At 41.6% G+C, this 144,179-nt stretch overlaps 5 protein-coding genes and 1 pseudogene across 24 annotated transcripts in view; 3 read left to right on the top strand and 3 right to left on the bottom strand.

Moving 5' to 3' along the window:
• Positions 1-7,718: 7,718 nt before the first annotated feature.
• LOC106604147 (SMAD family member 5) lies at positions 7,719-49,383 on the top strand. 3 transcript variants are annotated; one of them, XM_045717851.2, is made up of 9 exons: positions 7,719-7,938; positions 11,858-11,960; positions 12,349-12,539; positions 12,756-12,971; positions 13,672-13,950; positions 18,564-18,665; positions 21,015-21,236; positions 47,719-47,975; positions 48,262-49,383. In XM_045717851.2, the coding sequence occupies exons 3-9, from the start codon at positions 12,353-12,355 to the stop codon at positions 48,403-48,405; spliced, it is 1,407 nt and encodes a 468-aa protein (XP_045573807.1). In that variant the 5' UTR covers positions 7,719-7,938; positions 11,858-11,960; positions 12,349-12,352; the 3' UTR covers positions 48,406-49,383. The 3 variants fall into 3 exon arrangements, with proteins under 3 accessions (XP_045573807.1, XP_045573805.1, XP_045573808.1); XM_045717849.2 differs by having other exon boundaries at positions 12,346-12,539; XM_045717852.2 differs by having other exon boundaries at positions 11,858-12,539; positions 13,672-13,944.
• A 2,047-nt stretch (positions 49,384-51,430) lies between these two features.
• Positions 51,431-61,891, top strand: syvn1 (synovial apoptosis inhibitor 1, synoviolin). 3 transcript variants are annotated; one of them, XM_045717846.1, is made up of 16 exons: positions 51,431-51,923; positions 53,575-53,726; positions 53,810-53,902; positions 54,207-54,359; positions 54,529-54,577; positions 54,996-55,099; positions 55,340-55,397; positions 56,606-56,705; positions 56,892-56,957; positions 57,109-57,225; positions 57,426-57,586; positions 59,299-59,448; positions 59,694-59,837; positions 60,102-60,285; positions 60,375-60,487; positions 60,631-61,891. In XM_045717846.1, exons 2-16 carry the CDS (start codon positions 53,595-53,597, stop codon positions 60,822-60,824), a joined length of 1,818 nt encoding a protein of 605 aa, XP_045573802.1. In that variant the 5' UTR covers positions 51,431-51,923; positions 53,575-53,594; the 3' UTR covers positions 60,825-61,891. The 3 variants fall into 3 exon arrangements, with proteins under 3 accessions (XP_045573802.1, XP_014054031.1, XP_014054030.1); XM_014198556.2 differs by having other exon boundaries at positions 51,432-51,755; positions 55,271-55,397; XM_014198555.2 differs by having other exon boundaries at positions 51,432-51,923; positions 55,271-55,397.
• Positions 61,892-62,441: 550 nt separating this feature from the next.
• On the bottom strand, positions 62,442-71,596 carry gpr137 (G protein-coupled receptor 137). Of its 4 annotated transcripts, none has more exons than XM_014198535.3 (8): positions 71,509-71,596; positions 67,045-67,697; positions 66,743-66,798; positions 66,389-66,629; positions 64,595-64,744; positions 63,976-64,104; positions 63,721-63,836; positions 62,450-63,520 (listed from the first exon to the last, which is right to left on the bottom strand). In XM_014198535.3, exons 2-8 carry the CDS (start codon positions 67,420-67,422, stop codon positions 63,421-63,423), a joined length of 1,170 nt encoding a protein of 389 aa, XP_014054010.1. In that variant the 5' UTR covers positions 67,423-67,697; positions 71,509-71,596; the 3' UTR covers positions 62,450-63,420.
• Positions 71,597-76,353: 4,757 nt separating this feature from the next.
• Positions 76,354-88,185, top strand: LOC106604151 (glutathione peroxidase 3; annotated as a pseudogene). 2 transcript variants are annotated; one of them, XR_001328607.3, is made up of 5 exons: positions 76,354-76,497; positions 79,760-79,910; positions 82,457-82,574; positions 83,428-83,527; positions 87,232-88,185. The product of XR_001328607.3 is annotated as a glutathione peroxidase 3, transcript variant X1 (transcript). The 2 variants fall into 2 exon arrangements; XR_014392273.1 differs by lacking the exon at positions 79,760-79,910 and having other exon boundaries at positions 76,400-76,497.
• A 173-nt stretch (positions 88,186-88,358) lies between these two features.
• Positions 88,359-131,604, bottom strand: LOC106604149 (TNFAIP3-interacting protein 1). 9 transcript variants are annotated; one of them, XM_014198557.3, is made up of 19 exons: positions 125,306-125,470; positions 124,747-124,804; positions 123,023-123,221; positions 120,990-121,139; positions 119,611-119,705; positions 116,463-116,519; positions 112,814-113,014; positions 110,352-110,446; positions 109,752-109,899; positions 106,554-106,655; positions 106,238-106,303; positions 104,903-105,034; positions 100,421-100,549; positions 100,149-100,292; positions 98,810-98,935; positions 98,493-98,576; positions 97,749-97,967; positions 97,341-97,431; positions 88,359-90,784 (listed from the first exon to the last, which is right to left on the bottom strand). In XM_014198557.3, the coding sequence occupies exons 2-19, from the start codon at positions 124,783-124,785 to the stop codon at positions 90,720-90,722; spliced, it is 2,142 nt and encodes a 713-aa protein (XP_014054032.3). In that variant the 5' UTR covers positions 124,786-124,804; positions 125,306-125,470; the 3' UTR covers positions 88,359-90,719. The 9 variants fall into 9 exon arrangements, with proteins under 9 accessions (XP_014054032.3, XP_014054034.3, XP_014054033.3 ...); XM_014198559.3 differs by having other exon boundaries at positions 97,755-97,967; XM_014198558.3 differs by having other exon boundaries at positions 106,554-106,652.
• A 5,430-nt stretch (positions 131,605-137,034) lies between these two features.
• The window catches only part of LOC106604152 (annexin A6), a 36,220-nt gene continuing 29,075 nt past the window's right edge, over positions 137,035-144,179 (bottom strand). For 2 of the 3 annotated variants that reach the window (XM_082975011.1, XM_082975013.1), the window contains 2 exons: positions 143,420-143,557; positions 137,035-137,838 (listed from right to left, as the gene is read on the bottom strand). In XM_082975011.1, coding sequence (XP_082831137.1) covers positions 137,779-137,838; positions 143,420-143,557 — 198 coding nt within the window. In that variant the 3' untranslated portion in view covers positions 137,035-137,778. The remainder of the gene's footprint in view (positions 137,839-143,419; positions 143,558-144,179) is intronic. The other variant, XM_082975012.1, reaches the window with a different exon arrangement.

The following is a 144,179-nucleotide window of genomic DNA, read 5'->3' as shown; positions in this document are numbered from 1 at the left end:
GCAGCACCCACTTGTTGCATGCGCTCCAGCAGGTATATCTCACTGGTCACCCCCAATGCCAATTCCTCCTTTGGCCGCCTTTCCTTCCAGTTCTCTGCTGCCAATGACTGGAACGAACTGCAAAAATCTCTGAAGCTGGAGACTCATATCTCCCTCACTAGCTTTAAGCACCAGCTGTCAGAGCAGCTCACAGATCACTGCACCTGTACATAGCCCATCTGTAAACAGCCCATCTATCTACCTACCTCATCCCCATACTGTATTTATTTATTTGTCTTGCTCCTTTGCACCCCAGTATCTCTACTTGCACATTCATCTTCTGCACATCTACCATTCCAGTGTTTAATTGCTATATTGTAATTACTTCACCACCATGGCCTATTTATTGTCTTAACTTACCTCATTTGCACTCACTGTATATAGACTTTTTGTTTTCTTTTGTTCTACTGTATTATTGACTGTATGTTTTGTTTATTCCATGTGTAACTCTGTGTTGTTGTATGTGTCGAATTGCTACACTTTATCTTGGCCAGGTCGCAGTTGCAAATGAGAACTTGTTCTCAACTTGCCTACCTGGCTAAATAAAGGTGAAATAAATAAAATAAAATAACTTTAAGACATGAAGGTCAGTCAATAAGGAACATTTCAAGGAGGAGGTGTTATGGATGAATGTATGCATATCAAATGGGCTACAACAGTGAATAAAATGGAACAGAACTGCAATAACACAATTGGTAAGGACTGTAAATAACCAGGTATTACATAATAGTACAATTATAACAGCAGAGTTAATGTAAACATCTTACTTAATACCATACAATGAGGCTAAGGAAATGGGCAACATAAAAAGCAAGCATTACACTAATGGTAATAATGACCAATACTAATAACTAATAATAAAAACATAACATTGTAATAGCTACGTAGTGATATATAAAGCCCAGCTAAACAACAACTTAATCTGTGTTCACACATCCCATGCACATACTGTATATCCACCCACACTCACAGACTAGAATAACATCGTTCAGGTACAGCAATATTATTTTATTTAACTAGGCAAGTCAGTTAAGAACAAATTATTATTTACAATGACGGCCTACCCCGGGCCAAACCGTAACGACGCTGGGCCAATTGTGCGCCACCCTATGCGATACGGTCTGGAATCTAACCAGAGTCTGTAGTGACGCCTCTAGCACTGAGATGCAGTGCCTTAGACTGCTGCGCCACTCGGGATCCCATATTTACTCCCTTGGAGAGTGTGGGGCAGACTGGCTAGCCAATCAGGACCTGGAGAGACTGCACGGCTAGAGCGTGCACATCAATCAATCAAATTTATTTATAAAGCCCTTCTTACATCAGCTGATGTCACAAAGTGCTGTACAGAAACACAGCCTAAAACCCCAAACAGCAAGCAATGCAGGTGTAGAAGCACGGTGGCTAGGAAAAACTACCTAGAAAGGCCAGAACCTAGGAAGAAACCTAGAGAGGAACCAGGCTATGAGGGGTGGCCAGTCCTCTTCTGGCTGTGCCGGGTGGAGATTATAACAGTACATGGCCAAGATGTTCAAATGTTCATAGATGACCAGCAGGATCAAATGATAATAACCACAGTGGTTGTCGAGGGTACAACAGGTCAGCACCTCAGGAGTAAATGTCAGTTGGCTTTTCATAGCCGATCATTCAGAGTATCTCTACCGCTCCTTCTGTCTCTAGAGAGTTTAAAACAGCAGGTCTGGGACAGGTAGCACGTCCGGTGAACAGGTCAGGGTTCCATAGCCGCAGGCAGACCAGTTGAAACTGGAGCAGCAGCACCACCAGGTGGACTGGGGACAGCAAGGAGTCATCAGGCCAGGTAGTCCTGAGGCATGGTTCTAGGGCTCAGGTCCTCCGAGAGAGAGGGAGAAAGAAAGAAAGAAAGAAAGAAAGAAAGAAAGAAAATTAGAAAATTAGAGAGAGCATACTTAAATTCACACAGGACACCGGATAAGACAGGAGAAATACTCCAGATATAGACTGACCCTAGCCCCCCGACACAAACTACTGCAGCATAAATACTGGAGGCTGAGACAGGAGGGGTCGGGAGATACTGTGGCCCTGTCCGACGATACGCCCGGACAGGGCCAACCAGGCAGTATATAACCCCACCCACTTTGCCAAAGCACAGCCCCCACACCACTAGAGGGATTTCTTCAACCACCAACTTACCATCCTGAGACAAGGCCGAGTATAGCCCACAAAGATCTCCGCAGCGGCACAACCCAAGGGGGGGCGCCAACCTGGACAGGAAGATCACGTCAGTGACTCAACCCACTCTAGTGACGCACCCCTCCTAGGGACGGCATGGAAGAACACCAATAAGCCAGTGACTCAGCCCCTGTAATAGGGTTAGAGGCAGAGAATCCCAGTGGAGAGAGGGGAACCGGCCAGGCAGAGACAGCAAGTGCGGTTCGTTGCTGCAGTGCCTTTCCGTTCACCTTCACACTCCTGGGCCAGACTACACTCAATCATAGGACCTACTGAAGAGATGGGTCTTCAATAAAGACTTAAACGTTGAGATCGAATCTGCGTCTCTCACATGGATAGGCAGACCATTCCATAAAAATTGAGCTCTATAGGAGAAAGCCCTGCCTCCAGCTGTTTGCTTAGAAATTCTAGGGACAGTTAGGAGGCCTGTGTCTTGTGACCATAGCGTACGTGTAGGTATGTACGGCAGGACCAAATCGGAAAGATAGGTAGGAGCAAGCCCAGGTAATGCTTTGTAGGTTAGCAGTAAAACCTTGAAATCATCCCTTTCCTTAACAGGAAGCCAGTGTAGAGAGGCTAGCACTGGAGTAATATGATCAAATTTTTGGGTTCTAGTCAAGATTCTAGCAGCCGTGTTTAGCACTAACTGAAGTTTATTTAGTGCTTAATCCGGGTAGCCAGAAAGTAGAGCATTGCAGTAGTCTAACCTAGAAGTGACAAAAGCATGAATGAATTTTTCTGCATCATTTTTAGACAGAAAGTTTGATAAAAATGTTTTATATATATTATATATATATATATATATATATATATTTTTTTTTTTTATTTAAGGGGTGGATCAGCTTAATATTGTGGAAAGATTGTTGCTTCCATCAATATAATTGTCTGCATCATTTCCAATCCCCCATATTTTTTTTTTCGTTAAAATATATACACATATACACACATACACATACCTATATAGATATACATACTTTTTTTTAGAATATACCTTTGTTATTCCACAAACCCTACCACCCTTCCCCCAATTGGAGTAAACTAATAAACAATAACACTCCTTCAGTATATTCATCTTATACACGTTTTACAGGCACAATCTATTTTACAATAGTTATTTTCTGTTTGTTTTTAGTCCTTCCTCTATTTCTGATGTCCATCCAGTGTGATTTCTATTTGTAACTGTGCTATTTCACAAACCTTCTGAACCTATATACATTTTACAGACCCCGTATGTTTTATATTGGTTATTTTGTTATTAGTCCCACCCTTCAGCTCCATTCAACCCCTCCCATCTATCTCTCAACACCATCCATTTTGGATTTCTATTGGCCATATATTTTTCAACTGTGCTGTGATGCTTGACAAAAGTACTGAGCCTTTCTATTCTCATAGCTTCTACAGATTGTACATTTAAAAAACATTTTTGCTAAAATAATTATTATATTATTTATTGATTGACTATGGCTTTTCAAATCACCCAGTATTGCTATCTGCAGCATTAGTTCTGGGCAAATGTTGCAATTCTTTGGCCATTCCTGGACCTGTGACCAAAAACGAGCTACATATGGACAGTACCAAAATAAATGATCTAATGACTCTGCCTCCTCACAGCAAAATCTGCAGATCTGGGAAGATTGTATCCCCCATATATATAACATTCTATTGGTTGCAAGAATTTTGTATAGTAATTTAAATTGAAAAATTCTAAGTTTTGAATCTGGCGTTGTTTTGCGTATCAATTCATAAACCATGTGTCATGGAATGGGCACATCAAAAATCTCTTCCCAACTATTTTGCAATTTATATGGCACAGCTGTCAGTTTTTTGGTCCTTAAATGAAATTGGTATATGTTTTTATTTATCACACTTTTCTTTAACCATTTATGTTCTTTAATACAAGGCCGACATACTTTTTTACCCTTCTACTTGCCTCTTCCATTTTTGGGGTAATGCTGCAATTAGTTGGTTGTAATTTTGGCTAGAGCAGACATTTCCATATGTCTGTGTTAGCTGCATGTGTGACATCACTCCACCAGTCCTATTTATAATATCATTCACAAAAATTATACCTTATTTAAACATTTCTTCAAATTCTTTTTGTTGTTGTTGATCAATTAGTATATTTGAGTTTAACCACAATATTTCTTGTATTATTTGTTCTGTCTTTTCAAGTGGATTAAACTGAAATTGCAACCAACTTTCTAAGGCTTGTTTAAAAAAAATACCGATATTTTGGAGATTATTTCCTTTTCAAACAACCGAAAGTGAGCAGGTGTAATCTGAAAGAAGGGAAAAAGGCCATTCTGGAACATAGGATGAGACCTTCCTACCAATTTACTAGAGAACCAGTTTGGATTTAAGTATAACTTTTGTATGACTGATGCCTTTAGTGGGAGGTCTAATGCTTTAATAATTTCTGGCCTCCGAATTCATATTCGTTATATAAATAGGCCCTTTTAATTTTGTCTGGCTTGCCATTCCAAATGAAATTGAATATTTTTTGTTCATATAATTTAAAAAGCAGGTCATTAGGTGTAGGCAAAACCATAAGCAAATAGGTAAACTGTGATATGATTAAGGAGTTAATCAGGGTGATTTTTCCACAAATAGACAGGTATTTTCCTTTCCATGGTAGCAAGAGCTTATCTATTTTTGCTAACTTTCTATAAAAATGTATTGGAGCGAGATCATTTCTTTCTTTTAGGATTTGTATACCAAGTATATCCACATCTCTGTCAGACCATTTAATTGGTAAACTACACGGTAATGTAAAATCTGCATTTTTTGGTGATCCAATACGTAATATAGTAAGTACACTTATCATAATTTGGTTTTAATCCAGAGAGGATAGCAAGTTTGATTATTGCAATGTTACGTAGATGGAAAAAAATAAAAATTCTGTCCTTGAAACAGTCTTGATATGTTCGTCAAAAGAGAGATCAGGGTCCAGAGTAACACCGAGGTTCTTCACAGTTTTATTTGAGATGACTGTAGAACCATCAAGATTAATTGTCAGATTCAACAGAAGATCTGTTTCTTGGGACCTAGAACAAGCAGCTCTGTTTTGTCTGAGTTTAAAAGTAGAAAATTTGCCGCCATCCACATCCTTGTCTGAAACACAGGCTTCCAGGGAGGGCAATTTTAGGACTTCACCATGTTCCATCGAAATGTACAGCTGTGTGTCGTCCGCATAGCAGTGAAAGTTAACATTATGTTTCCGAATGACATCGCCAACAGGTAAAATATATAGTGAAAACAATAGTGGTCCTAAAACGTAGCCTTGAGGAACACTGAAATGTACAGTTGTTTCAGAGGACAAACCATCCACAGAGACAAACTGATATCTTTCTGACAGATAAGATCTAAACCAGGCCAGAACTTGTCCGTGTAGACCAATTTGGGTGAGACACATGGCTATTGTCCAATTGACTGAAGCCATGAGCAGGAGGAGATATCAATCTCTCAGGGAAAGGTACTGCCACATCCATAGAACATCAGTGTAACGAGTGCGCTGGGAGTCGGGAAGAAAGTTCAGGTAGTGCATAATATAATAAACACGAACAACGCACAGACAGGAAACAGAAACAATGACACCTGGGGAAGGAACCAAAGGGAGTGACATATATAGGGCAGGTAATCAAGGAGGTGATGGAGTCCAGGTGAGTCAAAATTACAATCCCGGGGATCAAGAGTGGACCGGTCACCTCTGCTGAGGCGCGGGAAACCTGTCAGTCCAGCTGAGATGCGCGAGCATGGCGACCTAGAGTGCCGGAAAGAGAGCACACGTGACGGTACCCCCTCCCCAGCATGTTCGGCTCCAGCCACAGGACGCCAACCAAAGGGACGATCGCCTCCGCTGATGCACAGAAACCTGACGAACCGGCTGAGACCTCCCCAGTTGCCTCGGTCGAGCCAGCTGAGGCAGGGCAGCCTGTCGAGCCAGCTGAGGCAGGGCAGCCTGTCGAGCCAGCTGAGGCAGGGCAGCCTGTCGAGCCAGCTGAGGCAGGGGAACCTGTCGAGCCAGCTGAGGCACGGCAGCCTGTCGAGCCAGCTGAGGCAGGGGAACCTGTCGAGCCAGCTGAGGCAGGGCAGCCTGTCGAGCCAGCTGAGGCAGGGGAACCCGACATACCGGCTGAGGCCTCCTAGGTTGCTCCGGTTCGGACACCCAGACTCGACATCACCTCCAACACAATTATTATTATATTTTTTTAAACCTGATGCTTCCCTTTGGTGAGGCGTCATTCTGTAACGAGTGCGCTGAGAGTCGGGAAGCATGTTCAGGGAGTGCATCATATAATAACCGAAACAAGAACAACGCACAGACAGGAAACTGAAACAGAAACAATGACACGTGGGGAAGGAACCAAAGGGACTGACATATATAGAGCAGGTAATCAAGGAGTTGATGGAGTCAAGGTGAGTCTGACGCGCAGGTGTACCTAACGATGGTGACAGGTGTGCGCCATAACGAGCAGTCGGGTGACCTAGAGGCTGGAGAGGGAACACACGTGATTTTCAGAGTCGGCGTATTCAATCTTAGTCTTGGATTGATGCTTTGCCTGTTTGATGGCTCGTCGGAGGCCATAGTGGGACTTCTTATGAACATCTGGATTAGTGTCCTGTTCCTTGAAAGCGGCAGCTCTAGCGTTTAGCTCAGTGCGGATGTTGCCTGTAATTCATTGGCTTCTGGTTGAGGTATGTACGTACAGTCACTGTGGGGATGATGTCATCGATGCGCTTATTGAAGAAGCCGGTGACTGATGTGGTAAACTCCTCAATGTTATTGAATGAATCCCAGAACATATTCCAGTCTGTGCTAGCGAGACAGTCCTGTATTGTCTGCTTCAGTGGACCACAGATCACAGCATCTGCTGATGTACGATTATGATCATTTTTCTTTACAATATATTTCTTTACATGAGCTGCTCATGGGCAATTCCAGAGGAACAGAGTGATGCTGAGACTCAGATTTTTTCATTTTAAAATATATGTCCAATACAGACAAATCATTGCGAAGTTAAACAAATCATACAACTCTATGCACAAGGACTGCTTTTAATTATTTTCACAGAACATTTTACAAAAACACATTTTTATTGTATTTTTTTCTATTTGGTTTTATTATTTTTATTTTATGCACTTTGAGATTATTCTGTATAATGAAAAGTGTTTTACAAATGTAATAAATAATAATAATGATTTACTTGAAGAGCAGTGCAGATCCAACGTTTGGTAACAGAATGACAGCACAAACAGCGCAAACCGTCATTCTGTTACCAAACTGCACTGTTCTTCAAGTAAATGTATTTTTGTAGAATGTTCTGTGGAAATTGTTTAAAAGTAATAATTTAAATAGAGTTGTATGGTTGCAATCGTTGGCTTTTGTTTGACATACTCAGATTTTTTTCACTTTAAAATGTATCAGCATCACTCTGTTAACATGGAATAGCCCTCATTTGAAGAAGACTCGGGACAAAGTGTAGAATAGAAGAAGAAACAGATGATGAAGAACATTAGAGAGTAAACTCATTTAGCGGAGGGATATGCGCTCCTCCTCCCAGTCTACTTGGACAGAGGAGTCGGGAGAGTTAGGGAAAGGCTTTGAGGGGGAAAAAAAGTCAGGAAAGAAAAAACGGCTTTGAATAGAGAAAAGTACTAAGGAAGCGACCAGCCTGCCTCGGTTATTGAAAGGTATGCGATGAAATGATAGCTTATCCACTAGATAAGCATGTTTCCATGAGTAGACTACACAATTACCAAGTTTTAATCAGTAAAGCTAGGCTTGGGTACTTTTCCAAGAGGGGGTGGGGTGTAGCTGGCTAGCTAGAGAAGTGATTGAAAAAAGTTATCTCTGGAATGGTGGAGAAGGAGAACGTAGCTTGTTAGCTAGAATAAGGGGGTGGATAAAGACGATATTTGTGGTCAAAATAGGACGTGTTCTCGTTAACGTCAGCCATGTAAAACCACACGAACAACTTTTTGATTGTACCATCAATTCGGTTCAACTCGATAACCAACTGGCTAACTTAATTAACTTGTAGCGTGTTGAGCTAGCTAACGGTAGCTACTTGTGGCTAAGTTTAGCCAACGAGCTAGCAAAAATTAGCGAAATGGATGAAAATGTCATATTTTCCACTCTTAGCCATAAGTCACTTAACGTTAGCTACGTACGTAATTATCGATATAGATCTCTGACACGAAATACACATGGCTATTTAGCTATGTGTATTTCATCAAATTGAATACTTACTAGTTAACATGTCATGCTAAGCTAGCTAGCAAGTACAGTTATTGTCTACCTTGGAAGTTAGCTACTTTGTCACAGTGTTCAATGTAACTAGCTACGTCGACAAAAGGTGTATTCTAGGAAATCGGGACATGTTGTGTTTGATTTCAAGCTTCAGTGGTATAATGGTTGTGATTTATGGGTCAAGTACCTTTAACAAGCTTTGAATAATGTGTTTTTAAAAAGATACACAAGATGAAAGTCACTAGATAATGTATTCAACCCCCCCCCCCGTAGCTGAGGTGTTGCCACCCAGTTTTATCCAGTATTCAGGCATTTTTGATTTGTCATCCTGCAGTAATGATGTCGTCAGACCTCCGGGATTGTGTGGGTGTCTGGTGTTAGATAAATGATCAGCCATTTGGCAATTAGGCAATATTCTCTAGAGTATTACCTTGGATGGGGAGACATCTCATGCTTAGTTACCTGAACCATCCTTTGTTTCGCCCTTCACTTTCACCGTGTAGCCAGAGCATGCCATGTCAGAATTGTCTCAACGTTGTTCTGTATTATTTTCTCAGTTTGTTGAATGTTGCTATACATTTTCGCTGAACTTCTCAGCTTCATCTCAACAAGATTCTGTTGTTCTGCCTAATGGTTATTCAAGTGACTCTCAAAAGTTATTCAAGTGAGGCACTCAAAACTTGGTACCCATGGTGACGTTCAGACTCTTCATCCCGACACTGTTTGTTGTTGCTTCCTGACCCCTGCTACAGGACAGCCAGGCAGGAAAAGACTTAGGTGTGAAGTGATGTTATCAGTCACTGGACTCTGTGCACCTCGTTTCCTGTCGTTAATGTTATTGTATTGCTGTCATCGCTCACTTTGCATTACAGCCTCACAGCAACAGAAACCAGCAGATTATCTAGACAGGCTGTGTCCAGAGAGCTTGCTTACCTACCTATAACCCAGTTATCCATATATTCATGGATGAAACAACACACCTACATGGATCTTTAGAGAGTCAGTGAATAGTCTAGCTAGTATCTGCTACATTTTGTTGGCCATGTATTCCCTGCCATCTCACTTCATCACACATGCAAAGCTCACCATTTTTTCCTGTGGTGACTGAAGTGTAGGGTATATTTCAATGCCTATAGGGCTCCACTATTGCTTTGTTTCCTATTGTAACAATGAAGCTCTAAACTGCCTGGTGCTGTTGGAAAGCTGTGTGCCGAAAGGGAGGGATATGATGAGAAAGTAGCTTTCAGTGGCCTCACATCCTCTCTGCTACGGCTGTTTTCAACAGCTGTGCGGCAATGCCTGTATTTTCTGTCTTCTTTCTGTCTCTGTCCACCCAGTATGGCTGTCCGAGACAAAAAAATAATAATCTTGGTCCACCGAGAGGAGTCTGTTCTTTCAACCAATCGATTCGACCAATTTTTAAAACGTTTTTTCCATATATAGACACACCCTATGTTTGAATAAAATCAACTATATGTAGGCTACTGAGCAAGTCTGATGCTTTAAGCGCCGCGATTTTAAAAATGAAGATGCAATTTACTAAAGAGGGAGCAAGAGATCAATATAGCAAATAAACCTGTTCCCGACCCTTCTGCTGCTGCTGGCCTTTGCAGACTCTGCCTTTATGCTCCTGCAGTTGCCGTTAATAGGCTACACCAGGGGTCGGCTACCTTTTCTATTTGGAGTGCCAAGTTAACGTACCATTTTCCCTGGTCTGTGTGTCAGTTACGATTTTCATATGCACGTTTTTGTGGACCAGTTTAATTTATAATAGTCTTCATAGCTCAAAAATCAATGGCATGTGGTTAATCAAAATTCTATTTAAATGTAACTTCTGTTGGCATTGGCAATAGGTAAAAGTAGCCTACATAAAGCCAACAAATAAAAACATTGCAGCTCACAGGTAGAAAATAGCCAGATTCTTTTATTATTTAAAAAAATATATATATTTATATATTTTTTAAATAAAATAAATATCCTATAAATCACCTTGCCACGCATGGCCTGTCTTCAAGGAACTTGAAACATTGTATCAACTATTAACATCAGTGTGCTCCAGACAGACACAGCTGTAGGATGTTTGTTCAAGGGATAAGAAGTAATCAGGTAGGCCTGTTTTATGACGTTTACACCGGATCAGAGCGTGACACTCCCCCCCCCCCCCCCCCTTTCAATGCTGAGTGGTCATCGACGGGGAGAGAGCTGGAAAGATATGTCAAATGGGCTACGTTGAGGAACCGTTGTCTCAATGGATGTAGAGACAGACTTAGTTTACTTGCTGTTTGAGGTAAAGAAAACACTACTTTTGAGAAGCTCCACAACTCATTAGTGGTGGTGCGCTAAGCTAAGCCAATCCAGAAATACTATCAGATCCCCAAATGGCCACATTTTATAGGCCTACATTGGCACGCAGGCCAGGTAGCCGATAGCCATAGAAGTAGTCCTAATCAGGTGCACGTCCTTGCTCAAGATTGACAGGAGCGCTCCAAACAAAAGACGATTTACTAAATTAACAAGTCATAAATGGAATGAAATAAACCCAAACTTTCCTCACAAGTGTAGCCTAGGTTGTGCGCTCTGCGAACAACGTGTCCACTCCAACAATGTACGACTGTAATAATATATTGAATGCATTAACAGAAATTACCGTAACCAAACATTGTAGATTAGAAATGGTAGTAATTAACGGTAAATGTACTACTGCTGTGCCATCCTAAGGCCTCCACAGTGGACTAGTCTGCTCAGACAGGCATCTCGTCTGCCATAAATTATTTTTTTATTTATAAACTGGGTGGTTCGAGCCCTGAATGCTGACAGCCGTGATGTATCGGACTGTATACCACGGGTTTTGACAAAACATTTATTTTTACTGCTCTAATTACGTTGGTAACCAGTTTATAATAGCAATAAGGCACCTCAAGGGTTTGTGGTATATGGCCAATACACCACGGCTAAGGGCTGTGTCCAGGCACTCCACATTGTGTTGTGTCTAAGAACAGCCCTTAACCGTGGTAAATTGGCCATATACCACACCCCCTCGTGCCTTACTGCTTAAATATTTGCCACTGCTCGACTAAAGAATCTCGGTCGACCAACTCTGGTCCTTTTAAAAAGCTGCTGTATGTGAAATATTGTCTGCTATAGGGTGGTAAATGACAAAACCGCATGACGACTTTTGTTTCCAAACATTAGGGCTGTTTTTCCAAAACAAATCAAATCCGCTAAGTGTTTTGTTTCCTTGCCACGATACTAAGGACTACTGGTGATACTGGTATCGTCCCGGCCTTAGACGTCACCTGACCTGAGGATTCTGTTGTGCAATATATTTCTAACACAGCTTCTCTTCTTTTTCCCCTCCAGGTTCCACACTAGACCTTTACCCAGGCTCTGACCACCTCACCATATGGTACGGACCTAACCAGAGAGACAGAACGAGAGAGGGAGAAGAGGAGGGAGATAATAGGTCCTTTTCCTATTTAGACCTGCCTATTGACTAGCTTCGTTTTTAAATCCTCTGGGCTGTTGTGTCCCAGAGGCCTGATCTCAGCTGAACTTGTTCCCCCGAACTGCGCTCCCCTCAGTGGGGTTGGTTGTGACCCAGCTCCAGGGTACATCCCACCTCACGGCAGGCTTTCCTTTCCTGAGCAGCAGCAGCTGTGTCCTGCCTGCGTCCTGCCTCTATTTCCTGTCCTTGGTGTACAAGGCTAAGCCTCCTCTCTACACTCCCCTTCCCCAAACACACCCTCTCTCCCTGTTGTACACGATCCAAGAAGAGGACTCGTCAAATCCCCTAACTTCCTGGTACATTTCTCTCTCTCCCTCCCTCCACTCCTTCTCACCCCGGACAGCAGCACCATGACCTCTATGTCCAGCCTGTTCTCCTTCACCAGTCCAGCTGTGAAGCGTCTGCTGGGGTGGAAGCAGGGCGACGAGGAGGAGAAATGGGCTGAGAAGGCTGTTGACGCCCTGGTCAAGAAACTGAAGAAGAAGAAGGGAGCCATGGAGGACCTGGAGAAAGCCCTCAGCAGCCCAGGACAACCCAGTGAGTGACCCTGTCTGTCTGTAGTGTACTGTGTGTGTGTGCGGCGTCATACTTGGTCAATTTCAGGCCAGGTGTGTGTGTGTGTGTGTGTGTGTGTGTCTCTCTCTCTGGATCATAGAGTATTCTAGATGACTAAGAGAGAGATCATCATAATACTTGGTCCAGATATTTTCTCACCTTCCCTAAAACCCGTCTCTCTATCTCCTGCCCTGCCAGGTAAGTGTGTGACCATTCCTCGGTCTCTGGACGGTCGTCTCCAGGTGTCCCACAGGAAGGGTCTCCCCCACGTAATCTACTGCAGAGTGTGGAGGTGGCCCGACCTACAGTCTCACCATGAGCTCAAACCTCTGGAGGTGTGTGACTACCCCTTCGGCTCCAAGCAGAAGGAGGTCTGCATTAACCCCTACCACTACAAGAGAGTAGAGAGCCCCGGTACGTCATGTGTTCATTCCTATTACAGTATTGACTCAATCTAATGCATTGCAAGACCTTAGCCTATACATGTGATTTATTTGTGGCTGTTGTCCATGTCTTTCAACCAGAAATGTATAGGACACAGTAAGGCTAATCTGTCTTTAAGTTACCGTTTAAGTGAAGGAGAGTACGGACTATTCATACTATATAGATTAGTTTCCAATAAATATGCCTCAAGGTGATTTCATCAAAACAATATGGGACATTTCTGGCTGCTTCCTTAGAGATAAATGTGTTCTCTTGTCTTCTCGTGAGTGACGTGATATCTACCCTTGAATTGGTTAATGCACAGCTGTCAGGGAGGGGGAGGAACAGAGCACAGGACAAGGACTTTCAAAATGACCTGATCAATAGGATCTGCGTCATATTAGTATGGTTTCTTTTGTTGTTGAATGTAACGGGAAACAAGAAGAGAACTGGTATTGAAAGCACTTTCATTCAAATGTGAAGGCTAGATGCAAGTCCTTTCAATTGAAATGCACAACAGTCCCAAATGACGACAGGTCATGCTGATGAGAACATTCCTTCGTTAATGTGTAGTACCTATGTTTTCACTGGTTTCAGATGAAATGCAGTACAGTGTCCCAAGGTTTTATTTTTAAAGTCTTTTCAATCCCAATGTATATTTTATTTAAAAAAAAAATCTCTTCTCCACCAGTGCTGCCTCCGGTGTTGGTGCCTCGCCACAGTGAGTTCAACCCTCAACACAGCCTCCTGGTGCAGTTCAGGAACATGACTCACAACGAGCCCCACATGCCCCTGAACGCTACCTTCCCAGAGTCCTTCCAGCAGCACAGCGGGGGCAGCGGCTCCTCTTTCCCAATCTCCCCCAACTCCCCCTACCCTCCCTCCCCAGCCTCCAGTGGAGGGGTGGGCACCTACCCCAACTCTCCTGCCAGCTCCGGGCCCTCCAGCCCCTTCCAGCTTCCAGGTAGATGTCAGTATACACTCCTATCATATATCATGCACCTATATGTTTATTGATAGTCAGTTATCATGGCTGCTATTACAATATAATATGCTGTTAGCTTATGTCATATATTCACACTTGTACACTTCACCTGGTCTCACTTCCTTTGACCTCTGTGATGTACACTTCACCTGGTCTCACACTGGCTTTGACCTCTGTGAGAACGTAAAAATGTGATTAGGAATCAGTGGAGGACAATTTGGTTTGATTTCTAACAGTTTGTGATAAGTCCATGATACAAACCAGGGTCCTCTGACATCCATGGGAACGATCAAAATGCCAACTTAAGAGTGTAACAAAGCCTGGCATCAGGTTGAGTGTCAGTCAGTGTGCCCATCGTTGGGCCCAACATAGACACACATCAGAATAAGAGCTATCTATCCCCAGCCAGTGAGATTTGCTGATGAAAAGATGCATGGGCCGCTGTCGTCAGGCATAATGGCAGCAGGGAAAATAGCTTTTTGTCTTTTTTTTTTTTATTGTGGTAAATTACCCCCAGGGTTGAATCACTACTTCTATGTGCTACCCAGACCCCTCTTTTACACTGCTGCTACTCTCTGTTTATAATCTATGCATAGTCGCTTTAACGCTACCTACATGTACATATTATCTCGACTAACCGGTGCCCCCGCACATTGACTCTGTACCGGTACCCCCTTTATATAGTCTCTCGTTATTTTACTAAAATATACGAATAAGAAATAAAAAGAACAAATAATTAACCTCTATGGGCTAGGTGGGACGCTTGCGTTGTTGTGCATTCAACAGCCAGTTGAATCCTGTGGCGCGTTATTCAAATCCTTAGATATGCTATTACTTAAATTTTTCAAAAATATGACTATTTTACACCATTTTAAAGATAAGACTCTCGTTAATCTAACCACACTGTCCGATTTCAAAAAGGCTTTACAACGAAAGCAAAACATTAGATTATGTCAGCAGAGTACCGAGCCAGAAATAATCAGACACCCATTTTTCAAGCTAGCATATAATGTCACATAAACCCAAACCACAGCTAAATGTAGCACTAACCTTTGATCTTCATCAGATGACAACCCTAGGACATTATGTTATACAATACATGCATGTTTTGTTCAATCAAGTTCATATTTATATCAAAAACCAGCTTTTTACATTAGCATGTGACTAGCATGTGACTAGCATTCCCACCGAACACTGCCGGTGAATTTACTAAATTACTCACGATAAACGTTCACAAAAAGCATAACAATTATTTTAAGAATTATAGATACAGAACTCCTCTATGCACTCGATATGTCCGATTTTAAAATGGCTTTTCGGTGAAAGCACATTTTGCAATATTCTCAGTAGATAGCTAGCCCTGTGATGCCGGGCTATTTAGACACCCAGCAAGTTTAGCACTCATCAAAGTCAGATTTACTATAAGAAAAATGTTCTTACCTTTGTTGTCTTTGTCAGAATGCACTCCCAGGACTTCTACTTCAATAACAAATGTTGGTTTGGTCCAAAATAATCCATCGTTATATCCAAACAGCGGCGTTTTGTTCGTGCGTTCTAGACACTATCCTGAAGGCTAAATAAGGGTGACGGGCATGGCGCAATTCGTGACAAAAGAATTCTAAATATTCCATTACCGTACTTCGAAGCATGTCAACCGCTGTTTAAAATCAATTTTTATGCCATTTTTCTCATAAAAAAGCGATAATATTCCGACCGGGAATCTGCGTTTAGATAAACAAAGGAAAACAAAGCATTTGGTCGAAGCGGGCATGCGCCTAAGCCCATAGTACTCTGAGTGGCCACTTGCCAAAAGCGATAAAGTGTTTCAGCCAGAGCCTGCCTCGATATCGTTCAACGTTTTCCCGGGCTCTGAGACCCTATGGAAGACGTAGGAAGTGTCACGTTATTGCACAGATCCTGAGTCTTCAATAAAAAGAGCCAAGATGAAACACTACTTCTCAGACAGGCCACTTCCTGCTTGAAATCTTCTCAGGTTTTGGCCTGCCATAGGAGTTCTGTTATACTCACAGACACCATTCAAACAGTTTTAGAAACTTTAGGGTGTTTTCTATCCAAAGCCAATAATTATATGCATATTCTAGTTACTGGGCAGGAGTAGTAACCAGATTAAATCGGGTACGTTCTATATCCAGCCATGTCAATACTGCCCCCTATCCCCAACAGGTTAAAGAGCAGCAGTAAAATAACAGTAACGAGGCTCTATACAGGGGGTACCGGTACAGAGTCAATGTGCGGGGGCACCAGTTAGTCAAGGTAATATGTACTTGTAGGTGGAGTTAAACTGACTATGCATAGATAAAAGAGTGGGTGGGGGGCAATGCAAATAGTCTGGGTAGACATTTGATTAGATATTCAGGAGTCTTATGGCTTGGGGGTAGAAGCTGTTTAGAAGCCTCTTGGACCTAGACTTGACGCTCCGGTACAGCTTGCCGTGTGGTAGCAGAGAGAACAGTCTATGATTAGGTTGGCTGTAGTCGTTGGCATTTTTTTTCGGCCTTCCTCTGACACCGCCTGGTATAGAGGTCCTGGATGGCAGGAAGCTTGGCCCCAGTGAGGTACTGAGCAATTCACACTACCCTCTGTAGCACCTTACGGTCGGATGCCGAGCAGTTACCATACCAGGCAGTGATGCAACCAGTCAGGATGCTCTCTGGTGCAGCTGTAGAACCTTTTGAGGATCTGGGGACCCATGCCAAATCTTTTCAATCTCCTGAGGGGGAATAGGTTTTGTCGTGCCCTCTTCACAACTGTCTTGGTGTGCTTGGACCATGTTAGTTTGTTGATGTGGACACCAAGGAACTTGAAGCTCTCAACATGCTCCACTACAGCCCCGTCGATGAGAATGGGGGCGTGCTTGATCCTCCTTTTCCTGTAGTCCACAATCATCTCTTTTGTCTTGATCACGTTGAGGGAGAGGTTGTTGTCCTGGCACCACACGGCCAGGTCTCTGACCTCCTCCCTATAGGCTGTCTTGTCGTTGATCAGGTCTACCACTGTTGTGTCATCGGCAAACTTAATGATGGTGTTGGAATTCATTCCTGGCCATGCAGTCATAAGTGAACAGGGAGTACAGAAGGGGACTGAGCACGCACCCCCGAGGGGCCTCTGTGTTGAGGATCAGCTTGGCGGATGTCCAGAGGGAGATGTTTGGTCCTTAGCTTATTGATGAGCTTTGAGGGCACTATGGTGTTGAACTCTGAGCTGTAGTCAATGAATAGCATTCTCACATAGGTGTTCCTTTTGTCCAGATGGGAAAAGGCAGTGTGGAGTGTAGTCGAGAGGGCATCATCTGTTAGGGCGGTATGCAAATTAGGGTGGGTCTAGGGTTTCTGAGATAATGGTGTTGATGTGAGCCATGACCAGCCTTTCAAAGCACTTCATGGCTACAGACTGGAGTGCTACGGGTCGGTAGTCATTTAGGCAGGTTACCTTAGTCCCTGTGTCCAAGAACGCTATGGCGGTCTGCTTTAAACATGTAGGTATTACAGACTTGGCCAGGGAGAGGTTGAAAATGTCAGTGAAGACACTGCCAGTTGGTCTGCCAGTTGGTCAGCGCATACTCGAAGTACACGTCCTGGTAATCCGTTTGGCCCTGCGGCCTTCTGAATGTTGACCTGTTTAAAGGTCTTACTTACATTGGCTGCGGATAGCATGATCACACAGTCGTCCGGAACAGCTGGTGCTCTCATGCATGTTTCAATGTTATTTGCCTTGGAGCAAGCTTAGAAGTAGTTTAGCTTGTCTGGTAGGCTCGTGTCACTGGGCAGCTCTCGACTGTGCCAGCTCTCGACTGTGCTTCCCTTTGCAGTCTGTAATGGTTTGCAAGCCCTGCCACATCCGACGAGTGTCGGCACCTGTGTAGTACGATTCGATCTTAGTCCTGTATTGGCGCTTTGCCTGTTTGATGATTCGTCAGAGATTTAGCGGGATTTCTTAAGTTTCTGGGTTAGAGTCTCGCTCCTTGAAAACGGCAACTCTAGCCTTGTGCTCAGTGCGGATAATGCCTGTAATCCATGGTTTCTGGTTGGGGTATGTACGTACGGTCACGGTGGGGACGACATCATCAATGCACTTATTGATAAAGCCAGTGACTGATGTGGTGTAGTACTCAATTCCATCGGAAGAATCCCAGAACATATTCCAGTCTGTGCTAGAAAAGCAGACCTGTAGTTTAGCATCTGACCACATTTTATTTTATTGACCGAGTCACTGGTGCTTGGTCTGTCTGGTCTTCCTACAGACCAGTTTTCTCATTAGAAAACATTTACCAGCATTCCCCACCCACACTCGAAACGTTTCTCAATTTCTGTCCTCATCAGTGGTTGTGTAATACAACGCTTATGAGACTGTCCGTACATTAGTGTTCCATGTGGCGGATGTGTGTGAAACCCTACACCTGTTTCCGGGTAGAGAAATATCCTGTGGTGGTGGATGGGTTTTAACTCCATTTGGGAGTTGTCTGTCCGTGTGTGTATATGTGTCCATCCTCTCTGTCTGTGTGTGTGTGTGACCAGCCATTTGTCTTCAGCAGCATCTGGTCTCCTAACTATCCGTCCATTGTGGTGTTTTTCCTCCAGCTGATACCCCACCCCCGGCTTACATGCCCCCTGACGAGCAGATGGGACAGGAGGGGTCCATGGAGACCAGCAGCAGCGGGCCCAGGAACATGCCTAGTGGGGGTGAGGAGTCTGACCTTCAACTTTACACTTTATGATTCCCCCTCCACCTTAGTCAATCAGGAATTCCTGCTTTCAGACATCATCCTTCATTCATTGGAACTGATTTATCCTAATTGTCTACGTTGACCTGATCACATATAGCAGTCAATACACACTGAAATCCTACTGTTCCCTGAAGGAGGGAAACGAGGTACAACATACTACGGGGAGTCACACTCTCGTTACTTCGGTTGGAGGATCTATACTGATCAACAATATAAACCCAGCATGTAAAAGGTTGGTTTCATGAGCTAAAATAAGATGCCAGTAATGTTACATACACACTAAAAGCTGATTTCTCTTAAATTTATTTACATCCCTGTGCATTTCACCTTTGCTAAGCTAATCCATCCACCTGACAGATGTGGCATATCAAGAAGCTGATTAAACAGCTGCGTCATTACATAGGTGCAACTTGTGCTGGGGGAGAATAAAAGGCCACTCTAAAATATGCAGTTTTGTAACCCAGTTGGAAAGGGACAGCCCCCAACGGCTTATACGTTTAAGGGTTAAACATGGACAAGTTTTCAAACGTGAGACTGTATAGCCTGGATGAAGTCAGACCCCTTATAGTTGCAGTAAAGAGTTCAATCGAACTGGACCAAAACAATGGAATTGCCATGGAAACGTGTGGGGGGGGAAATATCCAGTGTCTCCTCATCTGCCCCCCAGCAAAACTAACCTACATTTAGGGTATTGTTTACATGTATGTCACACTGTTGAAGTAAAAATTGGAGTATAATGCTTGTATGGATGTCAAGACCAATACATGTTCATGTCATCATCACCAATGAACTGCATTAAAGTAAAAAACAAACTAACAAAAAAACACCACTGATTTCTGTATGCTAGCTATGCTAATCACCTTATACGAACGGGAATTAGCATTTAGCAGCCACCTCTTCTAAACCTGAAAGGAGACTACTACATTAGGGTGTGTGCTGAGTAGTTGGACAAAACGAGTCTTCTAATGGATATGGACAATTTTCTGGATACGATTAGGATCACTGATAATTACAAAAACGACTATTTCTCATGTCAGTCAGGCATAAGGTTTTACGTGGTCTAATTAACTCAACTGGCTAGTTTACCTGTCTGTAAAGAGAAGGGTGGGCTGTACGTTGATCCTGCTGCTCTGATTGGAGAGTGACGCAGTATTTCTCCGTCCACTCGCTTCATAATTACACCCCTATCACTTTTTCTCTAATGTTTTCGGTCTGATCTTTTAGATTACTGCTGCCTTTTTGTATTTTATCTTTATTTAACTAGGCAAGACCAGTTAAGAACAAATTCTTATTTTCAATGACGGCCTAGGAACAGTGGGTTAACTGCCTTGTTCAGAGGCAGAAAGACAGATTTTTTTTAACTTGTCAGCTCGGGGATTCGATCATGCAACCTTCCGGTTACTAGTCCAACGCTCTAACCACTAGGCTACCTGCTGCAATAAAACCCAGAACGTAGGTGTTAGATTCAGCCGGTTTATGAATGTACGTTCCTCCAGCTTCTGTACATGAAAATACAACTTTGTCTTGCCGTTCCTGGTGACGTTAGCTAGCAGAGTTAGCGTTCAGAATATATGTTTAGCGCCAAGTAGTTAACATCAAGATACACAATAGTTTGATCCGTATACATTCATAAGGCACTTTTTTAAAGTTAGACGAGACAATTATGAAGGAATATGACATGTTATATCACAAAATGGAGTGGAGCTCAACTTTCTACATACCGTCTTCGCCATAATCATCATAAATGGAAAAAGAACTCCTATGGTGACACTGGTGAACTTGACACCAGACCAATAGCAGCTTCTACCAGGAGAGGCCGTAGGAACATGAATAGAGACATAACGTCTTGGAACTTATTCCTTTATAGAATGAGAATATACCACCTAGGGACAGTTTAGTTGGTGCAACGTAGGATGGTCTCGTTTTCCAGTTTGTTTTAAGTAGCGTTCACACCGAGGTGAAGAGCTGAATAATTGAAAGAATGAATCCAAGCCTCACGTTTATCACCTGTGTAAGGCTTGGCTCCCAGTGAGGCACAGATTTCATTGACCTTCTGGCGTGATTGTCGAAAGAGTGCGACTCCCCACAGTATGTTGTACCGAAGTTGACTGACTGAAAGGGAACTATGGGCACTACAAATGCACCACATCATTCATGAATTTATCAAATTTTAAATTGTACCTTTTCAAGATTACGCATCCATTTTCCTTTACAACAAAGAAGGATCCCTGTAGATGTGATGTATGAGAAACCGAGCCACTGGTGCAGTATTGTGTTGAACAACCTCTCCACCTTGTCCCTGTAGATGTGCAGCCAGTGGAGTATGAGGAACCAAGCCACTGGTGCAGTATTGTGTACTATGAGTTGAACAACAGAGTGGGTGAGGCCTACCATGCCTCTTCTACCAGCGTCCTGGTGGACGGCTTCACCGACCCCTCCAACAACAAGAACCGCTTCTGCCTGGGGTTGCTCTCCAACGTCAACCGTAACTCGACCATAGAGAACACACGCCGCCACATTGGCAAAGGTGAGAATAAACGCGCGCGCGGTGCCACGTCGGCGAAGGTGAACAGGGCAACATATTGAGATTAATAGATTAGTTGATGAGGTTGTGAAGATTGAAATTAGATGAGAGGTTTAGAGAAAGTGTGGGGAAGGAATGGTGACAAACATGCATGAAATTCAACTGAAACATGGATTTTTTTTATTGATTTGTATTCTGGGTTGTGTTATTTATTTGCTAGATATTATTGCACTGTTGGGGCTAGAAACACAAGCATTAGGTATTACTGTACTGCTGGGGCTAGAAACACAAGCATTAGGTATTACTGTTGGAGCTAGAAACACAAGCATTAGGTATTATTGCACTGCTGGGGCTAGAAACACAAGCATTAGGTATTACTGTACTGTTGGAGCTAGAAACACAAGCATTAGGTATTACTGTACTGTTGGAGCTAGAAACACAAGCATTAGGTATTACTGTTGGAGCTAGAAACACAAGCATTAGGTATTACTGTACTGTTGGAGCTAGAAACACAAGCATTAGGTATTACTGCACTGTTGGAGCTAGAAACACAAGCATTAGTTATTACTGCACTGTTGGAGCTAGAAACACAAGCATTAGGTATTACTGTACTGCTGGGGCTAGAAACACAAGCATTAGGTATTATTGCACTGCTGGGGCTAGAAACACAAGCATTAGGTATTACTGTACTGTTGGAGCTAGAAACACAAGCATTAGGTATTACTGTTGGAGCTAGAAACACAAGCATTAGGTATTACTGTTGGAGCTAGAAACACAAGCATTAGGTATTACTGTTGGAGCTAGAAACACAAGCATTAGGTATTACTGTTGGAGCTAGAAACACAAGCATTAGGTATTACTGTACTGTTGGAGCTAGAAACCCAAGCATTAGGTATTACTGTACTGTTGGAGCTAGAAACACAAGCATTAGGTATTACTGTTGGAGCTAGAAACACAAGCATTAGGTATCACTGTACTGTTGGAGCTAGAAACACAAGCATTAGGTATTACTGTACTGTTGGAGCTAGAAATACAAGCATTAGGTATTACTGTACTGTTGGAGCTAGAAACACAAGCATTAGGTATTACTGTACTGTTGGAGCTAGAAACACAAGCATTAGGTATTACTGTACTGTTGGAGCTAGAAACACAAGCATTAGGTATTACTGTACTGTTGGAGCTAGAAACACAAGCATTAGGTATTATTGCACTGCTGGGGCTAGAAACACAAGCATTAGGTATTACTGTACTGTTGGAGCTAGAAATACAAGCATTAGGTATTATTGCACTGCTGGGGCTAGAAACACAAGCATTAGGTATTACTGTACTGTTGGAGCTAGAAACACAAGCATTAGGTATTACTGTTGGAGCTAGAAACACAAGCATTAGGTATTACTGTTGGAGCTAGAAACACAAGCATTAGGTATTACTGTTGGAGCTAGAAACACAAGCATTAGGTATTACTGTTGGAGCTAGAAACACAAGCATTAGGTATTACTGTACTGTTGGAGCTAGAAACACAAGCATTAGGTATTACTGCACTGTTGGAGCTAGAAACACAAGCATTAGTTATTACTGCACTGTTGGAGCTAGAAACACAAGCATTAGGTATTACTCCACTGTTGGGGCTAGAAACACAAGCATTAGGTATTATTGTACTGTTGGAGCTAGAAACACAAGCATTAGGTATTACTGTTGGGGCTAGAAACACAAGCATTAGTTATTACTGTACTGTTGGAGCTAGAAACCCAAGCATTAGGTATTACTGTACTGTTGGAGCTAGAAACACAAGCATTAGGTATTACTGTTGGAGCTAGAAACACAAGCATTAGGTATTACTGTACTGTTGGAGCTAGAAACACAAGCATTAGGTATTACTGTACTGTTGGAGCTAGAAACACAAGCATTAGGTATTACTGTACTGTTGGAGCTAGAAATACAAGCATTAGGTATTACTGTACTGTTGGAGCTAGAAACACAAGCATTAGGTATTACTGTACTGTTGGAGCTAGAAACACAAGCATTAGGTATTACTGTACTGTTGGAGCTAGAAACACAAGCATTAGGTATTACTGTACTGTTGGAGCTAGAAACACAAGCATTAGGTATTACTGTACTGTTGGAGCTAGAAATACAAGCATTAGGTATTACTGTTGGAGCTAGAAACACAAGCATTAGGTATTACTGTACTGTTGGAGCTAGAAACACAAGCATTAGGTATTACTGCACTGTTGGAGCTACAAACACAAGCATTAGGTATTACTGTACTGTTGGAGCTAGAAACACAAGCATTAGGTATTACTGTACTGTTGGAGCTAGAAACACAAGCATTAGGTATTACTGTACTGTTGGAGCTACTGTAGAAACACAAGCATTATGTATTACTGTACTGTTGGAGCTAGAAACACAAGCATTAGGTATTACTGTTGGAGCTAGAAACACAAGCATTAGGTATTACTGTACTGTTGGAGCTAGAAACACAAGCATTAGGTATTACTGTTGGAGCTAGAAACACAAGCATTAGATATTACTGTACTGTTGGAGCTAGAAACACAAGCATTAGGTATTACTGTACTGTTGGAGCTAGAAACACAAGCATTAGGTATTACTGTTGGAGCTAGAAACACAAGCATTAGGTATTACTGTTGGAGCTAGAAACACAAGCATTAGGTATTACTGTTGGAGCTAGAAACACAAGCATTAGGTATTACTGTACTGTTGGAGCTAGGAACACAAGCATTAGGTATTACTGTACTGTTGGAGCTAGAAACACAAGCATTAGGTATTACTGTACTGTTGGAGCTAGAAACACAAGCATTAGGTATTACTGTTGGAGCTAGAAACACAAGCATTAGGTATTACTGTTGGAGCTAGAAACACAAGCATTAGGTATTACTGTTGGAGCTAGAAACACAAGCATTAGGTATTACTGTTGGAGCTAGAAACACAAGCATTAGGTATTACTGTTGGAGCTAGAAACACAAGCATTAGGTATTACTGTACTGTTGGAGCTAGAAACACAAGCATTAGGTATTACTGCACTGTTGGAGCTAGAAACACAAGCATTAGTTATTACTGCACTGTTGGAGCTAGAAACACAAGCATTAGGTATTACTGCACTGTTGGAGCTAGAAACACAAGCATTAGGTATTATTGTACTGTTGGAGCTAGAAACACAAGCATTAGGTATTACTGTTGGGGCTAGAAACACAAGCATTAGGTATTATTGTACTGTTGGAGCTAGAAACACAAGCATTAGGTATTACTGTTGGGGCTAGAAACACAAGCATTAGTTATTACTGTACTGTTGGAGCTAGAAACCCAAGCATTAGGTATTACTGTACTGTTGGAGCTAGAAACACAAGCATTAGGTATTACTGTTGGAGCTAGAAACACAAGCATTAGGTATTACTGTTGGAGCTAGAAACACAAGCATTAGGTATTACTGTTGGAGCTAGAAACACAAGCATTAGGTATTACTGTTGGAGCTAGAAACACAAGCATTAGGTATTACTGTACTGTTGGAGCTAGAAACACAAGCATTAGGTATTACTGCACTGTTGGAGCTAGAAACACAAGCATTAGTTATTACTGCACTGTTGGAGCTAGAAACACAAGCATTAGGTATTACTGCACTGTTGGAGCTAGAAACACAAGCATTAGGTATTATTGTACTGTTGGAGCTAGAAACACAAGCATTAGGTATTACTGTTGGGGCTAGAAACACAAGCATTAGGTATTATTGTACTGTTGGAGCTAGAAACACAAGCATTAGGTATTACTGTTGGGGCTAGAAACACAAGCATTAGTTATTACTGTACTGTTGGAGCTAGAAACCCAAGCATTAGGTATTACTGTACTGTTGGAGCTAGAAACACAAGCATTAGGTATTACTGTTGGAGCTAGAAACACAAGCATTAGGTATTACTGTACTGTTGGAGCTAGAAACACAAGCATTAGGTATTACTGCACTGTTGGAGCTACAAACACAAGCATTAGGTATTACTGTACTGTTGGAGCTAGAAACACAAGCATTAGGTATTACTGTACTGTTGGAGCTAGAAACACAAGCATTAGGTATTACTGTACTGTTGGAGCTAGAAACACAAGCATTAGGTATTACTGTACTGTTGGAGCTAGAAACACAAGCATTAGGTATTACTGTACTGTTGGAGCTAGAAACACAAGCATTAGGTATTACTGTACTGTTGGAGCTAGAAACACAAGCATTAGGTATTACTGTACTGTTGGAGCTAGAAATACAAGCATTAGGTATTACTGTTGGAGCTAGAAACACAAGCATTAGGTATTACTGTACTGTTGGAGCTAGAAACACAAGCATTAGGTATTACTGTACTGTTGGAGCTAGAAACACAAGCATTAGGTATTACTGTACTGTTGGAGCTAGAAACACAAGCATTAGGTATTACTGTACTGTTGGAGCTACTGTAGAAACACAAGCATTATGTATTACTGTACTGTTGGAGCTAGAAACACAAGCATTAGGTATTACTGTTGGAGCTAGAAACACAAGCATTAGGTATTACTGTACTGTTGGAGCTAGAAACACAAGCATTAGGTATTACTGTTGGAGCTAGAAACACAAGCATTAGATATTACTGTACTGTTGGAGCTAGAAACACAAGCATTAGGTATTACTGTACTGTTGGAGCTAGAAACACAAGCATTAGGTATTACTGTACTGTTGGAGCTAGAAACACAAGCATTAGGTATTACTGTACTGTTGGAGCTAGAAACACAAGCATTAGGTATTACTGTACTGTTGGAGCTAGAAACACAAGCATTAGGTATTACTGTACTGTTGGAGCTAGAAACACAAGCATTAGGTATTACTGTACTGTTGGAGCTAGAAACACAAGCATTAGGTATTACTGTACTGTTGGAGCTAGAAACACAAGCATTAGGTATTACTGTACTGTTGGAGCTAGAAACACAAGCATTAGGTATTACTGTTGGAGCTAGAAACACAAGCATTAGGTATTACTGCACTGTTGGAGCTAGAAACACAAGCATTAGGTATTACTGCACTGTTGGAGCTAGAAACACAAGCATTAGGTATTACTGTACTGCTGGGGCTAGAAACACAAGCATTAGGTATTACTGTTGGAGCTAGAAACACAAGCATTAGGTATTACTGTACTGTTGGAGCTAGAAACACAAGCATTAGGTATTACTGTACTGTTGGAGCTAGAAACCCAAGCATTAGGTATTACTGTTGGAGCTAGAAACACAAGCATTAGGTATCACTGTACTGTTGGAGCTAGAAACACAAGCATTAGGTATTACTGCACTGTTGGAGCTAGAAACACAAGCATTAGGTATTACTGTACTGTTGGAGCTAGAAACACAAGCATTAGGTATTACTGTACTGTTGGAGCTAGAAATACAAGCATTAAGTATTACTGTACTGTTGGAGCTAGAAATACAAGCATTAGGTATTACTGTACTGTTGGAGCTAGAAACACAAGCATTAGGTATTACTGTACTGTTGGAGCTAGAAACACAAGCATTAGGTATTACTGTACTGTTGGAGCTAGAAACACAAGCATTAGGTATTACTGTACTGTTGGAGCTAGAAATACAAGCATTAGGTATTATTGCACTGCTGGGGCTAGAAACACAAGCATTAGGTATTACTGTACTGTTGGAGCTAGAAACACAAGCATTAGGTATTACTGTTGGAGCTAGAAACACAAGCATTAGGTATTACTGTTGGAGCTAGAAACACAAGCATTAGGTATTACTGTTGGAGCTAGAAACACAAGCATTAGGTATTACTGTTGGAGCTAGAAACACAAGCATTAGGTATTACTGTACTGTTGGAGCTAGAAACACAAGCATTAGGTATTACTGCACTGTTGGAGCTAGAAACACAAGCATTAGGTATTACTGCACTGTTGGAGCTAGAAACACAAGCATTAGGTATTATTGTACTGTTGGAGCTAGAAACACAAGCATTAGGTATTACTGTTGGGGCTAGAAACACAAGCATTAGGTATTACTGTTGGGGCTAGAAACACAAGCATTAGGTATTACTGTTGGGGCTAGAAACACAAGCATTAGGTATTACTGTACTGTTGGAGCTAGAAACACAAGCATTAGGTATTATTGTACTGTTGGAGCTAGAAACACAAGCATTAGGTATTACTGTTGGGGCTAGAAACACAAGCATTAGGTATTACTGTACTGTTGGAGCTAGAAACCCAAGCATTAGGTATTACTGTACTGTTGGAGCTAGAAACACAAGCATTAGGTATTACTGTTGGAGCTAGAAACACAAGCATTAGGTATTACTGTACTGTTGGAGCTAGAAACACAAGCATTAGGTATTACTGCACTGTTGGAGCTAGAAACACAAGCATTAGGTATTACTGTACTGTTGGAGCTAGAAACACAAGCATTAGGTATTACTGTACTGTTGGAGCTAGAAACACAAGCATTAGGTATTACTGTACTGTTGGAGCTAGAAACACAAGCATTAGGTATTACTGTACTGTTGGAGCTAGAAACACAAGCATTAGGTATTACTGTACTGTTGGAGCTAGAAACACAAGCATTAGGTATTACTGTACTGTTGGAGCTAGAAATACAAGCATTAGGTATTACTGTTGGAGCTAGAAATACAAGCATTAGGTATTACTGTTGGAGCTAGAAACACAAGCATTAGGTATTACTGTACTGTTGGAGCTAGAAACACAAGCATTAGGTATTACTGTACTGTTGGAGCTAGAAACACAAGCATTAGGTATTACTGTACTGTTGGAGCTAGAAACACAAGCATTAGGTATTACTGTACTGTTGGAGCTACTGTAGAAACACAAGCATTAGGTATTACTGTACTGTTGGAGCTAGAAACACAAGCATTAGGTATTACTGTTGGAGCTAGAAACACAAGCATTAGGTATTACTGTACTGTTGGAGCTAGAAACACAAGCATTAGGTATTACTGTTGGAGCTAGAAACACAAGCATTAGATATTACTGTACTGTTGGAGCTAGAAACACAAGCATTAGGTATTACTGTACTGTTGGAGCTAGAAACACAAGCATTAGGTATTACTGTTGGAGCTAGAAACACAAGCATTAGGTATTACTGTACTGTTGGAGCTAGAAACACAAGCATTAGGTATTACTGCACTGTTGGAGCTAGAAATACAAGCATTAGGTATTACTGTACTGTTGGAGCTAGAAACACAAGCATTAGGTATTACTGTTGGAGCTAGAAACACAAGCATTAGGTATTACTGTACTGTTGGAGCTAGAAACACAAGCATTAGGTATTACTGCACTGTTGGAGCTAGAAATACAAGCATTAGGTATTACTGTACTGTTGGAGCTAGAAACACAAGCATTAGGTATTACTGTACTGTTGGAGCTAGAAACACAAGCATTAGGTATTACTGTTGGAGCTAGAAACACAAGCATTAGGTATTACTGTACTGTTGGAGCTAGAAACACAAGCATTAGGTATTACTGTTGGAGCTAGAAACACAAGCATTAGGTATTACTGTACTGTTGGAGCTAGAAACACAAGCATTAGATATTACTGTACTGCTGGAGCTAGAAACACAAGCATTAGGTATTACTGTTGGAGCTAGAAACACAAGCATTATGTATTACTGTACTGTTGGAGCTAGAAACACAAGCATTAGGTATTACTGTACTGTTGGAGCTAGAAACAAGCATTAGGTATTACTGTACTGTTGGAGCTAGAAACACAAGCATTAGGTATTACTGTACTGTTGGAGCTAGAAACACAAGCATTAGGTATTACTGTACTGTTGGAGCTAGAAACAAGCATTAGGTATTACTGTACTGTTGGAGCTAGAAACACAAGCATTAGGTATTACTGTACTGTTGGAGCTAGAAACACAAGCATTAGGTATTACTGTACTGTTGGAGCTAGAAACACAAGCATTAGGTATTACTGTTGGAGCTAGAAACACAAGCATTAGGTATTACTGTACTGTTGGAGCTAGAAACACAAGCATTAGGTATTACTGTACTGTTGGAGCTAGAAACACAAGCATTAGGTATTACTGTACTGTTGGAGCTAGAAACACAAGCATTAGGTATTACTGTACTGTTGGAGCTAGAAACACAAGCATTAGGTATTACTGTTGGAGCTAGAAACACAAGCATTAGGTATTACTGTTGGAGCTAGAAACACAAGCATTAGGTATTACTGTTGGAGCTAGAAACACAAGCATTAGGTATTACTGCACTGTTGGAGCTAGAAACACAAGCATTAGGTATTACTGTACTGCTGGGGCTAGAAACACAAGCATTAGGTATTACTGTTGGAGCTAGAAACACAAGCATTAGGTATTACTGTACTGTTGGAGCTAGAAACACAAGCATTAGGTATTACTGTACTGTTGGAGCTAGAAACCCAAGCATTAGGTATTACTGTTGGAGCTAGAAACACAAGCATTAGGTATCACTGTACTGTTGGAGCTAGAAACACAAGCATTAGGTATTACTGCACTGTTGGAGCTAGAAACACAAGCATTAGGTATTACTGTACTGTTGGAGCTAGAAACACAAGCATTAGGTATTACTGTACTGTTGGAGCTAGAAATACAAGCATTAGGTATTACTGTACTGTTGGAGCTAGAAACACAAGCATTAGGTATTACTGTACTGTTGGAGCTAGAAACACAAGCATTAGGTATTACTGTACTGTTGGAGCTAGAAACACAAGCATTTGGTATTACTGTACTGTTGGAGCTAGAAATACAAGCATTAGGTATTATTGCACTGCTGGGGCTAGAAACACAAGCATTAGGTATTACTGTACTGTTGGAGCTAGAAACACAAGCATTAGGTATTACTGTTGGAGCTAGAAACACAAGCATTAGGTATTACTGTTGGAGCTAGAAACACAAGCATTAGGTATTACTGTTGGAGCTAGAAACACAAGCATTAGGTATTACTGTTGGAGCTAGAAACACAAGCATTAGGTATTACTGCACTGTTGGAGCTAGAAACACAAGCATTAGGTATTACTGCACTGTTGGAGCTAGAAACACAAGCATTAGGTATTATTGTACTGTTGGAGCTAGAAACACAAGCATTAGGTATTACTGTTGGGGTAAGAAACACAAGCATTAGGTATTACTGTACTGTTGGAGCTAGAAACACAAGCATTAGGTATTACTGTACTGTTGGAGCTAGAAACACAAGCATTAGGTATTATTGTACTGTTGGAGCTAGAAACACAAGCATTAGGTATTACTGTTGGGGCTAGAAACACAAGCATTAGGTATTACTGTACTGTTGGAGCTAGAAACCCAAGCATTAGGTATTACTGTACTGTTGGAGCTAGAAACACAAGCATTAGGTATTACTGTTGGAGCTAGAAACACAAGCATTAGGTATTACTGTACTGTTGGAGCTAGAAACACAAGCATTAGGTATTACTGCACTGTTGGAGCTAGAAACACAAGCATTAGGTATTACTGTACTGTTGGAGCTAGAAACACAAGCATTAGGTATTACTGTACTGTTGGAGCTAGAAACACAAGCATTAGGTATTACTGTACTGTTGGAGCTAGAAACACAAGCATTAGGTATTACTGTACTGTTGGAGCTAGAAACACAAGCATTAGGTATTACTGTACTGTTGGAGCTAGAAACACAAGCATTAGGTATTACTGTACTGTTGGAGCTAGAAACACAAGCATTAGGTATTACTGTACTGTTGGAGCTAGAAATACAAGCATTAGGTATTACTGTTGGAGCTAGAAACACAAGCATTAGGTATTACTGTACTGTTGGAGCTAGAAACACAAGCATTAGGTATTACTGTACTGTTGGAGCTAGAAACACAAGCATTAGGTATTACTGTACTGTTGGAGCTAGAAACACAAGCATTAGGTATTACTGTACTGTTGGAGCTAGAAACACAAGCATTAGGTATTACTGTACTGTTGGAGCTACTGTAGAAACACAAGCATTATGTATTACTGTACTGTTGGAGCTAGAAACACAAGCATTAGGTATTACTGTTGGAGCTAGAAACACAAGCATTAGGTATTACTGTACTGTTGGAGCTAGAAACACAAGCATTAGGTATTACTGTTGGAGCTAGAAACACAAGCATTAGATATTACTGTACTGTTGGAGCTAGAAACACAAGCATTAGGTATTACTGTACTGTTGGAGCTAGAAACACAAGCATTAGGTATTACTGTTGGAGCTAGAAACACAAGCATTAGGTATTACTGTACTGTTGGAGCTAGAAACACAAGCATTAGGTATTACTGCACTGTTGGAGCTAGAAATACAAGCATTAGGTATTACTGTACTGTTGGAGCTAGAAACACAAGCATTAGGTATTACTGTTGGAGCTAGAAACACAAGCATTAGGTATTACTGCACTGTTGGAGCTAGAAATACAAGCATTAGGTATTACTGTACTGTTGGAGCTAGAAACACAAGCATTAGGTATTACTGTACTGTTGGAGCTAGAAATACAAGCATTAGGTATTATTGCACTGCTGGGGCTAGAAACACAAGCATTAGGTATTACTGTACTGTTGGAGCTAGAAACACAAGCATTAGGTATTACTGTTGGAGCTAGAAACACAAGCATTAGGTATTACTGTTGGAGCTAGAAACACAAGCATTAGGTATTACTGTTGGAGCTAGAAACACAAGCATTAGGTATTACTGTTGGAGCTAGAAACACAAGCATTAGGTATTACTGTTGGAGCTAGAAACACAAGCATTAGGTATTACTGTACTGTTGGAGCTAGAAACACAAGCATTAGGTATTACTGCACTGTTGGAGCTAGAAACACAAGCATTAGGTATTACTGCACTGTTGGAGCTAGAAACACAAGCATTAGGTATTATTGTACTGTTGGAGCTAGAAACACAAGCATTAGGTATTACTGTTGGGGCTAGAAACACAAGCATTAGGTATTACTGTTGGGGCTAGAAACACAAGCATTAGGTATTACTGTACTGTTGGAGCTAGAAACACAAGCATTAGGTATTATTGTACTGTTGGAGCTAGAAACACAAGCATTAGGTATTACTGTTGGGGCTAGAAACACAAGCATTAGGTATTACTGTACTGTTGGAGCTAGAAACCCAAGCATTAGGTATTACTGTACTGTTGGAGCTAGAAACACAAGCATTAGGTATTACTGTTGGAGCTAGAAACACAAGCATTAGGTATTACTGTACTGTTGGAGCTAGAAACACAAGCATTAGGTATTACTGCACTGTTGGAGCTAGAAACACAAGCATTAGGTATTACTGTACTGTTGGAGCTAGAAACACAAGCATTAGGTATTACTGTACTGTTGGAGCTAGAAACACAAGCATTAGGTATTACTGTACTGTTGGAGCTAGAAACACAAGCATTAGGTATTACTGTACTGTTGGAGCTAGAAACACAAGCATTAGGTATTACTGTACTGTTGGAGCTAGAAACACAAGCATTAGGTATTACTGTACTGTTGGAGCTAGAAATACAAGCATTAGGTATTACTGTTGGAGCTAGAAACACAAGCATTAGGTATTACTGTACTGTTGGAGCTAGAAACACAAGCATTAGGTATTACTGTACTGTTGGAGCTAGAAACACAAGCATTAGGTATTACTGTACTGTTGGAGCTAGAAACACAAGCATTAGGTATTACTGTACTGTTGGAGCTAGAAACACAAGCATTAGGTATTACTGTTGGAGCTAGAAACACAAGCATTAGGTATTACTGTACTGTTGGAGCTAGAAACACAAGCATTAGGTATTACTGTTGGAGCTAGAAACACAAGCATTAGGTATTACTGTACTGTTGGAGCTAGAAACACAAGCATTAGGTATTACTGTTGGAGCTAGAAACACAAGCATTAGGTATTACTGCACTGTTGGAGCTAGAAACACAAGCATTAGGTATTACTGTACTGTTGGAGCTAGAAACACAAGCATTAGGTATTACTGTACTGTTGGAGCTAGAAACACAAGCATTAGGTATTACTGTACTGTTGGAGCTAGAAACACAAGCATTAGGTATTACTGTACTGTTGGAGCTAGAAACACAAGCATTAGGTATTACTGTACTGTTGGAGCTAGAAACACAAGCATTAGGTATTACTGTACTGTTGGAGCTAGAAATACAAGCATTAGGTATTACTGTTGGAGCTAGAAACACAAGCATTAGGTATTACTGTACTGTTGGAGCTAGAAACACAAGCATTAGGTATTACTGTACTGTTGGAGCTAGAAACACAAGCATTAGGTATTACTGTACTGTTGGAGCTAGAAACACAAGCATTAGGTATTACTGTACTGTTGGAGCTAGAAACACAAGCATTAGGTATTACTGTTGGAGCTAGAAACACAAGCATTAGGTATTACTGTACTGTTGGAGCTAGAAACACAAGCATTAGGTATTACTGTTGGAGCTAGAAACACAAGCATTAGGTATTACTGTACTGTTGGAGCTAGAAACACAAGCATTAGGTATTACTGTTGGAGCTAGAAACACAAGCATTAGGTATTACTGTACTGTTGGAGCTAGAAATACAAGCATTAGGTATTACTGTACTGTTGGAGCTAGAAACACAAGCATTAGGTATTACTGTTGGAGCTAGAAACACAAGCATTAGGTATTACTGTACTGTTGGAGCTAGAAACACAAGCATTAGGTATTACTGCACTGTTGGAGCTAGAAATACAAGCATTAGGTATTACTGTACTGTTGGAGCTAGAAACACAAGCATTAGGTATTACTGTACTGTTGGAGCTAGAAACACAAGCATTAGGTATTACTGTTGGAGCTAGAAACACAAGCATTAGGTATTACTGTTGGAGCTAGAAACACAAGCATTAGGTATTACTGTTGGAGCTAGAAACACAAGCATTAGGTATTACTGTACTGTTGGAGCTAGAAACACAAGCATTAGATATTACTGTACTGCTGGAGCTAGAAACACAAGCATTAGGTATTACTGTTGGAGCTAGAAACACAAGCATTATGTATTACTGTACTGTTGGAGCTAGAAACACAAGCATTAGGTATTACTGTACTGTTGGAGCTAGAAACACAAGCATTAGGTATTACTGTACTGTTGGAGCTAGAAACACAAGCATTAGGTATTACTGTACTGTTGGAGCTAGAAACACAAGCATTAGGTATTACTGTACTGTTGGAGCTAGAAACACAAGCATTAGGTATTACTGTACTGTTGGAGCTAGAAACACAAGCATTAGGTATTACTGTACTGTTGGAGCTAGAAACACAAGCATTAGGTATTACTGTACTGTTGGAGCTAGAAACACAAGCATTAGGTATTACTGTACTGTTGGAGCTAGAAACACAAGCATTAGGTATTACTGTTGGAGCTAGAAACACAAGCATTAGGTATTACTGTTGGAGCTAGAAACACAAGCATTAGGTATTACTGTACTGTTGGAGCTAGAAACACAAGCATTAGGTATTACTGTACTGTTGGAGCTAGAAACACAAGCATTAGGTATTACTGTTGGAGCTAGAAACACAAGCATTAGGTATCACTGTACTGTTGGAGCTAGAAACACAAGCATTAGGTATTACTGCACTGTTGGAGCTAGAAACACAAGCATTAGGTATTACTGTACTGTTGGAGCTAGAAACACAAGCATTAGGTATTACTGTACTGTTGGAGCTAGAAATACAAGCATTAGGTATTACTGTACTGTTGGAGCTAGAAATACAAGCATTAGGTATTATTGCACTGCTGGGGCTAGAAACACAAGCATTAGGTATTACTGTACTGTTGGAGCTAGAAACACAAGCATTAGGTATTACTGTTGGAGCTAGAAACACAAGCATTAGGTATTACTGTTGGAGCTAGAAACACAAGCATTAGGTATTACTGTTGGAGCTAGAAACACAAGCATTAGGTATTACTGTTGGAGCTAGAAACACAAGCATTAGGTATTACTGTTGGAGCTAGAAACACAAGCATTAGGTATTACTGTACTGTTGGAGCTAGAAACACAAGCATTAGGTATTACTGCACTGTTGGAGCTAGAAACACAAGCATTAGGTATTACTGCACTGTTGGAGCTAGAAACACAAGCATTAGGTATTATTGTACTGTTGGAGCTAGAAACACAAGCATTAGGTATTACTGTTGGGGCTAGAAACACAAGCATTAGGTATTACTGTACTGTTGGAGCTAGAAACACAAGCATTAGGTATTACTGTACTGTTGGAGCTAGAAACACAAGCATTAGGTATTATTGTACTGTTGGAGCTAGAAACACAAGCATTAGGTATTACTGTTGGGGCTAGAAACACAAGCATTAGGTATTACTGTACTGTTGGAGCTAGAAACCCAAGCATTAGGTATTACTGTACTGTTGGAGCTAGAAACACAAGCATTAGGTATTACTGTTGGAGCTAGAAACACAAGCATTAGGTATTACTGTACTGTTGGAGCTAGAAACACAAGCATTAGGTATTACTGTACTGTTGGAGCTAGAAACACAAGCATTAGGTATTACTGTACTGTTGGAGCTAGAAACACAAGCATTAGGTATTACTGTACTGTTGGAGCTAGAAACACAAGCATTAGGTATTACTGTACTGTTGGAGCTAGAAACACAAGCATTAGGTATTACTGTACTGTTGGAGCTAGAAACACAAGCATTAGGTATTACTGTACTGTTGGAGCTAGAAACACAAGCATTAGGTATTACTGTACTGTTGGAGCTAGAAACACAAGCATTAGGTATTACTGTACTGTTGGAGCTAGAAACACAAGCATTAGGTATTACTGTACTGTTGGAGCTAGAAACACAAGCATTAGGTATTACTGTACTGTTGGAGCTAGAAATACAAGCATTAGGTATTACTGTTGGAGCTAGAAACACAAGCATTAGGTATTACTGTTGGAGCTAGAAACACAAGCATTAGGTATTACTGTACTGTTGGAGCTAGAAACACAAGCATTAGGTATTACTGTACTGTTGGAGCTAGAAACACAAGCATTAGGTATTACTGTACTGTTGGAGCTAGAAACACAAGCATTAGGTATTACTGTACTGTTGGAGCTACTGTAGAAACACAAGCATTATGTATTACTGTACTGTTGGAGCTAGAAACACAAGCATTAGGTATTACTGTTGGAGCTAGAAACACAAGCATTAGGTATTACTGTACTGTTGGAGCTAGAAACACAAGCATTAGGTATTACTGTTGGAGCTAGAAACACAAGCATTAGATATTACTGTACTGTTGGAGCTAGAAACACAAGCATTAGGTATTACTGTTGGAGCTAGAAACACAAGCATTAGGTATTACTGTACTGTTGGAGCTAGAAACACAAGCATTAGGTATTACTGCACTGTTGGAGCTAGAAATACAAGCATTAGGTATTACTGTTGGAGCTAGAAACACAAGCATTAGGTATTACTGTTGGAGCTAGAAACACAAGCATTAGGTATTACTGTACTGTTGGAGCTAGAAACACAAGCATTAGGTATTACTGTACTGTTGGAGCTAGAAACACAAGCATTAGGTATTACTGTACTGTTGGAGCTACTGTAGAAACACAAGCATTATGTATTACTGTACTGTTGGAGCTAGAAACACAAGCATTAGGTATTACTGTTGGAGCTAGAAACACAAGCATTAGGTATTACTGTACTGTTGGAGCTAGAAACACAAGCATTAGGTATTACTGTTGGAGCTAGAAACACAAGCATTAGATATTACTGTACTGTTGGAGCTAGAAACACAAGCATTAGGTATTACTGTTGGAGCTAGAAACACAAGCATTAGGTATTACTGTACTGTTGGAGCTAGAAACACAAGCATTAGGTATTACTGCACTGTTGGAGCTAGAAATACAAGCATTAGGTATTACTGTACTGTTGGAGCTAGAAACACAAGCATTAGGTATTACTGTTGGAGCTAGAAACACAAGCATTAGGTATTACTGTACTGTTGGAGCTAGAAACACAAGCATTAGATATTACTGTACTGCTGGAGCTAGAAACACAAGCATTAGGTATTACTGTTGGAGCTAGAAACACAAGCATTATATATTACTGTACTGTTGGAGCTAGAAACACAAGCATTAGGTATTACTGTACTGTTGGAGCTAGAAACACAAGCATTAGGTATTACTGTACTGTTGGAGCTAGAAACACAAGCATTAGGTATTACTGTACTGTTGGAGCTAGAAACACAAGCATTAGGTATTACTGTACTGTTGGAGCTAGAAACAAGCATTAGGTATTACTGTACTGTTGGAGCTAGAAACACAAGCATTAGGTATTACTGTACTGTTGGAGCTAGAAACACAAGCATTAGGTATTACTGTACTGTTGGAGCTAGAAACACAAGCATTAGGTATTACTGTTGGAGCTAGAAACACAAGCATTAGGTATTACTGTACTGTTGGAGCTAGAAACACAAGCATTAGGTATTACTGTACTGTTGGAGCTAGAAACACAAGCATTAGGTATTACTGTACTGTTGGAGCTAGAAACACAAGCATTATGTATTACTGTACTGTTGGAGCTAGAAACACAAGCATTAGGTATTACTGTTGGAGCTAGAAACACAAGCATTAGGTATTACTGTTGGAGCTAGAAACACAAGCATTAGGTATTACTGTTGGAGCAAGAAACACAAGCATTAGATATTACTGTACTGTTGGAGCTAGAAACACAAGCATTAGGTATTACTGTACTGTTGGAGCTAGAAACACAAGCATTAGGTATTACTGTACTGTTGGAGCTAGAAACACAAGCATTAGGTATTACTGTACTGTTGGAGCTAGAAACACAAGCATTAGGTATTACTGTACTGTTGGAGCTAGAAACACAAGCATTAGGTATTACTGTACTGTTGGAGCTAGAAACACAAGCATTAGGTATTACTGCACTGTTGGAGCTAGAAATACAAGCATTAGGTATTACTGTTGGAGCTAGAAACACAAGCATTAGGTATTACTGTTGGAGCTAGAAACACAAGCATTAGGTATTACTGTTGGAGCTAGAAACACAAGCATTAGATATTACTGTACTGTTGGAGCTAGAAACACAAGCATTAGATATTACTGTTGGAGCTAGAAACACAAGCATTAGGTATTACTGTACTGTTGGAGCTAGAAACACAAGCATTAGGTATTACTGTACTGTTGGAGCTAGAAACACAAGCATTAGGTATTACTGCACTGTTGGAGCTAGAAACACAAGCATTAGGTATTACTGTACTGTTGGAGCTAGAAACACAAGCATTAGGTATTACTGTACTGTTGGAGCTAGAAACACAAGCATTAGGTATTACTGTACTGTTGGAGCTAGAAACACAAGCATTAGGTATTACTGTACTGTTGGAGCTAGAAACACAAGCATTAGGTATTACTGTACTGTTGGAGCTAGAAACACAAGCATTAGGTATTACTGTACTGTTGGAGCTAGAAACACAAGCATTAGGTATTACTGTACTGTTGGAGCTAGAAACACAAGCATTAGGTATTACTGTACTGTTGGAGCTAGAAACACAAGCATTAGGTATTACTGTACTGTTGGAGCTAGAAACACAAGCATTTGGTATTACTGTACTGTTGGAGCTAGAAATACAAGCATTAGGTATTATTGCACTGCTGGGGCTAGAAACACAAGCATTAGGTATTACTGTACTGTTGGAGCTAGAAACACAAGCATTAGGTATTACTGTTGGAGCTAGAAACACAAGCATTAGGTATTACTGTTGGAGCTAGAAACACAAGCATTAGGTATTACTGTTGGAGCTAGAAACACAAGCATTAGGTATTACTGTACTGTTGGAGCTAGAAACACAAGCATTAGGTATTACTGCACTGTTGGAGCTAGAAACACAAGCATTAGGTATTACTGCACTGTTGGAGCTAGAAACACAAGCATTAGGTATTATTGTACTGTTGGAGCTAGAAACACAAGCATTAGGTATTACTGTTGGGGTAAGAAACACAAGCATTAGGTATTACTGTACTGTTGGAGCTAGAAACACAAGCATTAGGTATTACTGTACTGTTGGAGCTAGAAACACAAGCATTAGGTATTATTGTACTGTTGGAGCTAGAAACACAAGCATTAGGTATTACTGTTGGGGCTAGAAACACAAGCATTAGGTATTACTGTACTGTTGGAGCTAGAAACCCAAGCATTAGGTATTACTGTACTGTTGGAGCTAGAAACACAAGCATTAGGTATTACTGTTGGAGCTAGAAACACAAGCATTAGGTATTACTGTACTGTTGGAGCTAGAAACACAAGCATTAGGTATTACTGCACTGTTGGAGCTAGAAACACAAGCATTAGGTATTACTGTACTGTTGGAGCTAGAAACACAAGCATTAGGTATTACTGTACTGTTGGAGCTAGAAACACAAGCATTAGGTATTACTGTACTGTTGGAGCTAGAAACACAAGCATTAGGTATTACTGTACTGTTGGAGCTAGAAACACAAGCATTAGGTATTACTGTACTGTTGGAGCTAGAAACACAAGCATTAGGTATTACTGTACTGTTGGAGCTAGAAACACAAGCATTAGGTATTACTGTACTGTTGGAGCTAGAAATACAAGCATTAGGTATTACTGTTGGAGCTAGAAACACAAGCATTAGGTATTACTGTACTGTTGGAGCTAGAAACACAAGCATTAGGTATTACTGTACTGTTGGAGCTAGAAACACAAGCATTAGGTATTACTGTACTGTTGGAGCTAGAAACACAAGCATTAGGTATTACTGTACTGTTGGAGCTAGAAACACAAGCATTAGGTATTACTGTACTGTTGGAGCTACTGTAGAAACACAAGCATTATGTATTACTGTACTGTTGGAGCTAGAAACACAAGCATTAGGTATTACTGTTGGAGCTAGAAACACAAGCATTAGGTATTACTGTACTGTTGGAGCTAGAAACACAAGCATTAGGTATTACTGTTGGAGCTAGAAACACAAGCATTAGATATTACTGTACTGTTGGAGCTAGAAACACAAGCATTAGGTATTACTGTACTGTTGGAGCTAGAAACACAAGCATTAGGTATTACTGTTGGAGCTAGAAACACAAGCATTAGGTATTACTGTACTGTTGGAGCTAGAAACACAAGCATTAGGTATTACTGCACTGTTGGAGCTAGAAATACAAGCATTAGGTATTACTGTACTGTTGGAGCTAGAAACACAAGCATTAGGTATTACTGTTGGAGCTAGAAACACAAGCATTAGGTATTACTGCACTGTTGGAGCTAGAAATACAAGCATTAGGTATTACTGTACTGTTGGAGCTAGAAACACAAGCATTAGGTATTACTGTACTGTTGGAGCTAGAAATACAAGCATTAGGTATTATTGCACTGCTGGGGCTAGAAACACAAGCATTAGGTATTACTGTACTGTTGGAGCTAGAAACACAAGCATTAGGTATTACTGTTGGAGCTAGAAACACAAGCATTAGGTATTACTGTTGGAGCTAGAAACACAAGCATTAGGTATTACTGTTGGAGCTAGAAACACAAGCATTAGGTATTACTGTTGGAGCTAGAAACACAAGCATTAGGTATTACTGTTGGAGCTAGAAACACAAGCATTAGGTATTACTGTACTGTTGGAGCTAGAAACACAAGCATTAGGTATTACTGCACTGTTGGAGCTAGAAACACAAGCATTAGGTATTACTGCACTGTTGGAGCTAGAAACACAAGCATTAGGTATTATTGTACTGTTGGAGCTAGAAACACAAGCATTAGGTATTACTGTTGGGGCTAGAAACACAAGCATTAGGTATTACTGTTGGGGCTAGAAACACAAGCATTAGGTATTACTGTACTGTTGGAGCTAGAAACACAAGCATTAGGTATTATTGTACTGTTGGAGCTAGAAACACAAGCATTAGGTATTACTGTTGGGGCTAGAAACACAAGCATTAGGTATTACTGTACTGTTGGAGCTAGAAACCCAAGCATTAGGTATTACTGTACTGTTGGAGCTAGAAACACAAGCATTAGGTATTACTGTTGGAGCTAGAAACACAAGCATTAGGTATTACTGTACTGTTGGAGCTAGAAACACAAGCATTAGGTATTACTGCACTGTTGGAGCTAGAAACACAAGCATTAGGTATTACTGTACTGTTGGAGCTAGAAACACAAGCATTAGGTATTACTGTACTGTTGGAGCTAGAAACACAAGCATTAGGTATTACTGTACTGTTGGAGCTAGAAACACAAGCATTAGGTATTACTGTACTGTTGGAGCTAGAAACACAAGCATTAGGTATTACTGTACTGTTGGAGCTAGAAACACAAGCATTAGGTATTACTGTACTGTTGGAGCTAGAAATACAAGCATTAGGTATTACTGTTGGAGCTAGAAACACAAGCATTAGGTATTACTGTACTGTTGGAGCTAGAAACACAAGCATTAGGTATTACTGTACTGTTGGAGCTAGAAACACAAGCATTAGGTATTACTGTACTGTTGGAGCTAGAAACACAAGCATTAGGTATTACTGTACTGTTGGAGCTAGAAACACAAGCATTAGGTATTACTGTTGGAGCTAGAAACACAAGCATTAGGTATTACTGTACTGTTGGAGCTAGAAACACAAGCATTAGGTATTACTGTTGGAGCTAGAAACACAAGCATTAGGTATTACTGTACTGTTGGAGCTAGAAACACAAGCATTAGGTATTACTGTTGGAGCTAGAAACACAAGCATTAGGTATTACTGTACTGTTGGAGCTAGAAACACAAGCATTAGGTATTACTGCACTGTTGGAGCTAGAAATACAAGCATTAGGTATTACTGTACTGTTGGAGCTAGAAACACAAGCATTAGGTATTACTGTTGGAGCTAGAAACACAAGCATTAGGTATTACTGTACTGTTGGAGCTAGAAACACAAGCATTAGGTATTACTGCACTGTTGGAGCTAGAAATACAAGCATTAGGTATTACTGTACTGTTGGAGCTAGAAACACAAGCATTAGGTATTACTGTACTGTTGGAGCTAGAAACACAAGCATTAGGTATTACTGTTGGAGCTAGAAACACAAGCATTAGGTATTACTGTTGGAGCTAGAAACACAAGCATTAGGTATTACTGTTGGAGCTAGAAACACAAGCATTAGGTATTACTGTACTGTTGGAGCTAGAAACACAAGCATTAGATATTACTGTACTGCTGGAGCTAGAAACACAAGCATTAGGTATTACTGTTGGAGCTAGAAACACAAGCATTATGTATTACTGTACTGTTGGAGCTAGAAACACAAGCATTAGGTATTACTGTACTGTTGGAGCTAGAAACACAAGCATTAGGTATTACTGTACTGTTGGAGCTAGAAACACAAGCATTAGGTATTACTGTACTGTTGGAGCTAGAAACACAAGCATTAGGTATTACTGTACTGTTGGAGCTAGAAACACAAGCATTAGGTATTACTGTACTGTTGGAGCTAGAAACACAAGCATTAGGTATTACTGTACTGTTGGAGCTAGAAACACAAGCATTAGGTATTACTGTACTGTTGGAGCTAGAAACACAAGCATTAGGTATTACTGTTGGAGCTAGAAACACAAGCATTAGGTATTACTGTTGGAGCTAGAAACACAAGCATTAGGTATTACTGTACTGTTGGAGCTAGAAACACAAGCATTAGGTATTACTGTACTGTTGGAGCTAGAAACACAAGCATTAGGTATTACTGTACTGTTGGAGCTAGAAACACAAGCATTAGGTATTACTGTTGGAGCTAGAAACACAAGCATTAGGTATTACTGTTGGAGCTAGAAACACAAGCATTAGGTATTACTGTTGGAGCAAGAAACACAAGCATTAGATATTACTGTACTGTTGGAGCTAGAAACACAAGCATTAGGTATTACTGTACTGTTGGAGCTAGAAACACAAGCATTAGGTATTACTGCACTGTTGGAGCTAGAAACACAAGCATTAGGTATTACTGCACTGTTGGAGCTAGAAACACAAGCATTAGGTATTACTGTACTGCTGGGGCTAGAAACACAAGCATTAGGTATTACTGTTGGAGCTAGAAACACAAGCATTAGGTATTACTGTACTGTTGGAGCTAGAAACACAAGCATTAGGTATTACTGTACTGTTGGAGCTAGAAACCCAAGCATTAGGTATTACTGTTGGAGCTAGAAACACAAGCATTAGGTATCACTGTACTGTTGGAGCTAGAAACACAAGCATTAGGTATTACTGCACTGTTGGAGCTAGAAACACAAGCATTAGGTATTACTGTACTGTTGGAGCTAGAAACACAAGCATTAGGTATTACTGTACTGTTGGAGCTAGAAATACAAGCATTAGGTATTACTGTACTGTTGGAGCTAGAAATACAAGCATTAGGTATTATTGCACTGCTGGGGCTAGAAACACAAGCATTAGGTATTACTGTACTGTTGGAGCTAGAAACACAAGCATTAGGTATTACTGTTGGAGCTAGAAACACAAGCATTAGGTATTACTGTTGGAGCTAGAAACACAAGCATTAGGTATTACTGTTGGAGCTAGAAACACAAGCATTAGGTATTACTGTTGGAGCTAGAAACACAAGCATTAGGTATTACTGTTGGAGCTAGAAACACAAGCATTAGGTATTACTGTACTGTTGGAGCTAGAAACACAAGCATTAGGTATTACTGCACTGTTGGAGCTAGAAACACAAGCATTAGGTATTACTGCACTGTTGGAGCTAGAAACACAAGCATTAGGTATTATTGTACTGTTGGAGCTAGAAACACAAGCATTAGGTATTACTGTTGGGGCTAGAAACACAAGCATTAGGTATTACTGTACTGTTGGAGCTAGAAACACAAGCATTAGGTATTACTGTACTGTTGGAGCTAGAAACACAAGCATTAGGTATTATTGTACTGTTGGAGCTAGAAACACAAGCATTAGGTATTACTGTTGGGGCTAGAAACACAAGCATTAGGTATTACTGTACTGTTGGAGCTAGAAACCCAAGCATTAGGTATTACTGTACTGTTGGAGCTAGAAACACAAGCATTAGGTATTACTGTTGGAGCTAGAAACACAAGCATTAGGTATTACTGTACTGTTGGAGCTAGAAACACAAGCATTAGGTATTACTGTACTGTTGGAGCTAGAAACACAAGCATTAGGTATTACTGTACTGTTGGAGCTAGAAACACAAGCATTAGGTATTACTGTACTGTTGGAGCTAGAAACACAAGCATTAGGTATTACTGTACTGTTGGAGCTAGAAACACAAGCATTAGGTATTACTGTACTGTTGGAGCTAGAAACACAAGCATTAGGTATTACTGTACTGTTGGAGCTAGAAACACAAGCATTAGGTATTACTGTACTGTTGGAGCTAGAAACACAAGCATTAGGTATTACTGTACTGTTGGAGCTAGAAACACAAGCATTAGGTATTACTGTACTGTTGGAGCTAGAAACACAAGCATTAGGTATTACTGTACTGTTGGAGCTAGAAATACAAGCATTAGGTATTACTGTTGGAGCTAGAAACACAAGCATTAGGTATTACTGTTGGAGCTAGAAACACAAGCATTAGGTATTACTGTACTGTTGGAGCTAGAAACACAAGCATTAGGTATTACTGTACTGTTGGAGCTAGAAACACAAGCATTAGGTATTACTGTACTGTTGGAGCTAGAAACACAAGCATTAGGTATTACTGTACTGTTGGAGCTACTGTAGAAACACAAGCATTATGTATTACTGTACTGTTGGAGCTAGAAACACAAGCATTAGGTATTACTGTTGGAGCTAGAAACACAAGCATTAGGTATTACTGTACTGTTGGAGCTAGAAACACAAGCATTAGGTATTACTGTTGGAGCTAGAAACACAAGCATTAGATATTACTGTACTGTTGGAGCTAGAAACACAAGCATTAGGTATTACTGTTGGAGCTAGAAACACAAGCATTAGGTATTACTGTACTGTTGGAGCTAGAAACACAAGCATTAGGTATTACTGCACTGTTGGAGCTAGAAATACAAGCATTAGGTATTACTGTTGGAGCTAGAAACACAAGCATTAGGTATTACTGTTGGAGCTAGAAACACAAGCATTAGGTATTACTGTACTGTTGGAGCTAGAAACACAAGCATTAGGTATTACTGTACTGTTGGAGCTAGAAACACAAGCATTAGGTATTACTGTACTGTTGGAGCTACTGTAGAAACACAAGCATTATGTATTACTGTACTGTTGGAGCTAGAAACACAAGCATTAGGTATTACTGTTGGAGCTAGAAACACAAGCATTAGGTATTACTGTACTGTTGGAGCTAGAAACACAAGCATTAGGTATTACTGTTGGAGCTAGAAACACAAGCATTAGATATTACTGTACTGTTGGAGCTAGAAACACAAGCATTAGGTATTACTGTTGGAGCTAGAAACACAAGCATTAGGTATTACTGTACTGTTGGAGCTAGAAACACAAGCATTAGGTATTACTGCACTGTTGGAGCTAGAAATACAAGCATTAGGTATTACTGTACTGTTGGAGCTAGAAACACAAGCATTAGGTATTACTGTTGGAGCTAGAAACACAAGCATTAGGTATTACTGTACTGTTGGAGCTAGAAACACAAGCATTAGATATTACTGTACTGCTGGAGCTAGAAACACAAGCATTAGGTATTACTGTTGGAGCTAGAAACACAAGCATTATATATTACTGTACTGTTGGAGCTAGAAACACAAGCATTAGGTATTACTGTACTGTTGGAGCTAGAAACACAAGCATTAGGTATTACTGTACTGTTGGAGCTAGAAACACAAGCATTAGGTATTACTGTACTGTTGGAGCTAGAAACACAAGCATTAGGTATTACTGTACTGTTGGAGCTAGAAACAAGCATTAGGTATTACTGTACTGTTGGAGCTAGAAACACAAGCATTAGGTATTACTGTACTGTTGGAGCTAGAAACACAAGCATTAGGTATTACTGTACTGTTGGAGCTAGAAACACAAGCATTAGGTATTACTGTTGGAGCTAGAAACACAAGCATTAGGTATTACTGTACTGTTGGAGCTAGAAACACAAGCATTAGGTATTACTGTACTGTTGGAGCTAGAAACACAAGCATTAGGTATTACTGTACTGTTGGAGCTAGAAACACAAGCATTATGTATTACTGTACTGTTGGAGCTAGAAACACAAGCATTAGGTATTACTGTTGGAGCTAGAAACACAAGCATTAGGTATTACTGTTGGAGCTAGAAACACAAGCATTAGGTATTACTGTTGGAGCAAGAAACACAAGCATTAGATATTACTGTACTGTTGGAGCTAGAAACACAAGCATTAGGTATTACTGTACTGTTGGAGCTAGAAACACAAGCATTAGGTATTACTGTACTGTTGGAGCTAGAAACACAAGCATTAGGTATTACTGTACTGTTGGAGCTAGAAACACAAGCATTAGGTATTACTGTACTGTTGGAGCTAGAAACACAAGCATTAGGTATTACTGTACTGTTGGAGCTAGAAACACAAGCATTAGGTATTACTGCACTGTTGGAGCTAGAAATACAAGCATTAGGTATTACTGTTGGAGCTAGAAACACAAGCATTAGGTATTACTGTTGGAGCTAGAAACACAAGCATTAGGTATTACTGTTGGAGCTAGAAACACAAGCATTAGATATTACTGTACTGTTGGAGCTAGAAACACAAGCATTAGATATTACTGTTGGAGCTAGAAACACAAGCATTAGGTATTACTGTACTGTTGGAGCTAGAAACACAAGCATTAGGTATTACTGCACTGTTGGAGCTAGAAACACAAGCATTAGGTATTACTGTACTGTTGGAGCTAGAAACACAAGCATTAGGTATTACTGTACTGTTGGAGCTAGAAACACAAGCATTAGGTATTACTGTACTGTTGGAGCTAGAAACACAAGCATTAGGTATTACTGTACTGTTGGAGCTAGAAACACAAGCATTAGGTATTACTGTACTGTTGGAGCTAGAAACACAAGCATTAGGTATTACTGTACTGTTGGAGCTAGAAACACAAGCATTAGGTATTACTGTACTGTTGGAGCTAGAAACACAAGCATTAGGTATTACTGCACTGTTGGAGCTAGAAACACAAGCATTAGGTATTACTGTACTGTTGGAGCTAGAAACACAAGCATTAGGTATTACTGTTGGAGCTAGAAACACAAGCATTAGGTATTACTGTTGGAGCTAGAAACACAAGCATTAGGTATTACTGTTGGAGCTAGAAACACAAGCATTAGGTATTACTGTACTGTTGGAGCTAGAAACACAAGCATTAGGTATTGCTGTTGGAGCTAGAAACACAAGCATTAGATATTACTGTACTGTTGGAGCTAGAAACACAAGCATTAGGTATTACTGTTGGAGCTAGAAACACAAGCATCTTTTTTTTTCTCTCTCCCTTTCTCTCTCTCAGGCGTCCACCTGTACTATGTAGGAGGTGAGGTGTATGCAGAGTGTCTGAGTGACACCAGTATCTTCGTTCAGAGCCGTAACTGTAACTACCATCATGGTTTCCACCCCACCACGGTGTGTAAAATCCCTAGTGGCTGCAGTCTGAAGATCTTTAACAACCAGGAATTTGCTCAGCTACTGGCCCAGTCTGTGAACCATGGCTTTGAGGCTGTCTACGAACTGACCAAGATGTGCACCATCCGCATGAGCTTTGTAAAGGTGATATACAATTACATTTTGATTCAACAATTATATTAGTTTCAGTACTATATACAGTTCACTGCTTTATGATCTTGTCCATTGATTTAAAAAATATATGTTTTGTGAAATAACTGTTTTAAATGATCTTAATTTCATTGAAAGAGCAACTCGACAATGTTGAGAATAACACTGTGGCGTATCACTGTGCAATGGAAAACAAGTTCGCTATTTCATTCCTTTTTTTGACCATTTACTGAATATGACCCAGCTTTCTTTCTCTCTCTCTCTCGCTCCCTTTCAACAGGGCTGGGGAGCTGAGTATCACCGACAAGATGTCACCAGCACCCCCTGTTGGATAGAAGTGCACCTTCACGGCCCTCTGCAGTGGCTGGATAAAGTGCTGACACAGATGGGCTCTCCTCTGAACCCCATCTCTTCAGTGTCTTAATGGTGCCCCCCCCCAGACCAGACTCTCGACCCCATCTCTTCAGTGTCTTAATGGTGCCCCCCCCCTCCCAGACCAGACTCTCGACCCCATCTCTTCAGTGTCTTAATGGTGCCCCCCCCCCCCCCCTCCCAGACCAGACTCTCGACCCCATCTCTTCAGTGTCTTAATGGTGCCCCCCCCCCCCTCCCAGACCAGACTCTCGACCCCATCTCTTCAGTGTCTTAATGGTGGCCCCCCAAGACCAGACCAGCCAGGCTGGGAGTTTCTTTTACACATTTTTTTTAAATGTATATATTTTTTAAAATGTTTTAATGAGTTAAAGGCTGAACTGTTTACAGTATCTGGCTGCAGAAGGGATGTTGAGCAGCAGAACTAAAAGAAAGAATTAAAGAAAGAAAAATGGAGGCTACAAGCAGAAGATAAAAGTAAATCCTAAAGAAGAATATTCAGAGTAGCGGCACAAAATAATGGATAAAGTACTGCTGAGTCATCCACTACCAACCATGTGCTTATTCTATTGAGAGTAGTAGGACTGGAAAGCATGTACCTTACTTATATTTTTAGTTTTTTTTTAAGGATTTTGCATAAAATGTTTGATTTTCTTTCTGTATTTTTTTTTTAGTTTTTAAAAGAAAATAATAAAATGTTGTATATCACTACTACAAATTTACCACAGTCAAACTACTTGTAATTTAACTTTGCAAACTTTTTTTTTCTTTCTTGCCATGTTTTCTAATGCCAGATATTTTACATCTAAGGTATAGATATCATTATGTTTACTATTAGACTCAGATCTCATAATGTTTCCATTTTATAGTTTTATCACTAGAAAAACTTGAGTTACTGCCATTTTAAATAAAGTATGTCTAACTGGTAACTATGATATGAGGAATTCATTACTGAATGCTTTGAACAGGTGACAAGCTAGAAACAACACACTTCTCAGAGGAGAACTCGTCAATAAAGTTGTCAATGATGCTTGTCGATTCTCTGTACATGGTGTATGTTCAAGTGACAGAATTACTTCCTGTATTCATTAACCATTTTATATATTTTTGTATCTAATGGAGGTAAGGCAAGTTTGTGTGTAGGGTACAGTTAGTGGCATTATTCTATGACATGACAGAATCAACTTCATTAGAGCTGGTCACGGGTGCACCTCAGCCAAGCTCAAGGTCCTAAACGATATCTTAACTGCCATCAATAAGAAACAATACTGTGCAGCCGTATTCATTGACCAGGCCAAGGCTTTCGACTGTCAATCACCACATCCTCATCAGCAGACTAAATAGCCTTGGTTTCTCAAATGATTGCCTCGCCTGGTTCACCAACTACTTCTCTGATAGAGTTCAGTGTGTCAAATCGGAGGGCCTGTTGTCCGGGCCTCTGGCAGTCTCTATGGGGATGCCACAGGGTTCAATTCTTGGGCCAACTCTTTTCTCTGTATACATCAATGATGTCGCTCTTGCTGCTGGTGAGTCTCTGATCCACCTCTACGCAGACCACACCATTCTGTATACTTCTGGCCCTTCTTTGGACACTGTTAACTACCCTCCAGACGAGCTTCAATGCCATACAACTCTCCTTCCGTGGTCTCCAACTGCTCTTAAATACAAGTAAAACTAAATGCATGCTCTTCAACCGATCGCTGCCTGCACCTGCCCGCCTGTCCAGCATCACTACTCTGGACGGTTCTGACTTAATATGTGGACAACTAAAAATACCTAGGTGTCTGGTTAGACTATAAACTCTCCTTCCAGACTCACATCAAACATCTCCAATCCAAAGTTAAATCTAGAATTGGCTTCCTATTTCGCAACAAAGCATCTTTCACTCATGCTGCCAAACACCCTCGTAAAACTGACCATCCTACCGATCCTTGACTTCGGCGATGTCATTTACAAAATAGCCTCCAATACCCTACTCAATAAACTGGATGCAGTCTATCACAGTGCCATCTGTTTTGTCACCAAAGCCCCATATACTACCCACCACTGCGACCTGTACTCTCTCGTTTCATACTCGTCACCAAACCCACTGGCTTCAGGTCATCTACAAGACCCTGCTAGGATAAGTTCCCCCTTATCTCAGCTCACTGATCACCATAGCAGCACCTGTAGTAGCACCCCCAAAGCCAATTCCTCCTTCAGCCGCCTCTCCTTCCAGTTCTCTGCTGCCAATGACTGGAACGAACTACAAAAATCTCTAAAACTGGAAACACTTATCTCCCTCACTAGCTATAAGCTCCAGCTGTCAGAGCAGCTCACAGATCACTGCACCTGTACATAGCCCATCTATAATTTAGCCCAAACAACTACCCCTTCCCCTACTGTATTTATTTATTTGGCTCCTTTGCGCCCCATTATTTCTACTTTGTACTTTCTTCCACTGCAAATCTACCATTCCAGTGTTTTACTTGCTATATTGTATTTACTTCGCCACCATGGTCTTTTTGCCTTTACCTCCCTTATCTCACCTCATTTGCTCACTTTGTAAATAGACTTATTTTTCTACTATATTCTTGACTGTATGTTTGTTTTACTCCATGTGTAACTCTTGTTGTATGTGTCGAACTGCTTTGCTTTATCTTGGCCAGGTCGCAATTGTAAATGAGAACTTGTTCTCAACTTGCCTACCTGGTTAAATAAAGGTTAAATAAATACAATTACAAAATAAATTAGCACAAAGTTAACCGGTAATGGGTAACAGTGACTACATGTTGTTCACCTGTTTTAATATTATTTTTTAACACTTTTGTGCTTAGTTGTCTGTTGACACGACAACTTCTATTGAAAAACAAGCATTGGTGGGTTGCGATGCTGACATTTTAATGGTGCGGCACTACAGTCATTACGGTTAATAAAACCCATCATTTGATTGGCGCTAGTACGTGATAGGAAATCAACTTGCCAGACCACCATTGGTCAAATATATATTCCTGTTCATCTATTGGTCCGCGTTGAGTTACCCCATGTCTACTAAAATATGGTCTTTAACTGTCACCAGGGTACAAATCCAATGCCAAATATTAACCGGGGTACGCTGGTGTGAAAACCCATACACTCCCATTCAGAACAGTCCGTTAGCTAACGGTAGCTAGCTACAACACTGACGCGAATTCTGTCAATTAAGTGTGACGGTTTCTATTGAAATGTAACGTCAGTTAGCTTGCTATCTATCCAATTGCTTTTCTTCGTTTAACAGCCAACAAACGGTTTCCATCGAGCGCATAAACACTTCAATCTCTTGCTAGTTAGCGAGTTTGGATTTCCCCGGAAGTGAGGTGGCCACTTGGACGAGCAAGCCAAAGATAAACACGTATCGGAGACTCAGGCGTCTTTGGGGCTGAGGTATAAATGTTAGTTAAATAGAAAGCGAAATGCTTGAAGAAGGGACAATTAATTGGTCGTAATATAGTTGAGAGACCTGATACATCTTGTAATCATAGTGAACGCCCCAATCAAAGCGTTGGAACAAGCTCAAAAAGTGCATTCCGTGACAAAAACGACATCGAATCCGTGAGTAGCTAACGTTAGCTAGCTATCCATATTAGTTTCGCACTGCAGTGACATTACTGTACAGCTAACTACTAAAATAGCTGGCTATGCAGAGAAAGAGCAGCCAAGCTAGCTGTCCCTTCCAGCCCAGATTAGCTAACACATCCCCTCAACTATAACATTGCATTGTTAACTAGCTAGGTATTGGCTGAGTTGAATAGTGGGCTAGCATAATATCTACTAAGCAAGCTGTCTTGTTATTAACTTGTCATCCGATACATCTACCTAGCTTGGTAGATTAAATATGGCATTTCAACAATGCAGTTATAGTTTTAACGACATTAAGGCTTGATTAAATTGAGTGAAGATGTCAATCTACACTCAACAAAAATGTGAACGCAACATGTAAAGTGTTGGTCCCATGTTTCATGAGCAGAAATGTTTCATACACACAAAAACATTTCATAGAAAAAAGCTATCTCAAATGTGTTTACATCCCTGTTAGTGAGCATTTCTCCTTTGCCAATATAATCCATCCACCTGACAGGTGTGGCATATCAAGAAGCTGATTAAACAGCATGATCATTAGACAGACCCCCGAGTATCCTGCTGCTACTCGCTGTTTATTCTCTATGTATAGTTACTTCACCCCTACCTACATGTACAAATGACCTCAACAAACCTGTACCCCTCACACTGACTCTGGACAGGTACCCCCTGTATATAGCCTCCTTATTGCGATTTTATTGTTACTTATAATTGTTTACTTTAGTTTATTTGGTAAATATTTGTTTAACTCTTGAACTGCACGGTTGGTTAAGGGCTTGTAAGTAAGCATTTCACTGTAAGGTCTACACTTGTTGTATTCGGTACATGTGACAAAGTTTGATTTGATTTTGCTGGGGACAATAAAAGGCCACTCTAAAAATGTGCAGTTTTGTCACACAACAAAATGCCACAGATGTCTCAAGTTTTGAGGGAGTGTTCAATTGGCATGCTGACTGCAGGAATGTCCACCAGAGCTGTTGCTAGAGAATTAATGTTACTTTCTCTACCATATGCCGCCTCCAACATTGTTTTAGAGAATTTGGCAGCACGTCCAACCGGCCTCACAACCGCAGACCATGTGTATGGTGTCGTGTGGGTGAGCGGTTTGCTGACGTCAACGTTGTGTACAGAGTGCCCCGTGGTGGCGGTGGGGTAGTATGGGCAGGCATAAGCTACGGAAAGCAAACACAATTGCATTTTATCGATGGCAATTTGAAATGCACAGAGTTACCGTGACGAGATCTTACGGCCCATGTTGCCATTCATCTGCCACCATCACCTCATGTTTCAGGATAATGCACAGCCCCATGTCGCAAGGATCTGTACAGAATTCATGGAAGCTGAAAATTGTTTCAATTAACTTATTTCCTTGTATGAACTAACTCAGTAACATCTTTGAAATTGTAGCATGTTGCGTTTTATATTTTTGTACAGTTGAAACATTGCTCTGTTTACACTTGCCCCTAGGCAGCTGTCAACATACATGTATTTATTCAGTGACTGTTACTTGTTAGTTCGCTAGCTAGTTCGCTATAAGGAAGCAATTGGATTATCCAACAGCCAGGATTATGAAATGACAATATCTTAACCTGCTCTACATTCTGATTGTCATCCTACCCCACAGCTGTAGATACTGCCTACACCATGGTGCGTGCAGCCCTGGTGACTGCCACCAGTCTGGCTCTGACTGGCGCTGTGATTGCCCATGCCTACTTTCTCAAACACCAGTTCTACCCCACCGTGGTCTACCTCACCAAGAGTAGCCCCAGTATGGCAGTGAGTAGTTCTCTACATTCCCTGTGTGATATGTTTATCAGATGTATGGTCTGTAACGTGGCTTCCTCTCCTCTTTGTGTCAGGTGTTGTACATCCAGGCGTTTGTGTTGGTGTTCCTGTTGGGAAAGTTCATGCGTAAAATCTTCTTCGGACAGCTGAGAGCTGCAGAGATGGAGGTATGAACCAATTTAAATGTTATTTCAGTGTTTGTTTACTCCTGCTTGGTTTATTAGAGTACCAGATCTGTATTTCTCAATAACTGGCACTGGACTTCTATGTAATGTAATGCTGTTGTTGCTTAGGTCTGTGACTCAACCATCATACCCTTTGCACACTCCTGAGCTGTGTTGTCTTGGTTACACATCCACCATATTTGTTAGACTGATGCTGGAAAGGAAAATCTGAAAACAAAATGTCAAATACTATCAGTATGATAGTGTAAAAAGGTTATCACTAAGATTCAACTTCCTCTTCCTTTAGCATCTGATAGAGCGATCCTGGTATGCTGTCACAGAGACGTGTCTGGCCTTTACGGTGTTCAGGGATGACTTCTCTCCCCGCTTCGTTGCCCTATTCACCCTGCTGCTCTTCATCAAGTGCTTCCACTGGCTGGCTGAGGACAGGGTTGACTTTGTGAGGCTGTTACACGTTAAACACATTTGTATAGATAATTCACATAGTTCAGACATTTTCGTTACTTTACAACAAACGTGTTTACCATCTATAAAGTGACAATGAACGTGAAAGGAAAGCACGTGTCTCTGTGTCTGTTCTGATGATATTTTCCCACCTTCTCATTCAGATGGAGAGAAGTCCTAATATATCCTGGGTCTTCCACTTCAGGGTGTTCTGTGAGTATATCTGTGGGTTATATCTCTTCAAGGTGTTAAAGGCCCACCCAGTGATATACAGTATCTTTGTAATGGGCCCTTCACTGGTTTACAGTATGAGTTATACTGTCTTTCAATAGACCCTACAGTGTATATCAGTACTGTAATTGTTACTACTTATTGGAGTGTTACTGATTTAGTCACAGCTATGTGAAACTGTTGTTTTTAGTTCCAAGTGATGTTTCTTAAAATAAAGCTGTATGCAAATATATTAGACTGATGCAGCTGGTGCAGACCAGTAAAACAGCACATCGACATTGTAGCTTGATAACGCAACTGGCATATCTGGGCAAGAACGTCTAGGCCTGTACTAGTGTGTTCAGTCAAAATCACTGGGAGGAATGGACGGATTATCTAAATCATTGTGTCTCTCACACAGCTCTGATGGTGTTGCTGGGAATCCTGGACTTCCTGTTTGTCAACCATGCCTGTCATAGTATCATCACACGAGGCGCCTCTGTCCAACTAGTCTTTGGATTTGAGGTTTGTTAAACTATAAATTGTCATTTTCTGAATCTGTCATGTGAAACTTTATTCCTATATGCCTGCTATATATATATATATATATATAGTAATTTTCATTGTCTTGATGAATCAAAGCAGTTGGTTATACTTCAGCACACTTCTCAGAATAATAACACTGTTGTTGTTTAGTATGCCATCCTAATGACCATGGTGCTCACCACCTTCATCAAGTACACCCTCCACACTGTTCACCTCCAGAGTGACAACCCCTGGGACAACAAAGCAGTCTACATGCTCTACACCGAGCTCTTCACTGGTATGATACCTTTATCACTAAATATAGTACTTTACACTGGTTTGATACCTTTATCACTAAATATACTCTTTACACTGAGCTCTACACTGGTATGATGCCTGTATCACTAAATATAATCTTTTACACTGGTATGATGCCTGTATCGCTAAATATACTCTTTAAACTGAGCTCTTCACTGGTATGATACCTTTATCGCTAAATATGCTCTTCACTGGTATGATACCTGTATCGCTAAAGATGCTCTACACTGGTATGATACCTGTATCGCTAAAGATGCTCTACACTGGTATGATACCTGTATCGCTAAAGATGCTCTACACTGGTATGATACCTGTATCGCTAAAGATGCTCTACACTGGTATGATACCTGTATCGCTAAAGATGCTCTACACTGGTATGATACCTTTATCGCTAAAGATGCTCTACACTGGTATGATACCTGTATCGCTAAAGATGCTCTACACTGGTATGATACCTGTATCGCTAAAGATGCTCTACACTGGTATGATACCTTTATCGCTAAAGATGCTCTACACTGGTATGATACCTGTATCGCTAAAGATGCTCTACACTGGTATGATACCTTTATCGCTAAAGATGCTCTACACTGGTATGATACCTGTATCGCTAAAGATGCTCTACACTGGTATGATACCTTTATCGCTAAAGATGCTCTACACTGGTATGATACCTTTATCGCTAAAGATGCTCTACACTGGTATGATACCTTTATCGCTAAAGATGCTCTACACTGGTATGATACCTGTATCGCTAAAGATGCTCTACACTGGTATGATACCTGTATCGCTAAAGATGCTCTACACTGGTATGATACCTTTATCGCTAAAGATGCTCTACACTGGTATGATACCATTATCGCTAAAGATGCTCTACACTGGTATGATACCTGTATCGCTAAAGATGCTCTACACTGGTATGATACCTGTATCGCTAAAGATGCTCTACACTGGTATGATACCTTTATCGCTAAAGATGCTCTACACTTGCGATGCAACTTTAAATGTCCAGTTTCTTGGATCCACTTCATTAATTCACATTAAGCCACATTTCTTAGAATGAAAAGCATGTCCATTAAGCATGTTTTAGTCCAGGACTAGGCTTGTTTTGGGTCCAGGAAACTGGTCATATATATTATCCACATCAGTAAATATATAAGACGTTCAAATCTCTCCACTCTTCCCTCCAAGGTTTCATCAAGGTCCTCCTGTACATGGCGTTCATGACCATCATGATAAAGGTTCACACCTTCCCCCTGTTCGCCATCCGGCCCATGTACCTGGCGATGAGGTGAGCAACACCGCTGCTCTAAACCCTAGAATAAAGATACCATTCTAAAGTTCTTAGACCTGGAAGCCAGGTCTCTCTGAAGACTCCATATGTTACCCGGCCAACAGATTATCTTCTATCATTTTATTGTTATAAGAGGCAGATGTAACCATTAGAACACTTGAATTTCTGGATTCTGTTCTCTAGGCAGTTCAAGAAAGCAGTAACAGATGCAATAATGTCGCGGCGAGCCATCCGCAACATGAATACACTGTGAGTGTGCAATGCATCTGTTTTTTGTTTGTTATTTTGGGTATCCACAATGGGGGGAAAGAATCATTCCTCTTACCATATTCATCATTTTAGGAGGAAAAACATTGACTAAACATCAGTGGACTAGTCAATGAACTCTGTATCTCTGCAGTTACCCAGATGCCACTCCTGAAGATCTGCTGGCTTCAGACAACGTGTGTATCATCTGTCGTGAAGAAATGGTGACTGGAGCCAAGAAACTTCCTTGCAACCATATCTTCCACTCTAGGTATTTTATGGATACATCTACGCTCTACTTATTTTAGACAGAAAGGTATCAGAAAGTAGAAAATAAGATAAGAACATTTTTGATATTTGACTTGTCATTTTTGTCCCATTTATTGTTTTGGCTGGTCCTGTTGGTTTTCTGCTGTTTATGTCACCAACTCTGTGTAGCTAACTAACCTTTTCCTTCATTTTGTATCCCAGTTGCCTTCGCTCCTGGTTCCAGAGACAGCAGACGTGTCCTACATGTCGTATGGATGTCCTCCGGGCCTCGAACCCCAACCAGCCTCCCACCCCAGCCCCTGCCCAGCCTCCTGCCCCAGCAGCACCTGCCAACGCCCCTGTCCCTGGTCCACCTGGGAACGGTGGGTAGCACCACACAGAACAACACATCCATTGTCTAACGTCAAATATATATCCATCTGCACTGATAGTTCAACTGGAACAGGTTAAATATTTAGATATCTGATAGTAACCTAGTAGTTGTTTCATGAAGTTACTATATATCTGATAGGAACCTAGTAATAAACTCAGCAAAAAATGAAACGTCCTTTCACTGTCAACTGCGTTTATTTTCGGCAAACTTAACATGTGTAAATATTTGTATGAACGTAAGATTCAACAACTGAGACATAAACTGAACAAGTTCCACAGACATGTGACTAACAAATGGAATAATGTGTCCCTGAACAAAGGGGGGGTCAAAAATAACAGTCAGTATCTGGTGTGGCCACCAGCTGCATTAAGTACTACAGTGCATCTCCTCCTCATGCACTGCACCAGATTTGCCAGTTCTTGCTGTGAGATGTTACCGCACTTTTCCACCAAGGCACCTGCATGTTCCCGGACATTTCTGAGGGGAATGGCCCTAGCCCTCACCCTCCGATCCAACAGGTCCCAGACGTGCTCAATGGGATTGAGATCCGGACTCTTCGCTGGCCATGGCAGAACACTGACGTTCCTGTCTTGCAGGAAATCATGCACAGAACGAGCCGTATGGCTGGTGGCATTGTCATGCTGGAGGGTCATGTCAGGATGAGCCTGCAGGAAGGGTACCACGTGAGAGAGGAGGATGTCTTCCCTGTAATGCACAGCGTTGAGATTGCTTGCAATGACAACAAGCTCAGTCCGATGATGCTGTGACACACCGCCCCAGACCATGACGGACCCTCCACCTCCAAATCAATCCCGCTCCAGAGTACAAGCCTCGGTGTAACGCTCATTCCTTCATCGATAAACGCGAATCCGACCACCACCCCTGGTGAGACAAAACCGCGACTCATCAGTGAAGAGCACTTTTTGCCAGCCCTGTCTGGTCCAGTGACGGCGGGCTTGTGCCCATAGGCGGCGTTGTTGCCGGTGATGTCTGGTGAGGACCTGCCTTACAACAGGCCTACAAGCCGTCTCAGCCTATTGCGGACAGAGTGAGCACTGATGGATTGTGCGTTCCTGGTGTAACCCGGGCAGTTGTTGCCATCCTGTACCTGTCCCGCAGGTGTGATGTTCCGATCCTGTGCAGGTGTTGTTACACGTGGTCTGCCACTGTGAGGATGATCAGCTGTCCGTCCTGTCTCCCTGTAGCGCTGTCTTAGGCGTCTCACAGTACGGACATTGCAATTTATTGCCCTGGCCACATCTGCAGTCCTCATGCCTCCTTGCAGCATGCCTAAGGAACGTTCACGCAGATGAGCAGGGACCCTGGGCATCTTTCTTTTGGTGTTTTTCAGAGTCAGTCGAAAGGCCTCTTTAGTGTCCTAAGTTTTCATAACTGTGACCTTAATTGTCTAACGTCTGTAAGCTGTTAGTGTCTTAACGACCGTTCCACAGGTGCATGTTCATTAACTGTTTATGGTTCATTGAACAACCATGGGAAACCCTGTTTAAACCCTTTACAATGAAGATCTGTGAAGTTATTTGGATTTTTACGAATTATCTGTGAAAGACAGGGTCCTGAAAAAGGGACGTTTCTTTTTTTTTTTCCTGAGTTTAGTTTCATGAAGTTACTAGCTGTAAACTGGGTTGACTCCCAAGTGGCTGACTGACATGCTTCTCCCTCTTGTCCCCTTGTCTCATCTAGTTGGCCCTGGAATGATGCCCCACTTCCCCCCAGGGCTGTTTCCTTTCTGGGGCCCCTTCCCTGGAGCGGCCCCCCCTGCTGGTGCTCCTGGCGCCCCAGGGGCCACAGATGCCCCTGGGGCTACAGAGGCAGCTCAGACTCAGGGCGCTGGTGAGTCTCATTTCTACTCTCTGGTACTTAGGTATCTGTCAAATTGTCAGTCTTATCTTTTCTGAATGGGAGGGTAGACGCAGACCAATCTCCACATTCGAGCCAATTAGAGGTTTCCCTGACCTAGATGACGATATGGCCCGTTCAATAGAGATTCTCAATTGGGCCTGGAAGACCAGCCCTAAAGTGTCTGTCCTAACATTCTGTGAACATTTAAAGTCATAATTTCTCCTTGTGTGAATCAGGCACCGGTCAGTCCACTGGGGCCAGTACAGTCGGTGCTGCTCCTGCTCCAGGAGGCCCTATGCCTGGGTTCCCCTTCCCCTCCTTCCCACCCCCACCGTTCCCCTCAGCTCCATGGCTGACTATGCCACCACCTCCACCGTTTGGTAAGATCTGGATTCATTCCTACTTACTCCTTCACTTATAAAGGAAGCCTCCATGAAAATACTATTGTAGATGGGCCACCATTTTCAACATTTTTAGCAACAGTTTTGTTCTTATTTACCCTGTTGCCGAGGGAGGGCTGTTGCCGAGGGAGGGCTGTTGCCGAGGGAGGGCTGTTGCCGAGGGAGGGCTAAGATGTTCACAATACATCTGTATTAAGGCTGGATATCTTTAATAACCTTGTTACGCTGTGTACTCTGTCCCAGTGTCCTCCATGCCCCCTCCTCCCCCGGCCCTGTCCACCATGTCAGAGGCTGAACTGAGGGAGCTGGAGCAGGAGGGCCGTAGAGGCCTGGAGGCCAGACTGCGTTGTCTCCACAACATCCACACTCTACTGGACGCTGCCATGCTCAACATCCACCACTACCTCACTACCGTCGCCACGCTTACGTAATGATGCCTGGTTTTCATTTTTATGTGGGTCAACATTTCCATTATTGTTAAGCATGTGATTATCATACTACTCCTTTGCTCCTCAGTCCTCCTCAGTCAGAAACCAGCAGTGCTGCTGGCGAGGCCAGTGGATCATCTCCTCCCTCCACTAGTGCAGAAACCCAGGAGAACCAGGAGAACGACTCTCAGAGCAGTACAGGTAAGTCCTCCTATTGACTGACTGATATTGTGAAGTGAACATGAATCCGGACTAGCTGTTAGTGGGATTTTGAAGCGGTATGTTTTACACTGTAGACACATTTTCTCACCTTTGTTTCGCTCCTCTTGTCTCTTACTCTCCAGCCGCTGAACTTGAAGCTGTGAATGGGGCCACAGGTTTCTCCCAGCCAGACTCTACCACGCTGGTCGACAGTGAAGACAAGCGGGATGAAGAGGAAGGCGAGGAAGTTGGCGAAGACGGAGAGCCCAACCCTTCAGAGTTGAGGCGCCGTCGTCTCCGCAAACTCGAGACCACACCCCCTCCTCCTGACCACTGATACATGCCTACTGATGCATTCTGGGAACTGACTTATCAATCAATACATTATTGATTACCAATCAATAATAAGAGATGTATTTTATTTTTCTCTTTTTCCCCCTCCTGGCTCTGTGTTTTGTGCTGTTTAAACTCAGACAGCCGAGAGAGAGGAAGAAGGAACAACTGTTGTTCCACAACCTTTTCGTTGTTGGAACATATTAAAAGCAAGATTTTCTTTTTCAACTGCCTGACATCTTATGATCCATATGCAGGTGTTTTGTTTCACCACTCTTCACCCAATACTGAGGAGTGATATTCAAACACACAGACCGGACTTCTTCAAATACAGACCTGACCTGAGAGCTGACTTCTTCAAATACAGACCTGACCTGAGAGCTGACTTCTTCAAATACAGACATGACCTGAGAGCTGACTTCTTCAAATACAGACCTGACCTGAGAGCTGACTTCTTCAAATACAGACCTGACCTGAGAGCTGACTTCTTCAAATACAGACATGACCTGAGAGCTGACTTCTTCAAATACAGACCTGACCTGAGAGCTGACTTCTTCAAATACAGACCTGACCTGAGAGCTGACTTCTTCAAATACAGACCTGACCTGAGAGCTGACTTCTTGGTCAGTGACAACAAAGTGGACAGTGTTTTAAATCTCAGGTCACTTCTACTTCTCCTACCGTGGAGTCAATCCAACTGTGAGAGGTTGCTTTTTCTTCGTCACTGTAAAATGGATCCCCCTTACTGTCCTGCTTGTCAGACCGTGTTACAGGGAGGGTCTGACCCTTTTGAGTTAAAGGAAGCGATGTCTGAAATGGGCCCCCTATTCCCTATGTAGTGCATAGTGCACTACGTTCAACCAGAGACCTATCTAGGGAATAGGGTGTAGCCATAGTGTCCAGAGTGATGGATGAGATTATACTTTTTGTTTTTGTAATTTCAGATTTCTCAAGATTTTGCTGCGGGGGTATTATAACTTAATAGGAAAGTGGGTTGATTTAACCTGTACATACTGTAAAGTTTTACTAGGATGATCTGTACATACTGCAGAATAAACCATTGAAATGTCAGAGGTCATGTCTTTGTTGGGATGTACTACATGGATGGGTTCACTATCAGGAGCTGAATATTCATCTCTAACTAGGAAAGACAGACCAACACAAACTACTCAGCTGGTGGCAAACCTACCACCTCTTGTGAATCCAGCCCTAAACTGAGGAAAAGAGGAGCACCAACCTAGAAGAAATTCATTTTTGTTCACGTTTAATGTGTTGAGACACATTATACTGAACAAAATATAAATTCAACAATTACTTATGGAGTTAGAAATGTCCTAATCTATGGATTTCACATGCCTGGGCAGGAGCGCAGCCATAAAATGACAGAGAAATAAAAATTGACAGCTCTGGTGGACATTCAAGTCAGCATGCCAATTTAAATCAAATTTTATTGCATGATCCCTCAAATTGAGACATCTGTGGCATTGTGTTGCGAGACAACTGCACATTTACAGTGGCCCTTGATTGTCCCCAGCAGAAGGTGCACCTGTGTAATCAGCTTGATATGCTGGATTATCTTGGCAAAAGAAAAATGCTCACAAATTTAGAAATAAGCGTTTCATTCGTATGGAACATTTCTGGGATCTTTTATTTCAGCTCATAAAACATGAGAACAGTGCTTTTTTTTTTCAGTATAAATCACACATTTACACAATCTGAGTATATTCTGTTTAGCTACGAAGCACCTAGAAAATTCCCTTATAAAATGGATGCTGGTGAGAAGGAAGAGGTATTCGGTCCATAACTGCTAAAACGACAGGTGATATCTGATTAAATAAGTTAGTTTACTTCAATGTACAATCGCATAAAATGACAAACTAGTCTTGTCTGCATTACTTATGGAAGTGGTCATGCAGATTTTACAGTGCCTTTTAGGTAGACGGCAAGTAGGAAACGCCTTCACAAAATAAATGACATTTGGTCCTTTCAGAAAAGTTGATAAACTTTCTATAGTGGAATGAATATAGCCTGAGTGTCAGTGTTGGTCATCTTGCCACCTCCGTTGACATGAAATAGCGCAATCAAGCTAATGAATACACAGGTCAGAGGACAAACACATTGTGACCAATCATAGGAATAAAATATAAAAAGAGGCTCCGTTGGAGATGTTGATGAATTAAAAGGTGCTTCGCTCTATTTAGTGACGAGGGTGTTTTATTTTGTGCAAAAACAGTCAATTGGAATGAAGTGTTGCTGTCTGCAGCTGGAAGTGGTCAAAGCCAATTTATGCTTGATACCCCGCGTTGACGGTAGGTCCTGTATAAACAAACTCACTTCCTTGACAACAGCTCAGCGAAGCGCAGGAAGTACGAATCACTGTAAATGCTGCATGACCAACGTCAATGTCGGATCGACCATGCAGCGCCTATTAGCAACCTGAGAGAGAGCGCTTCAGCATTTCACTGCAGACAGACAGGGTACGTCCAAAATGGCATCCTCTACCCTATATAGTGCACTGCATTTGACTAGAGCCCTATGGTCCCTGGTTAAAAGTAGTGCACTATAAAGGGAATAGGGTGCCATTTGGGACAGAGGATCAGTTAGTTCTGTGGCGTAGAGTAAAAGGAGTGGTGTTGGTTCTGGTCCAGAGGGTTACTGGCGAAGACAAGAGGTGTCGTCTCCTTGATGGATCCATACCAGCTGGTGAAAAGAGACAACAGCGTGAACAGTAATCATTTGTTGTTGTAAATAACCATACAGGTGAATTGATTATTACACAATTAGGTCATGTCCAGGGTTAGGGTCAATAAATACCATTTGAATTCAGAAAGTAGACTGACATTCCAATTTCCACATGGTTTTGCTCCAACCCTGGTAATGTTCAACAGACAGTTTATTACCTTTGGTGTGGATGTGAGCTGTTGACCCAAGGAACACCTGAGTCAGCGTCTTCCCCTGCTGGGTCATCAAAGAAGTAGGGCCGCGGTACTCTGTTGCTGTTGGGCATAATACTGCCCTGCGACAGAAGGAAGAAACACCTCAGACTGGAACTACACATACAAATCCAGAAATGGAAACCAAACATAGGTGAAGTGAAACGTAACGTAGGGAGAGCGACCCTAGAGGTCTGGTCAGGAAAGAGTACAGAAACTAACATCTTCCTGAGGCGGTTGGCGCACTCTGAAGATGAGGATGAGGAGGCTGGTGGGAAGCAGCTCCCATATGAAGAGAATTGCACCGAACGCCAAGTAACCTCTGTCTCCCAGTTCACTACGCAGGTCAGCCTGAGGAAAGACGAGCATTGTGTTGTTGTGCATGTCTGAGGTTGAGACTACATTGCAGACGGACTCCACAGAGTCACTGATCTAAAAAAAAAAATCAGCTTGCATCGACGTCGCTATGGACAACGACGACGATGTATCAACATCGCTACGGACGACGAATCGACATCGCTACTGATAATGCATCAACATTAGAGAGAGATTCTGTGACTTTCTCAAATAGATCCCCTTAAAAAAACAGACAGTTTTCCCAGTGACATCTTGCCAATGTCACTGAATCAATTCAACCATTTTGTATGTTAACTATAGTGAACAAAAATATAAAACGCAACATGTAAAGTGTTGGTCCCATGTTTCATGAGCTGAAATAATTTTCCATACGCACAAAAATATTATTTCTCTCAAATTTTGTGCACAAATCTGTTGACGTCCGTGTTAGTGAGCATTTCTCCTTTGATATTTTTGTTCAGTGTACATGAATGAAGCTCTTTACCTGGTCAGAGATATTGTACCAGTCAAAGTCAAAGGACTCCACTCTGTGATTCTGGGACAGTATGAGAACAGCCAGGTTGTAGCATGCTCTACTAGCGAAGAGCAGTATTACACCTGCTCCTAGTACTGCAGTCTGGCACACTGTTGTTCCCTGGGGGAAGAAGATGCATACCAATCTCCACGTAGAGCTGATTCAATTGGAACGACTCATTCAAGTCAACTCCAAAATGATTTAAAATAAAATGATGCTGATACCATCTAAAATATAACATTTCCACCTCCAGAAATAAACCCAATAACATTTTGGTTAAATTATTTTAACATATTAGACCATGCATGGTCCACACTATCAGGTATGTCATTAGCAATAACAACTTTCTCCATCACTGTAACTAGATATTCTACTATGAGGATGTCCCATGTTTCAATTCATTACTCATTTTGTTTGCAGAGATTTTGCCGTGGCACAGCGCCACAGTTAAATGTGCAGCTGAAACACTGGATTTTATCTAGGACACAGGGAAATCTCATTCACCAGACACTTCCTCCCAATTAGCTTGGGGATAAGGTTAGGAATAGCTAGGTCAGCTACAGTTAGTGGAGAATGAATGTCATAAAAGCATGAATTCTTTTAGGAAAGAATCATATTCCTGACTAGAGAATACAAGATTGTCATGTTGAATTCCCTTTTAAGGAATAGCTGATTATCTACAGTCTGGACTCACCTTACTGTGCAGGTAAGGGCTGGTGGATACCTACAGTCTGGACTCACCTTACTGTGCAGGTAAGGGCTGGTGGATACCTACAGTCTGGACTCACCTTACTGTGCAGGTAAGGGCTGGTGGATACCTACAGTCTGGACTCACCTTACTGTGCAGGTAAGGGCTGGTGGATACCTACAGTCAGGACTCACCTTACTGTGCAGGTAAGGGCTGGTGGATACCTACAGTCTGGACTCACCTTACTGTGCAGGTAAGGGCTGGTGGATACCTACAGTCAGGACTCACCTTACTGTGCAGGTAAGGGCTGGTGGATACCTACAGTCAGGACTCACCTTACTGTGCAGGTAAGGGCTGGTGGATACCTACAGTCAGGACTCACCTTACTGTGCAGGTAAGGGCTGGTGGATACCTACAGTCTGGACTCACCTTACTGTGCAGGTAAGGGCTGGTGGATACCTACAGTCAGGACTCACCTTACTGTGCAGGTAAAGGCTGGTGGATACCTACAGTCTGGACTCACCTTACTGTGCAGGTAAGGGCTGGTGGATACCTACAGTCTGGACTCACCTTACTGTGCAGGTAAGGGCTGGTGGATACCTACAGTCAGGACTCACCTTACTGTGCAGGTAAGGGCTGGTGGATACCTACAGTCTGGACTCACCTTACTGTGCAGGTAAGGGCTGGTGGATACCTACAGTCAGGACTCACCTTACTGTGCAGGTAAGGGCTGGTGGATACCTACAGTCAGGACTCACCTTACTGTGCAGGTAAGGGCTGGTGGATACCTACAGTCTGGACTCACCTTACTGTGCAGGTAAGGGCTGGTGGATACCTACAGTCAGGACTCACCTTACTGTGCAGGTAAAGGCTACAGTCTGGACTCACCTTACTGTGCAGGTAAGGGCTGGTGGATACCTACAGTCAGGACTCACCTTACTGTGCAGGTAAGGGCTGGTGGATACCTACAGTCTGGACTCACCTTACTGTGCAGGTAAGGGCTGGTGGATACCTACAGTCTGGACTCACCTTACTGTGCAGGTAAGGGCTGGTGGATACCTACAGTCAGGACTCACCTTACTGTGCAGGTAAGGGCTGGTGGATGGGGAGCGTCGGGTTAACAGAAGCAGTAATGCAGCTAGACAGACAGCCTCAAAGATGAAAAGCAGGTCGTTGACCAGCACTCGTATCAGAACCAGACTCCATGTTTTAGCTCCTTCTCCTCCACTGCCCCCGTTCCAGCCGAGAGCAGCACACACCACATTGACACACAGGAACACACCGCTCAGGGTGGCGTAGAAGCACCGCGCCCAATATCTGACAAGAGAGAGACTTGTCAATGCAAATTATTTAAATAAAGCTACTTCAAAAACCACAACAAAAAAAAGGACACAAACAGCAGCAAGTAGTTTGAGGGAAGTGGAACTCACAGTCCATTGCCGGGGTCAGTGTCAGGGCTGTACTTCTCTCTCACTTTGAGTAATACCTGTACACACAAAGGAGAATAGAAACCAGACAATAGTTCAAGTAAACACATATGAGTCTTTAACAAATACTTTCATAGTCTCAGAACCTCAAACCAAATCTTGCATGCACTGGCCAGCTTCTCAATTTAACAATCTGTCACGAGTGTCAAGACTAATGCTTTCATAACAAATCATAACTCAGGAAAAAATACAAACTTGTCCTGCAAGCATGTCATGTGATCTAAGATATAATACATGTGTCTTACCTGAGTGAAGTAGAGGTTGATGAGACTGAGGGTGAAGAATTGCAGACAAACAGGGAAGCAGTAGAGGAGCCAGTAAAACACTGTGGCCAGGCGATTGGCTTCCAGGGCATTACGGAAGTAGAAAGAGAACAGAGTGGTGCGAAGAGCCGCCCAGAGAAGACAGAGGAACAGAAACACACTCTGGTAGCTCCAGCGCTTGTGTCGGTACAGAAAGAGGAGCCAGAGCTGAACGTAGACGACCAGGAAGAGACTTCCGTAGAGAGTAGTGTAGAGGATGGTGAATCCAAGCTGGACTGATGGGGCCACTGCCGGTTGCAGAGGGAAAGGTGTAGGCAGGGTGGAGTTAGAGGGTAGAATTGATGTGACTGGAACTTCCATTGAGGTGAATGGGTCTATACTGTCACTCACTGACTGGCAATAAGAGAGAGTTCTTTCCCCTTGTATATAAAATGATATATTGATCACAAAATGATCAATATGATCACAAAATGATCAATATGATCACATTTATTAGCGTTCAAAATAAACACGGGAGGATTTCAGTGTGTCCATTTTTAAAAAAGTGCGATTAAAACACTTTCTTCAGTTAGAGTTGTTTGAATAACATGGTCCTCTGCTTCAACACTGTCACAGGTGGTAGAGATAGTAGACAACTGTGAAGAGAGACAACAACAAAAGAAAACGTGCTGTGAAAAGACAGAAACCCTACAGTAGACTACACTGTGACTTCTTACCTAACTTTATTTATAAAGTAGGTCGTTATGCAATACATGGAACTCAGTGTACAGAACAAGTTGTCACAAGAAAAAGTCAAGGCGCTTTACAGACGGGCCGCGGTTAACGGCAAAATGAACCGCGAGGAAATCCGCCTACCGTGTGTAGTGACAAACGGTCCCGGTTGTTGTCATTAAAAACATGGTTTGATTGGTTTACAAGATGAACGCTGCTCAAGACATCAGCTCATTTCATATTTGTACAAACCGTGCTTCTTGTCCCAGTGTAGTGTATGAGACCCTCGCTGCCCATCTGTTAGTGCCTTAACAAGTAGCTGAACTAGAACAATATGTAGCTAGACACAAGCCTGTGGTAGAGGAGGTTAAGACATAGCTAGCTAGCTGAGTAACAGTCCCAAGTTAGTCTGATTAAATCTAACATATACAGCTTGAAACTTAATAACTGCAAAATCGTGAAAATGTGCCTTACAAGCCCAAATGTTGAATAACATTTCTTTTTAACGTTCTCTCTACCTGTTTTCTGTGCGATTTGTCTTTCAGCTGGTCAAAATGTGAGAGAAAATATCCACAGGAAAGTATCGTTCATCCGACCTTTTAAAGCGCTGGTACTGAGGTTTCTATCACCTGGTACTGAGGTTTCTATCACCTGGTACTGAGGTTTCTATCACCTGGTACTGAGGTTTCTATCACCTGGTACTTAGGTTTCTATCACCTGGTACTGAGGTTTCTATCACCTGGTACATGCGCTGACCAGTTCATATACACCGCCTTCAGAAAGTATTCACACACTTTGACTTTTCCCACATCCTGTTGTGTTTCAGCCTGAATTTAAAATGGATTACATTTAGATTTTTTTGGTCACTGGCCTATGCACAATACCCCATAATGTCAACGTGGAATTATATTTTTTCGAAATGTTTACAAATTAATTTAACATTTTTAAAGCTGAAATGTCTTGAGGTAATAAGTATTCAACCCCTTTGTTATGGAAAGCCTAAATAAGTTCAGGAGTATAAATGTGCTTAACAAGTCGCATAATAAGTTGCGTGGACTCCGTGCAATAATGTGTTTAACATGATTTTTGAATGATACCTCATCTCTGTACCCCACACATACAGTTATCTGTAAGGTCCCTCAGTCCAGCAGTGAATTTCAAACACAGATTGAACCACAAAGACCAGGGAGGGTGTCTAATGCCTCACAAAGAAGGGCACCCATTGGTAGATGGGTTAGAAAAAAGCAGACATTTACTATTTCTTTGAGCATGGTGAAATTATTACACTTTGGATGGTGTATCAATATACCCAGGTACTACAAAGATACAGGCATCCTTCCTAACTCAGTTGCCGGTGAGAAAGGAAACCGCTCTATTACAGAGTTTAATGGCTGTCATAGGAGAAAGCTGAGGATGGATCAACAACATTGTAGTTACGCCACAATACTAACCTAATTGACAGAGTGAAAAGAAGGAAGCCTGTACATAATAAAAATATTCCAAAACATGCTTCCTGTTTGCAACAAGGCACTAAAGTAATACTGCAAAATATGTGCCAAAGCAATTAACTTTTTGTCCTGAATACAAAGTGTTGTGTTTGGGGCAAATCCAATAGAACACATTACTGAGTACCACGCTTTTCAAGCATTGTGCTGGCTGCAACATGTTATGGGTATCATGTTATGTTATCATGTTACTGCAGAGCTTTTTCAGGATAAAAAATAATCAAAATGGAGCTAAGCACAGGTAAAATCCTAGAGGAAAACCTGGTTTAGTCTGCTTTTCAACAGACACTGGGAGATGAATTCACCTTTCAGCAGGACAATAACCTAAAAACACATGGACAAATCTACACTGGAGTTTTCTAGCCTTCCTAGTGGCTCAGTTGGTAGAGCATGGTGTGTGCAATGCCAGGGTTGTGGGTTTGATTCCCACGGGGGCCAGTACAACAAACCAAAAAATGCATGAAATGTATACATTCACTACTGTAAGTCGCTCTGGATAAGAGCGTCTGCTAAATGACTAAAATGTAAAATTAGTTTCTTACCAAGCAGTCAATGAATGTTTCTGAGTAGTCGAGTTACAGTTTTGGCTTGAAAATCTATGGCAAGACTTAAATGGTTGTCTAGCAATGATCAACAACCAATTTGACCGAGCTTGAAGAATTTTGAAAATAATAAATGGGCAAATATTGTACAATCCAGATGTGCTAAACTCTTACAGATTTACCCAGAAAGACTCACAGCTGTAACCACTGCCAAAGTTGATTCTAACATGTATTGACTCAGGGGTTTGAATACTTAATATACTTACTTGTAAATTAGATATTTCTGTATTTCATTTTCAATACATTTGCTAACATTTCCAAAAACATGTTTTAACATTTTCATGATGTGTAGATGGGCGACAGAAGAAAAACAATATGATTTAATCGATTTTGAATTCAGGCTGTAACACAACAAAATGTGGAATAAGTCAAAGGGGTATGAATACTTTCTGAAGGCCCTGTACCTGCTGACTGCAGTTAGTATGCATGCATCGCATACACACATGTTTATTCATGACTGAAGGCATGTGCACATGAAGGAATGGCCTGCTAACTGGGTTGTTGTTATTATTGCTCAGTCTAATGAAGTCAGCGGGCGTTTACGTGGTTTTGTGCATGTGCCAGGTAATAGAAATTTCAACTTCAGTACCAGTGTGGTAATACTTTTGTGGTTCAATTTGTGTTTGAAATGTGCTGCTCGACTGAGGGACCTTACAGATCATTTGTCAGCACAGATGGTTTGTTTTCGTAGCAGGTTAGGTTAATTAACGTGGAGGTTAAGTGAATTAACGTAGCAGGTTAGGAGAATGAGGTTCCAGTTAGGGAAAATAGTTCGGGTTTGCTACAGTTGTCAACAACTGTTGTCCCTGATGTGACCACTAGACAGAGCTGTAGCTTTACTTCATCTAAACAACCGTAGAAACGTAAACAAACCAAGCTCTCTCTTGTTGTGATGTGTGTTTTGTCCTAGATTTATATTGGACTTATTTATTTTAACCCCAGGCCCCCGTAGGAGGCATTTTGGTAGGTCGTTATTGTGAATAAAAATGTGTTATTAACTGATTTAGCTAGTTAAATGAAGGTTAAATAAATAAAAACACCCAGCGCTATAAGTCAGGTTAACAACGCAGGGTTTGTCTCAAATTTCGACCATTTGAACACCGTCAACCGGTAGATTTAAGTTCAAATGTATTTTTATTCAACATTCAGGCTTGTAGTAAAACATTTAAACGATTTTGCAGTCATTAGTTTTAGGCTGTTTATACCAACTAATTGTGTATTACAGCCGTATTAATCAGACTGTCCAAGTCGGTGTTGTTTACTTTCTACATCGGGGATTTCCCTCCAACTAGGCGACTTTAACCCCTTCAATTTAACCCTCTGCATGTCAAAACAACTTCAAACTAGCAGCTGACTCGGAAAATATAACCAGAAGACTAGTTAGCTAAACTAACCTAATCTTCACTGCTCACGGTGTGATTATCTGCGTAGCTAAAATAACAGCTAGAGAGAAAACGTTAGTTAGCCAGCTACAGTCAGCAGCTAACTACATCAACTGGCTTTGTGAAAACTCACGTTTATGCGGGCCAGTTAACGTTACTTCTTTCTTTTACTCTCTAGCTCAATAGTAAATACATCAATTATGGCAATGTTAGTTTTGATCAGTTACAAAATAAATAAATACTAACCTTTGTTACCTTATTCGAAAATATCTCTCAGGACAGGGAGGTTTACAAAATGTAATCTGGATTTACTTCCTAGTAGTCAGACATGACGTAGTACAGTGGAGGCGGGGTTTATGTTTAAAGGAACTCTAGTACCAAACCTGTAGGGGTCAGCTCTGTTCTATTGTTTCTGTGGTCGCTCTTTCGATCAACGTCCACCCCAGGGGGTGCGTAATGACACTACACTACACTACACTACACTACACTACACTACACTACACTACACTACACTACACACACTACACTACACTACACTACACACACTACACTACACTACACACACACACACACACACACACACACACACACACACACACACACACACACACACACTTAGACAGAGGTGGGATAGAGAGAGATGAGAGGTGGGGGAGGCAGGGAAAGAATCAGGGAGAGAGAGAGATGTGAGGGAAGAGAAGAGAGAGAGAGAGGGAGAAGGAGGGATGGGTAGAGAGGAGGGAAAGGGAGAGAGATGAAAGATGAAGGGAGGGAAATAAGGAAGGAGAGAGAGGGACGGAGAGAGAGAGAGAAGAGGGAGAGTGAAGGAGGGGGAGAGAGATGTGAGGGAGAGGGATGGAGAGGGAGAGAGGGATGGAGAGGGTGGGAGAAGAGGGACGGAGAGGGTGAGAGAAGGTGGAGGGGGTGAAAGAAGGGGGAGGGAGAGAGAAGAGAACGAGGGAGTATACTCCCCCTACCTTGTCACAACACAACTGATTGGCTCAAACGCATTAAGAAGGAAAGACATTCCACAAATTAACTTTTAAGAAGGCACGCCTGTTAATTGAAATGCATTGCAGGTGACTACCTCATGAAGCTGGTTGAGAGAATGCCAAGAGTATGCAAAGCTGTCATCAAGGCAAAGGGTGGCTATTTGAAGAATCTCAAATATAAAATATATGTTGATTTGTTTAACACTTTTTGTTTACTACTATATATGATTCCATATGTGTTAGTTCATAGTTTTGATGTCTTCACTATTATTCTACAATGTAGAAAATAGTAAAAATAAAGAAAAACCCTTGTTGTAAAACCTTCGACCGGTAGTGTATATATATTTTTTGTTTAAGTACACAAATACGAACCATCGTACACCATGATCATACCACATCCCTTCCTCAGGTTTCACTCAACAAGGGGAAAGCAGTTCTCTCTTACAGGAGTGGAACATTGTTACAGGACGGAGCGAGATGCAGCTTTAAATAAATGAAAAGGTGTGTTTGAGTAGCCTGTCTCTGTCGCACTTAGCCTATACGTACTCCCCAAGAGTATTGGCTGGAGGCACTATGAAGTGGTAATGCTTCTCTCTCTCTTTCTCTCTCCTCTGTCTGTCAGTGTGCCTACATTTTGACTTTCCCTCTCATCCCTTTACACTCTCTTATCTCTGTACACTTGGCTTTGCAGCGGTCCTCATCCCTTTACACTCTCTTATCTCTGTACTCCTTTCTTCATCACGTTTTGAAAGTCTTATGAAATGTGATTTTAGTTGGATAGAGCTTCCTTTAAATAACTTGTATTTTTGTGTAATCATGTGTATCTTAAATACAGACTGAGAACCTTCAAACTTAATAAGAAAACAATTTGACTATTTCTAAATTTCTAAATCAGAATTTCATAAGACTTTCAAGAAAGACAATTATAAAATACAGTATTACAAGTACACAGGATATGAAGAGGACGGGAACATTTGATTAATAACCCACGAGGCCACAGCCCTGGCTGCAGAGGGTTAATGATCTGGCTGCAGAGGGTTAATGATCTGGCTGCAGAGGGTTAATGATCTGGCTGCAGAGGGTTAATGATCTGGCTGCAGAGGGTTAATGATCTGGCTGCAGAGGGTTAATGATCTGGCTGCAGAGGGTTAATGATCTGGCTGCAGAGGGTTAATGATCTGGCTGCAGATTCCAGGTTGAAACCCACATATCCTTAAAACATATATTAAAAAAATTTATGAAATTGAGGCTCAGATAAACTCTATTAAAAGAGAGGATGTCTTTATTTCATCCAGATATATAAATCCAATCAGAAATTCCGAATTTTGACTAACTGTAAAAAAAAATTAAACATTGTGTAAAAATTGACTTTTCAACTATTAAAAACGCACCCGATATATTTCCTACTTTGAGATGCTTGATTTGGTCCCCTCTGGCTGATTTTAAAAAAAAATCTGAAAAGCAAAAGTGATCCTAACCCATTCATAGATGCTAACTGCTTTAGCGCCTATTGACGATAGTATCTTCTGGTCGGGGGAATTTTGTTAAGATCCCTGATACTCTTTATGAACCTTGAAACGCATCTTTATGAACCTTGAAACACATCTTTATGAACCTTAAAACGCATCTTTAAGAACCTTAAAACGCATCACTTGCGATACGATTTTGGAAAACAAGGAAAGTATCTTTCATATTAGCGAGAAATTATTTTCAAAAAACAAAAGGGTAAATTACTGCACATCTTTACAGGGTGTGGGTTAGGGTTAGAGTTTCCACACGGCCATATCTCCATGTTACGGAAGACAGACTACCTGTGCTAATGATCTGTCTAGTGTGCTCTGAACACCGGTGCTCTGAACACCTCTGAACACCGGTGCTCTGAACACCTCTGAACACCGGTGCTCTGAACACCGGTGTGTAAGCTAACTGGGGAGGATGTGTAGTTCTACTGGAGGCACACATAGCTTCTGGATCTGTGCTAAACTGATACAGTTAAATAAAGGTTAAATAAAAATATATTTTTTATTTGAAAAATTCTTTTTTGAAAAGATAAGGTGGATATCAGCATTTGTTTCAACGATTATTGACATTTATAAACGTTTAAAACACAACGTCAGAATTGCAGTTGACAATGGGAGCCAATCCTGGGCGAATGTCACCGCTGAAAACCTGACATACGGAGAAGAAGTGTTTTCGAGACCTAAAGTGATTCAAGATCAGCACTCATAGTCTTAGATACCTTGTAAACATGGGCCCGGAAGTATGCAGCATATCAAGAGGGTGGGTGAAGTGACGGTGAATAACAGTGACCAGTATTTCCCTGGGTTATGCCTAAGAAGGCTAAAAAGAAAGGATGGATTTTTGCTGATTGACCATACTGCCATGGCGACCATACTAAAAGATAAGATATAAGAGAGCTTCCCTGGTGGTGCAGAATATTAAAGACCTGGTTTAGGAACCAAACTATATACAGGTTCAAAACCCCACATGTGCAGATTGTCAATATATGTCTTTATATCACCTATAATACAGTTCTCAAATGTGAATTGCCATTCAATCTGGAGAGAAACATAACTGAGATGTATTCCAATCTGCTTTAAGGAGCTACACATTTGCATACTGAGAATGTTGTGGTAATATTAGGTCAAACTTAAATATAACATTTTCTAAATGTTATTGAAATGCTCTGAGGACCTCCAAGACGAGGTAAAATGTATATTGCGTGAACCTCAATGGTATATTTTGTTAAACCTAAAACAAAAATGCTATGAACGTTGTCTAAACAGCATTTCATCCTTACAACATTAAGGGAATGTCCTGTGCAACCTACAGTAACTTAAACATTGTATGAATGTCATCACAGCTAATTTTGTATTTTGGGAACACATCTCTTGTAATGTACCCACACTGTTCCGACAACCTATCGAAATGTTCTGGGAACATTTTATAGAACTCAGAAAGGCTGTTCTGTCAACATTCTTGTAACATCTAAGGAATGGTTTCTACACCCTGACGTCAGCACCACTTGATTGTTTTAGTGTTTTTGGGAACCTATCACTTGTACAATGTTCCTACAATCTAAAGATTTTTTTTTAATGTTCTTGCAACATTATAATTTTTTTTGTTGCAACCTAATAGAAACATTGTAATAATCAACACAACTGGACAGTTTTTGTGTAACGGCTGTCTTCAAAAATGGACCAAGGCGCAGCGGGAATGTGGATACTCATAGTTTATTAATAAACACAAGTAAAGCATCCACAGGGAAAACAATAAACGATACTCACGAAGACAGGAACAGTTTTGCAGGCACACAACACACAGTGCAAAAACAACTACCCACAACCCCAAAGAAAAACACACACTCCTATATAGGACTCCCAATCAAAGGCAACTCAACACACCTGCCTTCAATTGGGAGTCCTAATCACCAACACAACACTTAACACACAAAAAACCTGCCACGTCCTGACCAAAACTAATACAATTGCTCCCTCTGCTGGTCAGGACGTGACATTTTGTTTTATGAGAACATTTGCAGCAACCTAACGAATGTTCTGGGAACTTTCACTGAACCAATTTATGTTTGCTGGGTAGCCAGCTGGAGGCTCAGCTCACCATGGTAACAGCAGAAAACTGTAAGAGGCAGTTAAATATCATTTCTCTCTTTTTTTGCCATGTTGGCTAAATATTAGTGACATTTTGTATTCTGGTAGGCCTACTTATCCCAACACATGGTAGTTTATTTAGTAGAATTAATCAATTGCATCATATTGTAAGTGCATGTGTGCACTTTGCAGTTATCTTTGCCACACCAAACATGGTAATGATGATGATAGACATCAGATTTATTTATAAAAAATAAAATAAAAAGGTGTACTTTCACCCTCTTTTCTCCCCAATTTCGTGTCAAAAGGCAGTCATTTGTCAGTGTGTGGTGACTGACCTGTCTAGGTGTCTATCTACTCTGTCAAAAGGCAGTCGTCAGCACTAAAAAAGTGATAACAACACGAACCCCAGTAAAAAAAACAAAAAAACATTAGAGACCGGGCTCTGTATTTGTATTGGCTGAGAAGGAAGTGTGCGTCAGCTTGTTGTCATTGCGTGGAGAGGGATAAGGAGCGGACATACACAGGTCCCTCTCACTGTCACGATGCGGAGCATCCAGGAGAGTCTGTGGGTCCTACCTCTGCTACTACTGGGGCTGTTACAGCACTGGGCTGCAGGCAACTCATTCAGTCAGGTAATTCCTGCTGTAAATTGATTAATATATTATATTGCCTACTTATATTACGATTGATACAATATCATTTCCTTTGAAAATATAGTTGGGATAACTCAATTGCGACACAGGCTAATCTTTTACATGTGACATATTTTCTTTATCGTTTCGGTGGAGTAAATTATTATTCTGTTTATTTCACAATCCAGTGCTTGTTGTTCAAATAGAAATAATAAATCTGGGGACAAAACTAAATATTTACCGATCCTTGGAGCGTCACGCGAAACATTACGCAAAACGCGCCTGTTATTTTACTACCAACATTTGTAACTTGAGTCTGATAGTTATCAGTACAAAACAGTTACATTTGATAATACTTGTGGAATATAAAAATACTTGCTTGATATACACTACCGTACAAAAGTTTTAAAATAGAAATGTACATGTTTTTGAAAGAAAAGCAATTTTTTGGTCCATTAAAATAACATCAAATTGACCAGAAATACAGTGTAGACATTGTTAATGTTGTAAATGACGATTGTAGCTGGAAACGGCAGATTTTTTATGGAATATCTACATAGGCCCATTATCAGCAACCATCACTCCTGTGTTCTAATGGCACATTGTGTTAGTTAATCCAAGTGAATCATTTTAAAAGGCTAATTGATTATTAGAAAACCCTTTTGCAATTATGTTATCACAGCTGAAAACTGTTGTGCTGATTAAAGAAGCAATAAAACTGTCCTTCTTTAGACTAGTTGAGTATCTGGAGCATCAGCATTTGTGGGTTCGATTACAGGTTTAAAATGTCCAGAAACAAAGAACTTTCTTCTGAAATTCGTCAGTCTATTCTTGTTCTAAGAAATGAAGGCTATTCCATGAGAGAAATTGTCAAGAAATTGAAGATCTCATACAACGCTGTGTACTACTCCCCTCACAGAACAGCGCAAACTGGCTCTAAACAGAATAGAAAGAGGAGTGGGAGGCCACGGTGCACAACTGAGCAAAAGGACAAGTACATTAGAGTGTCTAGGTTGAGAAACAGACGCCTCACAAGTCCTCAACTGGCAGCTTCATTAAATAGTACCCGCAAAACACCAGTCTCAAAGTCAACAGTGGAGAGGCGACTCCGGAATGCTGGCCTTCTAGGCAGAGTTCCTCTGTCCAGTGTCTGTGTTCTTTTGCCCATGTTAATCTTTTATTTTTATTGGCCAGTCTGAAATATAGTTTTTTTCTTTGCAACTCTGCCTAGAAGGCCAGCATCCCGGAGTCGCCTCTAATCGAACCCACAAATGCTGATGCTCCAGATACTCAACTAGTCTAAAGAAGGCCAGTTTTATTGCTTCTTTAATCAGTTTTAACAGTTTTCAGCTGTGCTAACATAATTGCAAAAGGGTTTTCTAATGATCAATTAGCCTTTTATAATGATAAACATGGATTAGCTAACACAATGTGCCATTGGAACACAGGAGTGATGGTTGCTGATAATGGGCCTCTGTACGCCTATGTAGATATTCCATAAAAAAATCTGTAGTTTCCAGCTACAATAGTCATTTACAACATTAACAATGTCCACACTGTATTTCTGATCAATTGGATGTTATTTTAGTGGACAAAAAATGTGCTTTTCTTTGAAAAACAAGGACATTTCTAAGTGACCCCAAACTTTTGAACAGTACTGTATATTTTCTAGTTTCTTTGCAAATACAACACATTTCTATGTGAAAACTAAAATGGTCTAGTTATTTATTTTTAGTAGATGCTCTTATTCAGAGAGATTTAAAGTAGTGAGTGCATACATTTTCAAACTAGGCCCCCATAGGAATCAAACCCACAACTCTAGCATTGCAAGCACCGTGCTCTACTAACTGAGCCACGTCATCACATTACAAACCACTTGATGACTCAATGTACTCAGTTACTGTATTGTGTTTTTCTCCATGCTGATAGAAAGTCTACAGGTACAAACCCAGATGACCAGCCTATATACAATACTGTATTGTACATTTATATTAAGTGGTTTGTAAGGATGGTAAATGAATACGGCACAAAAAGTGGTTATTTGATCAAGAAAAATATTTAATTTGATGTGGATGTTTTGTGTTTTTGTCATAACTTTGCACCTTTTGAGAAACAAGTTTTGGTTTATTTCATTCACTTTATGAGTTTTGTAAATTTATTCATTGTATTTTCATCTTAAAATACTTGATTTCTTCTTATCCCTTGCGCAAATAGCCTACAGCTGTATCTGTCCAGAGCTCGCTCTGGCAGGGAAACTCTGAGGGCCCAGAATAGTTGATAGATACAATGTTGCAAGTTCATTGCAACGCAGATCGGTAGAAATGTTAAGATAAATTGTAAATTGACACTCCACATGAAAAAGGTTGCCGACCCCTTCGGGAGCATAATGGCAGGTGGGAGGAGGAGGGTTGGGAATTTATATATTTTTTGTTCTGGTTATCTTGATCTCTTGCTCCCTCTTTGAGTCATTTGTGTGTCTTAATTATTTCATCAAACAGTGTGCTTAAGTGTCTAACTCAATCCGCAGACATGCACTGAGCTTGTCTGATGCTTTAAGCCAGAGGTGTTAATTTCATTCCGCAGAGGGCCAAATGTCTGCAGGTTTTCACTTTTCCCTTGTAGTTGATTGATGAATTGAGGTGACTGATTAGTAAGGAACTCCCCTCACCTGGTCATCTAGGTCTTAATTGAAAGGCAAAAAACTAAAACCAGCAGACACTAGGCCCTCCTCGGAATGAGATTAACACCTCTGGCTTAAAGCATCAGACAAGCTCAGTGCATGTAGTTGATTTTATTAAAAACACATAGGGTGTGTCTATATATGGAAAAATACACGTTTACAAATTTAGACCAATCAATTGGTTGAAAGAACAGACGACTCTCGGTTGACCAAGATGTATTTTAAGCGGGGACAGCCCTAGACAGATAAATACACATTATTTATTATGTAAAACAAATAGAATAATTGTGCTTACATTCTTGGTCTACAAGACTAGAGTGGTAGACATCACTATTGGATGTCATTGATTAGTTTAGATTTTTGTTGAAGATTGAAAACTGGGTCTACATGCATTTGGTCTATTTTCTGACACTTACAGCTGATAGAACCACAAAAAAAGCACATGCATAAATATACAGCAGAGAATATGCATAAATGTTTAAACGTCTGTGTGTGTGTGTGTGTGTGTGTGTGTGTGTGTGTGTGTGTGTGTGTGTGTGTGTGTGTGTGTGCGTGTGTGTGTGTGTGTGTGTTCATCTTCAGGTGTGTGACCCATCAAAAGATGGCACCATCTACAACTATAATGCTAAGACCCTGAATGGGAGTCGTTCAGTCTCCCTCAGTGAGTACATGGGGAAGACCGTCCTCTTCGTTAACGTAGCCTCTTACTGAGGACTCACCTTCCAGTACCTGGGTAAGACTGTCTGGCTTAAGACTAACAGTATAACAGTAGACTAACAGTTGAATTAGCTAACAGTAGATTTACAGTTGAGTTAGCTAACGGTAGACTAACAGTTGAGTTAGCTAACAATAGGCTAACAGGAGAGTTAGCTAACAGTAGACTAGTGTAACCGATGTGAAATGGCTAGCGAGTTAGCGGGGTGCGCGCTAATAGCGTTTCAATCGGTGACGTTACTCGCTCTGAGACCTTGAAGTAGTTGTTCCCCTTGCTCTGCAAGGGCCGCGGCTTTTGTGGTGCGATGGGTAACGATGATTCGAGGATGGCTGTTGTCGATGTGTGTAGAAGGTCCCTGGTTCAAGCCCAGGTAGGGGCGAGGAGAGGGATGGAAGCAAAACTATTACACTAGCCCCAAACTTAAGCTTGGGTGATATACCGTTGGTATGATTATTATATATATATTTTTTAATATATAATTTTTTGTACTTTTACCCCTTATTTCTCCCTAATTTCGTGATATCAAATTGGTAGTTACAGTCTTGTCTCATCGCTGAAACAACCCTATGGAGAGGAGAGGCAAAGGTCAAGAGCCACGTGTCCTCAGAAACACAACACTGCCAAGCCGCTTTGCTTCTTGACACACTGCTCGCTTAACCCGGAAGCCAGCCACACTAATGTGTCAGAGGAAACACCGACCAACTGATGACCGAAGTCAGCTTGCAGGTGCACGGCCCGCTACAAGGAATCACTGGAGCACGATGAGAGAAGGAAATCCCGTCCGGCCAAATCCTTACCTAACACAGACGACCCTGGGCCAATTGTGCACCGCCTCATGGGTCTCCCGGTCACTGCCTGCTGTGACACAGCCTGGGATCGAACCCGGGGCTGTAGTGAAGCCTCAAGCACTGCGATGCAATGCATTAGACTGCTGCGCCTCTCGGGAGGCCCGCACAGTGTGATCTTCAATACCGTTTTTTTTTGGGGGGGGCACCCCACTTCGCCTTGCGGGGTCTGCGTGCCACGCCAATGCTTATAACTATAGGAAATCTAAGATGTGTCAAATAAATTATATCAGTGCTCCTGCTATGCATTTGGTTAACTATCTTGCTGGCTAAGTGTCTAGATGTCAAGATCAAGCTTCTTGGTTACAGCAGAGACGTTCAACCCCCTCCTGGATCAAGATCCCAGTTGCCTAAATGATTGTTGTTTTTTATAGCGGCGCTTGTGTACACATTCGGTATACCCTGATATGGTGCAGAAACGTTGAGACGGTATGAACATCTGGATACAGCCCAACCTTACCCACACTTAGTTTATCCCCAAAACCCCACAACCTGATTCACTGTAAATCCCTCTTACAATGAGCAGGTCCAGACTAACAGGCTTGACTGACTGACAGGCCTACATTCAATCAGATCAAGTGTTAACCGGCGTTAGCCGACACCAACATAACTAATGTTTCGGCAGTGACAGAGGTGGAACTGCATTGGAGCTGACAAATCAGTGAGCAGCTGTTCTTGTGATCATTGTCAGGAAGCCCCACCCATCCCACCCCAGTTTGCAGTCAGAAGGAGGAAGTGTAGGCTATATAGAAATAATGACACTCAAATAGAAAAATCAGGAAGCAAAATAATGACAATTTCTATCAGCCTAATCGAGATGTAGATTACATCTCACATTCCAGTGTTGACTTGTAAACAAAGGCTGCATGGGATTTCTGTGAATGCGACTATACGTGCAGCCAATGACAATGTTCGCTTTAGGTATAATCCCGGGTGTCAAAGCTGTCGTAAGAATTGGACCAAGGTGCAGCGGGAACGTGTATGCACATCTTCTTTATTATATAAAAAGAAGGAAATAATAAACAAAACACGTATACAAACGCAACGAACGACACTAACAGACCTGTCAGGCGAACATACACTAAACAGGCGACAACTACCCACAAATCCCAATACATAGGACCTTCAATCAGAGGCAACGAGGAACAGCTGCCTCCAATTGAAGGTCCATCAAAACCCTAAACATAGAACTAAAAGGACTAGACTAGAACATAGAAATGACTAACATAGAACATAAACCAACAAACCCTGGAACACATAAACCAAACACCCCTCTACCTAAATACATAGCCCGAACCACATAAAACAAACACCCCCTGCCACGTCCTGACCAAACTACAATAACAAATAACCCCTTTACTGGTCAGGACGTGACACCGGGAGCCGTTTGTGGATTTGACAGCTCTAACGCAGTTCCAACTCCGACATGCCAAAACAACCCGCAATGTAATTGTCGGCTAAAGCGTATATCTGATTGAATGAAGCCCGTAAAGCACTCTTCAACAAAGAGAAAGAGGCTAGTCCATACGTGAGGAGAAGAGGAAGAACTATAGTGTACGCCCTACTTAATGTACGTTGTTTTGAAATCTGATTTTGTCCTCAATTTACCCAAGGGTTTATTATGTTGTTATTATACAACCTTTAATCCATCTGTGTGTGTGTGTGTGTGTGTGTGTGTGTGTGTGTGTGTGTGTGTGTGTGTGTGTGTGATCTAATCAGAGTTGAATGCACTACACAAGGAGATGAAGGATTATGGGTTCACCATTCTCGGGTTCCCCTCCAATCAGTTTGGAAAGCAGGAGCCAGGAGACAATCATGAGATTCTGGCCTCTCTAAAGTAAGTATTGTTTGTCTCAGAGACCCGTTAACATGAAAAAGCATACGTCATTAAACTGACATATTGTGATGGGGGAATTTGTATTATGCTAATTAGATTTATGCTGGGGCGCAGACATCGACCTTAGGGGGTCAAAAGACATAGTGGTGTAATGTATACGATATATATTACCAATGTTTTATTACATACGATATACATTACCAATGTTTTATTACATAGGGGAAATATAAACTTAAAACTAATCCAATTGTCCTGCATGCCTGAATGCAGGCAACAAGACAGCAATAAAGGCAAATCTTCTGTCAATCAACACAGCTTCTTTTAGTTTGGAAAAAAAGCCATCTAAGGAGCGATATACAGATCCCTAAGGTATAACCCACTCTGAGAAACATATACAACATTCCTATGGTATCTGGTCCCTCTAGCCCGCTCTAGACGCTACTCCTGGCCAGCTTAAACCCCATGTACACCAGACTAGAAACCCTGGTTTCACCAGCATCTGCCTTCAGTATATTTGGGTTTTTATAACCTGGGTTGTTAACCTCTGGCGAAAGCAGAGTTTGTATGTATAAGAGGCTTAACAGTGTTGTGGTTTGTGTTCGTGTCACATAGTCTATCTATCTAGGGCAATAGCTCAGTGAGTGAGGCACCCATTCAAAATGTCCGTTAAGTGGCTCAAAAGCATGTCTAGGCAATGGCAGTGTCCCAAATGGCACCCTATTCCATAAATAGTGCACTACTTTTGACCAGAGCCTCATGGGGCCTGGTCAAAAGTAACACACTATATAGGGAATAGATTGCCATTTGGGAAGTACACCAGTGATAAGGGTATCTATCTTTCCTTGGGTTCCAGGCATGTCCGACCAGGAAATGGATTCGTTCCAAACTTCCTGCTATTCCAGAGGGGGGATGTGAATGGAGACACAGAACAAGGAGTCTACACTTTCCTCAAAGTAAGCAAGTGATTAGGGTTGCAAAAATCTGGACACACACCCAAAATGTCCAGGTTTTACGGAAATCCTGGTTAGAAGATTCCTGGAATCATGAGGGAATAAGCAAGAAATCTGAAAATCTCCAACCAGGACTTCTGGAAAACTGGAACATTTTGGGTAATTTACCGGATTTCTGCCATCCTTCAGGTGATTGTTGTTGTCATCCTAGTGTACAGCGGGTCAATAACCCTTTGTGGGCGACTTACTTCCCACTATAATCCTGACTCAATTCTTGTGGAAGTGACAGTTGGCAAAATCACCGTGTAACACATATGCAACTGGGTTACACAGAGCGGGAATTATATCCTAACATTCAGGGGGAACACTTTTGGGTGCACACCTGTTCTTAATAGGCTTATTAGTAAAGACGTGTCATTTAACAGTAAAAATGTATGACATTTTAATGTGGCATGAACACAACCAGTTATGTTTTCATCTGATTGTCAAACAAATCACTTCAAAAAGTAGGCTACTTGTGGCTGTGCATGTTTGTCCACTCCAAAATAATTCCAGCATCCAAACAGTGCACTGTGCATGCACCATTTGATGAATGGAAATAGACATCTGTTAAAAACAGTGTAGTGACATTCGGTGATTGTCACTAGGCCTACTACTACAGTAGGTGTATCATGGATGCCAAGGGAAGCCATGCTTCCCCAAAAATGTACAAAAAATTAAGTATAATTTTTTTTTTCTTCATTATTTTCCTTCAATTTGCAAGTGGTTGGATCTACAGTTGAAGTCGGGAAGTTTCCATACACTTAGGTTGGAGTCATTAAAACTTGTTTTTCAACCACTCCACAGATTTCTTGTTAACAAACTATAGTTTTGGCAAGTCGGTTAGGACATCTACTTTGTGCATGACACAAGTAATTTTTCCAACAATTGTTTACAGACAGATTATTTCACTTATAATTCACTGTATCACAATTCCAGTGGGTCAGAAGTTTACATACACTAAGTTGTCTGTGCCTTTAAACAGTTTGGAAAATTCCAGAAAATGATGTCATGGCTTTAGAAGCTTCTGATAGGCTAATTGACATAATTTGAGTCAATTGGAGGTGTACCTGTGGATGTATTTCAAGGCCTACCTTCAAACTCAGTGCCTCTTTGCTTGACATTATGGGAAAATCAAATGAAATTAGCCAAGACCTCATAAAAAAAATTGTAGACCTCCACAAGTCTGGTTCATCCTTGGGAGCAATTTCCAAATGCCTGAAGGTACCACGTTCATCTGTACAAACAATAATACGCAAGTATAAACACCATGGGACCACGCAGCCGTCATACCGCTCAGGAAGGAGACGTGTTCTGTCTCCTAGAGGTGAACGTACTTTGGTGTGAAAAGTGCAAATCAATCCCAGAACAACAGCAAAGGACCTTGTGAAGATGCTGGAGGAAAGAGGTACAAAAGTATCTATATCCACAGTAAAACAAGTCCTATATTGACATAACCTGAAAGGCCGCTCAGCAAGGAAGAAGCCACTGCTCCAAAACCACCATAACAAAGCCAGACTACGCTTTACAACCGTGAAGCATGGGGGTGGCAGCGTCATGTTGCGCAGTGCTTTGCTGCAGGAGGGACTGGTGCACTTCACAAAATAGATGGCATATATAGGAAGAAAAATTATGTGGATATATTGAAGCAACATCTCAAGACATCAGTCAGGAAGTTAAAGCTTGGTCATAAATGGGTCTTCCAAATGGACAATGACCCCAAGCATACTTCCAAAGTTGTGGAAAAATGGCTTAAGGACAACAAGTCAAGGTATTGGAGTGGCCATCACAAAGCCCTGACCTCAATCCTATAGAAAATTTGGGGGCAGAACTGAAAAAGTGTGTGCGAGCAAGGAGGCCTACAAACCTGACTCAGTTACACCAGCTCTGTCAGGAGGAATGTGCCAAAATTCACCCAACTTATTGTGGGAAGCTTGTGGAAGGCTACCCAAAATGTTTGACCCAAGTTAAACAATTTAAAGGCAATTCTACCAAATACAAATTGAGTGTATGTAAACTTCTGACCCACTGGGAATGTGAGGAAAGAAATAAAAGCTGAAATAAATCACTCTCTATTATTCTGACATTTCACATTCTTAAACTAAAGTGTTGATCCTAAGTGATCTAAGACAGGGAATTTTTACTCAGATTAAATGTCAGGAATTGTGAGAAACTGAGTTTAAAATGTATTTGGCTAAGGTGTATGTAAACCTCCAACTTCCAATATATATCACATGAGAAAGCATCTGAGTGAGCGAAACAGCACCCCTCTGTCTCGGTATTTGTAGCCCATGTATTTGATGCTGTCTGGCCAAAACGGGATGACATGGGATCCTTACTGTAGCTCCCGTAAAATAGAGGACAAGACAACCTGCCTAACCCTAGTTCTAACCATGTCTTTTAGAATGGTTCTAACCATTTAACCCTGCCTTCTAGAACTGTTCTAACCCTATAACCCTGTCTTCTAGAACTGTTCTAACCCTATAACCCTGTCTTCTAGAACTGTTCTAACCCTATAACCCTGTCTTCTAGAACTGTTCTAACCCTCTAACCCTGTCTTCTAGAACTGTTCTAACCCTGTCTTCTAGAACTGTTCTAACCCTATAACCCTGTCTTCTAGAACTGTTTCAACCCTATAACCCTGTCTTCTAGAACTGTTCTAACCCTCTAACCCTGTCTTCTAGAACTGTTCTAACCCTATAACCCTGTCTTCTAGAACTGTTCTAACCCTCTAACCCTGTCTTCTAGAACTGTTCTAACCCTGTCTTCTAGAACTGTTCTAACCCTCTAACCCTGTCTTCTAGAACTGTTCTAACCCTATAACCCTGTCTTCTAGAACTGTTCTAACCCTGTCTTCTAGAACTGTTCTAACCATATAACCCTGTCTTCTAGAACTGTTCTAACCCTATAACCCTGTCTTCTAGAACTGTTCTAACCCTGTCTTCTAGAACTGTTCTAACCCTGTCTTCTAGAACTGTTCTAACCCTGTCTTCTAGAACTGTTCTAACCCTCTAACCCTGTCTTCTAGAACTGTTCTAACCCTGTCTTCTAGAACTGTTCTAACCCTATAACCCTGTCTTCTAGAACTGTTCTAACCCTATAACCCTGTCTTCTAGAACTGTTCTAACCCTGTCTTCTAGAACTGTTCTAACCCTCTAACCCTGTCTTCTAGAACTGTTCTAACCCTCTAACCCTGTCTTCTAGAACTGTTCTAACCCTGTCTTCTAGAACTGTTCTAACCCTGTCTTCTAGAACTGTTCTAACCCTGTCTTCTAGAACTGTTCTAACCCTATAACCCTGTCTTCTAGAACTGTTCTAACCCTATAACTGTCTTCTAGAACTGTTCTAACCCTGTCTTCTAGAACTGTTCTAACCCTATAACTGTCTTCTAGAACTGTTCTAACCCTCTAACCCTGTCTTCTAGAACTGTTCTAACCCTATAACCCTGTCTTCTAGAACTGTTCTAACCCTATAACCCTGTCTTCTAGAACTGTTCTAACCCTGTCTTCTAGAACTGTTCTAACCCTCTAACCCTGTCTTCTAGAACTGTTCTAACCCTATAACTGTCTTCTAGAACTGTTCTAACCCTCTAACCCTGTCTTCTAGAACTGTTCTAACCCTATAACTGTCTTCTAGAACTGTTCTAACTATATAACCCTGTCTTCTAGAACTCCTGCCCGCCGGTAGGGGACACCTTTGGGAACCCCACCAACAGGCTGTTCTGGGAGCCCCTGAATATGAACGACATTAAGTGGAACTTTGAGAAGTTCCTGGTCGGACCGGACGGAAAGCCCGTGATGAGGTGGTTCCCCCGGGTCACAGTGTCTGAGGTTCGGGTGGACATCATCAAATACTTCAATCAGCTCTTCTCCCAGTCCACCCAGCAGAACATTGACTAAGATTTTACTGTGGTTATGTCCCAAATGGCACAGTATTCCCTATGTAGTCCATTACTGGAAATTCATTATATAAGGAATAGGGTGTCATTTGCGACTCAGCCTGTGCTGTCATCAGGGCTGGGGTCAATTCTATTTCAGTTGAGTAAATTCCTGAATTGAAATGGAATTCATTCCATCCCCGATAGGCTGGATTAGATTTTTTTAAATGGATTTATTAGAGATCGCCCCTTTAGATACATGAAATCACAGGGGAACGGTTTCCAGGATTCAGATTAAACTTCTTTCTGGACTAAAAAGCACTTTCAAATGGAAATCCTCCAATGACTATGCTTCAAATTTTACTTCAGGAGTAGGCTTAATCTGGGTCAGGAAAACCAAAATGGTCCTACAACACTTTTCCCCATCCTTTTCAACCCCCCCCCCTCCCCTTGTAAAAAAAACAGACAGACCATAAGTAGAGTAGAAGGTCTAGAAATCAGTCGATGGTGGTACTGGGTTGTAGGTCATTGAGGTGGCATGTTGTATGAAGGCGAGGCTTGAAAACAGTGATTCTGTGGTGCCAAGCCTGAGTTCTAGGGTCCAGGCCAGTCCTTCAGTGCATTCAGGCTGGGCCTGGTAACCCAAGGAGCCATGCTACCTCCTCGTCCTACCACCCAGACCAGACACCTGGTTACCCACTGCTGCTGCCTGACTAATTCATGTCAATAAATCACATCAATGCAACATGGAGTGTGGTGCCAACTTCTTCCTGTAAACGATGATGTCATGTGGTGCGTGGCCACACACATGCTTTCACAAAATGTCCAGGTCAACAATGGGTTGTTAAGAGAATCTGTTCTTTTAAGTCGAAAAACAAAAACTTAAATGAAAATAAACACCAGAGTAAAATGTACAAAGACATTTAGGATATGTTTATTAAGCCAGTCAAATACAAAAAGTCTCATCACATCAGTAATGTGCTTTTGCCTCCTGCAAAACTCCAGAACTACAAACCAGAAAAAGACAACTAACTACCAGAGGAAAAACAAAGCATTCCTTTCAAAGTGCAATTCAACCTTTAAAACATCTTCATTCAACTATTGGACCATTCTGGAATCTGTCTTTTAAAAGAAAAAGACTGTTCCAACTATTTACAGTGAACATTGTGAATAAAACACCCATCTTTACCAGCAGTCAGAATGAAACAAACACAATAAGGATTATAATAGGATACATATTCAACCCTATATAGCTTTGAGTTATGGGTTTGATTCAGGAGGAGACAGAACATTAGTTCACCACCAAATCAAATCACACATCAGGAGGATTGGAGCTCTAGGGTAGTGACCAATCCCCCAAAAAAATCAGCCCCATCGCCCCCTAAACTCCAGACACTAGTCGACATAAAGCATTGGCAAAGTATAAGCAATATGGTAACAAACAAAAAAATCCACCTTGTTGTACAATGAGTTTTTATTGTTGCCATTTTGTCAACACCTATCCAATCCTCTCAGATCAACAGAAGTACCTGGGGTAAGGTACATGGCTGGGAATTCAAGCCGGCTCTATTGACAGTGTCACAGAGGTTCACAGGACTGTCAGATAGATACTGTAGATAGATAGGCGTTAGTATGAAGCAGCTGGTCTTAGAGGTGCATTGAGACAGAAGCCAGCTGAGTCAGGAATAGGACCTAAATGGCACCCTATTCCCTATATAGTGCACTACCTTTAACCAGAGCTGGGAGCAAGAGTAGTGCACTACACAGGGAATAGTGTGCCATTTGGGCAGCAGTCCCTGTCTGGCGGAGGTGGTTTATCACTGGGCTGTTAACTGAGGAAATGGCTGGCTGAACCTTAGGGGTTAGTGGAGTCTCAGCTTTAAAAAAAAATCACTTCATTTCCTCGCCTCTGACTGGATGCAAAAAGGACATGAATGACAGGTTAAAGCAATATGACGGAGACCAATTGTACCCTGTTAACGTGATATAAATTCACATATTAATGCACTTACAGCGCCTATTCTGACCATACTGCTAGCGGAGCGCTCAGGCAGGCTAACGTTTAAAGTAACCAGAACAGGCCTATACACATTACAGTAGTACTATCTAACTGTCAGCAGTAGGGAAGGAAACGAGACCAGGAAAGGAAGCCATTCAAAACTATTGGGACAAAGCCTGGGTACACTACGACCCATGACCCAATCCTCCAGACATGGCAGCTTTGTGAGTAAATATGTTGAGGACATATATATATATATATATATATATATATATATATATATATATATATATATATATATATATATATATTGGAATCGATGATCAAATATTTAACCCAATGAAATCAAAGCAAAGGTGCTCCATTGAAATGACATTGGTCATTTTTGGCCAATCAGGTGCTCTTGTGAGGGTGTGTGTGTGTGTGTGTGTAACGAACATACGATGTCAATAGCTACAATATATTGGGAGTACACTAACATAGAAAGAACAGCATTACTAAAGACAAGTGATTTACATTTAGTCAATGCAACCATCAAAACAGTAGATTATAAATAAATGATCAATAAATCACCACAGCCATGTTTTTTGGCATGATATACCAGCTAAATTCACTTCCCAAGTTTGATGTATTATAACAATCACTTTATGAACAGTTACACTTATAGTACAGTTCTAGAACACCAATGGTACTGAAAAACAAAGAAAAACAACCACTGTTACATTTCTATGATTCCAATTCCAAGGCAATTTATCTATATATTATATATCGTTGGAATGAATACAAGTAGGATTGGATGTTATTGACATGGGAGAATGGACCCCTTAACCCTACAAGTAACAAAACAGATTTGTAAAAAAAAGAAAATATATATATATATTTGCAGTGGGACGATCGTCAACAGCTGATAATCACATAGGTATGTTGTTTTAATATTGTATTTCGATAATTTCAACCTATTACACAAAATGACTTCAGTTCCTGCATAGAATCATATAAAGCAGATATTGAATCTCCCAAAAAAATAATATGAGGTTAAACAAAGAAACACATCTAAATGGTAATATTGATGTATTATATTTCTGAATAGCGAAAACAGTGTTTGTCTCACAAGTAGGCTTATAAAAGGCAAGTATAAACAACATTACAACAGGATATCTACAGTTCAGTAGGAAAATTATAGTTCAAATCACACCGGGTCAACTGAAAACTGATTCATGCTTCTACCACCCAGCTGGATCCATGGTGAGGCAACGAAAGAACGAACGGTGGAGAGGCCCTTAGCGCTTTCCAGGGTCAATATTCTGTCGCTCTCTTTTTCCAAACCCAGTTGCTGCGGACTGATCTATAAACAGAGTAGAGGAAAAAGTTTGTGATCAATGAGATGTTAAACAATCAGCCACTCAAGAGAACAAAAGAAAAAGCGAGCGAGAGAATGGGAAAGCGAAAGAGACCGTTTGTGAATGGATGAGAGAGAGAAAGTGAGAGAGTGGCAAAAAATATATATCATGTTTCTCTGGTAGGGTTGCAAAATTCTGGGAACTTTCTCAACCAGAAAGGAGGATTCAGGATTTCCTGCGTATGCATCCTGATTCCAGGTGATCTTCAAACCAATTCAACTGGGTTCATGCAAGTGACTGAATGATCGTTCGTGGGAGGAATCCTCACTATCAGTATCTGCAACTTGGCAGTATGCACAGAACATTGTTTTGAGAACAGAAATGTTTTGGTACCCTTCCCCAGATCTATTCCTCAACAGAATCCTGTCTCTGAGCTCTACAGGCAATTCCTTTGACTTCATGGCTTGGTTTTTGCTCTGACATGCACTGTCAACTGCGGGACCTTATATAGACAGGTGTGTGCCTTTCCAAATCATGTCCAATCAATTGAATTTACCACAGGTGGACTCCAATAAAGTTGTAGAAACATCAAGGATGATCAATGGAAACAGGATGCACCTGGGCTCAATTTCAAGTCTCATAGCAAAGGGTCTGAATACTTATGTAAATAAGGTATCTGTTTTTAATAAATTAACACATTTCTAAAACCTGTTTTCACTTTGTCATTATGGGGTATTGTGTGTAGATTGATGTGGGACGTTTTTTTTATTTAATCCATTTTAAAATAAGCCTGTAACGTAAAATGTTGAAAAAGTCAAAGGGTCTGAATACTTTCCGAATGCACTGTAAGAGAACTAAGGGGACTGCCGCGGCAGAGCACACTTCAGACCGGTTCTTTATGCATCTAAGTTTGACTGTAACCTCAACAGCTTGCTGTTAATAAATCATTAATAATTTAAGATTGACTTGGTGTCCAAATGTGTATAATTTCCATGACAATTTGGCATCTGGAATGGGATGATTGATTCTGCCTGCGGAGCTCTCCAGTGAGGGTTTGCAAGGAAAACCGGTGGTGCATTTTATGAAGCGTGAGGGTAATTCCCATCTGACCAAAAGAGGATGAGGTCCCGCCCAGACCAGACCCTTACTGTGAGCTGCCTGGGAGGAGACACATCATCCGCGAACAATTAAGGGACACTGCGACCGAATTTCATTAAGTCAATTTAAATGAATTTGTATAAAATAAAGAATAAAACTAAACAAAATTAAAGGAGGGTACCACTAGTCTTAAGTAATAGCACGAGGTGTTATTCTATATGTTTGGGATGCGGCGAGACTATAGAGTCTATAGCATCTATGACTACGTGAGACTATAGAGTCTATAGCATCTATGACTACGTGAGACTATAGAGTCTATAGCATCTATGACTACGTGAGACTACAGAGTCTATAGCATCTATGACTACGTGAGACTATAGAGTCTATAGCATCTATGACTACGTGTGTTGAGATTTGAAGTAGATCCAAGAGCTGATAAGCCAGCACAAACTTTTTCAAGGTCCTAGCAGATGTTAAACAACATATTTTGACTAGTTGATGTCACAGGAACATATGTCAATGCAACAGGTCAAAAAGATAAGATTAAAAGAGAGAGGGATTGTTTACTTTAGAAGGTGCCTATTCCGCTCAACGGGACACTGTCATCTGATGTGTCTGAAGTATAATTCTGTATACGCATGGTTTTATCAAGACTTCCTGCCCAAGATGCAGTAGACTGGATTAAGATGTTTTTTGAACTGATTAAAATGTAGCATAGTGAATGTTAATTTTCTGTGGTGTCAATACTGTGTTTGATTTATTGTGTGGGATCTTTTTATTTTGGTTTCAGTGGCATTTTTTTCACAGGTTAGAAAGGATGGCACCTTAGCGGGCACACAAATTAAAGGTTCTGAAGTATTTATTGTCCGAGTTTTGGTTGCACATGTAAATTATCTTGATAAGTATTGTACTGAAAAACCCAATGTAAAATAATGAGTCTGAGGTACAGGGAAAGAAAAGGGAAATAAACATTCACTTAATGGGGTGGAATGACCTCTGACCTCTGTTCTGACTTTCTGGTGAGGACTGATTACCCTTGCTAGAGACATTGGGTGAGATTTAAATGTAATATGTAAACAGTGATAAATTATAAACTTCTTCCAAATCATCATAAATAGTCCTGTGTGTGATTCGGACCATGACAGCGCTGCCCCTGAATGACAGGAATCTGTCTCTAGTCTATTTTACTATTTCCTTATGGGATACAATTATTTTCTTATGGAGTTATCAAGGAGTTATAATTCTAATTCGTAATTTTTAAAAATGTAACTGGTAGTGTTGTTTTTTGGGACGCATGAATCACTCTGGGAGTCATGTGTCCAAAGGGGTAATTACCAGTCCCCTGGGGCCCTTTGGTAAATATGCAAATGGTTTTTGTTCACAGGCCTGCCTATAAAAATAATAAATATATGTTGGTAATGGTTGACAGTCACTCCAAATGGATTGAAGTTTTCCCCACCTCGAGTGACATACGAAGAAGCGTATCGAGTGATATATGAAGAAGTGTAGAGTGATTATATAAAGAAATGTATAGCGATATATGAAGTGTATTGCAGCCGTTTTGTTTTTTTGTCTTGCTTCAATACAAATCTCACCAAATTTGGCCTGCTGTATAGTCGGGATTTCTCCCTAAGTATTAGTCCTCTGACTCTCTGACCCGGTCAGTCTGCGGTGAGGTCATCAATATGATTAAGCCAATTTGCAAAAATGGTTTCAACACTGTGTTGTTATTCTCTTTGACATTTGTCTTAGAAGTTTGTATTAACAATATTAGTAATAGTTTGTCTGGATTTCCTGAATCAGAAATGCCCTAAACTAAACGGTTGTTCTGGTTGGTCCTCGCTCTCGAGCTTATGGCGAAGGTGACCACAGATGGTATCTAGATGCATGGAAGGGATAATTTGACCAAGAACAGTTTGAGCCTCACCCCCTCTAACTGGCTGAAGTAATGGCGTTCACTATGGCCCTTCACCATTTCTATCGTGAGACCTGAGTCCAAGCCAGCAACCTGTACACAGCATCCAGTTGAAGCCATCAACTGCCTTTTTTCTCAGTAGTGCAACATGAGTCCACACGGAGTGAGCATGGAGAGAGATCCCATCCAAAAACTTCTCTCACGCTGCTGGTGTACTGCTAGGAAAATGGACAAGGACCGTAAAAGATGGTGGTGGCTCAGGTGAGAGATTCGTCTGCTTGGGAAAATCAGATTATTCCCCAGATATTGAAAAAAAATCTGCACAATATCAAGGGCCATCCACTTTGAACATGTTAGACATGTGTGCCATTGGGAGGACTAACTGTAAAGCTTTCTGAATAACAAAATTAAGAAACGCCAGAAGATTAAGTGCCGTGAAGGAGGGGGGGGGGGGGGGGGATGTTCAACCGTGCCCTAATTGATTTAGGCTTACCCAAAATTGTTTATTTGGGGTATCAGGTTGATTGTGGAGGTCTGCACACTACAGAATTTATAGTAAATTTAGACTAAGAACGCATTGAGATACCAATCTGTCATTACCACAAATGGGGGCCGTGATGAGAAAAGTGAATGCTAGAAATATAATATGAATATACTTTATGTCAATGTACATTCTGCCAGTATCTGTGTGTGCTGAAATTAAAGTGATAGAACCAACGTGAACCACTAAGGACAGTCATTCTAAATTTGGGTTGATTCATTTATCAATAGTTCTAATTATGATTTGGAAAGGTGAGGCTTCTAGAGACAGAGAGATGCCCCTAAACATGTGAGGAGAGACATTAGATTGTAGCTTGGGCTAACCTTGCACCAATCTCATTCTGATCAAGGTTGGTGTGAAACTGTTATAACATGTGTTCTCTCTCTTCCCTGTGAAAGTCAACATGGTTTCTAGGTCGTGTGGAACATGCGAGTGATCATTGTTCCAGATGAGGGATTGTTGGAAACTGACATTTTTTGTAACTGAATAATTGACTTGAGCAAGTTTTTAGTATGTGTTTATAACTATATAAGTGGAGCAATTCATGTGTTATGGGTCAGATGGAATGATTTATGTGCAAATGGAGGCCGGAGGCAAAGTACAAAATGGGGCCCGTCTCTGAGATAGAATGTTTCTATAAGGGTGAGATAAGTCCCGAGCCAAAGGGACCAACGCAGCCCAGGAGTAGTGGCCCAGAAGATGGTAATTGTAAGAGTCCTGAGCCAAAGGGACCAACGCAGCCCAGGAGTAGTGGCCCAGAAGTTAAGATGGTGAACTTTACTATAGCATTGATAAGAAAAAATGCCTTTTAAAACTACGACCAACTATGTACTATGAATCTTAGGGTGGGTTGCAACAACATGGTTTAAATTAATCTAGGATTAAAACTAATCTAGGTTTTGTAAATCTAGGTTTGTAATTAATCAGAGATATGTTGGACCACTTCATTTTAAATCTGGATCAGTAAAACTTTGATTAGTGACATGTAACATCAATGAGGTATTTTGTGAGTTGAAACGAAATAGCTAGCCTATTTGACAAATGAGCCTAACAAAGTTGTTGTTCCTTGATAAAATAACAATGTAACGTTAGAACTACTGTAACTCCATCGTGAAAGCTTCTCATGGGTTGGCTGATTTGAAATAAAATCCGTTATTTGCCAGTACTAGACAGATAACGAATTCGCTAGCTAATGTTAGCTACTGGAGCTAGCTAGTTTATAAACCCAGCTAGCTAGCATAAAATATGATTTATTATTATCGTCATTACTTAACATTATTTTGCCATTTATTATTTGTCCGCTAACCACATGACCATGGCACGCCAAAGAAGTTCACATTTCTCCGCTTGTGAAAAAAAAACTATTGTCGAAGCTGATGGAGGAATTTAGTAACATAACGTTACTGGAGGATAAAAGACAGACAACACGACTGTCAAAAAGGACACCTGGACCATTTTATGCGACAGATTTAATGGATCGACACGGATTAAAGAGAAGAGGGACCCAAATCGGATGAAAGCATGCTGGAAAAAACTTTTTGGCAAAAGCCAAATTATAAACATAGTTTAAATGCGGCAGAAGAGAGACGGGCGCTATTTCAGACCGGAGGGAAATTGATCCCATCACCCAGAAGATATGTGAGATGATTCCCCAGCAGTTTGCCCCTCTCCATAACCCCTATGATGACGACGGACAACTCAATCCACCAATATTTAGTAAACACAAATAAAAAGGTAAATATCGATGCCTATAATGCACGTTAACACTAACTTTAATGCTACCGTTATCAGGCCCGTTACAGCATGTTGCATAACATCATCATTCGTACCAAGGCTGGGCATATCATAAGCCCCAATTCAATTGTTACACAAAATGGGCACGTAAATAGCTTACTAATAATGAGTTTATCATAAAACTCAACAGGATTCAACCTGTCTCTAAGTATTCTCTGAAGAACTGTTGTTTTGGTCTCTCCACAGTAGATATGCTGCCATTTTAAAAATCAGTTAAACCACATTAAGTGGCAGTTTAGAATTACATCTCCAATCTAAATGTATTATTTTGTTTTTGATTAATTGAGCAACAGGTTTAAAATTAATCTAGGTTTAAAGTGAAAACTAAAGTTAGATTAGAGGAAGGATTTAATTTAACTAGGATTCATTTAAAACTAGGTTCAAAATTTGATGCAACAAGATTAATATATAAACCTTGATTTGAGAGTTAATCCATGTGGATGCAACCCACCCTTAATGGATCAAATGCTTGCACTGTTGGGTTTATGGTGACAGCTATGAAAACCCCGTTCCAAACAATGAAGATATGAAGGCTCTGTTTAAGAGACTGCAAACTTCCTGGTATGAGGAGAGATAAGAGGTCTCTAGCTGACATCACTCACTCAGGCAGCTGCATCCAGGTCATTTGGTGTGTTTTTCCCTGGGTATGGAGTTGCATGTGCCCTAGACCAAATTCGTGACATCTCTAGACACGTAGAGAATATTGGCAATGCTACTGGAAATGCCCTGGAACAATACTTATGTCCCAGATCTTCTAATATAACTGATCTCACCAAATACACTGCCACTGTTGCTAAGAATAATTCCCCACAAACAGAGTGGAGGCTTGCAACTTGGTTGGAATCCCTGTTTGGAAGTCGGGGATCCCAAATTGCCAAAATGGGCTGCAGCTTGTGTTTTTTTGCTTAGTTTGCCTAATTGTGTTATTAACATGCTGTGTATGTGTGTGTATTTATGATATATTCACTCCCATTAATAGAAGTTGAACCTTTATGATGATAGTATTACCATACTAATTAGATTGTACAACCCAGAATGAAGGGTTTGAAGTGATGAAGTGTCTGGTTTTGTGTTGATTTCCCTTACTTTAATAGAAGTATAGAACCTTTTGATAGAAGCTATAATCTAAAAATGGCAATTTCCACGAATTTTGGAAATGTTACCAGAATTTTTCAACTCTTTTCCCCATTGGCCATAAGTTGTGTCGGCATACCCGTGTTCTCTGGAGGCGGTCTGGATCCGTCTCCTGCTCCGGGTCCCCTGGAGCCCCTGGGCTGGGGGAACGATTGCTGCCACGGGATTCCCTGATGGACCAAAGCAGAACAGAGAACACAATGTCAGTCAATCACATTTTATTCATATAGTCCTTTTTACATAAGTTATCACAAAGTGCTTTACAGTAACCCAGGCCTAAGCCTTTCAGAGAGCAAGTAGCCGCTTACTGGCAAGGGGGGAAAAGCTCCTCTGTCAGCAGCGATGTTCTAAGAGTAGAGGCTAGGGGTCCCATTTGGGATTAGGTTACCATATTCACTAGGAACCAAACGGACCGAAATGGGGAAGGACTACCTGAACTCGTCCAATAAGAAACACCTATTTTTGGCTGATATATTGTGATACGGACCCTTACCGTTGTGAGGGGTGTGAAGTCGCCACGTTCCGGTGGCGCTACGCTGCCGGCAGCAGCTGTTGCGTTGTTGGGTATCCTGGGGTGGATTGGCCAGCCGTCCAGCCCTCCTCCTGGAGCCACCTGCACAAAGGGACCACAGTAGGGAGGGCTCAGAGGGCCGTTCATGGTACCTGAGGAGGGGTCTGAGGTACGCCTCTCCTGCTGCTGCTGGCCCTACCAGGGAACACAGGGATACAGACCTCGGTAACCCCGGTCAGAGCACAGTAAGGCAGGGCAAGCAGGCAGGTAGAGGAAGCACAGCGCCCAGTCACTTGGATTTTATTCAACAGATCTAGTTGATCTATGTCTGGAAATACGGAGGGGTTGTTTTCAGCCAGGCAGAGGAATGTTGCACTAGTTTGAGATATAACTGCAGTAAAGCACAGCCCTAGTTGGTGCTCCTCAAACAGACTGGAAGGAAGTGAAGCACAGCACACAGCCATTTTTACTCATCTAATCAGGAGAAAATCCATCCTATTGCTGTCATTACTTCAAAAGAGGTCTAAGTGCTAGGTGAAACTAGACTGATAGGTTTACCACCACAGCCATGTGAAGACAAGCTCCATCTGTCTGTTGGACTGAGGGGTTAGCCTATAATACCTGTGCTAATTGACTAGGTTCACCACAGCCATTTGAAGCCAAGCTAAACCTGTCTATAATGGGAGATGAGAAGGGACTGAGGCGTGGTGACTACAGTACCTGTTTATGATGCTGCATCTGTAGTCTCTCCAGCTTGCATCTCTCTGTTCTCTCTCTCTGACACTCGTTCTGGGCCTGGTGAAGCTGAGAGGAACAAACCAACTCAAATTTATGAACACACGTCAGGAAAACCAACACATGGAAGGTGGAGGAGATGAGAACCTCCCTCTTCAATGCAAAGTGCTGTGAAACAGTCTGTGTCCCAAGTGGCACCCTCTACCCTATACAGTGCACTACTTTTGACCAGGGCCCATAGCATTGTGCACTACATAGGGAATAGGGTGCCATTTAGGACACAGAAGAAAGCAGCTCCTAACCTGATTGGTGAGGTTGGTCATCTGACCCTGCAGCCTCTCCACCTGTCTCCTCAAGTCCTCCTTTTCCTCGTTCATTCGTTCCCTGTCACTCCGCTCTTTCCTGAAGTCCTCCTCAAAGATCTTCACCTGAGAGAGTAGATGCAGGATGATTACCTCGGATACTAAGTTGGTGAGTTCAACTTTTTTTTCCGGAAGACCTGGGACACCAGGTACGTGAAATCAAATACCATTTTTATTCTCACATGCGCAGAATACAACAGGTGTAGACCTTACCGTGAAATGCTTACATACAAGCCCTTAACTCTATTTCTTGAAGTGCATTGTTGGTTAAGAAAATTAACTAACAATAGTAATGTGCAGGGGTACAGGTTAGTTGAGGTCATTTGTACATGTAGGTAGCGATAAAGTGACTATGCATAGATAGTAAACACTGACTAGCAGCAGTGGGGGTGTCAATGTAAATTGTCCGGGTGGCCATTTGATTAATTGTTCAGCAGTCTTACAGCTTGGGTGTAGAAGCTGTTAACGAGCCTTTTGGAGCTAGACTTGGCGCTCTGGTACCGCTTGCCGTGCGGTAGCAGAGAGAATAGTCTATGGTTTGGGTGACTGGAGTCTGACAATATTTTGAGCCTTCCTAGTATTGAGATCCTGGATGTCAGGAAGCTTGGCCTCGGTGATGTACTGGGCCGTATGCACTACCCTCTGTAGCGCCTTACGGTCAGATGCCGAGCAGTTGCCATACCAGGCGGTGATGCAACCAGTCAGGATGCTCTTGATGGTGCAGCTGTAGAACTTTTTGAGGATCTGGGGACCAAATCTTTTCAATCTCCTGAGGGGGAAAAGGCGTTGTCGTGCCATCTTCACGACTGTCTTGGGGCTCCACTACAGCCCTGTCGATGTGAATGGGGGAGTGTTCGGTCCTCCTTTTGCTGTAGTCCACGATCAGCTCCTTGGTCTTGTTCACGTTGAGGGAGAGGTTGTTGTCCTGGCACCACACTGCCAGGTCTCTGACCTCCTCCCTATAGGCTGTCTCATCATTGTCGGTAATCAAGCCTACCACCGTTGCGTCGTCAGCAAACTTAATGATGGTGTTGGAGTCGTGCGTGGCCACACAGTCGTGAGGTGAACAGGGAATACAGCAGGGGACTAAGCACGTCATTTAGGCAAGTTACCGTCGCGTTCTTGGGCACAGAGACTATGGTGGTCTGCTTGAAACATGTTGGTATTACAGACTGTCAGGGACAGGTTGAAAATGTCAGTAAAGACACTTGCCATTTGGTCCACGAAATATAGCCAATCACTGAACTGGATCAATTAGCTCAGAAAGCGTCTGACTGACCTGTTCCATTAACACTGCTATCTGGGTGAGCAGCTCCTGCCGCCTCAAGTTACTAGGCCCGTCGCCATGGTTACCGCTGGCGCCCTGGACCGGTGGCTGCTGGGAGGAGGGGGGAGGGTGCAGGTTCAAGGCCTCCTCTAGAGCCTGATGGGTGGCAGGGGGAGACGGAGTAAGTTAGATAACACACACACACACAGTGGACACCACACACACACACACACACACACACACACACACACACACCCCCCCCCCCCCCCCCCCCCCGTACTGACCCGGTTGAGGCGCTGTATTTCCTTCTCCTGGTACTCTCTCTGTTTACTGAGGGGCAGCAGCTGATCCTGCAGGTAACGAACCTTCTGCTTCAACTCCGTGGTCTCAGAGTTCAGACACTCCTTCTCCCCCTGAAAACATTCATACAACAACATTGGCACAATCTGCTTCAACTCCACTGTTTCAGAGATCATTCACAATTTTAATCCAGACTGAAGGATGTGAAAGTCAGACGAGTAATGGTCCATGTGTCAGAGACTGTCAGGTTAAAGTTGACCTGACGGTAACCTAACGGTGACCTATCAATAACATGATGTCATAGGAAAACATCATCCTGGCATGTTTTTGAAAAAAGTCAAATGTCACAGTAGCTGACGTTTTTCTCAGTCAACGGGAAAAACTGTGTCAGAGGGTTGACGGTTTTCTCCTTTGTATTTCTCTAACTCACTCTCTTCCCTCCCTCCTTTCACCCCTTCGCCCCACTCTTCCCCCTCTTCTCCAGTCCCTTCCTCAAACCTGTCTGTTGACCACCGCTCAACGTCAGCAAGACAAAAGGAGCTGATCGTGGACTACAGGAAACGGAGGGTCGAGCACGGCCCCATTCACATCAATGGGGCTGTAGTCGAGCGGGTCGAAAGTTTCAAGTTCCTCAGTGTCCACATTACTAAAGGACCCATCATGGTCCCAACACAACAGTTGTTAAGAGGGCACGACAACGCATCTTCCCCAGCAGGAGGCTGAAAAGATTTGGCATGGGGCCCTTAGATCCTCAAATGTTCTACAGCTGCACCACTGAGAGCATCTTGACTGGCTACATCACTGCTTGGTATGCCAACCGCTTGGCATCCAACCATAAGGAGTTAGAGGGTAGTGCGTGTGGCCCAGTTCGCTCTGCTATCGCACAGCAAGTGGTACCGGAGCACCAAGTCTGGGATCAAAAGGCTCCTGAACAGCTTCTATCCCCCAAGCCATAAGACTGCCGAACAGTTAGTCAAGTACCTACACTGACTATTTGCACACTCACTGGACTTTACCCACACATAATACACAACACCCACGCTGCTGCTAGTACTGTGTTTATTATCCATCCTGATTTTGCCTAGTCACTTTTACCCGTACCTACACCGCCTTCAGAAAGTATTCACACCCATTGACGTTTCCCACATTTTGTTGCATTACAGCCTGATTTTTAAAATGTATTACATTTAGATTTTGTCGTCACTGGCCTACACAATACCCCATAATGTCTAAGTGGAATTATGTTTTTAACAAATTAAATGAAATATGAAAAGCTGAAATGTATTCAACACATTTGTTATGAAAAGCATAAATAAGTTCAGGAGTATAAAATGTGCTTAAGTCACATAATAAGTTGCACGGATTCTGTGTGCAGTAATAGTATTTAAAAATTTTTTACTGACTACCTCATCTCTGTACCCCACAAATACAGATAATTGCAAAGGTTTTCAGTCAAGCTGTGAATTTGAAACACAGATTCAACCACAAAGACCAGGAGGGTTTTCTAAATGTCTCGCTAAGAAGGGCACCTATTGGTACACAGTAACAAATAAAAAAGGAGACATTGAATATCCCTTTGAGCATGGTGAATTAATTACACTTTGGATGGTGTATCAATACACCCAGTCACTACAAAGATCTGAGTAAAAATAAAAAATAAATGCTTCCTGTTTGCAACAAGGTACTAAAGCTCACGCACGCACGCACTTGGGGTAATTTTGAAATGTCCTTGTTTTTTTAAGAAAAGCACATTTTTTGCCCATTAAAATAACATCAAATTGATCAGAAATACAGTGTAGACATTGTTAATGTTGTAAATGACGATTGTAGCTGTAAACGACAGATTTCTTTATGGAATATCTACATAGGTTTACAGAGGACCATTGTCAGCAATGATCACTCCTGTGTTCCAATGGCACGTTGTGTTAGCTAATCCAAGTTTATCATTGTAAAAGGCTAATTGGTCATTAGAAAACATAATTGAAAAAGTGTTATCACAGCTGAAAACTGTTGTTCTGATTAAAGAAGCAATAAAACTGGCCTTCTGTAGACTAGTTGAGTATCTGGAGCATCAGCATTTGTGGGTTCGATTACAGGCTCAAAATGGCCAGAAACAAAGAACTTTCTTCTAAAACTCATCAGTCTATTTGTGTTCTGAGAAATGAAGGCAATTCCATGTGAGAAATTACCAAGAAATTGAAGATATCGTACAATGCTGTGTACTACTCCCTTCACAGAACAGCGCAAACTGGCTCTAACCAGAATAGAAAGAGGAGTGTGAGGCCCTGGTGCACAACTGAGCAAGAGGACAAGTACATTAGAGTGTCTAGTTTGAGAAACAGATGCCTCACAAGTCCTCAACTGGCAGCTTCATTAAGTTGTACCCGCAAAACACCAGTCTCAACATCAACAGTGAAGAGGCGACTCTAGGCAGAGTTGCAAAGAAAAACTTTTGAACGGTAGTGTGTGTGCGTGCGCACACACACACACACACAGACATTCCAGAAAATGATGTCATGGCTTTAGAAGCTTCTGATAGGCTAATTGACATAATTTGAGTCAATTGAAGGTGTACCTGTGGATGTATTTCAAGGCCTATCTTCAAACTCAGTGCCTCTTTGCTTGACATCATGGGAAAATCAAAAATCAGCCAAGACATCAGAAATATATATATTTTTTTTAGACGTCTACAAGTCTGGTTCATCCTTGGGAGCAATTTCCGAACGCCTGAAGTTACCACACGTTCATCTGTACAAACAATAGTACGCAAGTATAAACACCATGGGACCATGCAGCCGTCATACCGCTCAGGAAGGAGACGCGTTCTGTCTCCTAGAGACGAACGTACTTTGGTGCGAAAAGTGCAAACCAATCCCAGAACAGCAAAGGACCTTGTGAAGATGCTGGAGGAAACAGGTACAAAAGTATCTATATCCACAGTAAAACGAAGGAAGAAGCCACTGCTCCAAAACCGCCATAAAAAAGTCAGACTACAGTTTGCAACTGCACATGGAGGCAAAGATCGTACTTTTTGGAGAAATGTCCTCTGGTCTGATGAAACAAAAATAGGACTGTTTGGCCATAATGACCATCGTTATGTTTGGAGGAAAAAGGGGGATGCTTGCAAGCCGAAGAACACCATCCCAACCGTGAAGCACGGGTGTGGCAGCATCATGTTGTGGGGGTGCTTTGCTGCAGGAGGGACTGGTGCACTTCACAAAATAGATGGCATCATGAGGAAAGAAAATGATGTGGATATATTGAAGCAACATCTCAAGACATCAGTCAGGAAGTTAAAGCTTGGTCGCAAATGGATCTTCCAAATGGACAACGACCCCAAGCATACTTCCAAAGTTGTGGCAAAATGGCTTAAGGACAACAAAGTCAAGGTATTAGAGTGGCCATCACAAAGTCCTGACCTCAATACCATAGAAAATTTGTGGGCAGAACTGAAAAATCGTGTGCGGGCAAGGAGGCCTACAAACTTGACTCAGTTACACCAGCTCTGTCAGGAGGAATGGGCCAAAATTCACCCAACTTATTGTGGGAAGCTTGTGGAAGGCTACCTGAAACGTTTGACCCAAGTTAAACAATTTAAAGGCAATGCTACCAAATAATAATTCCACTGGGAATGTGATGAAATAAATAAAAGCTGAAAGTCATTCTCTCTACTGTTATTCTGACATTTCATATTCTTAAAATAAAGTGGTGATCCTAACTGACCTATGACTTTTACTAGGATTAAATGTCAGGAATTGTGAAAAACTGAGTTTAAATATAAATATATATCTATACACACACACACACGTGGAGGTCAATATATATACACACACATGCGTGGAGGTGAGATATATTTTTGAAAGGAAGAAGCACTGGAGCTAGTCGTTTTACAAATGATGCTGACAGACCAGGGAGAGTGACTGCCACTTCTCATTGAAGCCATGAACTTCCCATGGTTCTGTAGGCATAGTTTTCAGAAAACAGAATCCCCATTATAGTGAATGGGAAAACAGCAATATTCAATATTCGTGGTCAATCTTGTGATAATCATTTATTTTTTTATATATAAAAAAAATAACTGCACACAGGGATAATTCAGTTACTACTGGCAGTCTAGCAATACCTCGCTCGGCCCTCAACTTGAGATAATCAATGAGAGTGGGGAGCACTGAGCTAGCCTACAACGTCACTTCCTGGACTAGCTTGATCTGTGCATGTTATGTCTACATACATCTAGGACTTCCTTGGCTTCAAATGCGCTATTGAGTCCATTCATATACAGTCATTGTAACAAACCGACATGTGAGAGATACTCAATGGATCATGTCTGAGTGGGCTGGAGCAGTTCTCCTCCAAGCATGTGTTCCCAGCAGTGAAGACCGCACACACACAGCAAAAATGGTGTTGGGTTTGTGTATGTCTGGAGGACATGGTTGGGTCTGTACTAGGTTTCTGTGGGTTCTCACCTGTACGTTCTCGATCTTGGACTTGGCGAGCAGCAGCTTCTTATCGTAATCCCGCTGCCTCTGTTCTCGCTCCGCCTCCAGCTCCTGCACGGCCTTCTGGGAGTCCGCCAGCCGCTGACGCAGGTCTGTGATCTGATATTTTTTGTGGGGTGGGGGGGGGGTTCAAACTGTTTTAGAACAGGGAGTATTGGTTTCTTTTCAATGAGACAAACAGGTCATCATTTCATATAGAGATGATTGGAGTATCAGAGAAAGTAACACAGTGAACTGGGTTCGAGCAGGTCTATGCAGTTACACAGGGCTGTGTTAGAGTATAGACCCACAGACCCAGCCAAATGACGAAACTATATGTTGAGCGGTTTGGGGGTTAGACTCTAGGGTAATGTTCCCTCAACTTTTTTGTTTGTCGTCACTGAGCAAATTTCAGGTCTACTAAGTGCAAAGTTGAACGTTGTGAAGATTCTGTGCAACTTCCGGCGCGCGTTTACTGTGAACACTAAGGCTGTACCTGCTTTAAGTTAGTTATTACTAGTGTTGCATGGTATACTGGTACCACAGTAATATCACGGTACCAAAACGTCACGATACCAAACATTTTAGAATACCGTAGTACTGTTTCAGATGATACTACCAACTGTTTCAGCCTTACCCATCTAAAGAACCTGCTGGTGTCTGGTATAATATGTTATTAAAGTCAGTTTGGTTTAGAAATTCAGTTGATTTCAGCAACAACCTCTAGTCTCTTGTATGCGCCGGTCCAATAATAACCAATTCACTTTCATGCTCATATCACGCGTGACAGCTGTACTCAATTGAATTTACCACAGGTAGACTTCAAGTTGTAGAAACATCTCAAGGATGATCAATGGAAAAAAGATACACCTGAGCACAATTTCGAGTCTCATAGAAAAAAGGTCTGAAAACTTAAGGTTTCTGTTTTGTTTATACATTTGTCCCCCCAAAAAACAACCTGTTTTTGCTTTGTCATTATGGGATAGTGTGTGTAGATATTTTTATTTATTTTTATGAATAAATTAAAAAAAAGTCAAGGGGTCTGAAAATAGTAAACAAGACTGTACCTCGGGTTACTATGTGTAAACAGTGCATAGTAAACAAGACTGTACCTCGGGTTACAGTGTGTAAACAGTGCATAGTAAACAAGACTGTACCTCGGGTTACAGTGTGTAAACAGTGCATAGTAAACAAGACTTTTCCATCAAGTTACTATGAGTGTTTTCAGATAATCTCTTCTGTATTATGTATTCTATACAAAGCTGTTTACTACGAGGTGGTGTGTGTGTGTGTGTGCGAGTGTTTTCCTGTGAGAGAACATACCTTCTGTTCAAACTGTGACTTCATAGAGTTCCACTGGACATCCCACTGCTTGTTTACATCCAGTACCTGTCATCATCATCATCATCATCATCATCACAACGGAAATATGACTGAAACCAATACGTCATTTATATACTTTTCACAGACTTCCCTATTTCCTATATAATGCACTACTATGTATGGACCCCGGTGAAAAGTAGTGCACTATAAAGAGAATAGGGTGTCATTTGATCTGCATGCATATTTTTTTTTTTCTCTCACAAAGACCTTTCCATGTGGAAAGAGGACAGCTGATGTAACTTTGAGAGGGACTCACATCTTTCCTCTGCTTCTCTAGAAGCTTGATCTTCTTCTCGTATGCCTCTGGGTCACAGGGCTTGGCCGGGGCTTTCTCCTTCTCTGTGGCATTCCCACTCTGCTGTAGGACAGGGATATAAAACATGACGATTCTTAAAAAGGAATAATTCACTCAAACTATATTTGGTTTGAGTCCCCTGTTGATAAAGTCCCAAAATGTTAGTTTTTTCTCATGTCAGCAATCACATTGTCAAGATACGGCCCTGTACATCACTGGGGCCAAGCTTCCTGCCATCCAGGACCTCTATACCAGGCGCTGCAGAGGAAGGCCCCAAAACAATTGGTCAACAACTCCAGCCACCCCAGTCATAGACTGTTCTCTCTACTACCACACGGCAAGCGGTACCGGAGCGCCAAGTCTATGTCCAAGAGGCTTCTAAACAGCTTCTACCCCCAAGCCATAAGACTCCTGAATATCTAATCAAATGGCTACCCAGACTATTTGCTTTGCTATTTGCATATAGCCTCCACATTGACTCTGTACCGGTACCCCCTGTATATAGCCTCCACATTGACTCTGTACCGGTACCCCCTGTATATAGCCACCACATTGACTCTGTACCGGTACCCCCTGTATATAGTCTCCATATTGACTCTGTACCGTAATACCCTGTATATAGCCTCCACATTGACTCTGTACCGTAACACCCTGTATATAGCCTCCACATTGACTCTGTACCGTAAGCACGCCCTGTATATAGCCTCGCTATTGTTATTTACTGCTGCTCTTTAATTATTTGTTATTATTATCTCTTACTTTTTGTTGTTGTTGGTATATTCTTAAAACTGCATTGTTGGTTAAGGGCTTGTCAGTAACCATTTCACTGTAAGGTCTACTACACCTGTTGTATTCAGCATTTCACTGTAAGGTCTACTACACCTGTTGTATTCAGCATTTCACTGTGAGGTCTACTACACCTGTTGTATTCAGCATTTCACTGTAAGGTCTACCTACACCTGTTGTATTCAGCATTTCACTGTGAGGTCTACCTACACCTGTTGTATTCAGCATTTCACTGTAAGGTCTACTACACCTGTTGTATTCAGCATTTCACTGTAAGGTCTACCTACACCTGTTGTATTCAGCATTTCACTGTGAGGTCTACACCTGTTGTATTCAGCATTTCACTGTAAGGTCTACCTACACCTGTTGTATTCAGCATTTCACTGTGAGGTCTACCTACACCTGTTGTATTCAGCATTTCACTGTGAGGTCTACTACACCTGTTGTATTCAGCATTTCACTGTAAGGTCTACCTACACCTGTTGTATTCAGCATTTCACTGTAAGGTCTACTACACCTGTTGAATTCAGCATTTCACTGTAAGGTCTACTACACCTGTTGTATTCAGCATTTCACTGTGAGGTCTACTACACCTGTTGTATTCAGCATTTCACTGTGAGGTCTACTACACCTGTTGTATTCAGCATTTCACTGTGAGGTCTACTACACCTGTTGTATTCAGCATTTCACTGTGAGGTCTACTACACCTGTTGTATTCAGCATTTCACTGTGAGGTCTACTACACCTGTTGTATTCAGCATTTCACTGTGAGGTCTACTACACCTGTTGTATTCAGCATTTCACTGTGAGGTCTACTACACCTGTTGTATTCAGCATTTCACTGTGAGGTCTACTACACCTGTTGTATTCAGCATTTCACTGTGAGGTCTACTACACCTGTTGTATTCAGCATTTCACTGTGAGGTCTACTACACCTGTTGTATTCAGCATTTCACTGTGAGGTCTACTACACCTGTTGTATTCAGCATTTCACTGTGAGGTCTACTACACCTGTTGTATTCAGCATTTCACTGTGAGGTCTACTACACCTGTTGTATTCAGCATTTCACTGTGAGGTCTACCTACACCTGTTGTATTCAGCATTTCACTGTGAGGTCTACTACACCTGTTGTATTCAGCATTTCACTGTGAGGTCTACTACACCTGTTGTATTCAGCATTTCACTGTGAGGTCTACTACACCTGTTGTATTCAGCATTTCACTGTGAGGTCTACTACACCTGTTGTATTCAGCATTTCACTGTAAGGTCTACCTACACCTGTTGTATTCAGCATTTCACTGTGAGGTCTACACCTGTTGTATTCAGCATTTCACTGTGAGGTCTACTACACCTGTTGTATTCAGCATTTCATTGTAAGGTCTACTACTGTTGCAGTCGGCGTATGTGACAAAGACAATTTGATATAAGACTTTCAAAATGCAAATGATCACTGGCCACATCATGATGATGCATTTTGCTATTTAAATACCATTCACAGAGCCCACTCTGTAACAGGACAGGGGCTATGAAACATCCTTCACAGAGCCCACTCTGTAACAGGACAGGGGCTATGAAACATCATTCACAGAGCCCACTCTGTAACAGGACAGGGGCTATGAAACATCATTCACAGAGCCCACTCTGTAACAGGACAGGGGCTATGAAACATCATTCACAGAGCCCACTCTGTAACAGGACAGGGGCTATGAAACATCATTCACAGAGCCCACTCTGTAACAGGACAGGGGCTATGAAACATCATTCACAGAGCCCACTCTGTAACAGGACAGGGGCTATGAAACATCATTCACAGAGCCCACTCTGTAACAGGACAGGGGCTATGAAACATCGTTCACAGAGCCCACTCTGTAACAGGACAGGGGCTATGAAACATTGCTCTTAAATTCCCTGCACTACAGATCACCATTTATACAAGTCGTGAATAAAAAAAATAATATATTTATATTACAAGAAAGACCTGGGAAGTCGCTCACAGACATTCTACACGGGCCAATGTGACAATATGAGAAATATCACACATCAGCAGTAGTACTTGGAAGTACTACAATGTGATATGAAAATGGGGAAGTCAGTCACATCCTCCTACTGTACAGTACGTGAGGATGAGACAAACATGCTAACTGTTCCACTACTGTGATGCCTGGCAATGGTCTGACTCATACTGACAACACCCAATATGGAAACAAGAGTATTTAAATCTACAGTATTTACTGTAACAGCACACATCCTTAAATGATGCTGTGGCTTCCTAGACATCTATGCTGATCATTTCCCCCTTTCTCTCTCCCAGCTTTTAATCCTCTGAACCAGACAGGTGCCCTTCCATCCATTCTGCCACAGGATTTCCATACCTTCTGTGGTGTGCTGACCTCCATCTTGGATCTAACGCTGGCAGTTTCCTCTTTCACCACATCTTCTTTGGCTTCTGGCTGCCCCTCGCTCTCTGCTGTGGTCTCTCCTCCTCCCGTTACCAGCTCTTTTAGCTTCAGGTTCTCCTGTCTGCAGTGACCAGAGAGTGAAAGCAGGGTTAGTGTTACTGGGCAGTTACAGTAATATCTAGAATATCTATCCCAGTGTTTAGTAGAGTAGCTTAGCAGAGCCCTAGGATATCCTCTGGAAAGACCCCACTGAGGTAGGGAGAATATTAGGGCAATTCCTGAATCATCTAAGATGATAAACTTTGACCAACTGTCACTTCACTTCACTTGAAGCTCTGTAGTCGCTGGGCAGAGAATCATCGTTAAAAAGAAAAGCGAAAGTTCACTCACTGTTTACTGAATACCAAGTGTTTATAGCCTTTATTTAAACTCAAACAAAGCCCTAAACTTCACGTGGGAGCAGAAAACAGTAAAGTCAATATTCAGTTTAAATTCACAATAATAAACTCAAATGCCTCCTCTCCCCTGGGGAGCTGGAAGTCCAACTGAATCCAGAGAAAATACAAAACTCACCTCAGTAGTTCCAAGTCTCCGTTTCTGTACTGAAGGTCCTCCTCCATCTTCTTTCTCAGCTCGTTGTTCTCTTGTCTGAGCTGCTCACAAAGAGTCTAGACAAACAGAGGGACAAGCATTAGTAAGACAGCACTCTCCGACTGTACCAAGACACACACCATTCCCCTGACCAAGGCAGTCCTGTTCGGTTCCTCCTCTTCCTTCCCCATCAGATTATATCACATCCACCATCATCATCGTGGGCACATCGATGGTGAGAGACTTTGGCATCCTTCCTGCCCACTGTTCTAGCCAACTACTCTAATATTGGCACCATAGTCACTCACTCTCTGCCCCGATGTCGTGCTATAGAAGGGGTTCAGGAACGTTACAGCCCCGATGTCGTGCTATAGAAGGGGTTCAGGAACGTTACAGCCCCGATGTCGTGCTATAGAAGGGGTTCAGGAACATTACAGCCCCGATGTCGTGCTATAGAAGGGGTTCGGGAACATTACAGCCCCGATGTCGTGCTATAGAAGGGGTTCGGGAACGTTACAGCCCCGATGTCGTGCTATAGAAGGGGTTCGGGAACGTTACAGTCCCGATGTCGTGCTATAGAAGGGGTTCGGGAACGTTACAGCCCCGATGTCATGCTATAGAAGGGGTTCGGAACGTTACAGCCCCGATGTCGTGCTATAGAAGGGGTTCAGGAACGTTACAGCCCCGATGTCGTGCTATAGAAGGGGTTCAGGAACGTTACAGCCACCTCGCTGCCCTAAACAAGTTCATGAAGAAACTATGCAAAGACAGGAATTTCTCATTTGTGACAATTTTTACTTGCTGTGGGAGCAACCAACACCTCTTCAAAAGAGAGGGGATTCGCCCTAACCGCAGGGGTTCAAGGATTCGCCCTAACCGTAGGGGTTCAAGGATTCGCCCTAACCGCAGGGGTTCAAGGATTCGCCCTAACCGCAGGGGTTCAAGGATTCGCCCTAACCGCAGGGGTTCAAGGATTACCTCAAACATAGCGAACTGCTTAAGAGACTGGCGGTCTGCGTTTGGTAGCACTCCAGTCCTCCCTGTCATAATAAGCAGCAGAGGACATGGAAATCATATTACAGTGCCTTTTGAAAGTAAGACCCCTTGACCGTTTCCACTTTGTGCATGGTGGTGGCAGCATCGTCCTGTGGGGATGTTTTTCAGGGGGAGGGACAGGCAGACTAAAGCTTGGGACACCTATATTTGAGAAGTTTCTCCCATTCTTCTCTGCAGATCCTCAAGCTCTGCCATGTTGGATGGGGAGCGTCGCTGCACAGCAATTTTCAGGTCTCTCCAGAGATGTTAGATTGGGTTCAAGTCCGGGGTCTGGATGGTCCACTCATGGACATTCAGAGACTTGTCCCAAAGCCACTCCTGCATTGTCTTGGCTGTGTGCTTAGGGTCGTTGTCCTTCGCCCCAGTCTGAGCTCTGGAGCAGGTTTTCATCAAGCATCTCTCTGTACTTTGCTCCGTTCATCTTTCCCTCGATCCTGACTAGTCTCCCAGTCCCTGCTGCTGAAAAACATCCCCACAGAAGGATGCTGCCACCACCATGCTTCACCGTAGGGATGGTGCCAGGTTTCCTCCAGATGTGATGCTTGGCATTCTGGCCAAAGAGTTCAATCTTGGTTTCATCAGACCAGATACTTTTGTTTCTCATGGTCTGAGAGTCATAGTCTGTCCATGATAAGGCATTACTGATTTCTAGTCATCTAACTCAACCAGACAGGTCCTACAGGACACCTACAGTACTGCCCAGTTGTGTGGTCATGTGCAGTAAAGAAGGACATAGGAAAATTGCAGTTGTTCCAGAACAGATTAGCACGTATTGCACTTAGATGTAAATGGAGGGCGAATGTCAGTTGCATGCTTGTCAAGCTCTCCAGGCTCAAAGTTGAGGTTGCATCACTATTGGTCTTTGTGCGAGATGTTGAAGGTACCAAACTGTCCGTTCAAGCAGTTGGCACACAGTTCGGACACTTATCGGTACCAAAACATGCAGCCAGATGGTCCTGTAAAGAGGCTGGGAAACGCAGTGTTAAATAGAGCCATGACTACATGGAACTCTGCCACCCCAGGTAACTCAAGCTAGCAATGAAACCAGATTAAAAGAACACTTTACTGCACGACGGGGACTGTCACGTGACATTTAAAAATATATATGCATTGTATTTTGAATTATATTACACATATTCTGTATTTTATTTGAGGTGTTTTGGTTCCTATTTGGACCCAGGAAGAGTAGACGCTGCCTTAGTTTTGCAACATAATTTGGTTCAGCATCAAGAATGACAAACACACAATTGTTGTTCGCTATACAGGTGACATGCTGAGTTTCCAGTTTTCAAAATATACCTGTGTGGACAACCTGTTTACTTCTCTGCCTGCCTAGCCATTTGTCTACTTGCCTGGCGGTCTACCTGCCCTTCTCCCCTGTCAGTTACCTGTAGGAGGGATGTCCTCTGCTCGTTCTTCTGGACCTTGGAGGAGAGGTGGTGGAACTCGACGGCCATGCGTCCCAGGTGGGCTAGGAGCTGGTTGGGGTTGGACGCCTCAGCAAAGATACTGAAGGAGTTTTCTAGACGCTGCAGCTGGCTGGCTAACTCCTGGTTCTCCTGAGGGAGCTGTCCTGTTCCTGCACCAGTCTGGACATCAAAATCAAACTTGATTTATATAGCACCTCAAAAACAATACATTTCTAGACAAATATGAAATGAAGCTAGAGCAAAGAGAGATAAACAATAGTAAAACAATAGAGGACCTGAGACCGACACCAAGAAGACACAGTCAGAGCCTCTGTACCACCATACTGACTGGACAGGACAGTCAGAGCCTCTGTACCACCATACTGACTGGACAGGACAGTCAGAGCCTCTGTACCACCATACTGACTGGACAGGACAGCCAGAGCCTCTGTACCACCATACTGACTGGACAGGACAGCCAGAGCCTCTGTACCACCATACTGACTGGACAGGACAGCCAGAGCCTCTGTACCACCATACTGACTGGACAGGACAGCCAGAGCCTCTGTACCACCATACTGACTGGACAGGACAGCCAGAGCCTCTGTACCACCATACTGACTGGACAGGACAGTCAGAGCCTCTGTACCACCATACTGACTGGACAGGACAGCCAGAGCCTCTGTACCACCATACTGACTGGACAGGACAGTCAGAGCCTCTGTACCACCATACTGACTGGACAGGACAGTCAGAGCCTCTGTACCACCATACTGACTGGACAGGACAGTCAGAGCCTCTGTACCACCATACTGACTGGACAGGACAGTCAGAGCCTCTGTACCACCATACTGACTGGACAGGACAGTCAGAGCCTCTGTACCACCATACTGACTGGACAGGACAGCCAGAGCCTCTGTACCACCATACTGACTGGACAGGACAGCCAGAGCCTCTGTACCACCATACTGACTGGACAGGACAGCCAGAGCCTCTGTACCACCATACTGACTGGACAGGACAGTCAGAGCCTCTGTACCACCATACTGACTGGACACATTAATCAAGTAATGTCAAAACATAACAGATTTCTCTCTCCAGTTTTGTGGATACTGGATGTATAAAAATAAGGAAAAGTCCTATCTGAATCATACAACCTGTAGATAGACAGTCTCTCTTGTGTGTCAGTGTCAGTCCCACTGTGTCCTATTGACTGGTTATGTAAGTTATGCTCCATATCCTATATGCAATGAAAAACTCCATTAAGATTGAGTCAGAGGTGGTGAAACGTTTATAAAAAGCTCAGTGTAGGGGCTACCAAGTGGCGCAGCGGTCTAAGGCATGCAGTAATGCTAGAGGCGTTACTACGGTCCCGGGTTCATATCCTGGGCTGTGCCACAACCGGCCGTGGTAGGGAGTCCCATAGGACGGCGCACAATTGTCCCAGCATCGTCCGGGTTAGGGGAGGGTTTGGCCAGCGGGGCTTTACTTGAGCTCCCTGTGGCGGGCCGGGTGCCTGCAGGCTGACCCCGGATGCCAGTTGAACAGTGTTTCCTCCGACACATTGGTGCGGCTGGCTTCCAGGTTAAGCTGGCGGGTGTTAAGGAGCGCGGTTAGGTGGGTTATGTTTCGAAGGACGTATGGACTCCACCTTCGCCTCTCCCGAGCCCGTTGGGGAGTTGCAGCGATGAGACAAGATTGAACAATTTGGGAGAAAATACAAAATAAATAAATGAAATAAGAAAAGCTCAGTGTATAGCCTTGAAGAAATAGTTCTCCTATCCTTGAGGAAAATGTGTCCTAGTTCTCCTATCCTTGAGAAGAAATGTGTCCTAGTTCTCCTATCCTTGAGAAGAAATGTGTCCTAGTTCTCCTATCCTTGAGGAAAATGTGTCCTAGTTCTCCTATCCTTGAGGAAAATGTGTCCTAGTTCTCCTATCCTTTGGGTGATGAGGCATATATCAGTGATGGTCATATGCCATGTGACTCTATACCATATCTGTCCAGAATATCCTGTGACTGATATTCTTCCCTGTCAAGCATTCCCTAACAACAGGTGTGTGTGTGTGTGTGTGTGTGGTCAGTAATAATCGTGGACATTCCCTGTGCTGACTCATGTTGAGCTACCAGTATTGAGTTAGTTAGCGGTTAACTCACAAGAAAGAGACAAGAGGAGAAGTTCCTGATCTGGGAGAAATGAGAGCTAAGGAAATGAAACTCGAGGAGCTGCTTTCAAGCTCTTAGATTCATCACCAGGTATGACATGTTTAATGTTTTAACTGTGTTGACTACAACTTATGACATACAAACACATATATACAGTGCATTTGGAAAGTACTCAGACCCCTTGGGTTTTTCCACATTTTGTTAGGTTACAGCCTTGTTCCTCAATCAATCTACACACAATATCCCATAATGACAAAGCAAAAACAGGATTGTAGAAATGTTTGCTTATTTATAAAGCAATTAAACTGAAATATCACATTTACATAAGTATTCAGACTCTTTCCTCAGTACTTTGTTGAAGCACCTTTGGCAGCGATTACAGCCTGGAGTCTTCTTGAGTATGACGCTACAAGCTTGGCACACCTGTATTTTGGGAGCTTCTCCCATTCTTCTTGGCAGATCCTCTTAAGCTCTGTCAAGTTGGATGGGGAGCGTTGCTGCACAGCTATTTTCAGGTCTCTCCAGAGATGTTCGATCAGGTTCAAGTCTGGGCTCTGGCAGGGCCACTCAAGGACAATCACAGACGTGTCCAGAAGCCACTCCTGTGTTATCTTGGCTGTGTGCTTAGGGTCGTTGTCCTGTTGGAAGACGAACCTTCGCCCCCAGTCTAAGGTCCAGAGCAGGTTTTCATCAAGGAGCTTTTCAGACAAGAGAATCTTGTTTCTCTGAGGAGTGGCTTCAGTCCAGTCACTCTACCACAAAGGCCTGATTGGTGGAGTGCTGCAGAAATGTGCCTTCCCAAATCATGTCCAATGAATCGAATTTACCACAGGTGGACTCCAATCAAGTTGTAGAAACATCTCAAGGATGATCAATGGAAACAGGATGCACCTGAGGTAAATTTTGAGTCTCATCGCAAAGGGTCTGAACTTATTTAAATAAGGTATTTCAGTTTATTTTTTGTATAAATTTGCAAAAATGTCTAAAATCCTGTTTTTGCTTTGTCGTTATGGGGTATTATGTGTAGATTGATGAGGATTTTTATTTATTTAATCTATTTTAGAATAAGGCTGTAACCGAAGGCACTGAACATACACATATTACAATCTTGCTGAATGTGATCCTTCTAGACACAAACAGAGGCATTGAGTGGTTCTGAATGTAGGCTACACACACACACACACACACACACACACACACACACACACACACACACACACACACACACACACACACACACACACACACACACACACACACACACACACACACACACACACACCACACACACACACACACACACACACACACACACACACACACACACACACACACCACACACACACACACACACACACCTTTATGGATTAAACTGAATCTATTACATAAAGAACCTGGATCATTTCCAAACATCCCATTTGAGCCCCGTTATTGTTAGCTAGCCCCGTAAATTGGTACTTACCGTCTGGGTATCAGAGGTCTTCTCCATATCCACCACCTCAAACTCTGACAGACCTTCCTAGAAGCACCAAACAGGACAATGACAAAACTGTAAATAGATCCAGATTGAACTTCTGGATGGCATTTTTATGTCTCTGCATCCAGTAAGAAGGAAGTTAAGAGGAAGTTTGGTGAGCCAATGCTAACTAGCATTAGCGCAATGACACTGGAAGTCTATGAGAAAAGCTAGCATGCTGCGCTAACGCTAGTTAGAAACTTCCTTCAAACTACACGTAGAGACATAAAAAGTTCACCTGACTTCGGGGAAGTGGAAAAAGGGCTTCATGGCCAAACCCCCAACTAACCCTTTAACACTAGAACAGATAAAGCAGCAAGTTTGACTGCTCATGAATTTGATTTAGGTCTCTGCCATTTTGTAAATCATGCCCCTCTCCATCCTTGATTTTTTCTAAATAAGTCTATAAACACACTGTCGGTGTTAGAATCGTAATATCACAAAACAGAACTAGAGTTATAAGCAGTTATAGGAGGGCATGTCATTTTTTTAATGGTTTTCCCCAGTTGCCCCTACTTCTCCCAACAGTAGGGTCCTGCTCCGCTCCTTCTACCCACAGGAAACAGGGCCTGCTCCGCTACATCTCCCGACAGTAAATAGGGCCTGCTCCGCTACTTCTCCCGACAGTAGGGTCCTGCTCCGCTCCTTCTACCCACAGGAAACAGGGCCTGCTCTGCTACATCTCCCGACAGTAAATAGGGCCTGCTCCGCTACTTCTCCCGACAGTAAACAGGGCCTGCTCCATTACTTCTACCCACAGGAAACAGGGCCTGCTCCGCTACATCTCCCGACAGTAAACAGGGCCTGCTCCATTACTTCTCCCGACAGTAAACAGGGCCTGCTCCGCTACATCTCCCAACAGTAAACAGGGCCTGCTCCGCTACATCTCCCGACAGTAAACAGGGCCTGCTCCATTACTTCTACCCACAGGAAACAGGGCCTGCTCCGCTACATCTCCCGACAGTAAATAGGGCCTGCTCCATTACTTCTCCCGACAGTAAACAGGGCCTGCTCCATTACTTCTCCCAACAGTAAACAGGGCCTGCTCCGCTACATCTCCCAACAGTAAACAGGGCCTGCTCCGCTACATCTCCCAACAGTAAACAGGGCCTGCTCCGCTACATCTCCCAACAGTAAACAGGGCGTGCTCCGCTACATCTCCCAACAGTAAACAGGGCCTGCTCCGCTACATCTCCCAACAGTAAATAGGGCCTGCTCCGCTACATCTCCCGACAGTAAATAGGGCCTGCTCCGCTACATCTCCCGACAGTAAATAGGGCCTGCTCCGCTACATCCCCCAACAGTAAATAGGGCCTGCTCCGCTACATCTCCCAACAGTAAATAGGGCCTGCTCCGCTACATCTCCCAACAGTAAATAGGGCCTGCTCCGCTACATCCCCCAACAGTAAATAGGGCCTGCTCCGCTACATCTCCCGACAGTAAATAGGGCCTGCTCCGCTACATCTCCCAACAGTAAATAGGGCCTGCTCCGCTACATCTCCCAACAGTAAATAGGGCCTGCTCCGCTACATCTCCCAACAGTAAATAGGGCCTGCTCCGCTACATCTCCCAACAGTAAATAGGGCATGCTCCGCTACATCTCCCAACAGTAAATAGGGCCTGCTCTGCTACATCTCCCAACAGTTGAAAGTGCAGTGCCCAGTTGATAATCATCCCGATAATTGCCTTGAAACTGAACCTAAACTAATTTGACACATATAACAGATGAAACTAATGTAGTATGATGAGGAGAATGGGTGAGTTGATGAGTGAGGGGTTAACAAACCATGCCTAATTATACAATCATCAATTGTGAATTTAGAACACTGCTAGCCATTGTTAAATCTCTAAATGGTATGTACCCTATATCAGTCCACCGAATCCCAGCCGTCTTATCAGTCTACTCTGAACTACTGGGAGTAGGCTACACAGTGAGAGTGTGTGTGTGTGTAATTGTACATGCTGAAGAGCTTTCAATATCTAGGAAAATATCCATATCAGGCCATAGGTGAGGGAGTGGCAGAGAATGTGGTGATGAAGCTTTGTGGAATCTTAGGTGGGCACCACGGACAATTTCTTAACTTCACTGTCATTGGGCAAATAAGTTTCTTGCAAAGAAAACAAGTCCGGCTGGCACCATGAACAAAGTGAGACGGGAGCTCCCTCCCTCTCTGTACAACATAAAGCACATGCACAGCCATTGTACAACGGTGCTGAAGAACGACAGGACACAACGAGAGAACCAGAGACTATTGCTACCGTAATTTCCGGACTATTGAGCGCACCTGAATATAAGCCGCACCCACTGAATTTTTTACAAATTATTATTTTGAACATAAATAAGCCGCACATGTCTATAAGCCGCAGGTGCCTACCGGTACATTGAAACAAATTAACTTTACACAGGCTTTAACGAAACACGGCTTGTAACAAAAATAAATAGGCTTTAACAAAACACGGCTTGTAACAAAAAATAAAAAAATTGCAGTAAACAGTAGCCTACCAAGACAGTCATTGCTCCAGACCAAGCTCCCGTGCAGCAGCTCTATTTCCTTTTCCAACAGCCAGATCAATCACCTTCAACTTGAAAGCGGCATCATATGCATTTCTCCGTGTCTTTGCCATGATGAGGGTGACAAAATGACTACCGTAATCAGAATGATGGGAAGTTTGAGAGCGCTCGATTTAATCTAAACAGTAAACAAAAAAGTTGTTTGACCTTAACCCGTTCGGCAATTTCATTGGTCTAATGAAAGCTTCATGCCGCCAAAAAACTGAGCACGTCACAGAATGTGTATTTTTTAAATTGTTTTTTACATTTTTTAAATTTGAAAGCGGGAAAAATCCATATATTAGCCGCGTCATTGTTTAAGCCGCGAGGTTCAAAGCCTGGGGAAAAAGTAGCGGCTTATAGTCCGGAAATTACGGTACTTTCAGTTAGCCTTTGCTGGAAGCCAGAAACCAGTTGGGACAGACCTGTTTCAGATGTAGGCTAATGAGGCTGTACTTAATGTGCTGGGCTGCTCAGCCTGATCAATAATATCTAGAAAATATTAAGTACTCTATAGCTATAAAGTAAAATCTGTTTACTTACGCTGGGCTGTTCATGATTTACGGCCTTCCCTGTTGAGAGACACGGCTGACTCTCTCTCTGGTCCACACTGGGCTGGCGGTGAAGCTTCCCCTGACCTGAAACAGTCAGGAGTCACCGTTACAGGGTCGTTATATAGTCACACCACCGTTACAGGGTCGTTATATAGTCACACCGCCGTTACAGGGTCGTTATATAGTCGCACCGCCGTTACAGGGTCGTTATATAGTCGCACCGCCGTTACAGGGTCGTTATATAGTCACACCACCGTTACAGGGCCGTTATATAGTCGCACCGCCGTTACAGGGGTCGTTATATAGTCGCACCACCGTTACAGGGTCGTTATATAGTCACACCGCCGTTACAGGGCCGTTATATAGTCACACCACCGTTACAGGGTCGTTATATAGTCGCACCACCGTTACAGGGCCGGTTATATAGTCGCACCACCGTTACAGGGCCGTTATATAGTCGCACCACCGTTACAGGGCCGTTATATAGTCGCACCACCGTTACAGGGCCGTTATATAGTCGCACCACCGTTACAGGGTCGTTATATAGTCACACCACCGTTACAGGGTCGTTATATAGTCACACCACCGTTACAGGGCCGTTATATAGTCACACCACCGTTACAGGGCCGTTATATAGTCGCACCACCGTTACAGGGCCGTTATATAGTCGCACCACTGTTACAGGGCCGTTATATAGTCACACCACCGTTACAGGGTCGTTATATAGTCACACCACCGTTACAGGTCGAATGGAGCCATTTTTACCTCAATATTAAATAATTTGGTCAAAAAGAAACAAAAATTGTTTCCTAGCAAAGAGCAATTTCTCAAGTAGGAATTTTGCTAGGACTGTCTGGGAGTGGTCTGAGGGGGGAGGGGGAAACTAAAAATGTGTTATTGGCAGAGAGATTTGGATCTCTTTCTTATTGGTCTATTAACAAATTTACTGCATAGTGGTGTCACCGTGGAAGGCCAAAACTCCATCCAACTAAAACAGGCTGTAATTTCAGCTGGCCTTTTCAAACAGATGGCCTTTTCAAACAGATGGCCTTTTCAAACAGATGGCCTTTTCAAACAGATGGCCTTTTCAAACAGATGGCCTTTTCAAACAGATGGCCTTTTCAAACAGATGGCCTTTTCAAACAGATGGCCTTTTCAAACAGATGGCCTTTTCAAACAGATGGCCTTTTCAAACAGATCTTAGACTAAAATGGCATGGTCATTGACAAAAAAACTTTTACAACTCATAGTGTAAATATATATAAAACACAGGACAATCACGTTTTTGACTGCACTGGGCCATTGATGATGACATACTGCTGTAAATCATGAATAATCAGGTAGGAAACCCCATCTCTGATAGCATACCCTGTGTCTCAGTCTGAACAGGTCCTCCCATACAGAGACTGGTAGCGAAGCTGGAGGCAGAAGACTTCAGGGCCTCGTTGTCTCTGACCAGCTCCTCGACACGCTGACGCAACTTAGACGCCTCCCACTGAGACTCCTCCAACAGGTCTCCTACACACCAGACAGACAGGCAGACAGACAGACAGGCAGACAGACAGGCAGACAGACAGGCAGACACACAGACAGGCAGGCAGGCAGGCAGACCATTAGTATCAACCGTATTTACAGTAGTAAACTGCTCCTACACACCAGACAGACAAACCATTAGTATCAACCGTATTTACAGTAGTAAACTGCTCCTACACACCAGACAGACAAACCATTAGTAACAACTGTATTTACAGTAGTAAACTGCTCCTACACACCAGACAGACAGACCATTAGTAACAACAACAGTATTTACAGTAGTAAACTGCTCCTACACACCAGACAGACAGACAGACCATTAGTAACAACAGTATTTACAGTAGTAAACTGCTCCTACACACCAGACAGACAGACCATTAGTAACAACCGTATTTACAGTAGTAAACTGCTCCTACACACCAGACAGACAGACCATTAGTAACAACAACAGTATTTACAGTAGTAAACTGCTCCTACACACCAGACAGACAGACAGACCATTAGTAACAACAACAGTATTTACAGTAGTAAACTGCTCCTACACACCAGACAGACAGACCATTAGTAACAACAACAGTATTTACAGTAGTAAACTGCTCCTACACACCAGACAGACAAACCATTAGTAACAACAACAGTATTTACAGTAGTAAACTGCTCCTACACACCAGACAGACAGACAGACCATTAGTAACAACAGTATTTACTGTAGTAAACTGCTCCTACACACCAGACAGACCATTAGTAACAACAGTATTTACTGTAGTAAACTGCTCCTACACACCAGACAGACCATTAGTAACAACAGTATTTACAGTAGTAAACTGCTCCTACACACCAGACAAACCATTAGTAACAACAGTATTTACTGTAGTAAACTGCTCCTACACACCAGACAGACCATTAGTAACAACAGTATTTACAGTAGTAAACTGCTCCTACACACCAGACAGACAGACCATTAGTAACAACAGTATTTACAGTAGTAAACTGCTCCTACACACCAGACAGACAGACCATTAGTAACAACAGTATTTACAGTAGTAAACTGCTCCTACACACCAGACAAACCATTAGTAACAACAGTATTTACTGTAGTAAACTGCTCCTACACACCAGACAGACCATTAGTAACAACAGTATTTACAGTAGTAAACTGCTCATACACACCAGACAGACAGACCGCTAGAAACATCTTGATTTGAAGTAGACCTAGTCACTTGTTCATTATGTGTTGTGGCATATAGCTGAATGATATTCACAGTCTACATGACCTATAATACATGACGGATAGACAGTAGCTAGTGCTTCTGATGACGAACAACTAAGTCATGCCGACCCTGAGAACATTACTCATTACAGAGAAACAACACATAACCAAAGAATGGACTACGTCAACACTCACTAGTCCCAAGTCACTACAGAGAAACTCCCTGCACACATTACAGCACATAACCAAAGAATGGAATCAGGTCTAACCACATTGTTCCTACAAGACTATGAGAATGGAATCTGTAATGCCTAGGTCACAACACTAATCTAGACAGATGACTGTGATGAGGGTTGAGGTCCTGGTTGTGTGGGGTGTGGTCTTGAGATCTGTCAGATCACATGTAGTTAACCCAGGTCTACTGCTGTATTGGTACAACGTCACAAGTACCAACACTAATACAGACATATGGGGGGGGTGTTGTTTAAAGACCTGTAGTCTTACATGGAGTATAATCATTTGAAATCCTCCGAACTAAAATCTTACGTAATGTGGTCAAATGCCTGATTACATTCTTTCCACAAGAGATTAGGATCATAATACAGAGCTGGTGATCTAGACCAGAGAGGTAGTATATATCACAAAAGCAGGTACAGACCTAAGCTCTTGAGTCCCTTCATCCTCTCTCTGAGCACGCTGTTCTCTTCCAGTAGTAATCTATAGCTTCCCCCTCCACCGCTGCTGCTCTCCTCCCTGGCCTCTCTGGCCTTAGCCTCACCCCCGCCTGGGTCGTAGATACGATAGGGCCCTTTTCCTTCCATCGCCACTGATTCACTTACCAGGCATGGTGCTGGGAACTGGAGGAACAGAACAAAAATGTCAATAGGAAAGAACCAATAGAAAAGGAGAGGCAGAGCTGTGTGGGAGGTTTCAGTTAGGGAATGTGTTTTGACTGTGCTCAGTAACTTTTGTTACAGTATGAGGAAATAGGCACATGTCATGTTTACCGTTTGTCATGGGAGAACCTATACTTCAGTAGCCAGATCTCAGATCTGTTTTTGCCATCACATCAACTCCTTGGCATGGCAATGACTGACAAGACAGATCTGGGACCAGGCTAAGTCAATAGCTATATCAAACAAGGCTAAGGAGGAAACTAATAGACATTGAGATGTTTAGCCTGCCATAACAAAATTCATACCACATACAGGAGGAAAGTATAGTTAGTACTACTAACCTCACCTAATACAGGAGGAAAAGTACTACTAACCTCACCTAATACAGGAGGAAAAGTACTACTAACCTCACCTAATACAGGAGGAAAAGTACTACTAACCTCACCTAATACAGGAGGAAAAGTACTACTAACCTCACCTAATACAGGAGGAAAAGTACTACTAACCTCACCTAATACAGGAGGAAAAGTACTACTAACCTCACCTAATACAGGAGGAAAAGTACTACTAACCTCACCTAACACAGGAGGAAAAGTACTACTAACCTCACCTAACACAGGAGGAAAAGTACTATTAACCTCACCTAACACAGGAGGAAAAGTACTATTAACCTCACCTAATACAGGAGGAAAGTACTATTAACCTCACCTAATACAGGAGGAAAAGTACTATTAACCTCACCTAATACAGGAGGAGAAGTACTATTAACCTCACACTACCTAATACAGGAGGAAAAGTACTACTAACCTCACACTACCTAATACAGGAGGGAAAAGTACTATTAACCTCACACTACCTAATACAGGAGGAAAAGTACTACTAACCTCACACTACCTAATACAGGAGGGAAAAGTACTATTAACCTCACACTACCTAATACAGGAGGAAAAGTACTATTAACCTCACATAGGAGAAGTACTAACCTTATACAAGGGGAGAAGTTTGGTTATATAACAAGCATTGTGTTGGCTCCCCACCATAAACCATTTACAAAGTAAAGAGTCATTAACGCCACCATCAAAAGGGGATTTCTGCAAAAGCTATTTCGAGACACAATCATTTGAATGTGTAACTTACACACTGATGTGTTCAAGTCATTGAGTGATAACAAGGATGTAACAATGCCACACTGGAGAATACCCCTTAGGGAAATGACCATGCAATATTTAACTGAACGTCCAGCCAGACAGATGAGAAACAAAGACATTGTACAGTAACCAGATGATTTAAAAGACCCTTGCTAGTGCAGTTGACATCCGTTGCAAAATATAATAATGAAATGAAAGACAAGACATTATTTTGGAAAACTTCATCATTCAAACCAATTGAAGCTGGATGTTGTCATGAGATGTGATGACATCAACCTAACGTTACGACAACACCACATCATCATCATCATCATCATCATCATCATGACCAAACTCACTCTGGCGTCTTTTCGGCCTCTCTTTCTTTCTTCGTTCATTATTGATTAGAAGAGACGGCTAAAAAGTGTCCAGTCCAGAAAAGATAAAAGTCCCTGATTAGATGACAAGCGAGAACATCATCTCTCGCAGTTCAGTAGTTAGTAGCAACATCCGACAGTTACACTAGCTAAGCTAATGTTAATGACTAGCCATGAAGCTATCTAACGTTAGTCATCAGTTGCTATGCTAGGATGCTGGAAAACCGTCAGCTAACAATTAGGACATCGGACTGTTTAGCAAGCTAACATTATGCTTACTTGAACGATAGCTAATTAACATTATCGTTAGCTAGCTATCTGTCAAAGTATTTCTACAAGATAACCTGGCTAACCCGTTAGCTGATTGTCATGCAAATGCTAGCTAACATGACAGAATACATCTTACAGATAACTAACTAAGGGTAACTAGCCATTTGCTACGCATCAAAACCAGTGTGTTTCCTGATAACGTAGCTAGCCAGCTTTAAATTCATTTCATGGTAACCAAAGAACAAAGAGACCGTTGGCTTGTATTAGCTACCTTTCTGCTTCAGTGGCTCCTTCGATTTGCCCAGACACCAATTGCGGAAGTGGGTCTCTGCTGTGACCTGGGAAAGTCCACCTCGCTCTCGTCTGATGTAAACAGCTGTGGTTGACAACCGGGTCGACCAATGCAGACGCTTGACACAGACTGGTTTAATCTTTAAAGAGACAGTGCAGGGTTTTGCTCCAAACCTTGGTAGTGTAGGGATTATGGGTGGGGGGGTGACTGGTTACCTTCTACCACCAGGGCTTCAAAGCTACAAAGGTTGGTTGAAACAATAACACAATAACAAAGCAGACAACACGCCTCTGCCTCTGGTATGGACCTGGAGTCATGTAACCATTCTCACATTCATAGACAGAGCTATAGATGCAAGGAGGACTGACCATCCATGATATAACTTATTCTATTTTTCATTTGATTTGATCACAATTATAGTTTTAACCATGTTATGAGGCTATACAGTGTTTCTTTACTTTTATGTTGTTTACAAACATTGGAGTAAAACAAGTTTATATTTCAGGTTCTGATGGGGTACGACAGTTAAACTAAGCTCATGAGGCATTTACCAATTGTATTCTTCAAGAATCAATGGGTATATATCATTCATTTATTAGTCCAAAAAATTATGTAGCAACTAAGGATTCTAGCTATTAGCTTCACACCTCTAGGCAGAGGCTGTAGTACAGTCACACATTCACTACTCCTTTACAGCTCCACACCTCTAGGTAGAGGCTGTAGTACAGTCACACATTCACTACTCCTTTACAGCTCCACACCTCTAGGTAGAGGCTGTAGTATACAGTCACACATTCACTACTCCTTTACAGCTCCACACCTCTAGGTAGAGGCTGTAGTACAGTCACACAGACTTCACTACTCCTTTACAGCTCCACACCTCTAGGTAGAGGCTGTAGTACAGTCACACATTCACTACTCCTTTACAGCTCCACACCTCTAGGTAGAGGCTGTAGTATACAGTCACACATTCACTACTCCTTTACAGCTCCACACCTCTAGGTAGAGGCTGTAGTACAGTCACACAGACTTCACTACTCCTTTACAGCTCCACACCTCTAGGTAGAGGCTGTAGTACAGTCACACATTCACTGCTCCTTTACAGCTCCACTCCTTTAGGTAGAGGCTGTAGTACAGTCACACATTCACTACTCCTTTACAGCTCCACACCTCTAGGTAGAGGCTGTAGTACAGTCACACATTCACTACTCCTTTACAGCTCCACACCTCTAGGTAGAAGCTGTAGTACAGTCACACAGACTTCACTAGTCCTTTACAGCTCCACACCTCTAGGTAGAGGCTGGAGTACAGTCACACATTCACTACTCCTTTACAGCTCCACACCTCTAGGTAGAGGCTGTAGTACAGTCACACATTCACTACTCCTTTACAGCTCCACACCTCTAGGTAGAGGCTGTAGTACAGCCACACAGACTTCACTACTCCTTTAAAAGCTCTACAATAGGCAGAATTATTATTTCCATGATGTTCTATCTATGCACATATAAACTTTGGAACGACCTTGATAAAAGCGCCAACACCAGCATGCATAGGCTTACTGCAGATCGTTTTCAGCTGCTCAGTTATTTTCAAAGACAGGAATCTCATGATGGGTGACCTCCATACACTAGATGCAATCAAAACCAATAATGAAAAGAAAATAAAGCCTTAACATGAACTGCTATTGGCAAAAATATGTGAGACAGTGCACAGTGAGACAGTGCATAGAGATAGATAGAGCACTCATTTTTGTATCTGTGCCATTATGGAGTCTGTGACAGCATGGGCATCTCCATTTTGAAGACGTACATTTTCTTCTTCACGATTGGCTGATCCCTCCTGATGACCCGGTTGGACATGAGTCCTACAGAGTCACCAACAGGGATCAGCCAAGGAAGTTGGAAGTCCCACCTAGTTGACTACATTAAAATGGTGGAAGCCCTAAATTGCGCTGGCCATCCTAATACAGCCTTTTGGCCACTAGAGGCCTCTCTCATTCTCTATGGTCTGTAGGACCCATTGGACATCATATTCAGGGTTGAGGAGTAATATAATCTGATTACAAAAAAAACATTAAGTGTAATCAGTTACATTACCAGCAAAGATGTTGTAATCAGATTACAGATTACTTTTGGAAAAACTAGATGATTACTTCTTGGATTACTTTTAAATTCTGAAAGGATGTTTTCTAAATGACATTCAATTCAGCATTGAAAAAAAGCGCAAGTTTAAGTTTGTTCCCCCTCAGCGAATCTGACTACAAATCAGGGACCACTATGATAACATACCAAACGTGTTTTATGGATCCTTTTAATCTTCTAATTAATACCTCTTAAAGGGGAAGGTCATCTGAAAGTAATCAGATTACGTTTCTGAGTTTGGGGTAATCCAAAATTGACGTTACTGATTACAATTTTGGACAGGTAACTAGAAACTGTAACAGATTACATTTAGAAAGTAACCTAGGCAACCCTGGCCATAACCAGCACCCCAAGCTAACCTTAGGCATACAAGACTGAAAACCGTTGTTTACGGTGTGGGAGCGACACAACAGTTCACTCATGTCAGGCCAGGTAACCGTCACAATGGTTAAAACTTGGCATACTGCTATCTTTTCATTCTTCCTTTTCCATCAAACCCAGTCGTGTGTCACGCAGACAACCTAGGTTCAAACCCAGTTGGGACTAAAGACAGTGTTAGCCCGCTGAGCTAAAGCTTAATGAAATCTGTTTTTCGACAACATTAATCTTCTAGCGCTGCAAAAATTCACATTTGGCGTTACGTAACCAACAAAACATGTTTATATTGTGAAACAAGAAAAACTGAAAAATGTTGTCTTGCTAAACAAGAGTAATTTTGTTTTATTGCTTTTCTTGTACATCGGCTCACTGGTTTAGAATAGAGTAGAATAGAGTACAGTAAAGTAAAATACAGTAGAATAGAGTACAGTGAAGTAAAATAGAATAGAGTACAGTAGAGCAGGATAGAGTACAGTAGAGCAGGATAGAGTACAGTAAAGTAGAATAGAATAGAGTAGAATAGAGTACAGTAGAGTATAAGAGAATAGAGTAGAATAGAGTACAGTAGAGCAGGATAGAGTACAGTAAAGTAGAATAGATTAGAGTACAGTAGAGTAGAATAGAGTACAGTAGAGTAGTCTAGAGTAGAATAGAGTACAGTAGAGCAGGATAGAGTACAGTAAAGTAGAATAGAGTAGAATAGAGTACAGTACAGTAGAGTAGAAAATAATAGAGTACAGTAAAGTAGATTAGAGTACAGTAGAGTATAATAGAATAGAGAAGAATAGAGTACAGTAGAGTAGAATAGAGTAGAATAGAGTAGAGTACAGTAGAGTAGAAAAGAATAGAGTACAGTAGAGTAGAATAGAGTAGAATAGATTACAGTACAGTAGAGTAGAAAAGAATAGAGTACAGTAAAGTAGAATAGAGTACAGTAGAGTATAATAGAATAGAGAAGAATAGAGTACAGTAGAGTAGAATAGAGTACAGTAGAGTATAATAGAATAGAGTAGAATAGAGTACAGTAAAGTAGAATAGAATAGAGTAGAATAGAGCACAGTAGAGTATAATAGAATATAGTATAATAGAGTACAGTAGAGTAGAATAGAATATAGTATAATAGAGTACAGTAGAGTAGAATAGAGTACAGTAGAGTATAATAGAATAGAGTATAATAGAGTAGAGTAGAGTAGAATAGACCACAGTAGAGTATAATAAAATAGAGTAGAATAGTACAGTAGAGTAGAATAGAGTAGAGTATAATAGAGTACAGTAGAGTAGAATAGAGCACAGTAGAGTAGAACAGAATAGAGTAGAATAGAGTACAGTAGAGTAGAATAGAGTACAGTAAAGTAGAATAGAATAGAGTTGAATAGAGTACAGTAGAGTAGAATAGAATAGATTGGAATAGAGTACAGTAGAGTATAATAGAATAGAGTAGAGTATAATACAGTAGAGTATAATAGAATAGAGTATAATAGAGTACAGTAGACTATAATAGAATAGAGTATAATAGAGTACAGTAGAGTAGAATAGGGCACAGTAGAGTATAATAGAATAGAGTAGGGCAGTAGAGTAGAATAGAGTACAGTAAAGTACAATAGAATAGAGTAGAATAGAGTACAGTAGAGTAGAATAGAGTATAGTAAAGTACAATAGAATAGAGTAGAATAGAGTACAGTAGAGTAAAATAGAGTACAGTAGAGTAGAATAGAATAGAGTAGAGTATAATACAGTAGAGTATAATAGAATAGAGTAGAATAGAGTACAGTAAAGTAGAATAGAATAGATTGGGATATAGTACAGTAGAGTATAATAGAATAGAGTAGAGTATAATACAGTAGAGTATAATAGAATAGAGTATAATAGAGTACCGTAGACTATAATAGAATAGAGTAGAATAGAGTACAGTAGAGTAGAATAGAGTACAGTAAAGTAGAATAGAATAGAGTAGAATAGAGTACAGTAGAGTAGAATAGAGTACAGTAGAGTATAATAGAATAGAGTAGAGTATAATACAGTAGAGTATAATTGAATAGAGTAGAATAGAGTACAGTAAAGTAGAATAGAATAGATTGGAATATAGTACAGTAGAGTATAATAGAATAGAGTAGAGTATAATACAGTAGAGTATAATAGAATAGAGTATAATAGAGTACCGTAGACTATAATAGAATAGAGTAGAATAGAGTACAGTAGAGTAGAATAGAGTACAGTAAAGTAGAATAGAATAGAGTAGAATAGAGTACAGTAGAGTAGAATAGAGTACAGTAGAGTATAATAGAACAGAGTAGAGTATAACACAGTAGAGTATAATAGAATAGAGTAGAATAGAGTACAGTATAATAGAATAGATTAGAATAGAGTACAGTACAGTAGAGTATAATAGAATATAATAGAGTACAGTAGAGTATAATAGAATAGAGTAGAATAGAGTACAGTAAAGTAGAATAGAGTAGATGGAGCCCGATCTAACACAAATCTCCATTTAAATATTTATTTTAGTTCAGGACTCAGATTCATCTGTCCGGATGGATACTGGCCCTTGATCTAGTGGGCCCTGGGCATGTGAGAAGTGGGTCGTCAGTTATGAGAAAACATCAAAAATCACATACAATTTTGTTTCTTAATTTGTGTCGTTGGAGGACGGTCAGTTTCTCATTTCGGTCTTGAGCACTTTGATCATTCAAGTTTCACAAAAACATTTAATTAAATGAATATATTTTAAATACCAAAAGTTATCAAAAGTTATTTTCTTCTTTGTAGAAAATTAACGTCAAAGAATTTGCTGCAATACATGGCAGACTTTTGGCTTCTCCTCAAGCAAAAAAATACTGTGAAAAGTCCACACCTGGACTGTAGCTTGGTTGGATAAATGCTGAATAGAAAGCCAGTCTGGAAACGCTGGCTGATATTTACATTGTTCAGTATAGTGCTTGTTATTCATAACTCAGATATACTGTTAATGCAAGCCAATAGTAACATGTCTATCATTTGTTGTGTGGAGTGATTACAGAAATGTCATGTTATAATTTCGGGATGTGTTTTTTTTTTTTAACAACAAATATTACCTATAATTATTCCCATACTAAGGTTAGCCATTTTTTTTAAATCAAATCAGTCAAAGAGATAATATGACATCACATGAATGGAATTAAATGTTTTTAGCCTAGGTTGCTAGATCGAATCCCTGAGCTGACAAGGTCAAAATCTGTCATTCTGCCCCTGAACAAGGCAGTTTAACCCACTGTTCCCCAGTAGGCCATCATTGTAAATAAGAATTTGTTCTTAACTGACTTGCCTAGTTAAGTAAACATTAAAACATTAATTTTAGATTACTGGAAGAGTATCATATTTATATTTTTGATGTATTTGTCTGAAATAATTTGAATTATATTGTAGATTAAATGAACCTTTTTAATATTAACAATCATTCACAAATCAAATTGCATTTTTTTAACTAACTTGATTCGCCCATGTAAGCACATTAGAGGTTTCATTCAGCATGACCAAGTCAGAGTTAAAAAGCTTTACCACAGGACTCTTTATAACCTAGACAAACTATCTTATAACATCAAACAAAATTACATCTATAAATACAATTTGGAAAAAAGCGAACAAACATAAACTCACCCACACATTGAGCGTGTGTCCGAGAGACGTATTTTAAGGAAATTGGTGAATAGTGGGGGAAGCAATTTCAATGTTTTTACAGAGATGGGGAATTCCCACTTAGAGAAAGGGCCACAGTCCATAGCCTCAACAGAAGAGAACACAGTAGAGCAGGGCGACCTGGGTTCCGTCTAACTGCGCAAAACAGACACAATCCATACTCTCAGTCTGCTACTGTATGTGTTAGTTATATTCTACACAGGAATAGTAGAGTTGCAATGTACTCTTTATGAATCAAAACTAAAGTGTGCTGGAAATTACATTAAATGTCTCTTTGCACATTTAGTTTACATAACACAGAAATTAATGGCCATATAGTATAAGGCCTAATAACCAAGTTTAATCTCATTTATATTAAACTTGCCTAGTTAAATAAAGGTTAAAAAAAAAATCTATGAATGTATAATAATTAACATGAAATAGGGATAATTTTGAGGTTGAAGTCTTTGTTTAAATGAGCGGTGTTGGGTTGCTGCACGGTGCAGTTTAAATGAGCAGTGTTGGGTTGCTGCACGGTGCAGTTTAAATGAGCGGTGTTGGGTTGCTGCACGGTGCAGTTTAAATGAGCAGTGTTGGGTTGCTGCACGGTGCAGTTTAAATGAGCGGTGTTGGGCTGCTGCACGGTGCAGTTTAAATGAGCGGTGTTGGGCTGCTGCACGGTGCAGTTTAAATGAGCGGTGTTGGGCTGCTGCACGGTGCAGTTTAAATGAACAGTTGGGCTGCTGCACGGTGCATGTTGCCATGGATCTCTTGGCCTGATGTAGGGGATTTCCTCCTCTCTCAAAACCCTTTTTTTCTTCTTTCCGCTTTTAACTCTGAGACGGCTTGACAACAGCTGCACTCACAAATACAGCTCATCACATACAGTAAATCATACAGTACATCATACAGTATATCATACAGTACATCATACATCATACAGTTCCTCATCCATCATACAGTACATCATACAGTAAGTACATCATACAGTACTTCATACATCATACAGTACATCATACAGTACTTCATACATCATACAGTACATCATACAGTACATCATACAGTACATCATACATCATACAGTACATCATACAGTACATCATACAGTACATCATACATCATACAGTACATCATCCATCATACAGTACATCATACAGTACATCATACAGTGCATAATGCATCATACAGTACATCATACATCATACAGTTCATCATACAGTACATCATACATTATTTTAAATTTTATTTATTTCACCTTTATTTAACCTGGTAGGCAAGTTGAGAACAAGTTCTCATTTACAATTGCGACCTGGCCAAGATAAAGCAAAGCAGTTCGACAACATACAACAACACAGAGTTACACATGAAGTAAAACAAACATACAGTCAATAATACAGTAGAAAAATAAGTCTATATACAATGTGAGCAAATTAGGTGAGATAAGGGAGGTAAAGGCAAAAAAGGCCATGGTGGCAAAGTAAATACAATATATCAAGTAAAACACTGGAATGGTAGATTTGCAGTGGAAGAAAGTGCAAAGTAGAAATAGAAATAATGGGGTGCAAAGGAGCAAAATAAATAAATAAATGTATCTGCTCTGACAGATACATGATACAGTACATCATACATCATACAGTACATCATATAGTACATAATACATCATACAGTACATCATCCATCATGCAGTACATCATACAGTACATCATACATCATGCAGTACATCATACAGTACGTCATACATCATACAGTACACCATACAGTACGTCATACATAATACAGTACATCATACAGTACATAATATATCATACAGTACATCATACAGTACATAATACATCATACAGTACATCATACAACATACAGTACATCATACAGTACATCATACATCATACAGTACATCATACAGTACATTATACAGTACATCATACATCATACAGTACATTATGTAGTACATCATCCATCATAAATTACATCATACATCATACGGTACATCACAGAGTACATCATACATCATACAGTACATCATACAGTACATCATACAGTACACCATACAGTACATCATACAACATACAGTACATCATACATCATACAGTACATCATACAGTACATTATACAGTACATCATACAGTACATCATACATCATACAGTACATCATACAGTACATTATACAGTACACCATACATCATACAGTACATCATACATCCTATAGTACATCATACAGTACATCATACATCATACAGTACATCATACAGTACATAATACATCATACAGTACATCATGCATCATACAGTACATCATACATCATACAGTACATCATACAGTACATTATACAGTACATCATACAGTACATCATACATCATACAGTACATCATACATCATACAGTACATCATACAGTACATTATACAGTACATCATACATCATACAGTACATCATACAGTACATTATACAGTACATCATACATCATACAGTACATCATACAGTAAATTATACAGTACATCATACATCATACAGTACATCATACAGTACATAATACATCATACAGTACATCATGCATCATACAGTACATCATACATCATACAGTACATTATACAGTACATCATACAGTACATCATACATCATACAGTACATCATACAGTACATTATACAGTACATCATACATCATACAGTACATCATACATCCTATAGTACATCATACATCATACAGTACATCATACAGTACATAATACATCATACAGTACATCATGCATCATACAGTACATCATACATCATACAGTACATCATACAGTACATTATACAGTACATCATACAGTACATCATACATCATACAGTACATCATACATCATACAGTACATCATACAGTACATTATACAGTACATCATACATCATACTGTACATCATACAGTACATTATACAGTACATCATACATCATACAGTACATCATACAGTACATTATACAGTACATCATACATCATACAGTACATCATACAGTACATAATACATCATACAGTACATCATGCATCATACAGTACATCATACATCATACAGTACATTATACAGTACATCATAGAGTACATCATACATCATACAGTACATCGTACATCATACATCATACAGTACATCATACAGTACATCGTACAGTACATCATACAACATACAGTACATCATACAGTACATCATACATCATACAGTACATCATACAGTACATTATACAGTACATCATACATCATACAGTACATCATACATCCTATAGTACATCATACAGTACATCATGCATCATGTAGTACATCATACAGTACATCATACATCATACAGTACATCATACAGTACATTATACAGTACATCATACATCCTATAGTACATCATACAGTACATCATACATCATACAGCACATTATACAGTACATCATACAGTACATCATACATCATACAGTACATTATACAATACATCATACATCATACAGTACATCATACATCCGATAGTACATCATACAGTACATCATGCATCATGTAGTACATCATACAGTACATCATACATCATACAGACCCGTACATTATACAGTACATCATACATCATACAGTACATCATACAGTACATCATACATCATACAGTACATCATACATCATACAGTACATCATACAGTACATTATACAGTACATCATACATCATACAGTACATCATACAGTACATTATACAGTACATCGTACATCATACAGTATATCATACTTCATACAGTACATCATACAGTACATCATCCATCATACAGTACATCATACAGTACATCAGACATTGTGAGGCCTCTTGTCAGTAGTCACAGTAGTTGTCTGACATGACTATATTTTAACCACAGGAGGTTGGTGGCACCTTAATTGAGGAGGACGGGCACATGGTAATGGCTGGAGAGGAATGAGTGGAATGATTTCAAACACATGGTTTCTACAGTATGTGTTTGATGCCATTCCATTTGTTCCGTTCCAGCCGTTATTATGAGCCTTCATCCCATCAGCAGCAACCACTGATTCTAACTGTACATGTAACTAACTATACACTGAGTGTACAAAACATTAAGAACACCTTCTCCTAATATTGGGTAGCACCCCCCACGTTCTACCCCCCATTCCACATCGATGGCCCATGTTGACTCCAATGCTTCCCACAGTTGGGATTTGGCTGGATGTCCTTTGGGTGGTGGACCTTTCTTGATACACACGGGAAACTGTTGAGCGTGAAAAATCCAGCAGCGTTGCAGTTCTTGGCACAAACCGGTGATCCTGGCACCTACTACCATGCCCCGTTCAAAGACACTGACATTTTGTCTCGCCCATTCACCCTCTGAATGGTGCACAACAACAACAACAAAAATCCTTCTTTAACCTGTCTCCTCCCCTTCATCTACACTGATTGAAGTAGATTTAACAAGTGACATCAATAAGGGACCATAGCTTTCACCTGGATTCACCTGGTCAGTCGATGTCATGTAAAGAGCAGTTCTTAATATTGTGTACACTAACTGTATATGCCAGAGAAGATATATAATTTAGAGATCTCTCATAGTCCTGCCAAGGTGCATGAAATAAAGAACAAAATGGATGTCATTAAAAAAGAAAATGGCAATTATATTATCTATGAAACCCCTTTTTGATGACTGTGCTGCGTCTTTAATGAGCCACAGAGAAGACCACAACATCATGTTTTTTAAAGATTGGTTAACTTTTATGTACCGTTGGTTCAGTGGGAGAGGCATTGAGTGAATTATATGAAGTGCCGTGTCCAAAATGGTAGCCTATTCCCGAATAGAGTACCATTTGCTATTCCCTAAATAGTGCACTACAACTGGACCTGGACCCATAGGGGTCTGGTTAAAAGTAGCGCAATGTGTAGGGAATAGGGTGTTGTTTAGGATGTAAGTAGGGAGTTTCCTGATTCTAAAGCTCTGCCCAGTGCCCATCAATAGTTAATCATTGAACTACACACAGAAGCTACCCAGGTAGCTAAACATAGTGAACCACAGTGACACGTACCAAATGGCACCCTATTCCCTATGTAGTACACTACTTTTGACCAGGGCTCATAGGGCTCTGGTCAAAAGTAGTGCCCTATATAGGGGATAACGTGCCATTTAGTACGTAGAGACAGATACTGCTGTATCTGGAGCACTGTCAGCAGAGATCAACACAAGGCTTTACAATGATCTCAGCCAAATGACTCACAATATGTGCATTTTTACACACGACATGGACCTAAGCGTCCCGTGTGGCTCAGTTGGTAGAGCATGGTGTTTGCAACACCAGGGTTGTGGGTTCGATTCCCACGGGGGACCAGTATGGAATTTTTTTCAATGAAATGTATGCATTCACTACTGTAAGTCGCACTGGATAAGAGCGTCTGCTAAATGACTAAAATGTAAATATAATGTAAGCGCAATTTGGTTGAAATGTATTCAATGCTGTTTGAACATTTATGCATGTTTATATGTATTTATCATAAAATAGGTCATTTCTTATCAGTCAAATCTGTCTTCAAAAAAAGACAAGGAAACAGAAAACAGTACTACGACGCATTCCTTTTATTATCAGGAGAAACAATGTAACATTCCTAAAACCATACAGTATTCATTGGATGGATGACCTATTGACCTATCACATTGTAGAAGCGCTATACAAAAAAAACACTTCAAGTCTTCAATAGGTTGACAGACACATAGCCAAGCAGTTTCCTATCTCTCACTTTCAATGTAAATACCACTAACACTACAGAAGTTGTGTAAAAAAAAAAAGGTTTGACATGAAGAAGACAGGCTAGCTGACACGGAGGTGACAGCACAGAGCTTTGGCTCCTGTTCCAATTCTGAAGAAATGCATCATTAGTTAGTGATAGGTGTAAGTATAGCAAGGTTAGCACCCTAAAATCACTTGAACCAAATTAGATCTGTGATTACTTCAAGGAAGCTAGGAAGGCTGAACGGAACAGGGACTATGTGGGGAGGCTGTTGAGGTCATAGGTAACTTTGGCAGAGGAGTGGCAGCGGTGTGGGACAAACAGAGCAGACTGACTATCCCCACTGGGTTCAATGGGGATGTACGCACAGCACAGTTGACCGGTAGATTGACAGCTTCAGTTGGTGTTCTAGAGTGTTCCAGAAGCTCCACTGGTGTTCTAGAGCCTTCTGGAAGCCTGCTGGGTGGTTCTGGTTCTAGAGTGTTCTGGGACCTTCTGGAAGCCTGCTGGGTGGTTCTGGTTCTAGAGTGTTCTGGGACCTTCTGGAAGCCTGCTGGGTGGTTCTGGATCTAGTCTTGTCCTCCACACAGCATCAGCAGGGTTTTACGGTAGTCCCCTGAGGTATCACCCTAAAAGAGGAATCAACAGCTTTTTAGGAACTTAAAACTAAAACGGTCTCCGTCCCAAATGGCCTATTTAGGAAACGGGGCCATTTGGAACGCATTCACATTTTGAACACAAAATTGAACACACATTGAGAGGAAGGAGTATTTAGTGTCTCTTTTACTGAGTGTTTGAACAGTATACGTTATTATACCACATATTCTATAATTAAGCAATAAGGCCAGAGGGGGTGTGGTATATGGCAAATATACCACGGCTAAGGGCTGTTCTTATACACAACACAACGCCGAGTGCCTGGATACAGACCTTAGCCGTGGTATATTGTCCATATACCACAAACCCCAGAGGAGCCTTATTGCTATTATAAACTGGTTACTAACGTCATACCCATGGTATACGGTCTGATATACCACGGCATTCAGCATATCAGCATGCAGGGCTCGAACCACCCAGTTTATAACTTAGATTATATTGCATATTTTATAACTTAGATTATATCACACATCATATAGCTATATAAATATTATAAGTTATAAGTTATTCAGAGTGGCGGTACTAATCAGTGATGCAGCTCCCACAGTAAAAGCATTGTTAACTGAGTAACGTCACACAGACACATTATCAGAGACACATACAGTACAGTACAGTACCTCACAGAGAGACACACAGTACCTCACAGAGAGACACACAGTACCTCACAGAGAGACACACAGTACAGTACCTAACAGAGACACACCCAGTACAGTACCTCACAGAGACACACAGTACAGTACCTCACAGAGAGACACACAGTACAGTACCTCACAGAGAGACACATACAGTACCTCACAGAGACACACACAGTACAGTACCTCAGAGACACATACAGTACCTCACAGAGACACATACAGTACAGTACCTCACAGAGACACATACAGTACAGTACCTCACAGAGACACACACAGTACCTCACAGAGACACACACAGTACAGTACCTCACAGAGACACACACAGTACAGTACCTCACAGAGACACATACAGTACCTCACAGAGACACACACAGTACCTCACAGAGACACACACAGTACAGTACACCACAGAGAGACACACAGTACAGTACCTCACAGAGACACACACAGTACAGTACCTCACAGAGACACACACAGTACAGTACCTCACAGAGAGACACACAGTACAGTACCTCAGAGACACACAGTACAGTACATCACAGAAACACACAGTACAGTACCTCACAGAGACACACACAGTACATTACCTCACAGAGACACACACAGTACAGTACCTCACAGAGACACACACACAGTACAGTACCTCACAGAGACCCACACAGTACAGTATCTCACAGAGACACACACAGTACAGTATCTCACAGAGACACACACAGTACAGTACCTCACAGAGAGACATACAGTACAGTACCTCACAGAGACACATACAGTACATCACAGAGACACACAGAACCTCACAGAGACACACACAGTACAGTACATCACAGAGACACACACAGTACAGTACCTCACAGAGACACACACAGTACCTCACAGAGACACACACAGTACAGTACCTCACATAGACACACACACAGTACAGTACCTCACAGAGACACACACAGTACAGTACATCACAGAGACACATACAGTACCTCACAGAGACACATACAGTACAGTACCTCACAGAGACACACAGTACAGTACCTCACAGAGACACATACAGTACCTCACAGAGACACATACAGTACAGTACCTCACAGAGACACACACAGTACAGTACCTCACAGAGACACACACAGTACATCACAGAGACACACACAGTACAGTACCTCACAGAGACACATACAGTACAAAACCTCACAGAGACACACACAGTGCAGTACCTCACAGAGACACACACAGTACAGTACCTCACAGAGACACATACAGTACAGTACCTCACAGAGACACATACAGTACCTCACAGAGAGACATACAGTACAGTACCACAGGGACACACCCAGTACAGTACATCACAGAGACACACACAGTACCTCACAGAGACACACACAGTACAGTACCTCACAGAGACACATACAGTATATCACAGAGACACACACAGTACAGTATATCACATAGACACATACGGTACCTCACAGAGACACACCCAGTACCTCACAGAGACACACCCAGTACCTCACAGAGACACACCCAGTACAGTACCTCACAGAGACACACACCATACAGTACCTCACACAGACACACCCAGTACAGTACCTCACAGAGACACACACAGTACAGTACCTCACAGAGACACACAGTACAGTACCTCACAGAGACACACACAGTACAGTACCTCACAGAGACACACACAGTACAGTACCTCACAGAGACACACACACAGTACAGTACCTCACAGAGACACACACAGTACAGTACCTCACAAAGACACACACAGTACAGTACCTCACAGAGACACACACAGTACAGTACCTCACAGAGACACACACAGTACAGTACCTCACAGAGACACACACAGTACAGTACCTCACAAAGACACACACAGTACAGTACCTCACAGAGACACATACAGTACAGTACCTCACAGAGAGACATACAGTACCTCACAGAGACACATACAGTACAGTACCTCACAGAGAGACATACAGTACATCACAGAGACACACACAGTACAGTACCTCACAGAGACACATACAGTACATCACAGAGACACACACAGTACCTCACAGAGACACATACAGTACAGTACCTCACAGAGACACACACAGTACATCACAGAGACACACACAGTACAGTACCTCACAGAGACACATACAGTACAGTACCTCACAGAGACACACACAGTACAGTACCTCACAGAGAGACACACAGTACAGTACCTCACAGAGACACACACAGTACAGTACCTCACAGAGAGACACACACAGTACATCACAGAGACACACACAGTACAGTACCTCACAGAGACACATACAGTACAGTACCTCACAGAGACACACACAGTACAGTACCTCACAGAGAGACACACAGTACAGTACCTCACAGAGACACACACAGTACCTCACAGAGACACACACAGTACCTCACAGAGACACATACAGTACATCACAGAGACACACACAGTACAGTACCTCACAGAGAGACACACACAGTACAGTACCTCACAGAGACACACACAGTACAGTACCTCACAGAGACACACACAGTACAGTACCTCACAGAGAGACACACACAGTACAGTACATCACAGAGACACACACAGTACAGTACCTCACAGAGACACACACAGTACAGTACCTCACAGAGACCCACACAGTACAGTACCTCACAGAGACCCACACAGTACAGTACCTCACAGAGACACACACAGTACCACAGAGACACACCCACACCCAATGTAAATTGTCCGGGTGGCCATTTGATTAATTGTTCAGCAGTCTTATGGCTTGGGGGTAGAAGCTGTTAAGGAGCCTTTTGGACCTAGACTTGGCGCTCCGGTACCGCTTGCCGTGCGGTAGTAGAGAGAACAGTCTATGACTGGGGTGGCTGGAGTCTTTGACAATTTTTAGGGCCTTCCTCTGACACCACCTGTTAAATAGGTTCTGGATGTCAGGAAGCTTGGCCCCAGTGATGTACTGGGTCGTACGCACTACCCTCTGTAGCGCCTTATGGTCAGATGCCAAGCAGTTGCCATACCAGGCGGTGATGCAACCAGTCAGGATGCTCTCAATGGTGCAACTGTAGAACTTTCTGAGGCTCTGGGGACCCATGACAAATCTTTTCAGTTTCCTGAGGGGGAAAAGGTTTTGTCGTGCCCTCTTCACGACTGTCTTGGTGTGCTTGGATCATGTTAGTTTGTTGGTGATGTGGACACCAAGGAACTTGAAGCTCTCAACCTGCTCCACTACAGCCCCGTTGATGTTAATGGGGGCCTGTTCGGTCCTCCTTTTCCTGTAGTCCACAATCATCTCTTTTGTCTTGATCACGTTGAGGGAGAGGTTGTTGTCCTGGCACCACACTGCCAGGTCTCTGACCTCCTCCCTATAGGCTGTCTCATCGTTGTCGGTGATCAGGCCTACCACTGTTGTCGTCAGCAAACTTAATAATGATTTTGGAGTTGTTTTGGCCACACAGTCGTGAGGTGAACAGGGAGTACAGGAGGGGACTAAGCACGCATCCCTGAGGGGCCCCTGTGTTGAGGATCAGCGTGGCAGATGTGTTGTTACCTACCCTCACCACCTGGGGGCGGCCCGTCAGGAAGTCCAGGATCCAGTTGCAGAGGGAGGTGTTTAGTCCCAGGGTCCTTAGCATAGTGATGAGCTTGGAGGGCACTATGGTGTTGAACGCTGAGCTGTAGTCAATGAACAGCATTCTCACATAGGTGTTCCTTTTGTCCAGGTGGGAAAGGGCAGTGTGGAGTGCAATAGAGATTGCATCATCTGTGGATCTGTTGGGGCGGTATGCAAACTGAGTGGGTCTAGGGTTTCCGGGATGATGGTGTTGATGTGAGTCATGACCAGCCTTTCAAAGCACTTCATGGCTACTGATGTGAGTGCTACGGGTCGGTAGTCATTTAGGCAGGTTACCTTGGTGTTCTTGGGCACAGGGACTATGGTCGTCTGTTTGAAACATGTAGGTATTACAGACTCAGTCAGGGAGAGGTTGGAAATGTCAGTGAAGACACTTGCCAGTTGGTCCGCGCATGCTTTGAGTACACGTCATGGTAATCCATCTGTCCTCGCGTCCTTATGAATATTGACCTGTTTAAAGGTCTTGCAGAAGCACTTTTCGGGTCATAAGAGATGGTATCAGCAACATTATGTACAAAAATGAGTTACAAACAATGCGAAAAGAACGAACAAAATAGCACAGCCATCCCCTCTGGCACCATTATCATATCCTCCTCTGGTACAAAGCTAATATCATAGACATTATTTAAGGGCCACCCTAACCTGCAGAAGTTATTACTGGGGTGAGTGTCCCAAATGGAACCCTATTCTCTCGAAAGTGCACTACTTTCAACCAGGACCCATAGGGTTGTATAGGGTATAGGGTGACATTTAGTACACAACCCTGTGTTTTTTTTTGTTACATGTGAGAGCCAGTATAGATCTGTTATTGAGACACTTCCTGCCTCGGCATCTCCTAGCCAATCACGCTTGGCGGCTTACATAGAGGAAGTCGAGCATGCAGGGGAAATTCCTAAACAGCTGTATATCGGCAGCCACAGCGCCAAAAGCCCCACCCAACACAGGAAGTTATAGAGCACCGTTCCCCGTTCCACCCGTCTCGACCAAAAGAGGATGTGTAGCAGAGTAGTATGACAGACAGACAGACAGACAGACAGACAGACAGACAGACAGACAGACAGACAGACAGACAGACAGACAGACAGACAGACAGACAGACAGACAGATGAGCAGACAGACAGATGAGCAGACAGACAGACAGAGCGAGGGTAAAGGGACATGTAAAGCACAGCAGACAGACGAGCAGACAGACACACAGCAGACAGAGCGAGGGTAAAGGGACATGTAAAGCACAGCAGACAGTAGACAGCAGTGTGTTAATCGCCATGTAAAATATAAAAACTTACAACCATGGTTTCTACCTGGATGAATTCATGGAGAGAACAGTCGTGAGTCTCCTTAAACTCTTTGCGAATATTGAAAAGGTCGATTTCACTGCGTGAGACCATGATGCGGATGAGAGCCCTGTCGTCTGTGCCCATACCCTGCAGAGAGGAAAGAGTGACATGGTTATCCATATAGCTGGATCCCTAGTATTCACTGTTGATGTATCAACATCTATACTCTCTGGGGTCCACACAAACACAACACAAACTCAAAACATAATACAAAACAAACACAATACAAAACAAACACAAAACAAAACACAAAACACACAACCACAATACAAAACACACAACACAAAACACAACCACAATACCAAACCCACCACAACACAAAACACACAACACACAACCACAATACCAAACCCACCACAACACAAAACACACAACACACAACCACAATACCAAACCCACCACAACACAAAACACAATACACACCACAAAACACAAAACCCACCACAACACAAAACACAATACAAACCACAATAACAAACACAATACAAAACACAATACACACCACAAAACACAATACACACCACAACACAAAACACAATACTAAGCACAATAACAAACACAATACACAATACAAAACACAGTACAAACACAAAACACAATTCAAAACACAAAACACAACACACAATACAAAACAATCACAATACAAAACAAACACAAAACAACACAAAACACAATACAAAAAACAACACAAAACACAATACAAAACACA

This window comes from Salmo salar, chromosome 05, assembly GCF_965601325.2.
Source record: "Salmo salar chromosome 05, fSalSal1, whole genome shotgun sequence".
Lineage (NCBI taxonomy): Eukaryota > Metazoa > Chordata > Actinopteri > Salmoniformes > Salmonidae > Salmo > Salmo salar.
The sequence above is the reverse complement of the archived record's forward strand: the minus strand, read 5'-3'. Positions and strand labels throughout refer to the sequence as shown.

Bases quoted from the DNA above. Each gene is read 5' to 3' on its own strand.
- LOC106604147 (XM_045717851.2), top strand. From the start codon at position 12,353: ATGACCTCTATGTCCAGCCTGTTCTCCTTCACCAGTCCAGCTGTGAAG. The intron at 13,951-18,563 runs GTCAGTATACAC...TTTTTCCTCCAG, and splicing joins CTTCCAGCTTCCAGGTAGAT to CTGATACCCCACCCCCGGCT. The intron at 47,976-48,261 runs GTGATATACAAT...CCCTTTCAACAG, and splicing joins TCCGCATGAGCTTTGTAAAG to GGCTGGGGAGCTGAGTATCA.
- syvn1 (XM_014198556.2), top strand. From the start codon at position 53,595: ATGGTGCGTGCAGCCCTGGTGACTGCCACCAGTCTGGCTCTGACTGGC. The intron at 56,958-57,108 runs GTGAGTGTGCAA...GTATCTCTGCAG, and splicing joins ATCCGCAACATGAATACACT to TTACCCAGATGCCACTCCTG. The intron at 57,587-59,298 runs GTGGGTAGCACC...TGTCTCATCTAG, and splicing joins CCCTGGTCCACCTGGGAACG to TTGGCCCTGGAATGATGCCC.
- gpr137 (XM_014198535.3), bottom strand. From the start codon at position 67,422: ATGGAAGTTCCAGTCACATCAATTCTACCCTCTAACTCCACCCTGCCT. The intron at 66,799-67,044 runs GTAAGACACATG...TTGTGTGTACAG, and splicing joins TCAACCTCTACTTCACTCAG to GTATTACTCAAAGTGAGAGA. The intron at 63,521-63,720 runs GTAATAAACTGT...TCTTTTCACCAG, and splicing joins AGCTCACATCCACACCAAAG to CTGGTATGGATCCATCAAGG.
- LOC106604149 (XM_014198557.3), bottom strand. From the start codon at position 124,785: ATGAACGAAGAAAGAAAGAGAGGCCGAAAAGACGCCAGA. The intron at 121,140-123,022 runs GTCTGTACCTGC...TCTGGTGTGTAG, and splicing joins GAAGGGACTCAAGAGCTTAG to GAGACCTGTTGGAGGAGTCT. The intron at 109,900-110,351 runs GTGAGTTTTGTA...TGGTCACTGCAG, and splicing joins GGAGACTTGGAACTACTGAG to ACAGGAGAACCTGAAGCTAA.